Below are 143,601 nucleotides of genomic sequence, written 5' to 3'. Positions count from 1 at the left end.
TTTAAACGAAATGCAAAACAAAATGGAAACCACGACGGCTCGGATTGAAGAGGCAGAGGAGAGAATAGGTGAACTAGAAGATAAAGTTATGGAGAAAGAGGAAGCTGAAAGAAAGAGAGATAAAAAAATCCAGGAGTATGAGGGGAAAATTAGAGAACTAAGTGATACACTAAAAAGAAATAATATACGCATAATTGGTATCCCAGAGGAGGAAGAGAGAGGGAAAGGTGCTGAAGGGGTACTTGAAGAAATTATAGCTGAGAACTTCCCTGAACTGGGGAAGGAAAAAGGCATTGAAATCCAAGAGGCACAGAGAACTCCCTTCAGACGTAACGTGAATCGATCTTCTGCACGACATATCATAGTGAAACTGGCAAAATACAAGGATAAAGAGAAAATTCTGAAAGCAGCAAGGGATAAACGTGCCCTCACATATAAAGGGAGACCTATAAGACTCGTGACTGATCTCTCCTTTGAAACTTGGCAGGCCAGAAAGGCTTGGCACGATATCTTCAGTGTGCTAAACAGAAAAAATATGCAGCCGAGAATCCTTTATCCAGCAAGTCTGTCATTTAGAATAGAAGGAGAGATAAAGGTCTTCCCAAACAAACAAAAACTGAAGGAATTTGTCACCACTAAACCAGCCCTACAAGAGATCCTAAGGGGGATCCTGTGAGACAAAGTACCAGAGACATCACTACAAGCATAAAACATACAGACATCACAATGACTCTAAACCCGTATCTTTCTATAATAACACTGAATGTAAATGGACTAAATGCGCCAACCAAAAGACATAGGGTATCAGAATGGATAAAAAAACAAGACCCATCTATTTGCTGTCTACAAGAGACTCATTTTAGATCTGAGGACACCTTTAGATTGAGAGTGAGGGGATGGAGAACTATTTATCATGCTACTGGAAGCCAAAAGAAAGCTGGAGTAGCCATACTTATATCAGACAAACTAGACTTTAAATTAAAGGCTGTAACAAGAGATGAAGAAGGGCATTATATAATAATTACAGGGTCTATCCATCAGGAAGAGCTAACAATTATAAATGTCTATGCGCCAAATACCGGAGCCCCCAGATATATAAAACAGTTACTCATAAACATAAGCAACCTTATTGATAAGAATGTGGTCATTGCAGGGGACTTTAACACACCACTTACAGAAATGGATAGATCATCTAGACACACAGTCAATAAAGAAACAAGGGCCCTGAATGATACATTGGATCAGATGGACTTGACAGATATATTTAGAACTCTGCATCCCAAAGCAACAGAATATACTTTCTTCTCGAGTGCACATGGAACATTCTCCAAGATAGATCATATACTGGGTCACAAAACAGCCCTTCATAAGTTTACAAGAATTGAAATTATACCATGCATACTTTCAGACCACAATGCTATGAAGCTTGAAATCAACCACAGGAAAAAGTCTGGAAAACCTCCAAAAGCATGGAGGTTAAAGAACACCCTACTAACGAATGAGTGGGTCAACCAGGCAATTAGAGAAGAAATTAAAAAATATATGGAAACAAACGAAAATGAAAATACAACAATCCAAACGCTTTGGGACGCAGCGAAGGCAGTCCTGAGAGGGAAATACATTGCAATCCAGGCCTATCTCAAGAAACAAGAAAAATCCCAAATACAAAATCTAACAGCACACCTAAAGGAAATAGAAGCAGAACAGCAAAGGCAGCCTAAACCCAGCAGAAGAAGAGAAATCATAAAGATCAGAGCAGAAATAAACAATATAGAATCTAAAAAAACTGTAGAGCAGATCAACGAAACCAAGAGTTGGTTTTTTGAAAAAATAAACAAAATTGACAAACCTCTAGCCAGGCTTCTCAAAAAGAAAAGGGAGTTGACCCAAATAGATAAAATCATGAATGAAAATGGAATGATTACAACCAATCCCTCAGAGATACAAACAATTATCAGGGAATACTATGAAAAATTATATGCCAACAAATTGGACAACCTTGAAGAAATGGACAAATTCCTAAACACCCACACTCTTCCAAAACTCAATCAGGAGGAAATAGAAAGCTTGAACAGACCCATAACCAGCGAAGAAATTGAATCGGTTATCAAAAATCTCCCAACAAATAAGAGTCCAGGACCAGATGGCTTCCCAGGGGAGTTCTACCAGACGTTTAAAGCAGAGATAATACCTATCCTTCTCAAGCTATTCCAAGAAATAGAAAGGGAAGGAAAACTTCCAGACTCATTCTATGAAGCCAGTATTACTTTGATTCCTAAACCAGACAGAGACCCAGTAAAAAAAGAGAACTACAGGCCAATATCCCTGATGAATATGGATGCAAAAATTCTCAATAAGATACTAGCAAATCGAATTCAACAGCATATAAAAAGAATTATTCACCATGATCAAGTGGGATTCATTCCTGGGATGCAGGGCTGGTTCAACATTCGCAAATCGATCAACGTGATACATCACATTAACAAAAAGAAAGAGAAGAACCATATGATCCTGTCAATCGATGCAGAAAAGGCCTTTGACAAAATCCAGCACCCTTTCTTAATAAAAACCCTTGAGAAAGTCGGAATAGAAGGAACATACTTAAAGATCATAAAAGCCATTTATGAAAAGCCCACAGCTAACATCATCCTCAATGGGGAAAAACTGAGAGCTTTTTCCCTGAGATCAGGAACACGACAGGGATGCCCACTCTCACCGCTGCTGTTTAATATAGTGCTGGAAGTTCTAGCATCAGCAATCAGACAACAAAAGGAAATCAAAGGCATCCAAATTGGCAAAGATGAAGTCAAGCTTTCGCTTTTTGCAGATGACATGATATTATACATGGAAAATCCGATAGACTCCACCAAAAGTCTGCTAGAACTGATACATGAATTCAGCAAAGTTGCAGGATACAAAATCAATGTACAGAAATCAGTTGCATTCTTATACACTAACAATGAAGCAACAGAAAGACAAATAAAGAAACTGATCCCATTCACAATTGCAGCAAGAAGCATAAAATACCTAGGAATAAATCTAACCAAAGATGTAAAAGATCTGTATGCTGAAAACTATAGAAAGCTTATGCAGGTAATTGAAGAAGATATAAAGAAATGGAAAGACATTCCCTGCTCATGGATTGGAAGAATAAATATTGCCAAAATGTCAATACTACCCAAAGCTATCTACACATTCAATGCAATCCCAATCAAAATTGCACCAGCATTCTTCTCGAAACTAGAACAAGCAATCCTAAAATTCATATGGAACCACAAAAGGCCCCGAATAGCCAAAGTAATTTTGAAGAAGAAGACCAAAGCAGGAGGCATCACAATCCCAGACTTTAGCCTCTACTACAAAGCTGTCATCATCAAGACAGCATGGTATTGGCATAAAAACAGACACATAGACCAATAGAATCGAATAGAAACCCCAGAACTAGACCCACAAACGTATGGCCAACTCATTTTTGACAAAGCAGGAAAGAACATCCAATGGAAAAAAGACAGTCTCTTTAACAAATGGTGCTGGGAGAACTGGACAGCAACATGCAGAAGGTTGAAACTAGACCACTTTCTCACACCATTCACAAAAATAAACTCAAAATGGATAAAGGACCTGAATGTGAGACAGGAAACCATCAAAACCTTAGAGGAGAAAGCAGGAAAAGACCTCTCTGACCTCAGCCGTAGCAATCTTTTACTTGGCACATCCCCAAAGGCAAGGGAATTAAAAGCAAAAGTGAATTACTGGGACCTTATGAAGATAAAAAGCTTCTGCACAGCAAAGGAAACAACCAACAAAACTAAAAGGCAACCAACGGAATGGGAAAAGATATTTGCAAATGACACATCGGACAAAGGGCTAGTATCCAAAATCTATAAAGAGCTCATCAAACTCCACACCCGAAAAACAAATAACCCAGTGAAGAAATGGGCAGAAAACATGAATAGACACTTCTCTAAAGAAGACATCCGGATGGCCAACAGGCACATGAAAAGATGTTCAACGTCGCTCCTCATCAGGGAAATACAAATCAAAACCACACTCAGATACCACCTCACGCCAGTCAGAGTGGCCAAAATGAAGAAATCAGGAGACTATAGATGCTGGAGAGGATGTGGAGAGACGGGAACCCTCTTGCACTGTTGGTGGGAATGCAAATTGGTGCAGCCGCTCTGGAAAGCAGTGTGGAGGTTCCTCAGAAAATTAAAAATAGACCTACCCTATGACCCAGCAATAGCACTGCTAGGAATTTATCCAAGGGATACAGGAGTACTGATGCATAGGGGCACTTGTACCCCAATGTTTATAGCAGCACTCTCAACAATCGCCAAATTATGGAAAGAGCCTAAATGTCCATCAACTGATGAATGGATAAAGAAATTGTGGTTTATATACACAATGGAATACTACGTGGCAATGAGAAAGAATGAAATATGGCCTTTTGTAGCAACGTGGATGGAACTGGAGAGTGTGATGCTAAGTGAAATAAGCCATACAGAGAAAGACAGATACCATATGGTTTCACTCTTATGTGGATCCTGAGAAACGTAACAGAAACCCATGGGGGAGGGGAAGGGAAAAAAAAAAAAAAAAGAGGTTAGAGTGGGAGAGAGCCAAAGCATAAGAGACTGTTAAAAACTGAGAACAAACTGAGGGTTGATGGGGGGTGGGAGGGAGGGAGGGTGGGTGATGGGTATTGAGGAGGGCACCTTTTGGGATGAGCACTGGGTGTTGTATGGAAACCAATTTGACAGTAAATTTCATATATTAAAAAATAAAAAAAGAAAAAAAAAAAAAAGAAAAAAAAAAAAGATATCTAACCAAGGGGTGCCCTGCTGGTTCAGTTGGTGCAGCACGCGACCCTTGTTCTCGGGGTTGTGAGTTCGAGCCCCACGTTGGGTACCTGAAAAAAAAGTTTTAATTAAAAATTTTTTAAATTGTGGTGAAATACACGTACCATGAAATTTACCATCGGATCCACATGTAAGGGGTACAGTTTTGTGGCGTTAAAGGCATTCACACCATTGTGCAGCCAGCCCCACCATCCACAGAGTGCGTTCCTTCTTTCAAGAGTGAAACTCTGCCGCCATTAAACAACCACTCCCCAGGACCCTTGCCCAGCCCCTGGCAACCAGGGTCCTGCTTGCTGAATTGAATCCGCTTGTGTCTGGATTACTTCGTTTAGCATACTCATGGTGTTGCAGCCTGTGATGGGATTCTCTTCCTTTTAAGGCTGAGTAATATTCCCTATCACCTGGGTGCTTTGAAAACATCCTGTCTATGGGGCGCCTGGGTGGCGCAGTCGGTTAAGCGTCCGACTTCAGCCAGGTCACGATCTCGCGGTCTGTGAGTTCGAGCCCCGCGTCGGGCTCTGGGCTGATGGCTCGGAGCCTGGAGCCTGTTTCCGATTCTGTGTCTCCCTCTCTCTCTGCCCCTCCCCCGTTCATGCTCTGTCTCTCTCTGTCCCAAAAATAAATAAAAAACGTTGAAAAAAAAAAATCTTAAAAAAGAAAACATCCTGTCTAAGCCCCACCCTAGACCAAATCAATCCACCAAGGGATCGGAGGGTGGGGCAAAGCTGTGGGTGGTCTCATTCCTGGTGATTCTATTTTGAACCTCACATATAGGGAGGGCTTTCTCCCAGTGCTGGTTTCCCCCATGGTGGAGGGGCCGGGCTTAATTTTGTGACCCTGATCTGAGGTTTTACTTGGTAGGATTATACCAAAGGCAGCGTTAACTGTAGATTAATCTCCTCTCCTTGAGGGCATTGGAGCTAGAACAGGTTAGCCTCTGGCTTACTAGACTTCGCCAGGTTAATCAGCTACAGTCGGTACCCCCATCCCAGGATTTCTCAACCTCTGCACCACTGACGTTTCTGTTGGGATCATTCTCTTTGTGGGGCCATCCCTTGCGTTACAGGATGTTCAACAGCTTCCCCCCCTCAACTCAACACACAAGATAGCAGCAGCACTCTCTCCCCGGTTGTGACAACCAACCACATCTCCAGCCATGGTTGAGCGTTCACCTGAAACCAAATTACGCGGAACTGAGAAATTATCCAATCCCAAAGAATTCTAACTCACGGGGCCCAATAAGGAGCCAGCTTGTTAAGCAAAGTCGATGGAGAATAGAAAAGCTGGTTTCAGATACCTTCAGAAACAGGGCTATTAGAACTGTCATCCAAGAAATAGAAATACACATAAGAAAAGCAACCTGCAAGGTGAAATAATTAAACATCTTTTAAATGCAGCGAATATTCATTAAGAAAAATATATAATAGCTGAACTAAAGAACACGCCAGGCGGGACATAGGGCAGAACGGACACAACAGAGAAACAAATTAAGAAAAGGAACAAAACATTGCAGTCTCTTCCAGAAGCAAGAAAGTATGAAGAATCCAAGGCCAACTCCAGGAGAAAATGAGAAGGGGGAGAGGAGATGTTTGTAAGAAATCGTAAAGATAAATTTCATAAGATTAAGATGAAAAACCTCTCAGACCGGTAGTGTTCTTCAGGATGAGCAGGAAAAATCTACACCTGGTGGTCACAGAAGAATGAATTTTAAAAATGCTTATAAGAGGGGTGCCTGGGGGGCTCAGTCAGTCAAGCATCCAAGTCCTGACTTCGTCTCAGGTCATGATCTCACAGTTCGTGGATTTGAGCCCTGCGTCGGGCTCTGTGCTGACAGCTCCGAGCCCAGAGCCTGCTTCTGTCTCCCTCTCTGCCCCTCCCCCACTCACACTCTGTCTCTCTCTCTCTCTCTCTCTAAAAATAAACTTTAAAAAATTTTAAAAATACGTATGTCTCACATATCAAATGCTTAGCTGAACACATAATGCAAACGCTCAACGAATAGATGCTAAGCATGAAATAAAGCATAACGATCCAGTAAATAGTATAAATATAGCATCAACAACAGCAGTACTGTGAGAATGTGGTCTCTAGCTTCTAGATAGGCTGGCTGAAAGGTCAGGGGCAAATCCAGAATTCACAGAGAACCAAGGGTATGATAGTTTCCTTTGGTTGGTAAATTAAAGGACACACTATACATAAAACATTTACTACATATTGTGGCTAAGTATTCTATTTTATGTTCATGCATAGCTTTGTATCTATACATCTACATCTATATTTATATATCTTTATCTGACATATACAGGATCACATATTAGGACTCGAAGAGAATCATAAAATCCATTATTAAGATAAATTTGAGGTTGAGTTTATTTTGAGAGAGAGTGCATGAGCAGTGGAGGGGCAGAGAAGGTGGGGGAGAGACAGAGAATCCCAAGAAGGGCTTGGATGCAGGACCCACAAACCATGAGATGATGACCCGAGCAGATATCAAGAGTTGATGCTTAACCAATGGAGCCACCCAGGCGCCCCTGTGTGTCTACTTTCCATTGTTTTTATAAAAGGGTAAATTGACAAGTGTCAAATCAGCGATTTAATCTAGTTTGAGCAGAGTTTTAAGGTATTAATCCCAAGATATTGAAAAATAATAAAAATAATTTTTAAAAAGTCACTAATATTCCTTATGTAGCAATATTTACTTTTCATTTTTCGGTGCCTTGGAATTAATATGTTAAAGCTTTGGTTGAGCTAGGGTTATTTTTTTCTGAAGATTTTATTTTTATCTTGTATTATTTTTTAAATGTTTATTTATTTTGAGAGCGATAGAGAAAGAAGGAGCGGGGGGGGGGGGGGCAGAGGGAGAGAGAGAGAGAATCCCAAGCAGGCTCCACACTGTCAGCACAGAGCCCAACGTGGGGCTCAAACCCACGAACTGTGAGATCACGACCTGAGCTGAAATCAAGAGTTGGACACTTGGGGCGCCTGGGTGGCGCAGTCAGTTAAGCGTCCGACTTCAGCCAGGTCACGATCTCGCGGTCCGTGAGTTCGAGCCCCGCGTCAGGCTCTGGGCTGATGGCTCGGAGCCTGGAGCCTGTTTCCGATTCTGTGTCTCCCTCTCTCTCTGCCCCTCCCCCGTTCATGCTCTGTCCCTCTCTGTCCCAAAAATAAATAAATAAATAAATAAACAAAAAAAAAACGTTGAAAGAGTTGGACACTTAACCAACTTAGCCACCGAGGCGCCCCTTAAATATTTTATTTTATTTTTATTTTTAAGTAATCTCTACCCGCAACGGGGCTTGAACTCACAACCCCGACATCAAAGTCTCCTGTTCCACTCGCTGAGCCGCCCAGGCGCCCCTGAGCTAGATGAAATCATGGGTTTGACACCAGCCTATCATCTCTTCACACATCCTTGATGATGTATCACTGCCTTCCGCCTTTAGGAAAAGCGTGGCTTATGCAATTGATGCAATGTTGATGCATTTTTCCCTACTTGCATGCAACGTCTGGTTTTTTAAATGCCTACTTGTCAGCCCATTTTATTTATTATTATTTTTTAATATGAAATTTATTGTCAAATTGGTTTCCATACAACACCCAGTGCTCATCCCAATAGGTGCCCTCCTCAACGCCCATCACCCACCCTCCCCTCCCTCCCACCCCCCATCAACCCTCAGTTTATTCTCAGTTTTTAAGAGACTCCTACGGTTTGGCTCCTTCCCTCTCTAACCTTTTTTTTTTTTTCCCTTCCCCTCCCCCATGGTTTTCTGTTAAGTTTCTCAGGATCCACATATGAGTGAAAACATATGGTATCTGCTTTTCTCTGCCTGATTTATTTCACTTACCATAACACTCTCCAGTTCCATCCACATTGCTACAAAAGGCCATATTTCATTCTTTCTCATTGCCAAGTAGTATTCCATTGTATATATAAACCACAATTTCTTTTTTTTCAATTTACTTATTTATTTTATTTTATTATTATTTTTTTAATATATGAAATTTATTGTCAAACTGGTTTCCATACAACACCCAGTGCTCATCCCAAAAGGTGCCCTCCTCAATACCCATCACCCACCCTCCCTTCCCTCCCACCCCCCATCAACCCTCAGTTTGTTCTCAGTTTTTAAGAGTCTCTTATGCTTTGGCTCTCTCCCACTCTAACCTCTTTTTTTTCCCCCTTCCCCTCCCCCATGGGTTTCTGTTAAGTTTCTCAGGATCCACGTAAGAGTGAAAACATATGGTGTCTGTCTTTTTCTGTATGGCTTATTTCACTTAGCATAACACTCTCCAGTTCCATCCACGTTGCTACAAAGGGCCATATTTCATTCTTTATCATTGCCACGTAGTACTCCATTGTGTATATAAACCACAATTTCTTTCTTTCTTTTTTTTAATGTTTATTTTTTTTTTAATGTTTATTTATTTTTGAGACCGAGAGAGACAGAGCATGAACAGGGGAGGGTCAGAGAGAGAGGGAGACACAGAATCTGAAGCAGGCTCCAGGCTCTGAGCTGCCAGCACAGAGCCCGACGCGGGGCTCGAACCCACAGACCGTGAGATCATGACCTGAGCCGAAGTCGGACGCTTAACCGACTGAGCCACCCAGGCGCCCCATAAACCACAATTTCTTTATCCATTCATCAGGTGATGGACATTTAGGCTCTTTCCATAATTTGGCTGTTGTTGAGAGTGCTGCTATAAACATTGGGGTACAAGTGCCCCTATGTATCAGCACTCCTGTATCCCTTGGATAAATTCCTAGCAGTGCTATTGCTGGGTCATAGGGTAGATCTGTTTTTAATTTTTTGAGGAACCTCCACACTGCTTTCCAGAGCGGCTGCACCAGTTTGCATTCCCACCAACAGTGCAAGAAGGTTACCGTTTCTCCACATCCTCTTCAGCATCTATAGTCTCCTGATTTGTTCATTTTAGCCACTCTGACCAGCGTGAAGTGATATCTCAGTGTGGTTTTGATTTGTATTTCCCTGATGAGGAGTTGTCAACCCATTTTAAATAAAACCTTGACCCAAAGTGCTTAAAACTTGCAGCTCTATGTTTCCCGATTCCTTTGAGCACCTTAGGCATATGATAAATAATTCACCAGAGCAGGAAAACCAATATTGTCTCCAAAGAGACTTACTTAATAAATGAGTTTTTCTCTTGATGGGGTTTCAGTGAGAAATTTAATCCACTCAACCATTTAAAGTTGTTAATTCTATGGCTTTAAACCAATCATCAGGCTGATGAGGTAACCGGAAGTTTGGAGTTTCTCTAGCAGTATATAAACAGAGACATTTCAGCTTGAGGCACAGTTTAAGAGCTGGTCCCTCGGAGGCAGGAAGACATGTAGGAGGTAAATTATGGGTGGGAATGCCTAAGGTTGCTTGGAAACTGGGATGGATGGATGGAGGTTGGACCCAGGAAGGCTTGGGTCTATATTCACTATGCATTAGCTCTGAGGTCTTGAGACGGCAATGTTATCTTCCTACACCCCATTATTAACTTCGATTCATTGTCGATTCATTGTCGAATTCATCTGGGAAATGAGAATCATGTTAATACATTCATGCTATGGTGAGTGTGGTTTATACTTTGAACCAAGGTTTTTCGATCTCAGATGCTATTTTTGGCCAGATAATTGTTTGCTGTTTTGTTGGGGTGGGGGGAGGGGAGTTGTGGGTTGTGGGGGCTGCCCTGTGCCTTGCAGGATGTTTAGCGACATCTCCTCCACCCGCCTCCCCCATGCCCGGGTTAGGACAACCAAAACTGTCTCCAGATGTTGCCCAAAGTCCCGAGGTGCGTGGGGAACAGGGGCAAAAGTCACCTTTGTTGAGAACCGCAGATCGAAATGTTGGGGTCGCTCCATCCAGTAAACGTGTGCCAGGCATGTCTTTAGCCTCCTTAGTTTATCCTCACACCACATAAGAGGTAGGTTTTATCTGCCCATGTCATGGAGAAGGGTTGTGGTTTCCAAAGAGCTGATTGCCTTGCCCAAGACCCCGCAGCGAATTGAAGCTGAAGCATGGAACTAAAACAACACTGAGCTCAAGCAAGCTTCCCCAACGATCTGAAACAGGACAAAAGTGGACAATTGTGGGTTTTAGGCAAAATGTCTTACCTTTGAATTCCATGTGGCACATGGTTCTCCTGAGATTTCTTTTTTTTTTTTTTTTAAATTTTTGTATTCTTTTTTTTTTTTTTTAATTTTTTTTTCAACGTTTTTTTATTTATTTTTGGGACAGAGAGAGACAGAGCATGAACGGGGGAGGGGCAGAGAGAGAGGGAGACACAGAATCGGAAACAGGCTCCAGGCTCGGAGCCATCAGCCCAGAGCCTGACGCGGGGCTCGAACTCACGGACCGCGAGATCGTGACCTGGCTGAAGTCGGACGTTTAACCGACTACGCCACCCAGGCGCCCCTCTCCTGAGATTTCTAAACGTGCCACACTTTTGCTTAAAAACACATCACTGGGTGTTTGCTGTCCACGGGGTAAAATCAAACCTTTAATTATGGGCCTCTTATCAACCTACTAGAGGGGCCAGGATTACAGCCCCTTTACCTGGGGGCCCCGTGGCTCTCACTTGCGAACTGAGTCCCCCCACCAGTCTGCAGAGTAAGAAAGTCGTTCTTGCCTTTGGGAGCTAGGTTGAGAACCTCTTAAAAACTCTCTCTTAAAATCTTCTTTGAAAACTTCAAAGAGCGTTGGATTTTAAATCCTTTCTTCTGGGATGAGATTAGATATGTGTAACCCATAGAGACAGAGCCCATTAATGGATTACCAGGAGGTAAAGGTGGGTGGGGAAGGCAGGGTTTCCTTTTCAGGGATGAATAAGTTCTAGAAATAGACAGTGGTGAATGGTTGTACAGCATTGCAAATGTGAGTACTGCCCCAAAATTGTATACTTTAAAGGACTGAATTTTATGTAATGTGTATCTTATCACAGTGACAAAGTTATCTGTTAATCCTGTTAGGATTCTTTTGAGTTCTTCCTTTCCTGGAAGAAATCAATATCCTGGGATGAACAAGGAAATGTATTGGGGGACAATCCTAGGTTAATATTTCCAACACTTCTACACCACATGAAATTCTTAGGTTGGAAATATATTTCTGTATTCTGCAGAATTACAACTAAAAGTTTTGCCTTGTATGCTGTCCTGATGAGAAGGTACAAAGATTGACATTGTTAAAATAAATTTTATATATCAAAATATGTTTTGAAAAATCGAACTATATTTTGAATTGAAATTCAAAATTGAAATATATACAAAGTTTATTTTTGACAGAGAGAATCCCAACCAGGCTCCTCACTGTCCATTGTCACGTAGGACTTGAACTCAAATCAAGAGATCCTTGGGGCGCCTGGGTGGCGCAGTCGGTTAAGCGTCCGACTTCAGCCAGGTCACGATCTCGCGGGCCGTGAGTTCGAGCCCCGCGTCAGGCTCTGGGCTGATGGCTCGGAGCCTGGAGCCTGTTTCCGATTCTGTGTCTCCCTCTCTCTCTGCCCCTCCCCCGTTCATGCTCTGTCTCTCTCTGTCCCAAAAATAAATAAAAAAAAAAACGTTGGGAAAAAAAAAAAAAAAAAAAAAAAGAGAGATCCTGCCCTGAGCTGAAATCAAGAGTCAGATGCTTAAGCAACTGAGCCACCCTGGTGCCTGCACTTAGTTATATTTAATTTATAGTAAAGAACAATATTGTCCCAATTTATAGATGCAAAAACTGAGCCCACCTCTGTATATCTCATGCTCAGAACTTAGGGGTCCATTCAGACAATTAAACCACATTTTACTATAAAGGACATTGGGGAAATAATGGTGGGGCTCACTTTCCAATGTATTAAACACAGACCAGTCGGTGTCTAGTGTTGGGTGAGGGGAGGAAGGGTAAGAAGTTTAATCTTTGGGCACCTGGGTGGCTCAGTTGATTAAGCATCTGACTCTTGGTTTCAGCTTAGGTCATGCTCTCACGGTTTGTAAGTTCGAACCCCATGTCAGGCTCTGCAGTAACAGTGTGGAACCTGCTTGGGATTCTCTCTCTCCCTCTCTCTCTCTCTGCCCCTCCCCTGCTTGCTTGCTGTCTCTCTCTTCCTCAAAGCAAAAAACAATAAACTAATCTGGTTCATTCCTCCCACCACCCCCAGACTTGTGAAAAAACAGCCAGTCTACAGCTGAGGAAAACCAGAGTAAATACCTTTAGGTAGGTCTTAATTAGGCACCAGCCCTTAGAGAGTTTGCACAGAGCCATACTGGAAAATTCTCCTGTAAATATGGCCGCAGACCAGACGTTATCACGGGAGAAAGCCCAAGGAGCCCTCGCTGGAACGCAAGACAGCAGCTGTGAGCAGTGGCACGTGAGCTTCAGGGCGTTTAGCGGCTCGGGGAGGTCGGACCCTGTGGAGGACCTGAGGAGGCTCTATGAGCTCTGCTATCTGTGGCTGCGGCCAGACCTGCACACCAAGGAACAGATTCTGGATATGCTAGTGATGGAGCAGTTCATGATCTCCATGCCACAGGAGCTCCAGGTCTTAGTGAAGGAAAGTGCTGTGCAGAGCTGCAAAGACCTGCAGGATGTGCTGAGAAGCAGCCAGGGGCCCAAGAAATGGGTGAGTAGCGCCTTCCTCATTGCAACGGGAAAGCGGGGGCTGGTATGGGGGGGCAGGAGGGGCTTTTTCTGGGCCCAGTGGTTCTCGAGTGGAAGGCAGGAGACACTCAGCAATGTCTAGAGACATTTCTGGCTGTTGAACAGGGAAGAGGGGGGACATTACTGGCATCTGGTGGGGTTTGTGAGTCTGCATACTTTACTGTCACTTAACCCTGCCCTACCTCTCACGGGGACAGTTGTGTAAGGGATGTTCCAGACACTCGAGGAGAAAGGCTGAAACTGGTCCACTGGCCCCACAATTCTTGGTATTGCCAGAGACCCTCTTAAAAGTGGTCTTACCTGAGTAAAGCAGCTACAGGGTGCAGAGAGGTGCATTGGATGTGTTGTCATGGCAACTAGAGTCCTGGGAAGATGCTGAGGAAGGGAGGGGGTTGGGATAGTAGGTTTTTGACTGGATCGGGTTCTCTCAGATCAACTAGTGATACTGGGGGGTGGACCATCCTTTGCTTTGGGGGCTTTCTTGTGCATTGTAAGGTGGTTTGCAGCATCCTTGTGTCAGTGGCAACTTCCCCTAGTTGTGAAAATCAAACCTCACCAACCCACCCCATCCCCCCAAAATCTCTGGTGGTTGCCAAATGTCTCATAGGGTCAAAACTTTGGCTCTTGGGTAAGAATCACCAGACCAGGTAAGACTTTATTTACGTGGGAACATTTTCCATCATGGTGGGTTGAGTGTGCCTTTATCCTTTGTAGAAAAAGAAAGTGTTCAGAAGGATCTAGAAGGGAATAGGACTTGGTGTGCCACATGCATATTTGTTCCAGTCACAGGGGATGGGTTCCTCTATAGGTAATTTTGTAACCAGTGGACAGGAGGGAACTAAGTCCAACATGGCAATCCCCCTTTCCCTGTGTACTCTGGTAGGAGATGAAATCCTCCAGGGGGTGAGCCAAGAATGGAGATTACAAGCTTCCACAACATCGTGGAAAAATAGCTGTGAAAACTGTAAGGTTTTAATCTGGAATGATTGATAAAGGGATTTAAGACCAGCTGGGTGACACGTAGGTCAAACATTGGCAGCCTCACTTGGGGGAGGGATTGGGTTTTTCACGGCACCATGTTGCATGTGCCTAGATCAGGAGGACAGTTTGAGGGCTGAGTATTAGTATTAGTATTAGCTGGGGCAGTGGGAAATAAAAGGGAGGTATTGAAGTTGATTAGATATTGTGGCTAGGCCAGTAGTTAGCTGCCCAACACAAGGGAGTGGGGTAATTTCACCTTTACCCCCTAGGGGTGCATTTGACAATGTTTGGAGACATTTTTGGTTGCCATTTTAAACAAGTTATTCCAACAAATTGAATGTGTGGTAGGATGCGCACTGTACAAGAGAGCTACCTTCTGATTCTTACAGAGTCTGATCTTGTTTTATTTTCTCCCCTTCCCCCCCCCACCCCCCACAGACCATAGTTAGCATAGAAGGACAGGAATTTCTCATGCAAAGCTCAGATGTTCAGATGGCCAACGCCGAGGCTGGTGACAGGGATCTTGTGACAGACTTGTCCAAGAAGCCCCAATCCTCTGGGTGTGAGATACATCCAGAGAACATCCAGGTCAGCAGAGAGCTACAGAACCTGCCAGGAACCAGTGAACCATCAAAGGGGCAGGTGAGTGTGATGCCCTCCTCAATCTCTAGGGAGTGGTGGCAGAAGGTACCAGAAGTGTGTGCAGCTGCACCGAACTAGGCCCTTTTGCCCTAGGAATTCCCATGGATGCATCAAGTCCCTAGACATTTCTCAGCCTCTGTGGAGAATGAGGACCTTTCAGCCTTTTTCCCCCTGCCATTAAGGCTTTTAGTGTTGAGGCTGGAGGAAAATAGTGGTGATGAAATGGTGCCAGGTCAATTTGCCACAGGGTAATGAACTGAAAGCTGATTTTTTCATAGTCGAGTTCCTCAAAGGCATTCCATGAAATGACAATCGGCCAAAGGACCAGTTTGGGGACTACTGTCAATAAATTAAAGGAGGGTTCTCACTCGGAGTCATTTTGCCTCTCAAGACATTTGCAAATGTCTGGAGACCTTCTTGGTTGTCAGAATGGAGGTGGGGATGGGGGGTGCTATTGACACCTGTTGGGTAAGACCAGGGATGCTGCTAATTGTCCCACAATGCATAGGACAGCCTCCCAACAGGGAATCATCCAAAGTATCAGTAGTACTGAGTAGGGACACCTGGACCTAGTGCCATCTTGCTTCCAGAGTTGGACAAGGGGAAGCAGGGGTGGCTTTAGGAAGCGTGCTTAGAGAATTAGGCACAAAAGTTGTGATGTGTGGACATGATTTAAAGGCACAGTGGGTATTGGTTAACAAAGTTCTGAGAATCAGGTGATTATCAGGGGTGATGGGGTGGTCCAAGGGAAGTTGGGGGGATATATTCACAACACTATTATGGAGAAAGTTGGGGGTCTCAGATTAGGAAGATGGGCAGGATGGGGAAAGAAAAGACGAGAGCTTTCCACCCCACAATTTAGACACATTGGTAACTACAGTGACTGCCCATTGTCAGGGACAGAACGTTCTCCTGCCTGAGACCATTCCTGGAAAAGGTGTACTGGAGGGTCTGAGACCTAAGGAGAACTTGGAGAAGAATCTGACAGAAGACTTGGAAGAGACAAGAATACTTAAATCCCAAGAGCCTCCCTTTCTGAAGGGTCCTGGTGAGCATGGAAACTGGGAAGAGTGACTTCTCTGCTGGGGAGGGGGCTGGGGATCAAGCATTGACATCTCTTGGTGGTGCTGGTGGTGGGGAGGCTCTCAAATGCCTTCTCCATCACTGATTTCCAGAGTGTCCTACATACAACCCAATCTCAAGTTTGTTGATTGATGAGAAGTTCTTAGCCCACCTCAGTGTTTGGTTCAAATGAGGTTGGTATCATTGAAAATGCTCTTTATGGGGCGCCTGGGTGGCTTGGTCGGTTAAGCGTCCGACTTCGGCTCAGGTCATGATCTCACGGTCCGTGGGTTCGAGCCCCGCGTCGGGCTCTGTGCTGACAGCTCAGAGCCTGGAGCCTGTTTCAGATTCTGTGTCTCCCTCTCTCTGTGACCCTCCCCCGTTCACTCTCTGTCTCTCTCTGTCTCAAAAATAAATAAACGTTAAAAAAAAATTAAAAAAAAAGAAAAAAGAAAATGCTCTTTATTAAGTGTTGTTGTGTTAACCCTTCTTTCAACAGCTCCCATGAAGACTCTCCAAGAAGGAACCTGTATTAAAAATGTGGATGCCGAAAAGCCTTCCACACAGGTTTCAGAGAGACAAGTGTCCACTCAGAATGGGAAGAGAAGAGATTCCCAGAAGACTCAAAGAAGTTCCAAAAGGAGAAAACAGGAAAACACCTCCATTTCCCAGGACGTGGCCACACATTTGGACAAAGGAGAATTTTCAGGACAGCCTGTGTCATCAGTTCATCCTGTTGAGAAAAAAGCCACGGGAGGGACATCAAACGTCTGTAGCCTCTGTAAGAAAGAATTTCGTTATAAATCTCAGTTTTCCATCCACTGGAGGACACACACGGGAGAGAGACCCTTTAAATGCAACACCTGTTCTGGGAGTTTCATGCAGACTTCGGACCTCCGAGTTCACCAGCGAATCCACACAGGCGAGAAGCCTTACTGTTGTGAAATCTGCCTCAAGACGTTCACCCACGACTCCACCCTGCGGAGCCACAAGAGGATCCATACAAAGGAGAAGCCCTATGCGTGTGAAGAGTGTGGGAAAGCTTTCAGCCACAAAGGGAACCTCAACGTTCACCAGCGCACACACTCTGGGGTAAAGCCCTACACGTGTCATGAGTGTAATTGTGCCTTTCGTCAGCTGGGCACTTTTAAGCGCCACCAAAAAATACATTAAAAAATGACTTCCCAATGATTCCACCATCAGATTTAAGTCCCTTCTGCTCCAAGAAGGAAGTTAATGGCGATTTGTCACCTATTTTATAAAAATGACATATGATATTGTGAGCACTTACAAGGTTTCTGGAACACAGATGTTCCATAAAGGTTAATTTATGGAGGATCTTGGAACGATGACATCTTCCTTATTGGTTTTCATTTTCTGTTTTATGTCCCACTGTTTCCTTATAAGGCTTTTGGGTTTATGAAGGCAAATCTTATTGTCAATATTTCCTTATAAAGATGGTGGCTGCTGAATGTCTTTCTGTTATCCATTATTTTTATTAATGTTTATTTTTGAGAGAGAGACAGCATGAGCAGGGGAGGGGCAGAGAGAGAGACACACACACACAGAATCTGAAGCAGGTTCCAGGCTCTGAGCTGTTACTACAGAGCCTGACCCGGAACTCAAACTCACAAACTGCAAGATCATGACCTGAGCCGAAGTCGGACACTTAACCGACTGAGTCACCCAGGCGCCCTAAAGTTTATTTTGAGAAAATACAAGCAAGCACAAGCTGGGGAGGGGCAGAGAGAGGGAGAATCCCAGGCAGGCTCCAAGCTGTCAGCATGAGGGGCCTGACATGGGGCTCCGTCTCATGACCACGAGATCATGACCTGAGCTGAAACCAAGAGATGAACATTCAACCGACCCGAGCCACCCAGATCCCCCTCCTGTTATCCATTATTCCCTTGTAAAATAGGATGATCCAGGTAGGGTGGCCAGATTAAATATGAAATAATGAAATTTGGATCTCAGATGAACATTTTCTTAAAGTATAAACACGTTCTGAATCATCACATACCACCGAACAATTCAACTAGACATTTTTAGAGCAAATTTAGATTCAACAAAACAGCACAGAGTACAGAGATTTCCTAGAGGCCCCCGGTCCCCAGTCAAACACATCCTCCCTTAACTATCAGCATCCCCTATCAGAGTGGTGGCATTTGCTACAGTTGATAAGCCTACACTGATGTCATTTTCACCCAGAGTGTATAGTTTAGGGGTCACTCAGTGTTACACATTCTATGGGTTTAGACAGGTGTGTGACATTCACCCACCCTTGTAGTCTCATACAGAATAGTGTCACTGCCCTAAAAATCCTTTGTGCTCTGCCTGTTCTGCTTTGTCACTGGCATCCTGGATGTTTTGCTAAATTTGGCAAACTGTAATTTCCCACATTGACTACAGAGGCATTCTGAGACACTCATTAGTAGGTCACCTTAATTTAGTGACATGGGCATCCCCTGAGGGCCTTGTTAAGCCACAGGTGAGCAGGCCCACGCTAAACTGAGTTTTAGGGCGCCTGGGTGGCTCAGTCACGGTGCAGCGTCCAACTCTTTCTTGGCTTCGGCTCAGGTCATGGTCTCGTGGTCATGGATCATATCCCTGCATCAGGCTCAGCGCTGAGTGTGGAGTCTGGTTGGGATTCTCTCTTCCCCTCTCTGCCCCTCCCCTACTTGTGTTCTCTCTTTCTCTCAAAATAAAACTTTAAAAAAGAAAGTGTTTTTAAAAAGCTGAGTTTTAGAACAGTTTTCCCAAGCCCACAGGATTCCCTCATGTCCTGCACCATTTCCTCTAGCCTTGTGCACCACATGGAACATCTGTCAACTGTTAATATGTTGGAATAGTCCCATACTTTACTGATTTCCTTGATTTTCACGTGATGTCCCGTTGCAGCCTCCTATGCAGGATCCAGCACTACGTTTCCCTGTCAAACCTCCTTAGGTTCCTCTTGGTGGTGACAGTTTCTCAGATTTTCCCTGTCTTTAGGGACCTGAGAATCTGCACTTGGAAGAAGTTCCCAAATGATGCTGATGCTCCTGCTCTTGGGACCTTTTGAGAAAAGCAAGTTTAGCTCCTAGGTGGGGTCCAGTAACTTTCAAAGCTCTGGGTCTGTCACTTCCCACAGGAGGTGGCCTTTTACACAAGTCCTCCTATTTGTAAGGAGGGTTTAAAGTCCTTCCCTGGGGCAGGCTCCCTGTCTGAAATCCTGTGTGGACTTGCTCTTCACCCAGAAACTTCAGGCTCTGAGCGTTCTTGGAGCTGAGCAGGAGGTGGTTCTCCATCATGGCGATTAAGTCCGACTTTCTTCACCAGACCTGGGAAATGTTTTGATGATACAACCTTGTTTGTTTTCATCGTAGGGACTCTCATCAATGAGCCTCACACCATTTTCCAATGTGCCTACATGTTGGAGCCATCTGGAGAGTTAAAACAAAACCAGAAAACCACCCATGCATGGGGGCCACACTCAGAGATAAGAATTTGGCTGGTCTGGAGTGTGGCCTGGGCATTGAGAGGGTTTTCTTTTTTTTTTTTTTTTTTTAATGTTTATTTATTTTTGACAGAGAGTGAGCATGAGCAGGGGAGGGGCAGAGAAAGGAAAGAGAGAACCCCAAGCAGGCTCCATGCTGTCAGCGCAGAGCCCGACTCAGTGCTCAAACTCCTGAACCGTGAGGTCATGACCTGAGCTGAAATCAAGAGGCAGACGCTTAACCGATTGAGCCACCCAGGCGCATCCTGGGCATTGGGAATTTTGAAGGCTCCTCAGGTGATCCTATGTGTGGCTGACTCTGCCAGCTCAGAGTCTTCTGATTGCCGATTGTAGTTACCTAGTGACTCCTATGGCTTGTCACACCACAAGGTCCCCTTCCCCGCTGAAACCATGAGGCCATTTCAGTGGCTTCACAGCCCACCTCCATGGCCAACAGAGAGGATGAACATTGCTGTGTGTTCACAGAGGTCAGCGATCCTGCCCCCTCCCCCCTTCTGCTTTCTCCATGCCTCCCGGGGGATAGTTAGGATTTAGTGGAAGGTGACCGGGTCAAGTGTGATCAACCAGTCAATCGCTCCTACCCTCTGGGTGTGGGCCAGGACCAGATGCATCCCACACGACTGTGGTACTCGATAGAAATTAAATAACAATCAGGCTCTAGCCCAAACCTACTAAATTAGAAACCCTGGGGTGGTGGGGTGGTGGGCGGGCAGTGCCTGGTTCCATTTTACAAGCCCTCCAGGGGGATTCTAACACGCACTGAGATTTTCCAACCACTGTCCTTCAGCATTGGTTCTTAGACTGTCAATCACGCAGTAGAGTTTTGCTTTGTTTGTTTTTGAAAAATAGTGCACGGAGGTCCCATGGACCCTGGATCCAGTCTATTAAAAGATCCATAAGTGGCACAAGGCCAATGTATTTAGACGTCTAGAGGGGACACAGGTGTGTAGAGACGTGTTTTTACTTCTATCCAGCCTGTCCTCTTCTCACTTGGGCTTCCTTCCCCCACATCCCCACTAAAAGAGCTCTTATCAGAGCCGACAGTGATTTGGGTCTTCTTGAAGTCAGTCGTCAAACTCAGTGCAGCCAGTGATGGAACCGGCCATTCTGTTGGAGAAGTGAATCGAGTACCACACCAAAGATGGCCCGTGGGACGAAGACAAGCTCTGGTCTCTGGCTTAGAGACCCCTCTTCCACATTCTTCTTGCCCTATTTGCCGCGCGAAACCCCCCACAGATATGGAAGCGGACAACTATAAATTACCCTTCCCGCTTGCATTCGGGGCTCAGATCTTTGGAGAAGCAGTCTCCTCTGAGCCCGCAGGTGTTAAATAAATCTCCGATCTACCAAAATGTCCAAGTGCCACTTGATTTTTCCGCCAGCGTTCCAGCCTCGTTCCGTAACAATTCTACCCTCTTAAAAACCCATTGTCCCCTTGGCTCGCTCTTCTCCAGCTAGCTTCTCCTCTTCCTTCTCTGCCTCACATCCCCCTTTTGTCCCAGATTTCTAAATAGTGGCATACCTTTGTTACGGGTAAAAAAAAAAAAAATATATATATATATATATATATATATATATATATATGTGTGTGTGTGTGTGTGTATAAGGTTGTTAGAATGAAAAAAATATTTTATTAGGTTGTGCACACACAATGGAGTAATTACAAAACATAGAGACAATAAAAGAAACACTTTTAAAAACCTTACTTATTGGGTGACTTAGCTCAGCATTCCGACTCTTGATGTCGGCTCAGGTCATGACCTCATAGCTCTGTGAGATGGAGCCCTGCATCCATCAGGCTCAGAGCGGAGGGAATCCTGCTTGGGATTCTCTCTCTGCCCCTCCCTCACTCACACACGCTCTCTTAAAATAAACTTTAAGAAAAAAGGCTGCTTCCAATATCCAGAGATATTAGTTGTTAGTATGCTCTGTTTCTTACCTTTAATAATTTAATTTTATTTGCAACTCGCAGAATTGTATTGACACTATTATAAATTTTTTTTAATTTTTTTTAACCTTTATTTATTTTTGAGAGAGAGAGAGAGAGAGCATGAGCAGGGGAGGGGAAGAGAGAGAGGGAGACACAGAATCTGAAGCAGGCTCCAGGCTCCGAGCTGTCTAGACATCACAGCCTGATGCGGGGCTCGAACCGACAAACTGTGAGATCATGGCCTAAGTTGGACACTTAACCGACTGAGCCACCCAGGCGCCCCATGAACATTTTATTTTTTTTAACTTTATTTACTTATGTAAGTAACCTATACCTAATGTGGGGCTCAAACTCACGACCCCGAAATCAAGAGTCACACGCTCTTCTGACTGAGCCAGCCAGGTCCCCCATTTTGAACATTTAAAAAAAATTCCTTTTTTTTTTAAGTTTATTTACTTATTTTGAGAGAGAGAGAGAGACAGAGAGAGAGAGAGAGAGAGAGAGAGAGAGAGAGAACATGAGCTGGGAAGGGGCAGAGGGACAGAGAGAATCCCAAGCAGGCTCCACACTGTCAGCCCGATGTGAGGCTCGAACTCATGAACCATAAGATCACGGCCTGAACCAAACTCGAGTCAGATGTTTAACCGATTGAGCCACCCAGGTGCCTCTGAACATTTTAAACTCTAAAATAATGGATTTTAGGGCTAATTTGTATATTTTTTGCGACAACGTCCAGTAGATGGCAGCAAAGACCTTCTACCAGGTTGTGTTCGCTGGTTCTTCCACCAACGTTTACAAGAACCAGTGTTTCCACTGGAAAATGGTTTTCTACCAACGAATGAGTAGCTCTTAAAAAAGTAAGTCTTTCTGCTGTTAGTGTGGGGCTAAATTTGATCCTTCATATGGTAGTTCACATGATTTGCAGTTTTTTCCCTTTACTAGAATTGCGTATTTAAATTTTTTCATGAAATATTTTGTTATATAGTTTTTATTAATCCCAAAGTATTACACAGAGATAAAATTGTGATTACTGATAATGATCTTCTAATTAGACTATAACCTATTTTATTTGTTAATGCAATTTTATCAGACTGAAACTGTCGTCATTTTCCATATTTTATTTATTTATTTATTTATTTATTTAAATTTGAGACGGAGCACACACACACAGAGGAGGGGGAGGGGCAGAAGGAGAAAGGGAATCTTAAAAAAAATTTTTTTTAATGTTTATTTATATTTGAGAGAGAGAGAGAGAGAGAGACAGAGTGCAATCAGGGGAGGGGCAGAGAGAGGGAGACACAGAATCCGAAGCAGGCTCCAGGCTCTGGGCTGTCAGCACAGAGCCCGACGCGGGGCTCGAACTCACAGACTGTGAGATCATGACCTGAGCTGACGTTGGATGCTTAACCAACGGAGCCACCCAGGCGTCCCTATGTCTTTTATTACCTTTTATTTACAATGACATCCCCAGATGCTAGCACAGAGCCCAGCAATAGCCCCATAAACATTGTGTAGTCATTGAGAAAGAAAAAGATAGATCTTTATCTACTGCTCTGGCAAAATGTCCATCACAAACTGATAACTGGAGAAAAAAAAAAGCGGGTTACTTCACCACAGACTTGATGTGTTTTTCATTTGCATATTGGAAACTGGGAACAGGTGTGCGCGTCCATGCAGGCAAGTAAAAGGACTATACCAAACTGCCAACAGGGTTAAGGTGAAGAGGGGAAAAAGGAGAGGAACGGGCAAGGAGATTTGAACTTTCTCTGTATTTCTAAAGCTGCTCTCTTTGGAACAGTTAAGGTACTTTTAGTTTAAAAGCTTTTGGTGACTCTGTAGTGAAAAAGTACACAAACTTGTGTCTCACTTGAGACTCCAAAAATGTAAATGTTGAGGCCGAGTGTGGTCGAGATCCTGTTGGGAACCTGGGAGGTGGGGATCAGGGAAGCGAAAGGTGTGACTTGGAGAAAAGTTTGTCCTCTGGCCACAGAGAATAACACCCCACCCCCTTCCAGCAACTCCTGCCCTCACACAAACTGGGAAAACAAAAACAGCCTCAGCATTCACAGGTGGCTTCTGCCTGATTGCAGCCTGATGTAACTCTCCTCTTGCTATTTCAAAGTTTTAATTCCCTCACAAGTGTTTAAATTTATTTATTCCCAAAGTTCTCTTGCCTGTGGCCCAAGAGGTTTTCCCTCTGGCATCTCAACGCCGCCCTCCTGCCCCTGAAAACAAGAAAGCTGTTTTTCCTGCCAGTCCCACATTGGGTTGAGTGGATCGTAATTACCTAGCTGGCAGCAATGATGAAGAACACAGCCTCCCCTACTTTCAGGGTCCCTGTGAGGGTTGTTAGGGCGATTTTAATGAGCCCCAGAGCACGAGGCTCACTTTCTGCCTGTCTTGGTGCTAAATTGCCATCAGAAAGTTCACTCTGAAGTTCTGGAAAACATTGTTGATTGCCAGCCTCCAGGGTGGCCTGCTTCCTTTCAATGGCTTATTTTAAAAACAGTGATCATCGTCAGCTTCTGACCATAAAGATAATATACATATGTTTATCGAATACATTTTAAATACACGGGGAAAGAGTAATGGACAATAAGCTGCCCGTAATCCCATCCTGTAGAGACAGGCGGATTTAATATTTAGAGTGTGTCCTTCTGATATTTTTTCTATGTGTGTGTGTAATAGACACATTTACAGATACATGTATACATCATATGTGTGTGTAATAGACACATTTATAGATACATGTATACATCATATGTGTGTGTAATAGACACATTTATAGATACGTGTATACATCATATATGTGTGTGTAATAGACACATTTATAGATACATATATACATCATATGTGTGTGTAATAGACACATTTATAGATACGTGTATACATCATATGTGTGCGTGTAATAGACACATTTATAGACACATGTATACATCATGTGTGTGTGTAATAGACACATTTATAGATTCATGTATACATCATATATGTGTGTGTAATAGACACATTTATAGATACATATATACATCATATGTGTGTAATAGACACATTTATAGATACATATATACATCATATGTGTGCGTGTAATAGACACATTTATAGATACATGTATACATCATATATGTGTGTGTAATAGACACATTTATAGATACATGTATACATCATGTGTGTGTGTAATAGACACATTTATAGATACATGTATACATCATGTGTGTGTGTAATAGACACATTTATAGATACGTGTATACATCATATATGTGTGTGTAATAGACACATTTATAGATACATGTATACATCATATGTGTGTGTGTAATAGACACATTTATAGATACATGTATACATCATATATGTGTGTGTAATAGACACATTTATAGATACATATATACATCATATGTGTGTGTAATAGACACATTTATAGATACATGTATACATCATATGTGTGTGTAATAGACACATTTATAGATACATGTATACATCATATATGTGTGTGTAATAGACACATTTATAGATACATGTATACATCACACACACACACACGTGTAACAACCCACATGGATGGATACATGCACTATGTAAATATCAGCAGGTGTCATGATGGCCCATCTGTACCAGATGGTAAAGAAAAGCAAACCAGTTGCTTTGGGGGTTCCGCCCAAAAGGAAACACGAGATGAGCAACGGGTCTGAAGGCAGAAATTAAGTGCTCACTGTTAGCAGTCCGTGAGGTCTGTGGGGCGTCCAGGGAGACGCTTGGGGTCCACGGGATACTGAGGCATAGGGCCCAGGAGTGCACCCCAGACTCGGCCGTCCACTCCGGAGGGGTTCATGAGCCCAGATAACTGAGAGTGTGGGGATCAGGTACCAGAGGAAGGACAAAGGGAAGGAAAAGCAAGGCCCAGGGGGACGGTGGGGGTGGCTGGGTCAGGACAGCACAGCAGAGTTTTGAGGGATGCTGAGGCGTGACAGTTCCTGGAAGCAGGTGACTCCTCGGGGCTGGAGGACACTGGAGAAGAAGCCAAGGGCTGATCTCCATGTTCTCAGGAGAAGTTATGGGAAGGACATGGAAGGCTTGTTTCTGGGACATGGGCTGCGGAGTCCCTCCAGTACTGGACAGATGGCTGGCATGCAGGAACTAGACGCCCTCCATGCTCACCTGACTGGCAACGGGCCGCCTCTCATCCTGGTCCCTTCCGACTGCCCCCATCTGATCTTGCTGGACACAGGCCTGGGAGGACCCGCAAACCTCAGGCAGGCTTCAAGAACCTTGTCCCGCCTCTGCCCCCTGGTGCTGTCCTTAGGGAGTTACAGGGGTGCCGTTTTGCATCGGTGAAGCCCACCCTTCCCATAAGCCCTCGTCCAGCCACCCATACAGCCTAGACCCGTGTGCACACTGTGGGGACTGAGAGACTGACAGAAATCAGAGTTCCTGCCCATGAAGACCTTACCGTCTGTGGAACGGAGGCCAGGGACACACAAACACATCCACTTTGTCTCAAGGACGGTCATGGCACTCCCTCCCATCTCATGTGCTCTAAACTAGCCGGTTCCTGGTGGAGAAATGGATCTGATTTCCTTTTCCTTGTGTCTGAGGGTGGAGGAGGGGTCGGGAGGTGATTAGCTTGCACCCAACAGAAAGTGGCAGCAAGGATAATTCCCCCTGTTCCTTATTTGCACAGAAGGCCCAAGCTGGCCTCCCTTGTCCCGTTGCCCTGAGGCTGCCATGTTGTGACAAAGACCCAACTGGCCCATTCCACACTGGAGACGCCCTGGACAACACGGAGAGAGAGAGGTGGCCGCCAACCACCTGTCACTGGTACTTCTGGCTCCAGTCACCCTGTGAGAGAGCCTGAGCCAGACCACCCAGTGGGGTCCTCCCTGAATTCCTGACCTTCAGAAGCTATGAGAGGTACTCAAATAACTGTTGCTGATTTGAGTCACTGAGTTTTGGGGTGACCCGTTCCTCCGTGACAGGTAACTGGAGCAGCATCACATCTTTCCACCCTGCACTTCTGACCCCGCCCTGTCCCTGCTTTGTCCTCCAACGGTCCCCCCAAGTGTGTTCATCTGCACAGTCCAGAGGACATTCTCTTTCGGATCTGGTCTCTGTTTATTCCAGGATCTCCTCTATCCTTCCTCGAATCTGCCCTCTGCCCTTCCTGTTTGTGAGAAGAACACACAAAATGCACGAAGCCATGTGAGTTCCAAATTTTAGCGTCTGAAAATTCACACGTCTGAGGGGCTTTTTAAAAGCGTCTTTGTAAGGATTTTCATATTTGGGATTTGGGGTGTGTGCCCAACAGTTGATCTGAAAGTGGAGGATGGGTTCAGATCCTGCCTCCCTCACCTACTGGCTTGGTGACTTTGGATCATAAAATATCATAAATAAATATGAATATAAACAAATATTACAAAATGGTATTTTAGGCCTTTTTAAGGTTTTTTAAGAATCCTGTCACCTCCTATCTGCTCCGAAGGCACAGACATTGTTCTGCTGGAAGAAAGTTTTTAAATTGTAGCTTCAAAAACTCGTAGACTTTGGGGGCACCTGGGTGGCTCAGTGGTTAGGCGTTTGACTCTTGGTTTTGGGTCAGGTCATGATCTCACAGTTTGTGAGATCAAGTCCCGAGTCGGGCTCTGCACTGACAGTGTGGAGCCTGCTTGGAATTTTCTCTGCTTCTGTCTCTCTCTGTCTCTCTGTCTCTCTCTGCCCCTCCCCTGCTCAAACGTGGTCCTTTTCTCTCAAAATAAATAAATAAAGGTGAAAAAAAACCCTTGTAGATTAAAAAAAACCAAGTCATTTCCATCAGCAGTTAAGGAAACAAATATATGTAAACAAAAATAAATCTTTAGAGGGGTGCCTGGGTGGCTCAGTACGTTGAGCGTCCGACTTCAGCTCAGGTCACGATCTCACGGTTCGTGGGTTCGAGCCCCGCGTCGGGCTCTGGGCTGATGGCTCGGAGCCTGGAGCCTGCTTCCGATTCTGTGTCTCCCTCTCTCTCTGCCCCTCCCCCATTCATGCTCTGTCTCTCTCTGTCTCAAAAATAAATAAACGTTAAAAAAAAAAAAAGCATTAGCTATTCCTGTGATGCTTCCATTTCTACTTTTTGGGAAATTGAGGACGAAAAAGGAAAAATAATATGTCCAAATTCACAGACCAGGAGGTGGAGGAGTTGAGGCTTTGTCCTACGGCTTTCTGATTCCACAGTTTGGCTCATTCCCATTACACAGTGCAAGTCCCTTCCAGGCAAATCTCTTAAGCTCATCATTCCCTCATATGCTCAGTGGGGGGGACAAGAGAGTCCAATGGACCCACCATCCAGGACAGGTGTGTGGAAACCGAGCAGAGAGCCAGCCCGAGCCTAGGAAGTGGGTTGTCGATGGCAGGACCTAGCCGTTGGCTTGAGATTCTTTGGAAGTTGGGGTAAGGAGGCCAGACTGCCCGGTGACAGAAGCAGGTCACACTAGCTGATGTGACCACCCGTGTGGGTGTAGTCTGTGGGAGTAACGGCCCCTGTGATGGGGACACAGTGCTCATCCCTCCCACCGTGACCAAGCTCTGGGATTGCTTCAGGAACTGCATGGAAGGATTGAACTGTTTTCATTAATTTCCCTGTAAAGAGCTGGGGCGGGGGGGGGGGGGGCTGCTGCTGCTGATTTAATTTTTAAACTGGGTTAGTTTTTTTTTTATGTTTATTTATATTTTTGAGAGAGAGACAGAGCGTGAGCAGGTAGGGGCAGAGGATCGAACTCACAAACCATGAGATCGTGACCTGAGTGGAAGTCGGACGCGTGATGGACTGAATCACTCAGGCAGCCCCTAAATTGGGTTAGCTTTAACATGAGCAGTCACTAGGCCTGCACTTTTTTTTTTTTTTTTTTGTAATACAGGATTATATTTGGTTGCTATTTTGAGAAATTTTTAATGTATTTTCCCACACTTATAATGTTCTTTTTAAGTTTATTTATTCTTTTGAGAGAGAGAGAGAGAGAGAGAGAGAGAGCAAGTGGGGGAGGGGCAGAAAGAGAGGGAGACAGAGAGAATCCCAAGCAGGCTCTGTGCTGTCAGTGCGGAGCCCAATGCAGGGCTCGAACCCACGAACCATGAGATCATGACCTGAGCTGAAGTCAAGAATCAGTCGCTTAACCAACTGAGCCACCAGGTGCCTCTATGACAAAAACTTTTAAGTTTTGCCTGTAAAACTTTGCAGTTGATGAATATTTGAAGCCTTGGAGAAATGCTCAGTTTACAATGTGCATATATGATAAAGTACTTTAAATACTTTATGCACGACATGATCACTTCTTAAGATCTGCATGCATAAGATACCACATATATCATGTATTAAGTGTATGTACAATCATGATATGTCCATATATTGCATTCTTTTTTAATGTTTATTTATTTTTTTAGAGAGAAAAAGAAAGAGAAGGGGAGAGGGGCAGAGAGACAGAAGGAGACACAGAATCCAAATCAGGCTTCAGGCTCTGAGCTGTCAGCACAGAGCCCAATGCAGGGCTTGAACTCACGGACCGCAAGATCATGACCTGAGCAGAAGTCGGACGCTTAACCGTCTGAGACACCCAGATGCCCCTGCATTCTTGATACACATACAGAGACACTATATGCACTGTTCCAGGTGTTTTATAGATATATACACAATTAAGCTTTTCAGCAACCTACGAGATTGGAAATACCATTATCCCCATTTTATAGATAAGAAAACTGAGGCACAAAGGGGTTAAGTAACTTGTGCAGGGTACATAGCTAGTAAGTGTTTGGAACACGTATATGCCCAAGAATGTGAAAATAATATTTACCTCTGAGCAAAAGTATGACAGGCGTTTTTGCTTTGTTTTCTGAAAATTACAATTTGTCTAGGACAGGGTTTCAAACTTTTCAGTGAAGAATCCAGTAGCAAATATTTTAGGGTTTGTGGGTCAGACGGTCTCTGTCACCGCTACTCAGCTCTGCCATTGGAGCAGGACAGTCCTCCTGCAGTATCTAAATAAGTGGGCTGTGTTCCAATAAAATGTTCTTTCTGGATGCTAGAATTCCCAATCCACACAGTTTTCACTTGTCATGAAATATTCTTTTGTCTTCCCTTCCACCACCCCCAACCACTTAAAAATATAAAAGGACACTTAGCTCATGGGCCCCATGATAACAGGAGACAGGCAGGATTTGGCCTTGCGGGTCATGGGATAGCAAGCAGGATGCCCAGCATTTTATCTAGATTGTTGCTTTAAGATAAGTAAGCAATGTGGGCAGGATGAGCAGCACCTACGTCAGCAGCTGGCGGCAGGGGCCCAGGTGTGGGTACTTGCCAGCCTCCGGGCCAGCTGGAGGGCATGTGTGGGCAGTTAGCTTTGCCCTGGGAGTCTGGGAGGACAGCGGGTGACCAGAGTTCCTGTTTGCCTTGAAGGAGAACGTCCGCCCCAAATCCCACCCCACGATGCGCAGATCCGAGCTGGTTCTGAGGATGCCCTTGCTGATTCTGCTTTTCCTGGGACTGGCAGAAGCCTGCATTCCCCGTGAAGGTGATGCCTGCACCCACTCCCCGTCTCTTCTCCATTTCTGCTTACAGTGGACAGGTTCTGTGGCTGGCTCCGGATAGCTTCCTGTGGTCCAGCCAGACTCCCTGCTTCAGGTGTTAGCATCCCTTCTCTCTCTTCTTGGGTGGAGATGGTCGGTGCCTGAGTCCTGGGTACCGACCGTAGCCCTGCCTCGGATACAGACTTGCATGTGAATCCTGGCTTCCTCAGGGACTCTTGGTGGCTTTGGGGTTGAGACATTGCCTGAATAAGCCTGACTGTCCTCATTGAACCAATGGGCATCATGAAAATCTCCAGTCCATTGGATTTCTGTGTGTCATTGATAAGGTTACATTTGCATAGTGCCTGGGAGTTGACATTATCATGGTTATGGAGTTGTACCGAGACCACAGATCTTTTTATTTTTTTAAGTTTTTATTTATTTATTTTGAAAGAGAAAGAAAGCATGAGCAGGGGAGGGGCAGAGAGAGGGAGGATAGAGTGAGAATCCCAAGAAGGCTCTGCCCTTACATCCCCAGTGCAGGGCTCAAACCCACAAAATGTGAGATCACGACCTGAGCCAAAGTCAGACGCTTAACCGACTGAGCTACCCAGGTGCACCAAGACCCCAGATCTTTACAATATAAAGACACCATATGTTAGAAAGAGGACTTGAGAGTCTTGTCACAAAGCTGAGTTCCTATTGCCTCATTTGTCCGGCAAATATTCGTTGAGTGCCTGGTTCGTTCCCTGTGCTCAATGCTGGGAACGCAGTGGGTGAAAAAGACAGACATAGTCTCATCTTCATAGAATTTGCATGTTACACGAATAAGCACATCACAGTGTGCCCACTGAGAGAAGTCCTCTTTGGATAAGTGACATTTGAGGCAAGATGTTGATGGTGGGTGGGAGCTAACGTCAGAGTTAGGGAGATGGTTCAGGGTGGGGGAATTGGCACATGCCAAGGTCCTAGGGCAGGAGGGCACTGGGTCCATTCCTGGATCTAAGAGAAGCCAGTGTGTCTGGAGCAAGGTGGACAGGGAGAGGTGTATGGTGGGTGGGGATTGTTACACATAAGAGTGGAGAGAAGGCAGAAACTAGCACACATGCAGTCTTGTGAGTCAGATCAGGGATGTGGATCTTATAATTGCCACAGGAAGCTGCTGAAAGGCTTTCAGAAAGGGAATGTCATATTTAGGGGTGTGTGTGTGTGTGTGTGTGTGTGTGTGTGTGTTTAAATGATCAGTGTTGGTCCTGAAGAACAGATTGGTCGGGAACCAGAACAGAAGCAAGGACACCAGGTAGGAGATGGTTGCAATCCTCAGGGTGGAGGTGAAGGAGTCGGAGGTATCTAGGAGCAAGGGTATATAAGACTGAATGATAGATGAGGCTGGAGGTTAGGGAAAGAGGGAAGAAAGACTCCAATAATTTCATTCATTCATTCATTCATTCGTTCGTTCGTTCATTCATTCAGTTTTGCAGTTGGATAATTGAGGCTACCCGTAACCAAGATGTACCACAACTGATTGTTTTTAATGTTTTATTTATTCTTGAGAGAGAGAGAGACAGACAGACAGACAGAGCATGAGCAAGGGAAGGGCAGAGAGAAAGAGAGAGGGAGACACAGAGTTGGAAGCAGGCTCCGGGCTCTGAGCTGTCAACACAGAGCCCAACGTGGGGCTCGAACCCACGAGCCGTGAGATCATGACCTGAGCCGAAGTCAGATGCTCAACCAACTGAGCCACCCAGACGCCCCTACAACTGATTTTTTTAAACTTTATTTTGAAGTAATTTTAGACGTACAGAAAAGTCACACAACTAGAGTTCCTAAACAGCCTTCTCCCAACCTCCCTTAATATTACCATCTTACCCAACCTAGTATAGTGATCGAAGCCAGGAGCTCAACACCACTGCAAAACTACTACCAAATTTCACTAGTTTGCCCACAAGTGAGGATCCAGTCCAGGAGCCCACATCTCACTAAGTCATGACGTCTCCCCAATCTCGCCTTTAATCCTTAGAACTCGTGGCTGACTTGGCCAATCTTTCATGACCTTGACCCTTCCCAAGAAGAGTCTTGGTCAGACACTCTGAAGAATGTGCCGTTATGAGCTTGTCTGAGGTTATCTCACGATCACATTGAGGTTATGCAGTTGGGCAGGTAAGTCCCAGAAGTGGTGCTATGCCCTTCCGTGTGCATTTCTTCAAGGATGTTGATGTGTGTCATTACCTGCGATGTTAACCTTGATCACTTGGTTGAGGTGGTGTCTGCCAGGGTTCTCCACAGTCCAGTAACTATTTCCCTCATTGTAATTAATGAACATCGTGGGGGGCGGGGATAGTGGGAGACTATGCGCAATATCCTGTTTCTCCTCAAACATTTGCCCACCAATTATAGCATCCACCTGTGGATCTTGCCTGCAAAAATGATCATGGTGGTAGTTGCGCCGTGGTGATTTTCTATTTCCGGTATTCCTTCTACATGTATTAATTGGAATTCTTGTGTAAGAAAGAGCTGACCCATATGTTCTCTTTATTTATTCAAGTAGTTACTTATATCATTGTGAACACATGGATATTTAATTAACAAAAAATAACATCACTTTTTGATGGGCAGGAGGGTGATGACCACAAGTTCTCTTTGGGACATGCTATGTTGGAAGAGTCCATAGGAAGTTCAAGAAATCCACGGGGCGCCTGGGTGGCTCAGTCGGTTAAGCGTCCGACTTCAGCTCAGGTCATGATCTCGCGGTCTGTGAGTTTGAGCCCCGCGTCGGGCTCTGTGCTGACAGCTCAGAGCCTGGAGCCTGTTCCGGATTCTGTGTCTCCCTCTCTCTGGCCCTCCCCCGTTCATGCTCTGTCTCTCTCGGTCTCAAAAATAAAATAAACATTAAAAAAAAAAAAGAAATCCATAGGTCACGAGTTTTGTGAGAGCAGGGCTTGAGATATCTTGTTAACTCTGGACCAACACCTCTCTCCCCAGGCGGTACTGCAAATGCCTACAGGGCAGGGGCTGCGTCTGTGTCACCCACATCACCAACACCAAGCATATGGCAGTGGTCAGAGTCTGTGCCAAATAAGTGTTGGTTGGGTGAATGATGGATGGATGGTGGGTAGACCTGAGTAGTGGATGGGTTATCTGTCTTCTTGATCATGACAGTGATCTAACACCAAATTCTCTCCCTGCCTCCTGCTCCTGTTGGCATCCGGATGGCTGACACTTTTGCATCCAGTGGCCATTGAAGAAAAAAGTAAGAACTGTGTGAACCCCCAAGTTTGTATTCCCACAGCTAACTAACTCCTCTTAGATTCCTTCCGATGTCAAGACCCCTCAGGGAATTCTGGGGAAAGGTGGGACTCGGGTCTGCCACACAGGCTTTGTCTTGGGGGCAGGGCATAACTCTAAGTGGTAAAGGCAGATAAATGCTCCAAGAAGGAATAAATAAATTAACTGAGATAAGTAATGTTAGCATTAACCCTATTCTCTCCCTTGCTTTTATTTTCCATGTCAATTCACCGATTCCTGCTTCTGTTGCCTTTCCAGTCAAACGTAAGTAAGTCCCATCTCCTTCTCCCTACATCACTAGGGAGTCCTTCAACCCAGAGAAGGGGGCGAAAGGAAGAGACAAAAGTTCTGACCACCACGTTCAACCAAGGCAGATTCTGGGAGATGCTCTTGGTCCCAACTCAAGCTCCAAACCCAGAATCTGCAGATCCCAGGGGGCAAATAGATGGACTTCAGAGAGCTTTTGTAATCTTGCATAAAACTGAGTGTGTGTGAGAGAGAGGGAAAGAGGGCAGGGAACTGGTGTGGTTTTCTGGGAATATGGACTTCATAGATTTGATCAGATTTTCAGTAGGATCAGTGACATGCTCCAAAAAGTACAACTGAATTGGGTTGGATTGCATGTTTTCGTTTGGTGGGTTTTAGACAAGAAAAATATGGTGTAGGGTGGCCAGGCTTCCCTCTTTTCCAAGTATTAACACTCCTGGTGTCCAGTTGAAAAATGGGAATGATAATTGGTTCCTTCAGCCAACCTCCCAAAACTCAGAAGGAGGGGGAGAATTTGGATGCTCCAGGCAGCTGGGATCCCTGGGGGGTTTTGACTTTGGGGTAAATGTGTCTCCAAAGGGGTCCAGGACTCTTAGAATGGGTCACAGCTTCTCTTTCTGGTTCCTTATCCCGTCTTGGGACCTATGGGGTGCCATGAGGTACACAGGACGACTTGATTGATTTCGTATTCTCTCTGAACCTTTATTGGGAAAATGACCCCTGCCCGCCACCATCGGACCTCTCCTTCCCGCTGCTTGAACACCAACAGTGCTGAAAGGTAAGACTCTTGTTCCAGCTCTCTCAGTTCGGTTTGATTGCCCGTGTCAGAGGGAGGGTAATTTCTGCTGTCTTTTTTTCTCCTGGCTGCAGCCCAGCTCCCAATCTAGAAACATAACAACTCCAGTACTAGATAGAAAATCTTGAAAACAAAATACCATATCCCTTCCTCCCCTCTCCCAACCACACACACACACACACACACACACACACACACACACACACACAATCATCTCTAAATACAAGTGTAATTATTATTATCACTTACAACATATTACTATTTCTAACATGCCTTGGGCCAGGAATTAGGTTAAGTTCCATGACCCCTCTGTATGCATTCTTCCTTCATTGTTGCCACAGCTCCAAAGGGGACATAATATCTGCATTTTGCAGAGGCATTGTGAGTTCAGTGAGCAGCCCAGGATCACCCGGTTAGTAACACATGTAACCAGGATGTCACATTCAACTCCCATGCCAATACTCCTGACGACAAGTTACTACCTGATCACTTTAAGTGATATGGAGGGTGGTTTTGTGAATACAGAATACAGAAGCCTCCCCCAACAAACAGCAGAAGTCCTTGGTATGTAGGAAACCTCACCCCAACCCCACGATGGGTGTTAACATCCCCATTTTGCAGATGAGGATGTAGGGGTTTACAGAGGAGGTCGGAGAGCTCCTGAGGTTGAATTCTTGCACTCACTTACCAGCTGCATGAGGTGTCAAAAGTCCCATGATTTCTCCTGAGCGATCTTCACAGGCAACATGGGGCCAATGGTCTGATCTGAGGGGGTTGGCATGAAGTCACCGGAAGTAAAGACTGGGCACTTCCTTCTGGAGTCAGTAACGGCTTGTTCCCCCATCTCTTCCTACCATGGTGGAGGAATGGTCCCTCCCCTCCCCAGCTCACTGAAGCTCCCTCCAAAATCAAATGCAGAGACTCCAGCATCTCACAGAGGTCTGGGTCTCAGCCTCTAACCGCCCACCACGACCCATGGTTGACCCTGCTCCCCAGCCCGTTCCTGACCCTCAGTATCTCATCTTATGTTTGGTCTGTGGTGCCATCTCCGCAATCCCGCCATTCTGTACCGCGTCTGTGATCTTGGCTGCCAACTCCTCTTCTGCATGGGCTGCTGCCAGGAATCTTAGGTAAATACCACGCCACATTCGTGATGGCTTTGGACTGTGAACTTTGGTGGGTGAATCTTGAGCATGAATTTCTGAGCATCAACTATGAGCCTGGACCCATGTTTGGGTGATGGGAACCCAGAGATGGATCAGAGATGCTCATCCTTGAGAAACTCAGACGCTGGTAGAGAAGACACGCAAATAAACAGATTATATTAGACATGCAGGCTAGTGAAGATGGGGAAAAGGGACAGTGGTGGGTATTGGGGGACACCCTAAATCATGCCTGAGCCACCGTAGCCATACTTCCCAAAGAAGAGAGGTTGTTACATCTGTTGAGTTGGAGAAATCCATTAATTAGGAATATTTCTTTGTCTTGTACTTGCATACCATGTGGTATATCTTCTTCTTCAGGTATGATGAGCAGGTTGTCAACGGATGTTAAGTAGGGAGCCTATATCCTTACAGTGTTTCTCTTGTCTACAAGGACATGCAGACTTAACAGAGTCATTGAGGTTGTTATTTATTTACTTAAAATAAGTATGTAATTATCAACTTGTTTATTTTATGTCCTATTTCATTTGGGAAGAACCATTCAGAGAGCATCCAGTCCCATTTTGTTTCTCTGAGTTTTAAGGTGATAGAAATTTTTCTTGCCGTATGGCACAGTTGGAACTTTCCCTGGTAATTGTTATGCTGTAGATTTATATAAAAAAAAATAGTATATGCACGTGGAAGAAGTCAAGGGGACATAAAATAAAAGTCAGAATCTCCTCCTCATCCCATCCTAGGTCTGTCTAGAAACAGCTATGAGTAGTCTCTGGTTTATTTTTAACCAGAAAGAGTAACACATATGTGTGGATATCCTCAACCGTCTGGGTTAAAGAGGGTATGCATTTCAGTGGCAGAACTCGTCTCTTTCCTTCAGATACCTGAATGATATTTCACTGACTCACGTCATTTAATGGGTCTTTTCTGTTTACGGGACTTTTGTTTACCTCTTATTTTCATTTCAGTTTTGCTTCAGTTCATGTTTATGCCATTGTGAGCAGTGCTACAACAATATCCTTGCACTTTTTGGATTTTCTCATGTTTGCATGTACTTATGTGTGAATACACTCCTAACAGGGAAACGACTGGGTCAAAGGGCACTGGCATTTAAAATTTGGACAAAGGAGGGGCACCTGGGTAGCTGAGTTGGTTGAGCGTCCAACTCTTGGTTTCAGCTCAGGTCATGATCTCATGGTTCGTGGGTTCAAGCTCGCATTTGGCTCTGCGCTCACAGCTCGGAGCCTGGAGCCTACTTCGGATTCTCTCTCTCTCTCTCTCTCTCTCTCTCTCTGCACCTCCTCTGCTTGTGCTGTCTCTCTCTCAAAAATAAATACACAAATAAGCATTAAAATAAAATAGAATAGAATAGAATTAAAATAAATTAAAATAAAATAAAATAAAAAACTTGGACAGAGGATAAACAGATTTACACTCCCATCAACAGCCAACAAGAATGCTTATGTCTCCACACGTTTGGTCACACAGGGAATTTTTTTTTTTTTAATTTTTTTTTCAACATTTAAAAAAAAATTTTTTTTTCAACGTTTTTTATTTATTTTTGGGACAGAGAGAGACAGAGCATGAACGGGGGAGGGGCAGAGAGAGAGGGAGACACAGAATCGGAAACAGGCTCCAGGCTCCGAGCCGTCAGCCCAGAGCCTGATGCGGGGCTGGAACTCACGGACCGCGAGATCGTGGTCACACAGGGAATTATATAACTTTTTGATTTTTCAGTGGTGGGATGGCTGAAAGAAAATGGGTCCCCATTTTGTACAAATGGAGAGACTGGACATCAGTGGGGGTTCTTTCCCTCTCTCCTTCCCTTCCTCCTGCGTTGCCTGCGGGGCAAATAATTCAGCTCTCCCTGACTCCCATCCTCAGATAATCCATTCACGTCAGCACTCTGTGGACCAGACCACCCTCCTTGGCAGGGCAGCTGCACTTTGTAAAAAAGTAAAATTTTTTTCTTCTTCCAAGTGCCAAGCACCTGTCGGGAAGCAGAAGATCAATGTAATAAAGCCATTATTAGGTGTAATACCCTCAACCTGAGTCATAGGCTCACTGGGCTGGAGATCATGTGACCCAGTATACAGCTGGGGAAACTGAGGTCCACAAAGAAGCAGACTATCAGGAGTCAACTGGCAACTAACAAAAGTTTCACTAAGCACCTTAACAAAGCCAGTGTGTGTTTAGGGCTCCGCTTGCATTGTTTCTTTAGCTCTTAGAACAGAGGTAGACGGGGGCGCCTGGGTGGCGCAGTCGGTTAAGCGTCCGACTTCAGCCAGGTCACGATCTCGCGGCCCGTGAGTTCGAGCCCCGCGTCAGGCTCTGGGCTGATGGCTCAGAGCCTGGAGCCTGTTTCCGATTCTGTGTCTCCCTCTCTCTCTGCCCCTCCCCCGTTCATGCTCTGTCTCTCTCTGTCCCAAAAATAAATAAAAAACGTTGAAAAAAAAAAAATTAAAAAAAAAAAAAAAAAAAGAACAGAGGTAGACGCCATCATCATCTAGAGTGACCCTGTTTGCCCAGGACATTCCTGGTTTTGGCATGAAAACACTCTCTCTGGGAACCCCTCCGTCCCGGGCAAGCCTGAATGCCTGGTCATCCTGTTAGAATTCCATTTTTTTTAAAAATTTTTTTTCAACGTTTTTTATTTATTTTTGGGACAGAGAGAGACAGAGCATGAATGGGGGAGGTGCAGAGAGAGGGAGACACAGAATCGGAAACAGGCTCCAGGCTCCGAGCCATCAGCCCAGAGCCCGACGCGGGGCTCGAACTCACGGACCGCGAGATCGTGACCTGGCTGAAGTCGGACGCTTAACCGACTGCGCCACCCAGGCGCCCCAGAATTCCATTTTTACGACAAGAACATTGAGGCACAGAGAGGTGAGGTAAGTTGCCAAAGATCACAAACCTAGTGTTTGTACAGCCGAGATTTGGACACGTGTCCAAGCCTTTCAGTGCTGCCTGGCTGTTCTCAGGATGAAGTCTGAGGGCTTTCAAATCACCTACAAGGCTCTGCTCCAGATACACTTGTGCCGTGGTCGTCTTATATCATCGTGTCCCTATGTGAGTGTGTCGGGGGGTCTCTCGCTATCATTCCAAAGCCCTGGGCTCCTCCCCACCCAGGACCATGCCCATGCTATTCCCTGTGCCCGGATGCTTTTCTCTCCCTGCTTCCAAGCGTCATCACATGGTTAACCCCAATCACGTTTCAGGTTTCAGGCACAGCAGCGATGCCTCCAGGGTGCTTTCCCTGGCACCCCCACAAGGTCAGCCACCACCACCGGCTTACAGGCTCCCCCTGCCCCCTGCAGGTTTACCCAAACACACTCACCCTGCTTGTACCCCATAGATGACCCTTGTCACTGCTTCCCTGAGCATAAGGACCTTGCCCGCTTTGCTGTTCATGTGTCCTCACATAGTAGATGCTCCGCCAAGATTTGTGGGGGAGATGAGGTGCCTGGGTGGCTCAGTCGGTTGAGCGCCGACTTCCACTCAGGTCATGACCTCACGGTTTGTGAGTTCGAGCCCCGCATCGGGCTCTGTGGTGATGGCTCGGATCCTGGAGCCTGCTTTAGATTCTGTGTCTCCCTCTCTCTCTGCTTCTGCCCTGCTCGCCCTCTTTCAAAAATAAATAAACATAAAAAAAAAGAAAAGATTTGTGGGAGGGAATGATGGAGCAAACGGTGGAGTCTGAGTCTTCATCTGTCTCATCCCCAGTGGTCTTTCCACCACTGCTCTCTTCTGACCAGTCAGGGACACTCCTTTGCTGGTGTCTAGGATCCCAGTCTTTTTTTTTTTTTTTTAATGTTTATTATTCCTTGAGAGAGAGACAGAGCATGAGCAGGGGAGGGGCAGAGAGAGAGGGAGACACAGAATCCGAAGCAGGCTCCAGGCTCTGAGCTGTCAGCACAGAGCCCGATGTGGGGCTCGAACCCACGAACCGTGAGATCGTGACCTGTGCCAAAGTCAGATGCTTAACCGACTGAGCCACCCAGGCGCCCCTAGGATCCCACTCTTAATGCCTATGTCTCTCTCTACCCTACACCTCCCTCGGAACCTGGCTGCCTGCATTCTCCCCTCCAGATAGGACAGAAGAAGAAAGTGAGTACTGTGACCATTTTGACTTTGTGTCCTTGAGATCATACTCGTAACTTTCTGTGGGCAAGGGTGGGTGCAGACCCCGGTGTTTAGATATTGGCCTGGGGTCAGGAGCATAATCAGTACAGGCAGATTCCACCGAAGGATCTAAGCTGCAGTGTCCTGGCAGATGTTTAGCAACTGCCTCTTGGGGAGAAGGACAGGTGGGAAAGGGTACATGTCTACTGCTCCTCCGAGGCAAAGACTTGCCCTAGAAGAAAGGTCTGGGACACAGTTGGGCTACACAAATGTATCTTAAAGGAAAAGAATGTTCCCTACAACTGCTAATGTGTGGTACTTTTGCTCATTGGAAGGAGTCAAAGAGAAATAATATTGGAGATCTATCTCTGTCTCATAATGGCACTGTAAGCCAGATGGAGCCTAGGTTAGAAGACGTGGTTCCCCAAACGAGCTGATAATCAGAAACTTGAAAGAACAAAACACAAATTTCTGTATTCCACCTGCAATTTTGGCATGAGAATACCAAAGAAAGGGATCTTGAAATCTGTTCTTTCAAAAGGTTTCTCAGGTGATGTGATTCAGATGGTTTGGGAACCACTGAGCTAAAGTAGCAGTTGGCAAACTACCACCTGACCTGCTGCCTGTGTTTTTTTTTTAAATAAAGTTTTATTGACACCTAGTCACACACATTCGTTTATGTATCCTCTATGGCTGGTTTCTGGTTGGCAAAGCAGTTGAGTAGTCATACTCAGATTGTGTGGCCTGCAAAGCCTAAAATAGATACTATCTGGCTCTTTCTTTTTTTTAAATTTTTTTTTCAACGTTTTCTATTTATTTTTGGGACAGAGAGAGACAGAGCATGAACGGGGGAGGGGCAGAGAGAGAGGGAGACACAGAATCGGAAACAGGCTCCAGGCTCCGAGCCATCAGCCCAGAGCCTGACGCGGGGCTCGAACTCACGGACCGCGAGATCGTGACCTGGCTGAAGTCGGACGCTTAACCGACTGCGCTACCCAGGCGCCCCAGATACTATCTGGCTCTTTACAGAAGATGTTTGTTGACCTCTGAGACTTTGTTTAAAATTAAGAGCCCATCTCAGATCTACCTAAGGAATCAAGACATCTGGGGCGGAGCTTAAGGCTCCTTGTTTGTAATAAGCTTCCCAGGTGTTGATTCTTAATACACATATGGACCCACCAACTTCAACTCAACAAGCAGATTGTTTAGGTGGGGCCCATCATGATTTATGGGGGTGAAGTGGACAAATAAAGAAGTAGTGCTCCCCCCTTCATCTCCAGTATTAGCCTCAAGTCCCGCTTCTACTCGCCCCTTGAGAATGAGAGGCGGGGATTCACTGGTACCCACCTGCATTGGGTCACTGTCTGGCTCTCCTAGAGACCCCTAGGAACTGTATGAATCTCCCTTCTTTCACTTATAGAGCAAGGTAATGATATCCTTATTATTTTAAGATAGCTTCCCTATGACCGTGAGATAGCTAGGTATTTCATAAAATACAATTAAAACAAAAAGGAGTACACACACACACACACACACACACAAAACCCTGATGAAATCTGAGTATGTTCTACAGTCCAGTTACTGATATTGTGCCAATGTTAACTTACTGGTTTTGATAAAGTACTACGGTCATGTAAGATGCCACCATTGGGAGAAGTTGGATGGTGGTTGCACAGGACCCCTCTGTACTATTTTTGCAATACTTTGTGAGTCTATAAATAGTACACAATAAAAAGTTAAACACAACTTTAAGATTACTTAATGAAGGAATAATGGAGTGTACTTGGGGAGGTATTAATGTTATCCTACTCTCTTGCTCTCTCTTTTCCATATTGACGTCCTGACTTCTGGTTTTGCGGTGCCCTACAGTGAAAGGTAAGTTAGTTTTCCCTTTTCTAGGGGTAACTGGGATGCATTTGGGTGCTATGAAGTATAGAAAACAAGAATGAGAAGGGGATCTTTGTTCTCTTTGATTCAGGGACCAGGTTGAGAGACACCCTCTGCTAAGGGAGGTCACAATCCACTGCCCCACAATCCACTGCCCCACCCCTACGGGACGAACTGTAGGGGTCCACATGACCCCTGAGGCTGCAGGGAAAACTGAGAGAGGGTGTCTGGGACTCAGGTGGGTTGAGGCTGCAGGTGTGACTGGGTATGGAAGCACATATGCATGTAAGGTCCCCAGATTTTATCAGACTCTCAAAAGCCAACGACCACTGCCATAGAATACAAGGATGTATTGAGTTTTGTGTATGTGTGCAAAGAGCTACTGGATAAAGAGATCTTGAGAGTGTAGCCTACTCTTTCCTCCACCTGTCTCTCATCTGACCCTCAGGAGAGAGATGAGATAAAAAATGGGTCAAGGGGATCCTTTGCTGTTAATCCTCTTAATTTCTGGGGGATGAATCCCCAAGGAAAATAGCACCCAGGGATTCTGGCCACCTGGATAAATGTGTCTCCAAAGGGGATAAGTGTAAGTCAAAGCAACCCACCCTGGTCCCCAGAGCATCCCATGAAATCTGGGGGATACCCTCCTTTCCCTCCTCTTTTGAGAACCATCAGGGTGGGGTGAGCTAAGAAGGAACCATTAACACCTTCTTCGTCTTCTCTGTTTCTGTCGCTGCCCAATGACCCCTTCTGGATTCTCTCCTTGCTGCTCACATCTCAACAGTATTGAAACGTAAGATTCTTATTTCACACTGTTCCCCCATCCTCCACTTTGTTCCCTTTCTTATCTCTGCTAAAGGGTCCATTCCTAGCCAGGGATCATCTCTTGGATAATTTTTTTTTTTTTAACCCAGGGACTTGAAAAACTAGCTGTACTACTTTGACTTTCAAAAAGGTGGGGTATCCTCTGGGAACCAAATCAGGGCTCCCCACAACTTGTTCACAAAGTAGGCATTATTCACCCAAAGTGTGCAAGGTGCCAACAACATGGGGACACTAAACACATGGAGAGGGATGGTGGCTGCCTGCCCAGCCTAACCCTGACCCAATGCAAGTCCCTTAAGCCATTTGATTTCCTCTCTGACCCAGACAATGAGGCTTTCAAAGGTCTCCCCTGCTCACTGCTAAGTCCTAACTGATCACCACAAGCCACCTGGGCTCTGTCCTCATGCATTCCCAGTCTCCCCATCTTCTTATCTGGTGATTTGTTTCCTCCTTATGGCCTCCTCGCTCATGACCCCATGGACTCAACACTCTGGACCTTGTCTGCCACCGTGGTCTTGCCTCCTGGACCACCCTTTTACCTGGATGAGTGACCTCAGAGATCCTAGGTAAGAATCTCACTCCATGCATGCCTTGGGATTTTGGTGAGAATATCTTGTCTGGTGAGAATATTCTTTGACACTTCAGTATGTGCCAAGACCATGCAGGGCGGTGGGAACCCCGAAGATGAATCTGACATGCTCAGACTTGTACATGAGCTCATAGTCTACTGGGGGACAGGTGGTTATTATGCAATATGGATCAACGTCCTGCCCATGGTGGCAAGGAGAAAAGGTGCCCGCAACCCAGCAGGGCTTCTCGGAGGAGAGCTAGCTTGTGGCGAGCCTGTTGAACCTGTTGACCCGAGAGCACTCGTCATGCTGCTTTTTGTAATTCAGTCTGTGTGTTGTCTTCCTTAGGTTTGCTGAGCCTCCAGGTGCTAAGCGGTAAGTAGTGACTGTGCTGTTTGGGTCCCACTATTTGTTCTCACTCCTGTGCACAGAAACACAGAGCTCTTTGCTTTTTTAATTAGTGTTGGAAGGGCCTTTAGATATCACCAAACCCTACGCTCTCTCTCCTCATCGTTACCATCATAAATGGTTTAACATTTTTGTCATTCATCCAACAAACGCTGGTTAATATTAGCTCCTCTGTGCTAAGTCCTGTTCTAGGTGTTGGGGAGATAGCAGGGGACGAAACAGACAGAAATCTGTGCCTGGATGGACCTTGCATTCCAGGGAGAAGAGAAAGAAAACAAATAAATAGGGTAGTTCAGTCAGTTAAGTGTCCGACTTCGGCTCAGGTCATGATCTCACGGGTTGTGGGTTCAAGCCCCGCATGGGGCTCTGTGCTGACAGATCGGAGCCCGGAGCCTGCTTCAGATTCTGTGTCTCCCTCTCTCTGCCCCTCCCCTGCTCGTGCTCTGCCTCTCAAAAATAGACGTTAAAAAAGACAAAAAAAGAAGGGGGTTAAGAGTCTGTTGGATGTTGATGAGTCTTAGGAAAACACTGGAGAAAGGAAGAGGGAAATAGAGCTGGGACAGGTTGACAGGCGTTTAGAGGGTGATGATGGAAAGTGACATTTCAGCAAAGACCTGAAGGAGGGAGCCAGTCGAGTGCACAAGAGCGCTCCAGGCACAGGGAACAGCATGTGCACAGGCCACAAAGGAGGAGAGTGCCTAGGAACAGCGCAGGGAACAGCGTGAGGGAGGAGAGTGGCTGGGAACCGAGGGACAGCAAGGAGACCAAGGAGGTCACTGCATCCCCCTCCCTCCCCAGGCACTAGAAGCACTATATCCATCCATCTCAAGCTCCCTTACTGATTTCCTCCTCCTCCTCCTCCTCCTCCTCCTCCTCCATGTTCATCTTTAGAAGAAACAAATGATTGCAAGGAAGAAGGTAAGTCATGGATCCGCTAAAACCCAACAGCCCCGTGGAGAAGACCCCAGGTAGCCGCGGGCACAGCTCCAGTACCTGTGAAGGTGTCCTTCAGAGGGGCATCCAAAGCCTTCTGTTCCTTTGTGCCACTCGTGGGTGCCCAGGAGGCCCCGCCCACTGAGGTAGGTGTGGGAAACATTCCTGTTCCCCCTGGAAATAACACGTAAGTCCCGAGTGTCAGGGCTGCGTGGCCAAAAAACCAAGAGAGGGGAAACCCGGCAATAAGAGCGAGCCTCCGGGGGACCCAGGGTTTGGCCATAAGCACTTTAAAAAAGCTTATGATTATTAAGTTCACAAAAATAGATGAGTCATTTCACCAGAGAGTTATAATTTGTTTTTTTTTTTTTTAAAAGTCAAATGGCCATTCTAGAATTGAAAATATGTAACTGAAATGAAGAGTTCAGGGGTTGGGCTTAGCAGAAAGCACGATTAGTGAGCTAGAAAATGGGTCAAGAGAAATTATTCTAAGTGCAGAACAACGGATAAAAGAATAGAAAAGTACAGAAAAGGGGCGTCTAGGTGGCTTGGTAGGTTAAGCGTCTGACACTTGATTTGGGCTCAGGTCATGATCTCAAGGTTCCTGAGTTCGAGCCCCATGCAGGGCTCTGTGCTGACATTGTGGAGCCTGCTTGGGATTCTCCGTCTCCCTCTCTCTCTGCCCCTGCCCTGCTCTCTCTCTCTCATTCTCTCTCAAAATAAATAAACAGTTTTTTAAAAATTAAAGAAAACAGAAAAAAGCATAAAATAAGAGACTTATGAGAACTGGTGAAAATTTGTAACACACGTGAAATGAGAATTTAAGAAGGAAAAGCAAGAGAAAATGAAGCTGAAGTGATGGCTCAAGAGTTAATGGCTAAGAATTTTGCGTCCTGATAAAAAAATAACCATCAAGCAACAGATTTTAAAAGCTCTGAGAATGCGAAAGGGAATGAATATAAAGAAAACCACTTCTAGGAACTGCCACAAAATAGTTTAAAACCACACAGGGAACATTTTTTTTTTAATGTTTATTTAGTCTTGAGAGCGAGAGAGAGAGACAGAGCATGAGTAGGGAAGGAGCAGAGAGAGAGGGAGACACAGAATCCGAAGCAGGCTCCAGGCTCTGAGCTGTCAGCACAGAGTCCGATGTGGGGCTCGAACCCACAAACTGCGAGATCATGACCTGAGCCGAAGTTGGACATTTAACTGACCGAGCCATCCAGGTACCCCTGGAATCCCCACCCTATTAATATAAAGAGGGAAAAAAATCATATTATCATCTCAACAGATACAGAAAAAAAAAAAAAGATAAAATCCAACAGTCATTCCTGATTACAGAATAAAATCCCAGCACACCAGGGATGGAGAGAACATCTCCATATGACAAAGAGAAGCCCCCCCCGCAAACTCACAGGGAACAACCTGTTCGATGCGGACATCGTGACAGATTTCCCAGCCCCCAGCTCATGAATGGACGGCTTTCCGGGTCACCACTTCTACTGCCCATCGTACTGGGTGTTCCATCCTGTGCACGTCCTATCCAGGCAAGAGAAAGGACCTGAAAGTCAGAAAGGAAACTCATTTTACATAGATGTTACTTTGTACCTACACGGTCCTAAAATGCTTATTGCAAAAATTTGGGGCTTTCTGTATGTAATACTTGAACAAGATGTTTCGGATGACAAGGGCAGGGAAGGACGTTGGGGAGGTGAAAATCACATTATGTCTGAAGCGGGGAGACCGCGTGCTCAGATCTGGGTGTTAGAAAGACCCTCCTGGCACCCTCATGGAGGCTGGAGGAGGCTTGAGGGACAGAAAGGTGAGCAGGAGGCTGGTGAGTAATCGGGGAGGACAGCACATGTAGCTGGCTGCTTGTCGGGTGGACAGGAGGGATGGGAACCAGCAGCAGGAGACCAAAATTTCAGTTCAGGGCGTCAGGTGGAGATGTGGTGCAGAGAGGTCAGGAGGGGACTTGTGCTGGGAACAGAGATTTCGGAAGGGCAGGGATTTCTGGATGGGGACGGGTATATCCTCAGCGTGCATCCTTCCCACCGGCTTCTCCCAGGGAAGATTTCCCTAGCCACTGCCACCTCCACCAAGAAACCACCCACGAAACGGACCAGATGGAACTTGTTGAAATGCACTTATATGATGGTCACCTTCCTGTTTGTGTCCTACAACAAAGGAGACTGGGTAAGAAGGAGCCTGTTACCTTTGAGGGGGGAGGAGGAAGGGGGCAGGGAGGAGGGAGGAGGGAGGGGGGCAGGAAGGAGGGAGGGGGGGCAGGAAAGAGGGAGGAGGGGGACCGGGGAGGAGAGAGGGACAAAGAGGAGGGAGGAGGAAGGGGGCAGGAAGGAGGGGGACCAGGGAGGAGGGAGGAGCAGGGAGAAGGGAGGGGGTAGGGAGGAGGGAGGGGAAGGGAGGAGGGAGGGGGTAGGGAGGAGGGAAAAGGGAAGAAGGATGGCAGAGACAGAGACGGAGGGCACAGAGAAGGGAGGGAGTGAAGGAGGTGCCAAGCAAGGGAAGGGGTAGGAAGGAAGACCCCCCCACTCTGTAATTCGAATCACCCCTCCCTCACTGTCTCTCTCCACTCCCTACCTCCATCCCTCCACCACCAGGCTTGGCTAGGAGACACTCCCTTCTGCACTAACAGGGCCCCAGAGTCTCCTCTGAAATACTACCATTCATTCATTCTCTCTCTCCCTCTCTCTCCATGTAAATAAGGTAGGTTCTTAAGGACCAAGTCATTTACCAAGCAGTAAGTAGAGGTCTGGGGGTAGAGGTTGGGGGGCGGAGGCATGGGAATATTACCTGCAAGAAATGGCCAGTAATCATTCATTTCATCCGCAAACTCAAATATTTACACATGCAGCAGGTCCCTTGCTGGATGCCGGGACTACAAGACCCCACAAGGTCCCTGGACCCCACAAGCTCACAGGATAGGGGCAGGACGGAAACAAAACAAACAGTGAGCTCCAGGAAAGGAAGCGAATCAGGGGATCTGTCAGAGCACGCAAAGCGGTGGGCTGCTTTGCTGGAAAAGCCTAGCTGAGCTGGCGGAAGCAGCCTGCCTTGGGAGCTGCAGGGACATGCAAGGCAAAGACCCCGAGGCTGAACTGCCCTGTGTGCCTCTGAGGGACCAAAGGAAAGTCTGCATGAGTTGGGAGAGCCAGAGGGCGTCCAGCTCACAAAGGGGCCCCATAGACCGCGGCGAGAAGGAAGTTTTATTCTAAGTTTGGTGGAGAGCCATCCGCAAGATCTGACGTCAAGTAGGAAAGGGTGGGTCTGGGTGCTGAATGAGGACAGGGCAAGAGCGGAAGCAGAGAGATGAGAGAATGAGGTCCGAGTGGCCGGCAGAATACCTGGTGATGAGGTAGTGGAGATGAGGAAGACCACCTGGTGGTTCTATAAGAAGTGCTAATGGGGGGGCGCCTGGGCGGCTCAGTCCTTTGAGCGTCAGTATTCAGCTCAGGTCATGACTTCATGCCTCATGGCTCTTGAGTTCGAGCCCCTGAGCCCCGCGTCGGGCTCTGTGCTGACAGCTCAGCTCCGAGCCCGGAGCCTGCTTCGGATTCTGTGTCTCCCTCTCTCTCTCTCTGCCCCTCCCCTGCTCACGCTCTGTCTCTCTCTGAAAAATAAAATAAAAATGCTAACGGATTGCATGTGAGGGACGAGGAAAATGGCACCAACGAGATGAGCCTCAGGCTTAGACTTGGGCCCTTGGTTAGACCGGTGGTTCTCCAGTGGGGTAACCTTGCCCCCCAGAGGGCACAGCAGCATCTGGGGATACTGTTGGCTGTCATGACTGGGGACGGGGTGCTACTGGCCTTTAGTGGGAGGAGGCCAGGGATCCTGCTCAACATCCTGCATTGCATAGGCCAGCTACCCCCAAATAAACAGTGATCCGGCTCAAAATGTCAGTAGCGATCAAGCTGAGAAACCCCAGGGGAGAGGACGGTGTTACTGATGAGAATGGGAAGAGCTGGCTGGAAGATGGGACAGAAGGTGGGAGGTGAGGGCCGTAGACCAGCAGGCCCTCAGGGTGTCGCAACAACAAGGAAGGGGAGAAAGCCAGGGGAGGAACTTGACGTACCTCACCCCTCCTGTTTCTTTCTCTGTTTCCGGTTCACTTCCTCCTCAACCACCCAAGTGTTACTGTCACTCCTGTAGCACGGAAGTGGACATCAGGTACGTGACGGCCAGAAGGGCATTTTCTCCTCCCAGCCCCTGGTAACCACCACTCAACTCTCTGTGTCCGCATGGCTTGGCTCGTTCTGGACGGATAGTGTCATAGACGTGGAACCACACACCACGTGGCCCGTGTCACGCTTTGCGCTTTCCAGGTTCATCCAGGAGGTGGCAGGGGTCACGCGTCCGTTCTTACGGTGGCCGAGCAGTCTGGGTACACCTCATCGGCCGGCGGGACCACATTTCGTTCTACGTCCCACTGAAGGGCATTTGAGGTGTCTTCCGCCTTTTGACAGTTGTGAATAGTGCTGCTGTGGACATGTGTCCAGGCCTCTGTCTGAACACTTGTTTTCAGTTCTTCCGGGGACACACTTGGCCGCGGGGTTGCTGCTGTTGAACTTGATTGAGGAGCTCAGCAAGCTTTTGTTGAGCGACGATTCTATGGTGGATCCTTGAGTAGCTAAAACGGCTAAATGGTGAATTTTATGCCATGTGGATGTTACCTGTTTTAAAAACCTATAAAAAGTGGGGGAGGCTGTAGTTTGAGGACCCCCGCACTGCGCTGCGAGACCCTCTGGGAGCAAGTCCACCGGACGGATGTACCCCGGGGACCCCAGCACGCACTGCAGACCCTGTACACTTGCTCCCTGCCCCACCCTGGCGAGGCTCCAGTGTGCCAGGCTGGGGGTACCGGAGCCGGGGGCGCGGTGCTGCAGGGGGCACGGAGGGGCCGGGGGCGCAGAGCAGCCGGGGTCACAGAGAAGTGGGGTCACGGAGGGGCGGGGTCTCAGAGGGGCGGGCGTCTCGAGGGGCCGGGGTCATCAAGGGGCGGAGTCACAGAGGGGAGGGCGCACAGAGCTGCCGGGATCACGGAGGGGCGGGGTCACGGAAGGGCCCGGGGTCACGGAGAGGCTGGGTCTTCGAGGGGCGAGCACCCCGAGGGGCCGGGGTCACGGAGGGGCGGGGTCACCGAGCTGCCGGGGCACAGACGGGCTGCGGCAGGGGAGGTCCTCGAGGTCAAGGAGAGCGCCCTCTGGAGGGTGACTGGCAATCAAGTGAGTGTCCTGGAAGGCCGGACGGTGACAGACGGAACTGGAGGGGCGGCCTCCTTCCTCCGCGTGGTCGCAGGAACCCTTCGGAGGGGGAGGCACCTGCTGGGAGTGACCAGGTGGAGCCCCGCCCTCCCCGGCTCAGACCCCGGGACGCGCGTTCCAGTCGGTGGAACGACCGAGCGGCGGCGCAGAGCGAGGCACATCTACCTTTCTCCCCGCCCTCTTCCCTCCCCCAGGAACGACCCCTGCTGCTCTTTCTAGCGACCCTGCTCTGTCCCCTCTGGGCGGTCGCCAGTCCTTCATATGCCCGCTAGTCTCGCCTCCAAGAACCCTGTCTGCCCGGGACCGCCAGTTTGGAGAGTGACGGACTGGGTCCTCTGAGGGGTGACACCTGTCTCTGCAGGAAGGTGTCCCTAAGGGTCCTGATGAGGTGGACCCAGGGCGAGCGAGGGCCCTCAGGGGGCTTTCCACACCGCTGTCCCTGGCCTCTTCCCCCCCCCCCCCCCACTGTTTCTCTAATTAAATGTACACTAATTGAGACCGTGAGGGCTCAGTTCTTCCATTCACACGACACTGAGAATTAATACCTTGGGGTGGGGGAAGGGGGCCAAGAATCATGTATACCCCTTAATTCTGGCAATCACCCCATGAAGAATTCTGTTATACTGTTCCTGTTACAGGTGAAGAAACTATAGCTCAGAGGGATCGATAACTTGTCCAAGGTCACACAGATGACAGGTTTGACTCATTCCAAAGTCTTTTTTTTTTTTTTTTTTTTTTTTTTGGTATAAAGATTTAGGTCTCCCAAATGAAGAAATAGGCATCTGAAGATGTAGTGATCTCGAGACTAGGCTATGTCCCAACTGTCCCACCTGAGTGGACTTTTGCCCATGTTTGAGGATGTCCATCGTCCTGGTTGAGAGCTTGGGCTCGAAGGAGGAGACGGGTTTCTTGAGTGCAGATCCCGGTGCCACCACTTACTGGATTGTGACCTTGGGGAAGTTATTGTCTCTCTGTACCTCATTTTGTCATCTGCAAAATGGGGGTACTGACAGAGTAGAAGCCCTCTTATTATCATGATCAGAACCAGTCATTTGTTCATCACAAAGTTCATTAAAATGGCTAATTAAAGCTACCACCAGGGTGGCTCAGTTCGTTAAGCGTCTGACTCTTGATTTCAGCTCAGGTCAGTATCTCACTGTTCATAGCATCAAGCCCCAAATTGCGCTCCATGCTGATAGCGGGGAGGCTGCTTGGAATTCTCTCTCTCTTCTCTCTCTGCCCCTTCCCCACTCATGCTATCTCTCTCAAAATAAATGAATACACATTAAAAAAAAACTACTTTAAGACATACAAATGTACACTCATTTGGTCTGATGGAACCGAAGCTTTGTTTTGTTTTTATTTTTATTTTTTATTTTTATTTTTTTGTTTTGTTGTTAGTACGTGTCTACAGACCTACAATGTTCAATTTGTCCTTTCAAGGAGGAGCAAAACGACAAGCATTCTTGCAGAGCGGTTGGAAGGTAGAAATTCTAGACTAAAACAAGTGAAAAAGTCCATTCTTACAGCTGTCTTACCCATTCGAATTTAATACATTTTTGTCGTTCTGCTTTTTTTTTAAGATTTTATTTTATTTTAAGGAATCTCTACACCCAACATGGGGCTCAAACTGACAACCCTGAGATCAAGAGTCACACACTCCACTGACTGAGCCAGCCAGGAGCCCTGGTTCAGGCATTTTAGAAAGCACTGTGCCTGCCATGGGCTTTCCGAAGCCCTGGACACCAGCCAGTGCTTCTGAGAGAGAGGATGGGGAACATCAGTGACCCCAGGAGTCACTTAAAACTCATGTCTGCTGGGGCACCTGGGTTGCTCAGTCAGCTAAGTCTCCAACTCAGCTCAGGTCATGATCTCACGTGGGTTTGTGGGTCCGAGCCCCACATCCGGCTTTGTGCTGACAGCTCAGAGCCTGGAGCCTGCTTCCATTCTGTGTCTCCCTCTCTCTCTGCCCCTAACCTGCTCACATGTTCTATCAAAAATAAACATTAAAAAAAAACATCTGATTGGGGTGCCTGGGTGGCTCAGTCCATTAAGCACCAGACTCTCGATCTTGGCTCAGGTCATGATCTCACGGTCAGTCGGGTCTTGTCCAGTATGATGAGACACTTGCCGGCAGGCCAGTCTGAGGACCCAGATGGGGTCCTCCAGGACCAGCCACGAGGGTCCTTGGCTGTGCACAGGATAGAAACCAAATGTGAGCTGGCAGGCTGTGAGAGCAGACTTTATTGAAGGTAGAGAGAGAGTGCAGGTATAGACACAGTGTGCAGGAGACTCAGGAAGGTCAGAGCCTCGGTTTTGCTTGAGGTTCAGGGTTTTTTATTGAGGATTGTGGTCTGGACTACAGGTCCTCTCAGGCATCCAGGAACTGGTTAGAGCAAAGACCAGGGCTCAGGTGTTATTCCCTGGAGCCAGATCTTGGCGTAGAGAGGTCTAGCCCCAGTGGTGGAGATCTAGAATGCGCATATGACGGCTTTATTGGGTCATTTTCCCCTGGTCCTTCATTAGATTTTGCCAGTTCCAAAGAAATCATTAACTCCTTGTCCCCTACAAGGAGGACATACATTATTTGCAATATGAAGCATGTGTGAAGTTGGGGGTGCAGGCCCTAGCAAGAATAGAAAAGGAGCAAGAAGCAGGTTTTTATGGAGTTCTTCGGTTTCTCTATCTCAAAATGTGATTATGTTTGTTCTTGGCAAATAGGATGCCACCTTTCCCGCCCCCTGGTGGGAAATCCACTTAAAGGAAGAGTGGGAAGGCAGTCAATAAGGAAACAAAGGCTTGACTATACTCTTCAGAGGGTGATTGCACACACTGAGGGTAATTTCACATGCTTGAGCCCCAGTGACTACTTGAGCACGTAAAACTAGTTTTCCAAGTCAACTAAAGTCCTGAATTAAAGGGGGTGGGGGTGTCACTGGGTTGGCACAACTGTGTCTGAGCTCAAGGAAGCTGTCATCATTTCTTACAGCAATTTGCATACAGACCGGGTTGCTACCTTAATAAAAAGAACGCGTATCTTTATGACCTTTGTACATCCAGTCACCTTCCCGTCTTAAAAAAAATTTTTTTAACATTTATTTATTTTTAAGAGACAGAGCACAAGCAGGGGAGGGGCAGAGAGAGGGGGAGACACTGAATCCCAAGCAGGCTCCAGGCTGTCAGCACAGAGGTTGATGTGGGGCTCAAACTCACGAACTGCAAGATCATGACTTGAGCTGAAGTCACTTAACTGACTGAGCCACCTGGGCGCCCCCAATCACCTTCCCTTTGATGGTGGTGCTGGTGGTGGTGAAGTGGGGCTCTCTTGAACTTTATCTAAACTGAGTTTTGTTAATATGCCAGCTCATCTCAGCAATCAATATCAGATCCCCCCCCCAAGTTTTACTGAGGTATAATTATCATATAACATTCTATTAGTTCAGGTGTACAACATGATTTGGTATTTGTATATATTGAAAAATGATCACTGCAATAAGTTTACTTAACCTCCATCACCACATGTAGTTACATAATTTTTTTCTTATGATGCGAACCTTAAAGATCCACTCTGGTAGCAACCCTCAAATACCCAGACATCAGATTTTAATCACCTGGTGAGAGTTTATGAGGTGCCCAAGTTATTTGAAAATAGGACCAGTGCTTGGGAAAACCCCTTAATTTTTTTTAAATGTTTATTTATTTTTGAGAGAGAGACACACAAACAGAATGCAAGCAGGGGAGGGGCAGAGAGAGAAGGAGTCACAGAATCTGAAGCAAGCTCCAGGCCCTTGAGTTGTCAGCACAGAGCCTGATGTGGGGCTCAAACTCACAAATCATGAGATTATGACCTGAGCCGAAGTAAGATGCTTAAACAACTGGCCACCCAGGTACCCCTAGGAAACCCCCTTAAAAAGCAGTGGTTCTTCAACGGGACTGAGTTTGCCTCCGAGCGGACATTTGGCTGTGTCTGGAGACATTTTTTGTTGTCAAGACTAGTGGGAGGGCTGAGGGTGTTGCTCTTGGCCTCTAGTGGGCAGAGGGATGCTGCTTGACACCCTACAATGCACAGGACAGCTCCCACCCCGAGGAATAATCAGACCCAAATGTCAATTATACCGAGGTTGAAAAACATGGGTTCACTTTTTTCTCTACTTGCTCAAAACAAGAAGTCTGCGGCCAGCTCCCCGTTTGGTCATAGCTGTCTCCCTGGCACCAGCATTTATCAGACATTTAATAACGACCTGTTAGATGAATCAACGGATAGCACGAACCTGTCATCAAGGCCCAGAGCAGGCAGGGGGAGGTGGGATGCTCCTGAGAGCTCAAAGGGACCTAGTTTGCCTGGAGGCAGGCTTGACATGGAAAGTCTACGTTTCCAACCAGTGCGGAGCAAACAAAACAAATGGGGAGCAAGTAAAAACGAGTGAACAACCTGCAGCGAAGTCTCTGAGCACTTTCTGAAAAGAAAGCACCCTAAACTGACCGGTCAGAGGAGTCCCTTCCGCCCCGCTCCCCGGCTCCGCCCCGCTCCCCGGCTCCGCCCCGCTCCCCGGCTCCGCCCCGCTCCCCGGCTCCGCCCCGCTCCCCGGCTCCGCCCCGCTCCCCGGCTCCGCCCCGCTCCCCGGCTCCGCCCCGCTCCCCGGCTCCGCCCCGCTCCCCGGCTCCGCCCCGCTCCCCGGCTCCGCCCCGCTCCCCGGCTCCGCCCCGCTCCCCGGCTCCGCCCCGCTCCCCGGCTCCGCCCCGCTCCCCGGCTCCGCCCCGCTCCCCGGCTCCGCCCCGCTCCCCGGCTCCGCCCCGCTCCCCGCCCCCGCCCCGCTCCCCGCCCCCGCCCCGCTCCCCGGCTCCGCCCCGCTCCCCGGCTCCGCCCCGCTCCCCGCCCCCGCCCCGCTCCCCGGCTCCGCCCCGCTCCCCGCCCTGCTCCCCGCCCCCGCCCCGCTCCCCGCCCCCGCCCCGCTCCCCGGCTCCGCCCCGCTCCCCGGCCCCGCCCACCGCTCAACCTCACACCTCCCATCTTAGGCGCATGCGCCCACTGCCTTCCCTCGGCGCATGACGTCACCACGCAAGGGGCGGGCGGCGAGCCAGAGGTATTACCATGGCGACCGCGGCCCGCTCTGCGATGCCCGCTGTGAGGGCAGAGCCCCCTGCAACCGACCCCAAGGCTCGCGAACGGGTCGGCACTGTGGCAAGACCTGGCAAGCTGGGCCAGGGAAAGGAGGCGGGGACTCCTGCGTCGGAGACCTTTCTCACTCCCAGGCACCTCCTGTTTGTTTCTCTGCCCCTTTGAGTCTACGACACCCAGAAGTTTCTGGGCCTCGCTTTCCTAGGCCGTCAGTCTGATGGTTGCCCTGGAGACAGCCAGACGCCGGAAGCTTGACGCATAAGGCGGGGCCAGGCTGGAAGGAGGATTCCGACTGGCAGAGATGCCACACCGCAGGCTTTGAACGACAGGTCGGGGGCGCACATGCGCGTTGAGTTGGCCGCGCGCATTCGCGGTCCGTGGTGTCCAGGGGTCCGCGAGCCTCGGTTGCCTGGGCAGTGTCGCAGGTCGCGCTGGTGGAGGGACGCCGAGTCTGCGCAGGCGGGGCGCTCCGGACCTCGATCACGAGTCCAGAAGTGCCGGCTCCAAAGAAGTGCCTCCGGAGGTGAGTGCGACCCCCGGTTACCCCCGGGTTTCCGAATGCAATGCCCAAGCTCCTAGTAACAGCCCCCACTCACCGACATGTGACGTCATAGCTCCCATCGAGGGGAAGAGGGCAAATTTGAAGGTGTCGTAGATTCTGAGTCGCCCACTTGTACCCCCACCCCCCACCCCCTCTGCGACGGGGAGTTTGGGTTGGGACCCTTTCGTCCTCTGTAGGCCTCAGTTTCCCCTTTTGTGAAATGATCTTTGGAGTTACTCTGCCCCTTACTAGCTCTGAGACCCCGGGCAAGGTGCACACACTCTGTGCCTCCGTTTCCCCCAAATTGAGGGGGATGATAGAATTTGACTCTCTAATGGAACCTTAGGACAGTGCCCCGCACACCGTGACCTCTCAAGTGTTAGTGTCTGATTGTCATCGTCGTCATCTTTGGTTTGGGGATTTGGACAAGTCCCTCGCCTACTCTGGAGTCTCGGTGTGTTGATTTGAGAAATGGGCGTAGTGGGTTTTGTGAACGTTAATCTTGCTTCTCAGCACACAGCCAATGACTGTCTAACCGGTGGGATGCTACGGGGTTTGGTGGTAGGACCCTGTAATTCCAGAAATCTGCCCTTGTCACGTCCACTGCTGCACGACCCTGGTCAGTTCTCGTCCTTGAGGAGCTCTGAGTTTCTTCAAGTGGAAAATTATGGGGACGGACTTCTAATTCTCACTCTGGTCCAAGCACTGGCCCTAACTTTGCTTGGGCAAGCTGTCCTGTCCATCTTCGCGTCATCTGTAAAATAACCAGGGGGAGCTCAGTTGACTTGGAGGTCACTTTGAATTACAGTCAGAAGGTCTGGTGTCCCTCTCCTCACCCCACCTTACCCTCCCTTTGTATCCAACATCTTATTCTTAGTCTCAGATATGCCTTCATTGCCTTTTTTTAATGTTTATTTATTTTTTTATAACTTTTTTTTAAATATATGAAATTGTCAAATTGGTTTCCATACAACACCCAGTGCTCATCCCAAAAGGTGCCCTCCTCAACACCCATCCCCCACCCTCCCCTCCCTCCCACCCCCCAGCAGCCCTCAGTTCGTTCTCAGTTTTTAAGAGTCTCCTATGCTTTGGCTCTCTCTCCCACTCTAACCTCTTTTTTTTCCTTCCCCTCCCCCATGGGTTTCTGTTAAGTTTCTCAGGATCCACATAAGAGTGAAACCATATGGTATCTGTCTTTCTCTGTATGGCTTATTTCACTTAGCATCACACTCTCCAGTTCCATCCACGTTGCTACAAAAGGCCATATTTCATTCTTTCTCATTGCCACGTAATACTCCATTGTGTATATAAACCACAATTTCTTTATCCATTCATCAGTTGATGGACATTTAGGCTCTTTCCATCATTTGGCCATTGTTGAGAGTGCTGCTATAAACACTGGGGTACAAGTGCCCCTATGCATCAGTACTCCTGTATCCCTTGGGTAAATTCCTAGCAGTGCTACTGCTGGGTCATAGCGTAGGTCTATTTTTAATTTTTTGAGGAACCTCCACACTGTTTTCCAGAGTGGCTGCACCATAATGTTTATTTATTTTTGAGAGAGAGACAGAGACAGAGCGTGATTGGGGGACGGTCAGAGAGAGGGAAACACAGAATCTGAAGCAGGCTCCAGGCTCTGAGCTGTCAGCACAGAGCCTGTCGTGGGGCTTGAACTCACGAACCATGAGATCACGACCTGAGCTGACGTCAGATGCTTAACCGACTGAGCCACCCAGGCGCCCCTAATGTTTATCTATTCTTGAGAAAGACACACAGAGTGTGAGTGGGTCTGGGACAGTGACAGAGGGAGACACAGAATCCAAAGCAGGCTCCAGGCTCTGAGCTGTCAGCACAGAGCCCGACACTAGGATCCAACCCACATACCTCCAGATCATTACCTGAGACGAAGTCTGATGCTCAACCGACTGAACCAACCAGACGCTCCAGTTTTGTTTTGTTTTTTTTTAATTGTCTAGCAAAATTGAGCTAAGTCATGTTTCCCTTGCCCTGTCTCTGAAATCAGGGTAACTAGGTCAGTGCCCCTCATGACCTCTGGAGGCCCAAATCCTGTGGTCAGGAAGTTATTTTTTCATTTCTCTTTCAGGCTTTCTCAGTGAAGAGGTAAGTTTATCTGTAGCAGCTTAACGCTTACCAATCCCTTTTATCAGGTTATATCTGTTTTCATTGTATTTGCTGTTAGGACTATCTTTATGGCAGGTGATACTGGGTTTCCATTTGGGGCAGTATATGAAGTTTCATCTTAAAAATGAACTTAGGGGGCGTCTGGGTGGCTCGGTCAGTTGGGCGTCCGACTTCGGCTCAGGTCATGATCTCACGGTCCGTGTGTTCGAGCCCCGCGTCGGGCTCTGTGCTGACCGCTCAGAGCCTGGAGCCTGTTTCGGATTCTGTGTCTCCCTCTCTCTGTGACCCTCCCCCGTTCATGCTCTGTCTCTCTCTGTCTCAAAAATAAATAAACGTTAAAAAAAATTTTTTTAAAAATTGAACTTAGTACACAGGGACACCTAGGTGGCTCAGTGGGTTAAGCATCCAACTTTAGCTCAGGTCATGATCTTGTGGTTTGTGAGTTCACACTTGATCTTAGCCAAAAGGCCGAGAAGCGATTGTGGTTTGTGAGTTCAAGTCCCGTGTCTGGCTCTGTGCTGACAGCTCAGAGCCTGGAGCCTGCTTCAGATTTTGTGTCTCCCTCTCTCTCTGCCCCTCCCCCGTTCATGCTCTATCTCTCTCTGTCTCAAAAATAAAGGTTAAAAAAAAATTAAAAAAAAAGGGGTAGCCTCTACTCTGTTTTTAGAGCTTGTCTTGTGTCTGCCGTGTCAAGGAGGCACATCTTGAAGTGGCGTCGTTTATCCCCTTCTGTGCTGTCTTTCCCCTCCTGCCGCTTGATCTGATGCATCCTGTTGTGAGTCCACACAGTGCTTGCCGACCTGCGTCAGGATCTTGGCTCTGTAGCTACCTGGCTACGGAGGTGATGGCGAGCAGTCCTCCTGTTCAGGACGGTGGGTTATGTCACCTCCCGGGATTATCACAGAGTAAACAGGCTAATAACTACAGCTCTTAAAAACAGTGCCCGCCACACGAGTCCAATAACCGTTGGTGGTGGTTTCAGTTGTTTTTCTTCTGATAGTAAATGTGAAGTGGCTGGCGCCTAATTGCTTACCGAGATGACACATAGTATCTGTTTAATACAATTCATATTGCTAATAGTAGCTGCCATGTACTGAATATTCACTATGTGCCAAAGTGGGTAAAGCACTCACGTTACCGCACCTTCGCCGTAGCCCCAAGAATGTAGTTTACTCTCGACAATCCCCGTTTCATCAACAAGAAAATCCAGCCCAGAGCGGGCTGTCCCACTTGGGCAGGGCCACAAAACAAGTGTATAGCCTGCTCGTCCGCTGAATGTCAGAACCTCCCGTGAGCCTTGCTCTTTTCTACCTCCGATGTACAGTGATTACATAGCGATATACATGTGTGATTTATAATAACAAATAATTTATTTGGTCTTCATCCCCATTTCTGGCACAGATCTCCTAAAACCTTGGAATTTCCTTGGAATTGAGTGATGAAGGTGCCTTGAACATGTTCATGAGGTGACTTTCTGAAAGCACGTAGGGATGGGACTGGTTGCCAAGATAACTGACCAAGTCCTGGAGGGTTGGAACTTCCAGCCCCCACCCCTCTGATCTCTGGGCGGAGAGAGGAGTTGGTGGTTGGATCAAACACCAATGGCCAGTGATTTAATTGATCATGCCTATGTAATGGAGCCGCCCTAAAACCCCAAAAGCATGGGGTTCTGAAAGCTTTCAGGTTGGTGAACATGTGGAGATGTGGGAGAGACCCAGACACCCTTTCTCCGTACCTGGTCCTGAGCATCCCTTACATCTGGCTGTTCTCAAGTTCTGTGCTTTTATCATAAACCACTAATCTAGTGAGTAAAATGTTTCTCTGGATTCTGTGAACTGCTCTAGCAAATTAATTGAACCTGAGGAGGGCGTCGTGGGAACCTCTGATTGACAGCCGGTTGGCCAGAAGCACAGGAGACAACCTGGATTGGTGTATGAAGGTTGGGGGGCCAGTCTTGTAGGACTGAGTCCTTCACTGTGGGATGTCACACTATTTCTGGTAAGGTGTTAAAATCGAGTTGAATTGGGGGCGCCTGGGCGGCTCAATTGGTTGGGCGTCTGACTTCGGCTCAGGTCATGATCTCGTGGTCTGAGTTTGAGCCCCGCATCGGGCTCTATGCTGACAGCTCAGAGCCTGGAGCCTGCTTCAAATTCTATGTCTCTCTCTCTCTCTCTCTCTCTCTCTCTCGGCCCCTCCCTTGCTCACGCGTTGTGTCTCTCTCCCTCTCTCTCAAAAATAAATAAACATTGGGGCACCTGGGTGGCGCAGTCGGTTAAGCGTCCGACTTCAGCCAGGTCACGATCTCGCGGTCCGTGAGTTCGAGCCCTGCGTCAGGCTCTGGGCTGATGGCTCGGAGCCTGGAGCCTGTTTCCGATTCTGTGTCTCCCTCTCTCTCTGCCCCTCCCCCGTTCATGCTCTGTCTCTCTCTGTCCCAAAAATAAATTTAAAAAAACATTAAAAAAAAAAATTAAAAAAAAAAATAAATAAACATTAAAAGGAATTTTTTTTTTTTTTAAATTTTTTTTTTCAACGTTTTTTATTTATTTTTGGGACAGACAGAGACAGAGCATGAACGGGGGAGGGGCAGAGAGAGAGGGAGACACAGAATCGGAAACAGGCTCCAGGCTCCGAGCCGTCGGCCCAGAGCCCGACGCGGGGCTCGAACTCACGGACCGCGAGATCGTGACCTGGCTGAAGTCGGACGCTTAACCGACTGCGCCACCCAGGCGCCCCTAAAAGGAATTTTTTAAAAAAGAGTTGAAATTGTAGGACCCCCAGCTGGTGTCAGAGAACTGCTTATGGTGGCAAGTGGGGAAAAAACCCAAAAGGCATTACAATTGGTGTCAATTGGAACATGTAACCCCATTCTAGATTCCTGGGGCCCCATTCCCCCAAGAAAGATCCCTTCTTTCTTTTGACTCTAACAAGACCTTGACAGAATAACCAAGGGTCTGCACAGCACCCTTATAACATTTCCTTTACCTCATGCAGTTTGGAATCACGTGGGGGGCTCCATCCCAGACACTGGGCTTCATTTGGCCCCAGGTGGTGCTGCTCCAATTTTTTTAAAGAAATCGTATTTGTGTGACTAGATGGAGGTGTTAGCTAACAGTGGTGTTAACCATTTTGCAGTATAATTGTATCCAGTCGACACACTGTGCACCTTAAACTTACACAGTATCATGTGTCAGTGATAATCAAGCTGGAAAGAAGAAAGAGTTCCTCAGGTGCTCAGTCCAGATTGGGAACCACAGGGGTAGAGATTCTTCTACCCCAAGAAGAATTTCCTCGTTCGTTCCTTCACCTCAGAGTCCTTTGGGGTGAGGTGGTGTGGGCAGAGGTTGGGCAGACAAACGAATGGGCAGCCGTGAGTGTGAAAAGCTCTGAGATGAGGAAAAGTATAGGATCCTGAGGGACCACAAGCTAATAAATGCTTCCTCCACCTAAGCTGGGAGAGGGGAGGCAGAGTGGGGGTTACCCCAGGGAGGATTTCTGGGAGGAAGTGCAGTGCAATCTAAAGGAAGGGAGAGATCGGATGAAAGTGGGCATAAAGGGGATACATCACTCTGCCCGTGTTCCATTAACACCGGCTGTGAGGGAGGCTAAGAAGGGTAGCCTTGACTCAGGGTGGCTATGGACCAGCTCAATGTCAGGGTTCCTTCACTGTTGGGAGCAACCAGCAGAACTGACGGTCAGATGCATCTGGTAATAATAACCAAGCAACTGTGGTAATAATATAGCAACTAATTGCCATTTGCCAAGCACACACTGTGCAGCAGAAGTTAGGCTGAACGCTTGACACCCAGTATGGCCTTGAACCCTTCTGGCCACCCAGAGAGATGCTTTGTCCGGTCTTATAAATGGGGCCTCTCTCTGAGCCTCCGTTCCCTCCCCCCCCCCCCTCCCCGTCACCATATAGGAGGCACAACTCTCTATGTACACTTGTGAGGATTTAAGGAAGTCACATCTGATGCTCCCAGCACACAGTAGGAGCTCAGCAGATGGTAGTTGCTTTTCCTAAAGCTATCGAGTGCCATCTAGTGGTTGAGCAGCACACAGCCATGGTGCCACCTGGTGGCCACATCCCGCAATTGCTCAGCCGGGCTGAGGGGTATTGCTTGCACGCAGGCGTTCTCAAACTCGGCTCCGCGTGCGGGGCAGGCAAATGCTGCAAGTGAGGGGTGTTGGCAGGGTGTGAGACATAGAGAGCGATGGGGATAGTTGTGGACGGAATCCATCCCTCATCTCCAGCAGAGTGCTGCTATGTGGGGATGCAGACTTACCTAGAATTCCCCTAAACTGTGATTTTTTTTCCACCCCAAGGAACGCCAATTCATGTGGAAAGCGTCTCTATTTTTAGAGATGGGCACTGATAGAAATTGTTTTGCAAACACTGTGTTGGCCAGACACATCCGGAGTCTGACTATAGCCCATGACCCATCATTTTTGTGACATCTAGTTATATGGTCATGTATGACTTTTAAAATAAATCTTAACCTCACCCCCATTTTTGGTGATTGTGGTGGTTAATTTTATGTGTCAACTTGACTGGATCATGGGCTGCTCAGATACTTGGTTAAAGATGATTTCTGAGGGGCTCTTGACTGGCTCAGCACTGGAGTATGTGACTCTTGGTCTCGGGGTTGTGACTTCAAGCCCCACGTTGGGTGGAGATTACTTAAAAATAAACTCTGGAAGAAAAAAAAAGGTGATTTCTGTGCGTCTGTGAGGGTGTTTGCGGAAGATGTTAGCATTTGAATCAGTAGACTGAGTAAAGCCAAAGACCCTGCCTTCGTGGTTGCCATTACCCAATCCACTGTGGGCCTGAATAAAACAAAAAAGGCTAAGGAAGGGGCAAATTCTGTCTCAGGCTGACCCCTTGGTGTGGAATTTACAACACTGGCTTTCATGGGTCTCCAGCGAGCAGATGGCAAGCTGTGGGTCTTCTCAGACCCCATAAACACATGAGCCGATTGGTCCTAAGAAGCACTGTGTGTTGTATGTAAGCAATGAATCACGGGAATCTACTCCCAAAACCAAGAGCACACTGTATGTTAGCCAATTTGACAATAAATTATATTTTAAAAAAAGAAAAAAAAAAGAAATCTCTTTATATATATCCTATTGGTCTGTTTCTCCAGAGAATCTTAAGTTGTAGTGGTTATTTATTAATTGCCTATTATGTGCCCCATGCTTTACCTGCATTATTGTCGTATAATTTTCCCTGCAACTTAAAGGATAGTGATTATTAGCTCAACTTTAAAATCATCAATTTATAATAGGAACCTTTATTTAGCTCTGAGCACATGTTAGAGATTTTGCTAAGTGCAATATATTGATGACTTCACTGAGTTTCTATGCCAAGTCCTTAAGGTGGATTCTGTTGTTATCCACGTTTTGCAAAGGAGGAGACAGGCACAGAGAAGTTGAATGCCCCCCTTCCTATTTTTATAGGTGGTGTTTTGACTTTTTTTAAAATTTTATTTTATGTTTGAACATGTAAAATGTCCACATGGTTCAAAAGTCACTGGGGCGCCTGGGTGGCTCAGTCGGTTGAGCCTCCGACTTCGCTCGGGTCACGATCTCACGGTCCGTGAGTTCGAGCCCCGCATCAGGCTCTGTGCTGACAGCTCAGAGCCTGGAGCCTGCTTCCGATTCTGTGTCTCCCTCTCTCTTTGGCCCTCCCCCCGTTCATGCTCTGTCTCTCTCTGTCTCAAAAATAAATAAAAATGTTGAAAAAAAAATTAAAAAAAAAAAAGTCACAATTTTTTAAATTTTTTTAAGTAATCCTTCTACCCAACGTGGGGCTCTAACTCACAACCCCAAGATCTAGGGTCACGTGCTCCACTGAGTCAGCCAAGCACCCCAGTTGACACTCATTTATACCTTCCTAATTTTACTTAAGAATTCATTCTGGAAATATTCTTTAACAGGTGCCAAGTTTATCCAATCCTTTCTGTGTGTGTGTGTGTGTGTGTGTGTGTGTGTGTGTGTGTGTATGTGTGTGTCTACATCCTGGTCAACAGTGATTACAGTGATTACAGTGTAGTTTTTGGCATTGTCATGAGGAGTACTCCATGGTGGTTTAAATTTATTTTTGATTTCTAATCAAACTTAGCAGCTTTCTACTAATCATTGATGATTCAGGTTTTGCTTCTGTAAATTGCCTGTCTGTATTTCATTTTTTCATTTTTCATTTTCATTTCTTTTTTTTTTTTCAAATAAGTCATTTGTTTTTTTATTGATTTTGGGGGGTATTTTGTATAATCAGGTTACAATTTCTCTGCAACAAACAGGCTATGTATGATGGGGTCATCCATCCATCCATCCAATCCATCCAATCCATCCATCCCAAGTTAACATATACTCTAATAATAATTTTGGGAATAGAATTTAGTGATTCATCACTTACATATGACACCCAGTGCTCATCCCAACAAGTGCACTCCTTAATGCCCCTCACCCTTTTAGCCCTTCCCTGCACCCAATACCCTGCCAGCAACCCTCACTTCGCTCTCTTTATTTAAGAGTCTCTTATAGTTTGTCTCCCTCTCTGTTTTTATATTATATTTGCTTCCCTTCCCTTGTGTTCATCTGTTTTGTATCTTAACGTCCTTATATGAGTGAAGTCATATGATATTTGTCTTTCTCTGACTAATTTCGCTTAGCATAATACCCTCTAGTTCCAACCATGTAGTTGAAAATGGCAGGATTTCATTCTTTTTGATCGCCGAGCAGTATTCCATTATATATATACATATATGCACACATATATACATACATACCACAGCTTTATCCACTCATTAGTCAATGGATATTTGGGCTCTTTCCACACTTTGGCTATTGTCAATAGTGCTGCTATAAACATTAGGGTGCATGTGCCCCTTCGAATCAGCACTCTTGTATCCCTTGGGTAAATACCTAGTAGTGCAATTGCTGGGTCACAGGGTAGTTCTAGTATTAATTTTTTGAGGAACCTTCATTCCAGAGTGGCTGTACCAGCTTGCATTCCCACCAGCAATGCAAAAGAGATCCTCTTTGTCCGCATCCTTGCCAACATCTGTTTTGCCTGAGTTGTTAATGTTAGCCATTCTGACAGGTGTGAGGTGGTATCTCATTGTGGTTTTGATTTGCATTTCCCTCATGATGAGTGATAGTGAGCATTTTTTCATGTGTCTGTTAGCCATTTGGATGTCTTCTTTGGAGAAGTGTCTATTCATGTCTTTTGCCGATTTCTTCACTGGATTATTTGTTTTTTGGGTGTTGAGTTTGATAAGTTCTTTATAGATTTTTGGATATTGACCCTTTATCTGATATGTTGTTTACGAATATCTTCTCCCATTCTGTCGGTTGCTTTTTAGTTTTGTTGATTGTTTCCTTCGGTGTGCAGAAGCTTTTTATTTTAATGAGGTCTCAGTAGTTCATTTTTGCTTTTGTTTCCCTTACCTCCGGAGACATGTCAAGTAATAAGTTGTTGCGGCTGAGGTCAAAGAGGTTGTTGCTTGTTTTCTCCTTTAGAATTTTGATGGCTTCCTGTTTTACATTTAGGTCTTCATCCATTTTGAGCTTATTTTTGTGTATGGTGTAAGAAAGTGGTCCAGGTTAATTTTTTCTGCGTGTCACTGTCCAGTTTTCCCAGCACCACTTGCTGAAGAGACTGTCTTTATTCCATTGGATATTCTTTCCTGCTTTGTCAAAGATTAGTTGGTCATACGTTTATGGATCCATTTCTGGGTTCTCTATTCTGTTCCATTGATCTAAGTATCTGTTTTTGTGCCAGTGCCGTACTATCTTGATGATTACAGCTTTGTAATGCAGCTTGAAGTCTGGAATTTTGATGCCTCCAGCTTTCGTTTTCTTTTTCAGGATTGCTTTGGCTATTTGGGGTCTTTTCTGGTTCCATACAAATTTTAGGAGTGTTTGTTCTAGCTCTGTGAAGAATTATGGTGTTATTTTGATAAGGATTGCATTGAATATGTAGATTTCTTTGGGTAGTATCGACATTTTAACAATATTTGTTCTTCCAATCCACGAGCATGGAATATTTTTCCATTTTTTGGTGTTCTCTTCAATTTCTTTCATAAGCTTTCTATAGTTTTCAGTGTATAGATTTTTCACCTCTTTGGTTAGGTTTATTCCTTGGTATTTTATGGTTTTTAATGCAATTGCAAATGGGATTGATTCCTTGATTTCTCTTTCTGTTTCTTCATTATTGGTGTATAGAAATGCAACCGATTTCTTTACATTGATTTTATATCCTGCAACTTTGCTGAATTCATAGATCAGTTCTAGCACGTTTTTTGGTGGTCTTTTGGGTTTTCCACATAGAGTACCATGTCATCGGTGAAGAATGAAAGTTTGACCTCCATCTGGACGATTTGGATGCCTTTTATTTCTTTGTGTTGTCTGAGAGCTGAGGCTAGGGCTTCCAACATTACGTTGAATAACAGAGGTGAGAGTGAGAGTGGACATCCTTGTCATGTTCCTGACCTTAGGGGGAAAGCTCTCAGTTTTTCCCCATTGAGGATGATATTAGCGGTAGGTCTTTCATATGTGGCCTTTATGATCTTGAAGTATGATCCTTCTATCTGTACTTTCTTGAGGATTTTTATCAAGAAAGGATGCTGTATTTTGTCAAATGCTTTCTCTGCATCTATTGAGAGGATCATGTGGTTCTTATCCTTTCTTTTATTAATGTGATGTAACACATTGATTGATTTGTGGATATTGAACCAGTCCTGCATCCTAGGAATAAATCCTACTGATTGTGATGAATAATTCTCTTAATATATTGTTGGATCTAGTTTGCTAGTATCTTGTTGAGAATTTTTACATCCATGTTCATCAGGGAAATTGGTCTGTAGTTCTCCTTTTTAGTGGGGTCTTTGTCTGGTTTTGTAATAAAGGTAATGTTGGCTTCATAGAATGAGTTTGGAAGTTTTCCATTTCTATTTTTTGGAACAGCTTCAAAAGAATAGGTGTTAACTCTTCTTTAAATGTTTGGTAGAATTCCCCTGGAAAGGCATCCAGCCCTGGACTCTTGTTTGTTGAGAGATTTTTGATTACTGATTCAACTTCCTTACTAGTTATGGATCTGTTCAAATGTTCTATTTCTTCGTGTTTCAGTTTTGGTAGTTTATATGTTTCTAGGAATTTGTCCATTTCTTCCAGATTGCCCAATTTGTTGGCATATAATTGCTCATAATATTCTCATATTATTGTTTGCATTTTTGCGATATTGGTTGTAATCTCTCCTTTTTCATTTTTGATTTTATTTATTTGGGTCCTTTTTCTTTTTGATCAATCTGGCTAGGGGTTTATCAGTTTTGTTCATTCTTTCAAAGAACTAGCTCCTGGCTTCATTGATCTGTTCTTGTTTTTCGATTTCGGTATCATTGATTCCTGCTCTAATCTTTATTATTTCTTTCTTTTTTCCTACTGGTCTGGGCTTTGTTTGTTCTTTTTCCAGCTCTTTTAGGTGTTAAGTTAGGCTGTGTATTTGAGACCTTTTTTCCTTCTTTAGGAAGGCCTGAATTACATTATACTTCCCTCTTATGACCACCTTCATTGTGTCCCAGAGGTTTTGTTCTGTCGTGTTTTCATTTTCATTGGTTTCCATGTACTTTTTAATTTCCTCTTTAATTTCTCGGTTAACCCATTCATTCTTTAGTAGGATGTTCTTTAATCTCCAAGTATTCATGGTCTTTCCAGTTTTTTTCTTGTGGTTGATTTCGAGTTTCATAGCATTGTGGTCTGAAAATGTGCATGATATGATCTTGATACTTTTGTACTTGTTGAGAGCTTATTTGTGACCTACTATCTGATCTCTTCTGGAGAATGTTCCATGTGCACTTGAGAAGAATGTGTATTCTGCTGCTTTAGGATGAAATGTTCTGAATATATCTGTTCAGTCCATCTGGTCCAGTGTGTCATTCAAAGCCATTGTTTCCTTGTTGATTTTCTGCTTAGATGATATGTCCATTGTTGTAAGTGGGGTGTTGAAGTCCTCTACTATTGTATTATTATCAATGAGTTTCTTTATGTTTGTGGTTAATTGATTTATATATTTGGGTCCTATCACATTGGGGGCATAAATATTTATAATTCTTAGATCTTCTTGGTGGATAGACCCCTTAATTACAATATAATCCCCTTATTCATCTCTTGTTACAGTCTTTGTTTTAAAATCTAGTTTGTCTGATATAAGTATGGCTACTCCAGCTTTCTTTTGATGACCATTAAAATAATAGATAGTTCTCCATACCGTTACTTTCAATCTGCCGGTTTCTTTAGGTCTAAAATGAGTGTCTTATAAGCAGCATATAGATGGGTCTTGTTTTCACAATGGGTCATTGTGATACCTATGACTTTTGATTGGAGTGTTTATTCCATTCACGTTTAGAGTGAGTACTGAAAGATATGAATTTAGTGCCATTGTGTTGCCTGTTGAGTTGGTGTTTCTGGCAGTGTTCTCTGGTCCTTTCTAGTCTTTGTTGCTTTGTTTTTTGTTTTGTTTTGTTTTGTCTTTTCTCCACTCAAGGGTTCCCCTTAGAATTTATTGCAGAGCTGGTTTAGTGGTCATGAACTCCCTTTAGTTTTTGTCTGGGAAACTCTTTATCCCTCCTTCTATCCTGAATGACAGCCTTGCTGGATAAAGGATTCTTGGCTGCACTTTTTCCAATTCAACACATTGAATATATCCTGCTATTCCTTTCTGGCCTGCCAGTTTTCTGTGGATAGGTCTGTTATGAACCTTGATCTGCTTCCCTTAGAGGTTAAGGACTTTTCTCCTGTGCAGCTTTCATTTTTTCCTTGTCTGTGTATTTTGTGAATTTGACTATAATATGCCTTGGTGATGGTTGGTTTTGTGGAATCTAATGGGAGTTCTCTGTGCTTCTTGAATTTTGATGTCTCTGTCCTTCCCCAGATTAGGAAAGTTTTCTGCTATAATTTGCTCACATAAACTTTCTGCCCCCTTTTCTCTCTTTTTGTCTTCTGGAACTTCTATAATTTGGATGTTATTCCATTTTAATAAGTGACTGAATTCTCTAAGTCTTGTATTGTGATCTTTTGCCTTTGTTTCCCTCTTTTTTCTGCTTCATTATTTTCCATAATTTTATCTCCTAAATCACTAATTTTATGCTCTACTTCATCCATCCTTGCTGTCGTGATTGCATCTTGGTTATAGCATTTTGAATTTCGTCCTGACTAGATTTTATTTCTTTTCTCTCCGCAGAAAGGGATTCTATGCTTTTTCAACCCCAGTTAGTATTGTTATTATCGTGGTTTTAAATTCTAGTTCAGACATCTTGCTCATATCTGTGTTGATTAAGTCCCTGGCTGTCATTTCTTCCTGTTCTTTCTTTGGGGTGAATTTCTTCATATTGTCATTTTGTTAATTATTTTTTTACATTTTATTTATTTTTGAGAGAGAGAGACAGAACACAAGTGGAGGCAGGACAGAGAGAGAGGGAGACACAGAATCCAAAGTAGGCTCCAGGCTCTGAGCTGTCAGCACAGAGCCCAATGCGGGGGCTCAAACCCACAGACTGAGATCATGACCTGAGCTGAAGTCGGATGCCCAGCCAACTGAGCCACCCAGGTGTCCCTTGTCATTTTGAAGAAAGAAAAAAATATTAAATAAATTAAAAAAATTAAAAACAAAACAAAAAATTGAATAAATGAAGCTAGATCTTAGGTGTGTTTTGAAAGAAGCTTATTGAAAGAAGCTCAATATGATAGAGGAAAAAGGGAAAGAGAAAATTTATATAATAAAATAGAATAAAATGAAGTAAAGAAAATGAAATAGAATAAAAAATTTGAAAAATAAAAAATAATGTAAGAAAAACAAAAACAAAAATAAAAATTTATCTTTCTGTATCCAAGAATGAGGAAGAAAAAAAGGGGGGAAAAAAGAAAAAAAAAAGGAAAAAAATAATTTAAGCAAAAACAAGCAAAGAAAACGAATAAACGAGCCAGCAAACAGAATGAAACTTGAATGACGTTACATCCAGTTTCCCCTAGGACTGAAACTCTGAAGGGTTCTGTAGTCCATACTCTAAGTGGGTGGAGTGACTTTGGTGGTCTTCTAGGGGATTTGGAGGGCGCAGTTGGGTGGGGGGTGGGGGGGTGGGGGTTGGTGTAATGGCCCCATTTTCCACTAGGTGGCGCTGCTTAGCTTACTGGGGTGGATCAATGCGATGCACATGCGGGTGGGGGGAGGGAGAGGTGGAAATGACTTCACCCAACTCCCTAGTCTCCAGCACAGGAACTTGGTTCATTCACCACCCCATGATCAAGCTCCCTACCTTTGTCTCAGGCCTCCATTCACTTCCTGCCTCTACCCTGTCAGTGTCCAAGCTCTGCCTGCTAGGTGGCACCTCCCTCCAGAGTTTTATCTTAGATGGGGTTGTGTTTGAAAACCCCCACAGACCCCTGTGGCTTGGACCCATGCCAGCCCTCTGGGGGAGGGTCTTACAGATCAATGGCCAGGTGCCAGCTTGCCCCAGAAAATGTTCATGCAATCACATAGCAGCAGAGGTTCAGAGATTAAGTCAAATCATAACACACAGCTGGCACCAGTTGTCACTGCACTCTGGTGTCTTTGTCCCAATACCAACAAATGCGGCTGCTCTCCAGGGTCTTCTGGGACCTTTGCCTGTGATGAGGCCAGGCTGTATGGCTTCTACCAAATGCACTACAAGTAGGGGAACCATTTCTCCCTGTGTAGCACACAGATCCCTCCGACCCCACTGCCTGCTCCTGGCGATTTGTCCTATTTCCTTGCCAGAGCACTGCCAGGCACTGAAATCTGGAACTTCAGACTCTGTGCTCCTCTGTTTATAGAATGCTGGTGGCATTGAAACCCTCTCCTTTCTTCTCCTCAATGGTTTTGGGGAACAGATTTCTTGTTCAGTCCCCTCTGAGTGTTTTCACTCTTTCTGTCTCTTTCTCTCCAGCTGCTTTCAGGGGAGTGCTTTTCTTGCACAACCCCCGATGCGCCACACTCTCCCCTTTCTCTTTCTCTGTCTTCTCTCTGCAAAAACAGTTTCCTACCCTCCACGGTTTTTCTTTCCCCCATTTCACCTCTCTGCACCGCGGACGGCCAAGTTCTGTGCCTCCGGTTATGCAGATTGTTGTGTTAATCCTAAGATCAGTTTCCTAGGTGTTCAAAATGGCTTGGTGCTGATCTAGCTGCATTTCAGGCACAGGACAAGCTCAGGGCCTCCATCCTGCTCCACCTTCTTAACCCGATCCTGATGGGGTCCTTTTGTTTCTGGTCTCTTGGGCCTTTTCTTTAAAGACCAAAGGGTGTTCCTTTGGATGAGGGAGGATCACACAGCACTTGGGGACAAAGATACAGCCAAGTGGCCTGGCGCTGGAGGCCACGATGGAGGAGATCCCCACAGCCAGAGTGGCCTTGCACTGGGTGCCGTGGCGACTTGGGAGGAGGGCCACCCAGACACTGCTGGACACCAGCATACTGAAGGTGAGGAACTTGACTTCACCAAAGGTGTCAGGCAGGTTTCTTGCCCAGAAAGCAATAGCAGGGGTCCCAGGATCAAGAAGCCCAGGTAACAGGGCAGAAGGTGGACACAGTAGGAGGCGGCATCAGAGCCCTCATTACACTGGATGGTGATGTGGCCAAGTGAAGACTGAGGGTCCTTGTCCGGGAAGGGGGGAGATATCCCCAGGCCGACCCCAAGAGGACCCCTTGGACGAGGAGCAGAGGAGGGAGCTGTGCAAGGACCCGCTCACCTCTGGACCCTGCTTGTTGACCCTGACTACAGTGATGGTCTTGACTGAGAGGGGGGACAGGGCCACCATGAACCCAGCTGCAGATGTGGTCTGTCGGATGGATGAGGCAGGTGGCAGCAGTGGGGCAGCTGAGGAAGAGCAAGGGGCAGAGGAAGCAGAGCATGGGGGAGACAGGAGGGCATTGCTGAGGGTCCGCTTGTTGGCTTTGACCAGGGGGGTTTCAATGCCTCACAAACACCACCAAGGTCAGAACGGAGAGGGCAGTTACGGACAGTGTGAGACATGCTAGAGTCAGGCCAGGAAAGTCTCCGTTTGGGGAAGGCAGTGGTCCCCTTTCTTATTTGGATAATGACCCTCGGGCAGAGCCTGCACTGTTTGTGTCTGGAAGGAACAAAAAGATTGTCGCTCTCTCCAAGACGGGGCATTGCGCATTTGATACGATGCCGATAGCCAGCCCTCTCACCCCCACCACCCAGGTTTGATGGTTTTTCTCTTTTGTAGACTGTTCTTTTTATTCTTTTGTAGAGAGAGAGAAAGAGAAAGCGCAAGCGGGAGCCTGCTTAAGATTCTCTCTCTGTCTAGGGGCGCCTGGGTGGCTCCTTTCATTAAGCTCAGGTCATGATCTCATGGTCCGTGAGTTCGAGCCTCGCGTGGGGCTCTGAGCTGACTCTGAGCTGGCTCTGAGTCTGCTTCGGATTCTGTGTCTCCCCCCTCTCTGCCCCTACCCCACTCATGCTCTGTCTCTGTCTCTCAATAATAAATAAACGTTAAAAATTTTTTTTAAATAAATAAACATTAAATAATTTTTAAAAAGATTTTGTCTCCCTCTGCCCCTCCCCAACTTGCACACATGCTGCCCCTCTCTCTCAAATAATGCTTTTTAATATTTTATTTTTATGGATTATTCTTTTTTAAATTTATAATAAAATTGACATTTCTTTGCATCAAGAAGGATGCAGAGTACAACAGTTAGGGAGGAGTGAAAGAAAACATGGATACCAGGGAGAGCATGTAATAAAACCTCTTGAATGCTTGGACACCAATGTAATAGATCCCCTAGATTTCCCAGTACCCTTTGTCTTTTCTCTTTTGTTCAAAGGGTGTCATTTGCAGCAGGACATGCTGTGGTGGTTAAATATCTCATCTCTGAGTTAAAATTCAAATCCCACTAATAACCCTTCTGAGAAAGCTGCTCAATTGGAACGTGCTTCCGTTTCTATGACAACCACCCACACCACTGTGCCTTCGTCCCACCTTTTACCATGTTGGATGGACATACTTTAAAATCAACGACGTATCTCCATTCTTGGTTGGCTTGCCCCATTTATCTGGCACTGAACACAGCTAGGTTAAATAGGAAGAGAGAATATCCTTCCGTAGCATTTGTTGAAATACGTTACGTCACTGAGTAATTCAGAAGGCCAGACAGTTGTTTCTGGTGTCTACTTGTACATCTTTCTTTTTAAAAGCTGTGTTTAAATCCAACCCGAAGCATGGAAACACCATAGGTACAGACCTCTATCTTTTTTTTTATTTTTAATTTTTTAATTTTTTATTTTTTTAATGTTTATTTATTTTTTTTTTTAATTTTTTTTTTTCAACGTTTTTTATTTATTTTTGGGACAGAGAGAGACAGAGCATGAACAGGGGAGGGGCAGAGAGAGAGGGAGACACAGAATCGGAAACAGGCTCCAGGCTCCGAGCCATCAGCCCAGAGCCTGACGCGGGGCTCGAACTCACAGACCGCGAGATCGTGACCTGGCTGAAGTCGGACGCTTAACCGACTGCGCCACCCAGGCGCCCCTTTAATGTTTATTTTTGAGAGAGACAGAGAGACAGAGACAAGTGGGGGAGGGGAAGAGAGAGAGGGAGACACAGAATCCGAAGCAGGCTCCAAGATCTGAGCTGTCAGCACAGAGCCCCATGCGGGGCTTGAACCCATGAACTGTGAGATCATGACCTGAGCTGAAGTCGGATGCTTAACCGACTGAGCCACCCAGGCGCCCCTTTATTTTTTCATTTTTATTTTCAACATTTTTTTAACTTTATTTTTGAGAGAGAGAGAGAGTGCGCGAGCACATGTGCACAAGCAGGGGAGAGGCAGAGAGAGAGGGACAGAAGATCCAAAGCAGACTCTGCACTGAGAGCAGCAAGCCCCATGCGGGGCTTGAACTCATGAACTGCGAGATCATGACCTGAGCCAAAGCTGGACTCTCAACCAGCTGAGCCACCCAGGCGCCCCAGACAGACCTCTGTCTGACAGCCACACATAAAAGAATGGAAAGTCCAATAAGGCTTTCTTCTGAGAATACTCCGTGCACTTTTTCTATTCTCCTCTCCTGGTTGGTACAGGGGGGTGGGACTCACGGCTTCTGAAATCCCCAGGCAAGAATGAAGGCACAATTCCTCGCTACCACAGATTCCTCAAAATGAGAATTTCTTAGAAAAATTCCAGGAGAATCAGAGTTCCTTCTTAAGTGGATGCTACTATTGTGGTTGTTTTTGTTATGGTAGCGATGTATAAATAATGTCTCTGAGACAAGATTTGACTGTCATCCGAGAATCTGAAAGGTTGGTTTGGTACATGATGACCACAGGGTATGAGACCTTAATACAATTTCTTTTTTTTTTTTTTTAACGTTTATTTATTTTTGAGATAGAGAGAGACAGAGCATGAATGGGGGAGGGTCAGAGAGAGAGGGAGACACAGAATCTGAAACAGGCTCCAGGCTCTGCGCTGTCAGCACAGAGCCCGACGCGGGTCTCGAACTCACGGACCGCGAGATCATGACCTGAGCCGAAGTCGGACGCTTAACCGACTGAGCCACCCAGGCGCCCCAACAATTCCTGATATTTTACTATGTGATAAGAAAACTGCCAATGATAACAGGAAATTGAAGAAGAGGAGAAGGATGAAGAAGAGGAAGAGGGTAAGAGTCAAGACAATAATACCACGTTAGGACTTAGTCTGTTTTCACCCTTCACATCTATTCTTCAGTCCTTCCCCCAACTTACAAGGAGAAGACTATGGTTTTCTTTATTTTGTAGTTTAGGATAAGGAGGCTCAAAAAGAATTTGACTTTCTATAAATAAGTAAGTCCATGATGCTTGTAATAGGGATGTAATTAAGCATAATGATGGGGGTTTCAGGACTACTCACCTGAGGAATTTTGTAAAGCCCCAGATGTTTTGCCATGGGACTAGAAAGAGCTGAACTTGTTGTTCCAACCACTGCAGCCAGAGGGGGGCTGCCCCAACACCTGTAGTTAGGAGTGCAGCCCTTGTAACCTGAGTGCAGATTCACTACCTTTTGAAGGGCCAGGGACACCTGGAGTCCCAAAGGGAGACACCCAGGGTGAGGTTGGGAAGCAGATTGGCATCTCTGTTGATCTCCTCAATGGCCAGCGCAAAGCATCCAGCCCCTTCAAAGGTTGTCTCCAAAAATCTGAACAGGAACATCAAGAACTAGTCAGGAATCCATTAGAATAATAAATTCAGTATAGTTGCAGGATACAAAATCAATATACAAAAATCAGTTATTTCTATACGCTAATACTGAACTATCAAAAAGAGAAGTTAAGAAAACCATCCTATTTACAATAGCATCAAAAAGAATAATATATCTAGGAATAAATTTCACCAAGGAGATGAAAGGCCTGTATGCTGAAAACTATAAGACACTGATATAAGACATTGAAGACAGGGACCCCTGGCCAGCTCAGTCAGTGGAGCATGTGACTCTTGATCTTGGGGTTGTAAGTTCAAACCCCACGTTGGGTGTAGAGATTGCTTAAAAATAAAATCTTAAAAAAAAAGATACAATTTTATTCTTGGGAATTTCTGGGGCTTTCTGTGTCTTTCAATAGTATTGTTAATACCTTGGTTCTCAATGATGATATAACCTTTTGTCTTTTTATTTTTATTTTTATTTTTTACTCCATAGATTTTTTCTTAAACTTTTATGCTTACTTGGGAATCTAATTATGGTTTCCTTTTCACCTTATTGGTCTGATGAGTCTTGGACTAGCATCCATTATATTATATTTGTGTATTACCCATAAAGATAAATAGCATAGTTGGGAGAACTGACCCTCCACTCTCTTTTGTTCTGATAGCTAAATAAGTGGTCATCTAGCTGCCCAGTGGCCATTTAGCCTTTTGTAAAACTTGCTACTATTCACCTGTGGTTTTTATAGTACCCTCTACTTCTCTCTTACCTATAAAAATTCACAGAACATCAGAGTGGATAAATCCACACATACAGCGTACTTACTACAACATTCACACACAGTTCATTGTCCACTCCTGTTTGATTGTACAGTTCTACTCACAGCACAACTTTGCTATCGTTGTGCTGTGAGTGGGACACAACATAACAAAGGTTGCAAGTAACCTTCGTTCATTTTAGGAACTGTCTGAAAGGTCCATCTCTTTGACAGAAATCATTATACAACAGTTTAGAGGTCAAGAGTCTTTGAACTCCTTACCTCAGATGACTGTGTCATCACTTTGTCTCATCATTCCAAAATCATTGTATCATGCATGATTCCTACTCAATCCTTAGGAAAACTCTGCATTGAAAGTTCCACTTAAACCACCTTCAAATCACAAAAGAAAAGGTCCCAACTTGCCCCCTTCACGCAGAGGCTAGGAGACATCATTGAGGAAGTGCTCTGTCATGCTGGGATTGGAGGGAGCTTGGCTTTATCTCATGGACGGGTCGTCTTGCTGATATCTGGGGATGCTATTTGACAGATGTGAGGAGGGTGAACATACATGTAGGTAGGTTGGAGCAGGATTAGTAAACTAGAGAGAGAACGGGAAAATAAAAGCATGCTCCTGCTTAATCAGCAAGCATTCAGAGACAGAGTGTGATTGGTCTTCTTCCATTATGTCCAAAATGTCATTTAGAACAACTCTATTTGGTGGAATCAGAACACTAACAAAAGAGTAAAGTAGTGTTTACTGGTCCTATTCCTTTAGGATCATAGGAGATTATTCATGATATTTTAGGGCAGCTTTTCAAAACCCAATAGACATTTTAATTAATTAATTAATTTATTTATTTATATTTATTATTTTATGTTAGAGAGAGAGTGTGTGAGTGAGGGTGAAGGGCAGAGGGAGAGAGAGAGAATCTTAAGCAGTCTCCATGTTCAGCATGGAGCCCAACACGGGGCTCAATCCCATGACCCTGGGATCATGACCTGAACCAAAATCAAGAGTGGAATGCTCAACTGATTGAGCCACCCAGGTGTCCCTGGACATTTTTAAATTCAATAAAGGCAGTCTAGAGGCTGAGTTGAGCTTCTGATAGCCTCTGATACCTAGAGAAAGAATTGGAATCCAGGTCCCAGACAAGGAGGGAGCTGGAGTCACCTTTCTTGGTCCCCAGGAGCCAGGGAAACCAGAAGAGGACAGACCTTTGCAGTCACTTCCTCAATCCCCCAAATTAGTGACGAGGCCTCACACTGTCAGAATCTCAGGTACAGACTTTTCCAAAGATGATTATCATTGCCTTTTGTGATATTTACAAGTAATTTTGCAACACTGAGAAAATGTTTATTATTCATTGTGACATAGAGATCATGAACTGTTAGTACTGTAAAGCTCATTTGTTGGATGATTATATAAATTTGTATTTCTCGGGCACCTAGGTGGCTCAGTCAGTTAAGTGTCTGTCTTTTGATTTTGGCTCAGGTCATAATCTCAAGGTTTGTAAGTTCAAGCCCTGCATCAGGCTTTGTGCTGACAGCACAGAGCCTGCTTGGGATTCTCTTCTTTCTTTCTGCCCTTCCCGTGCTCGTGCACTCTCTCTCAAAATAAATAAATAATTAAAAAAAAATTGTTTTGTATTTCTCAGAGGAGTATATTCTTGTAGACACAATGCAAAGTCACACTGTCCCAATTACTCAGCAAGAACATCTTTTAAAAAAAATTTTTTTTAACGTTTATTTATTTTTGAGAGAGACAGAGACAGAGACAGAGTGCAAATGGGAGGGGCAGAGAGAGGGGAAGACACAGAATCTGAATAGGCTCCAGGCTCTGAGCTGTCAGCACAGAGTCCAACGCGGGGCTCAAATCCACAAAGTGTGAGATCATGACCTGAGCCGAAGTCAGACACTTAACCAACTGAGCCACCCAGGCACCCCAGGGCAAGAATGTCTTTGAGGAAGACAATGATATGACAAAACCGAGCAAGGAAATGGGGTGTTTCCCTGGGTGGAGGACTGCTCTGAGGACCAGGCACAGGGACAGGCACTACACACATTATGTCATTTCTCCTTAATCTTTATAACCAATACTGTATGATCTCATATGAGAGTGAACCAAACAGAAGCAATGAGACTGTTTCGCCCAATGTCACATCACTGGAGGGTGGGGGTGTTGAGGAAAGCATTCCTCATGACTCTGATGCATCACAAAGGGTTTCAGAGGGCTAAGGGCTTGTTACATGGGCTGGCTCAGTGGGAGGAGGGTCCCACTCTTGAGCTCAGGGTCATGAGTTCGAGCCCCATGTTGGGTATAGAGATTACTTAAACAAAACTTAAAAAAAAATAAAGGTTTATCACAGGCCTAGCACAGAAATTACCATGGAGGATCCTTAAAACTGACTTTACAAATGAGGTGTGCCCACTCTAAAATCCCCTTCTGCCCCCTTCTGTGAAGTCCCACAATCCCCCGGGTCACCTTCTCTCTGGAATCTCATACATTGATTTTTCAAAATCTTCCCATGTTGATGCATTGTCAACAATTGTAGGGCAGAGCATGACAGCACTTACCAGCATTAAGGCTATGAGCTCATTTAGTCTTTAAAACTTAATGTGTATTAACTTGTTTACCTTATCCCAACCCAGTGAGGAAGATGTTATCATTACCCATAGTTTGTGAATGAAAAATCACAGGCATTGTCCTTACTAATTGCTAGAGCCACTATATCAACAAGTCAGACGTGGGATTTGAACGCAGTCTACAGACAAAGCCTGTGTTCCTGACCAATGTGCTACCGCCTGACCCCTAACAGGTAAGCCTTGGTCCCTCACACAGACCCTAGCATGTAGACAGTCACCAAAAAAGTGTTGAGTGAATATATAAGCACAGATTGGCCCCAATCCCAGTAGACGATTTGGGATGACAGTCAGCAGATGTGATTTCCCATTGCAAACACAGGCAGGCTCCTCCGTTCCCCTTCATCATAGTGTGTGGGGTGCACCTCTAGAGAACCCAAACTACTCCTAGCTCGTAGGACTCCTCCACAGTTCGAATACATGTTTGTCACAATCTCAGTTCAGCCACCATGGTGTGCTCACTTCCAGAACACTGGGTGCATGTTACTCAGAGCGGCATCACTGACCTATGAGGTGTTGGATACACATTTAAAAAAAAATTTTTTTTTAATTTACATCCAAATGAGTTAGCATATAGTGCAACAATGATTTCAGGAGTAGATTCCTTAGTGCCCCTTAACCATTTAGCCCATCCCCCTTCCCACAACCCCTCCAGCAACCCTCTGTTTGTTCTCCATATTTAGGAGTCTCTTATGTTTTGTCCCCCTCCCGGTTTTTATATTATTTTTATATTATTTATGTTCATCCGTTTTGTCTCTTAAAGTCCTCATATGAGTGAAGTCATAGGATATTTGCCTTTCTCTGACTGATTTCACTTAGCTTACTTAATACCCTCATGTTCCATCCACATAGTTGCAAATGGCAAGATTTCACTCTTTTTGATTGCCAAGTAATACTCCATTGTATATATATACACCACATCTTCTTTATCCATTCATCTGTCGATGAACATTTGGGCTCTTTCCATACTTTGGCTGTTGTCGATAGTGCTGCTATAAACATGGGGGTGCATGTGTCCCTTCGAAACAGCACACCTGTATCCCTTGGTTAAGTACCTAGTAGTGCAATTGCTGGGTTGTAGGACAGTTCTATTTTTAGCTTTTTGAGGAACCTCCATACTGTTTTCCAGAGTGGCTGCACCAGTTTGCATTACCACTAACAATGCAAAAGAGATCCTCTTTGTCCGCATCCTTGCCAACATCTGTTTTGCGTGAGTTGTTAATGTTAGCCATTCTGACAGGTGTGAGGTGGTATCTCATTGTGGTTTTGATTTGTATTTCCCTGATGATGAGTGATGTTGAACATTTTTTCATGTGTCTGTTAGCCATCTGGATGTCTTCTTTGGAGAAGTGTCTATTCATGTCTTTTGCCGATTTCTTCACTGGATTATTTGGTTTTTGGGTGTTGAGTTTGATAAGTTCTTTATAGATTTTGGATATTGACCCTTTATCTGATATGTTGTTTGCGAATATCTTCTCCCATTCTGTCGGTTGCCTTTTAGTTTTGTTGTTTCCTTTGCTGTGCAGGTTTTTATTTTAATGAGGTCCCAGTAGTTCATTTTTGCTTTTGTTTCCCTTGCCTCCGAAGACGTGTTGAGTAAGAAGTTGCTGCAGCCTGGATGCACATTTTTAATGTGTGGGAAGCACACTCTTGCAATTATTTTGGAAAAGTGATCCTTAATTAGTACCGTCTATATGGATGTCATCAAATTTGCATTTTAGGAGGCAGAGTCACGAGTAAGACGTAGCAGACAATCATGGAAGTTGACCAGGAGTCGTGTTTCGTAAGAGGGCATGGGAAATGTTGGTGCAGGTATGCCTAGCTCCCTGTCATCTTGTCCCCTTCTCCTGTGCCCCTCTTCCCGATTCACTTAGCAAAGTTCTGCAAGGTGGTCTCCAGGTAAAGTGAATGAGGGAATAGTTTTTGATGAGCGTAAGGTCAAAGATGGCCACCATAACAACATCAGCAGGCCTGTCAAAGCGAAGCCTGAGAGCCCCTTGCTCAGGTGGGCTGAAGGCAGGCGTAGAGCCCACAAGGCAACACAGCAGAGCCTCAAGGGGCATCCTCCAGGAGCTGCCCCTCACCCCACAGAGCAGGTGAGGCATCCTTTCTCAAGGAGGCTGGTGCTCCCTTCAGCCTTGGGGAAGCTTCTGAAAGCAAAACTGGAGTGGCTGCTGTTTTTGTGAAGAGTCACACCACACAGTGTTTCTCTTGGGTCCTTGCTGTAGTCATCGGCTTTGAAGAACCAGATGACTGATGCTCCTGTTTGTTTATTTTGAGAGAGAGAGAGAAAGAGCTCAAGCAGGGAAGTGGCAGAGAGAGAGAGAGAGAGAGAGAGAGAGAGAGAATATCCCAAGCAGGCTCTGTGCTGCTACTGCACAGCCCAATGCAGGGTCGATCTCACAAACCATAGATCATGATCTGAGCCAAACTGAATACTTAGACGCTTAACTGACTGAGCCCCCCTGACGCTCTCCTAGAGGTTTTAATTAAGGGTGGAGTGTCTGTTCCCATAGCCATGAGCTTTGAGTGAAGCATAAAACCCCAAGAAAATGGCTGAACTTAGGGCATCTATGTATTTGGGAGAGCCCTGAAACCCCAAGGACATTAAAACGTGCTGCAGGCCTGTGACCTCCACCTTCTTCCTGGGTAGACCCAAGAAGAAAATAGAAACAGAGATGGCAGCTGCTTACCAGATTAACACCCAAGAGGTAATGCCAGTATATTTAAAAGAGAAAAGGCATGAATGGTTAAGGGGATTGGCTAAATTAGAGTATATTGCAAAATGTAGAACTGTGAATCCATTGAAAAGTTTTGTGGAACAGAAGTTTATATATGTAAAGCAGGGCTTTGAGCCTCCTCACTGTTGAGATTCTGGCAGGGTAACTTCAGGAGAGAGCTGTCATGTCCATTGTGGGATGTTTAGCAGTACCCCTGGCCTCCACCCACTAGAGGCTGTAGAATAGAACCCCTCCTCAAACTGTGTCAAGCAAAAGTATCTTCATATGTTGCCTTGTGGCCCCTGAGGTTTAGAACCACTGGTGTATCTATACATCCACTTTGGCTCCTGAGCGCCAACCACAAGCCAGGAGTCAGTCTAGGACTAGTAATGTGATGTAATGTGCTAGTAATGCATCACACACATGAAAATGGCAATGGTGAATAAGAAGTCAGTTATTCAACTATGCGCAACAAGATGCAAACTGCCCATTATTCCTGCCATCAGGAAAACAGTACTGCAAATACCATCTATGCTTGTTCATTTTCTCCAGAATCCATTTTATCCCTCTGGATGAAAAGGGTGCTATTGTTGAATCTCTCCTTTGGGGAGCCTGGGGAAATGGGCCATCTCTTTCAAGTTCCAGAGAGAGGATCTCATGCTTCCTGAATACTCAGTTGTCTGCTTGCATGTTCTAGTAACATCTGAGGATGACACTGAATGATGGGTTTCCTGGGCTATGAGCACAGTTCCTCTCCCCGTGCTTTGCCCCACAGACAGTGGGTTGGAAGGAGGGGTGTCATGCCTCCTTTGCCACCTGCTGACTTGCCCTGCACTCCCCAGAGCTGCTGCTGTTGCAGTTTTAACCACTTTCTCCAATAACTGTGGCTCCTTCCCTGGGGCTGCTTTCGTGGGAGCAGCTGGGAAGTCACCCTGATTGCTCCAGCAGGGCTAGGCTTGGGAGAAGCCCAGGTCTGTGCCTGGCGTTTGGTTTCTGTAGGAGGGAGTCCAACTGGAGGAACTGAACCATCAGTGATTAGGGGACCCAAAGCTCTTAAATGGTTCCAACCACTTTTGCTTCTGCTAAGTCATTACACTTAGAGGAAAGGTAATTTATTTATTATCAGATAGAATTGTGGTAAATGGGTGTGACTTCCCACTATTTAGCCTTATTAATGTGGTCTGGGTTTACCATTGGGAAGAGTGATAACTGCTTATTTAAATGTTTATTTATTTTTGAGAGAGAGTGAGAGAGCGAGTAGAGGAGGAGCAGAGAGAGAGGGAGACAGAATCCCAAGAAAGTTTTGTGCTATCAGTGCAGAGCCGAATGTGGGGCTTGAACTCACGAACCGTGAGATCATGACCTGACCTAAAACCAGGAGTTGGAGGCTTAACCAACTGAGCCACCCAGATAACTGGTTATTTTACAAAAGTGGGGGTAATGTAAGTTATCAAGATAAATATTGAAAATAATTGATTTTTTTAAAAAAGCTTATTTATTTTGAGAGAGACAGTGGGGGAGGGTCAGAGAGAGAGAGGAAGAGAGAATCCCAAGCAGGCTCCTCACTGTCAGCGCAGAGCCCCATGTGGGGCTCGGTCTCACAAACTGCAAGATCCTGACCTGAGCTGAAATCAAGAGTCTGACACTTAACCAACACTTGAGCCACCCAGGTGCCCTGAAAATAATTGATATTCTATATAGATGGCCACTGTTAACAACTTGGTCTGTTTCTTCTCAGTTCTGCTTTCCTGAGCAAGTTTATATTGAAGGATGTTCATGTAGGCCAAAAGGTGGAGCCTGGCTGGGCTGCCATGATTTCTCCTAACTTCCCGGGATTCTGACCAAGGATTAATAGCCTTCCCAGGGAAACCTTTGGGACAGCCTATCTCAGCCTTTATTTCTTCAAAATTTTCCTATTCAGGGTGAGGAACAGAATCTTTTTTAAATGACCATATATTTGGTTAGGTTACAAAGAATGCATCAGTATGTCCAAAAATTGACATTACAAGTGTCATTTATGCTCACAATGCAAGAAATGAAGAGATTTAAAGGAGAACATGAAAACCTAAATAAAGGATGCTTACAACAGGAAATTATAAAACATTTCCATTAAACAACTCTAGGGTAAAAAGGAAAACATGAATGAAAATTATGAAATTTGTACAATTTCAAAACAAAGTTAAAAATGAACATAAAAATTACAGGGGCACCCGGGTGGCTTAATCAGTTGAGGATCCGATCCTTGATTTCCGCTCAGGTCATGGTGTCAGGGTCATGGGATTGAGACCCTCATCAGACTCCCAGTACAGAGACTGCTTGAGATATTCTCTCTCTCTAAAAAACAAAAAACCACATTATCTAAGCTGCATGAAATTCTCTCAAACCATCCTATGTGATGACATAATGGATAAACTATGAGAATATTCTTAAATTACAGTGTGTTATATGAATGTGCTCTACTTCTATTTGCTTATTCACTGTAAGCGTCGTTTACTTTACTGTGATCTCCATGACTTTGGAGACCACCTCTATTTTGTTATGATTCTATCATTTTACATCAACTTGGCAAAATGCTTGGTACGTAATAGAAACTAAAATATTGGATAAATAAAAGAATAAGTGAAATGAAATAGACAAAAATGGCTTAAGATAAAGCTCTGGAATATCATTGTGACTTTGTGTCAGAAATTTCTGGTTTGAACCTTTGGCTCCCAAAGTTTCACTTGTCAAGAAACAGTGTAATGTCTTCGAGCCTCGGTTCTGTATGCCTAAACTAGCAGTATTCATTTATCCATGCATTCATTCCTGAATTCAGTTAGCAGCCTCTTGGCCAGTGGATGCCCACCCCACAGTGAATTCCGTAGGGAAAGCATCTTCCCAGACAGCAGGTGCTAGCTTCCAGGTGTCAGCAGAGGTACCGCCAGCACCACCAGGTACTGACGAATCGCCCAGTTCAAGAAGCTGCTTGCTCCAGGGAAAAAAAAAAAAACCCGAAGGGGTGCAAAGAGCAGGGGTTTTGGAGTCAGCAAGACCCGGGTTCAAAAACACGCTCTGATCTTTACTAGCTGTGTGACCTTGGGTGAGTTAACCTGACCTCCCTGTGCCTCCGTTTATGCACCTGGAGACCGGAGAGCTCAGTAGAAACAACAGTAGGGTTAAAAGGATTAAATACAACTTTAAGTGGAAATGACATTTTTGACCTGGGGCGGCAAAGTGCCAGCTGCTAGCAGTGGTGGTAGTGAAAGTCCTAATACCTGTTAGCTGCTGTTTTGATGATCACCACCACCTTGTCACACAACTGGGAATGCAGAAACTAGTGCCCTACACATTTATTCTTAGTACCTAGTCCCAGAGGGCACCACCACAAACCCAGGGTTGCCCCCGCACGTGGCGCGATGTAGTGCTGTGTAGTAAGAATCAGGTATTTGTTCTTCGCCCCTTCCCGGCCTGGAGCTCCCCAACCCTAGGAATTTCCTAAGTGCCGAGAGGGAAGGCTCTCTTTTGTTATGTTAACGAACAGGAAATCGAGGAACACTCCTTTGGTGGGGCTGGTTGCCAGGGGAACGGCGAGGGTTAGAACTTTTAATCCCACCCCCTGACCTCGGTGCAGGGGAGAGGGGCTGGAAATGCAGTTCCATCACCATTGGCCAAAGGTTTCATCCACCGTGCCTTTGCGGTGTGGCCTCTTCCGAAAAAGGACGCGGTTCAGAGCGCTTCCGGGTCGGTGAACGCGTGGAGGCGCTGGAAGACTGGAAGCTTCACCCTGCGCACCTCTTCCAGGGCCATTGCTGGGTTACGTCCTTTTGTAACGCTGGTGACTGGTAAGTAAGACGCCTCTCCCAGGTCTGTGATCCGCTCTTGGCATATTAAGCCCTCGGAGGAGGGTCCCCAGAAACTCTGACCTACAGACCTGGAACTGGGGTCCGGTGGGGGAGGGGGGTGAGCGCCGTCCTGGGGGCTGAGCCGTCGCCAGCGAGGTAGGGTCAGAATTAGGGCGGATCGTAGCACACGCCAGTGGGGTCATTGTTCGACGCCGGGGAGAGTCCACACTGCGACTGCAGTCAGGATTGTACACACACGCCTATAAAAACGCAAAAACAGAGTCTCCACAAAATTAGTCACCGTGGTGTCACGCACACAAACATACGCTTGCACAAACGGTGGTTTCTGTGCACACACCCATTCGGTTTCTGTGGTTCCCCACACACACACACACACACACACACACACACAGTCATCCAGAGTCAGACGGTAATTTAAGGTTCTGTAGGCTCACCTCTGCCGTGGTGCCAGAGCAGCCAGAGACGACACACCTGCGGGCACGAGCATACACACTCAACCCCGGTGTTTCCCCCTCACACACGCAAAACACAATCACAAACACAGGGCCTCAGAAGATACAATGGCACAAAATGGGCCTCACGGACTCAGACGTACCGTCACAACCCGGGACTCACGCCCAGGTGCCAGGGGCGGGTCCACACCGCACACCTCTCAGAGAATCCGGAGGACGAGGCGGTCACCTCAGATGCAGCCATTGCGCGCGCGGCCGCCCGACGCTCCTCTCCGCGCGCCGCCGCGTCCCCACGCGTCGCAGGGGCTCCCGGGAAATGTAGGCTGCGGGCCAGAGAGGCGTAGCGCAAGGGACTCTGGGGACCTTCGTTCTACGTTGGCGCGAACGAGATTCTACTATCTGGCCTGAGCACCGTCCCTGGGCCCCTCTCCCCGGTCTTTTCGACTCCGGGCCGGACAGATCTCGATACGCGCAGACCGGGAGGTCTGCCCCTCGTTCTGGGCCTGGCCCCGCTGCGCCCCGGAGGCTGCTGGGGGTTGCGGACTGAGGTCGCAGTGCGCACGCGCAACCGCGGGGGAGCCCGGCTCCCAGTACCGCCGAGCGCCGCAGTGCAAGCCCATGCACGGGAACCTGCGGGTGTGCTAGCCGGTGAGGGAGGCCAACTGCGGATGCTGGGTTTGGTTCCCTGGCTCGCAGAAAGCCCCTCGCGCCTCAGGGCATTCACATGATTTAACAGGAGAACCGTGGCCCCGGGAGCTCCAGGTACACTCTGTACGTGCGCGCGGCTCTACTGCTCCGTGGGTTGTGCGGGGGCGGGGCTCGGCCTGGCGCGCGCTTCAGTGCAGGGGTTGCGGGGCGTGCTTGCGTAAGTGTCTGTTGCATGTGAGGGGGCGGGCCTCAGGCTCCGCGTGTGGGGAGTCCCCTCGCCCCCGCCCGAGGAGAGTGAGCGCGTGCACGCCGCGTGGCTTTGTTTAGGGGCGGGGCCCGGCGCGCTCGGGGAGGTCCGGGGGCGGGGCGGCGGCCTGCTACGTGTTGTGCGTGTGAGGGGGCGGGGCCGGCGGTTGCGCCTGGGGTCTCCGAGGGGAGTGCGCAGGCGCGGAGGGGCACTGGGGGCGCGGGGTGCCGAGCAGTTGTCGGAGTGGGCTCCGCCGGGACCCGACCCGGGAGGACTGAGTTGAATGTGAGCGTGTGTCTGTAAGACTGTGGGGTTGTGTGTCTGCGTGCGGTCGTGAGGGGGCGCGGGCCGGGGGTTGCGCGGGTCATGACTCAGTGTGGATTCCTGACGAGGCCTCGCGGGGTCGTGAGGGGTCGTGGGCCTGGGGCGGCGCAGGGTCGTGACGCAGTGTGGGTTCTGGCGGGGCTGCGCGGCTCGTGAGGGGACGCGGGGGCCTGAGGTGGCGTGAGGCTGCGGGTCCGGAGCGGCGCGGGGTCGGTCGCGAGCCCGGGGCGGCGCGAGCCAGTGGCAGCGCTGAGGGGAGCACCGGGTCTGGGACGTGAGGTGGTCGGCGTTCTGCGTCTTGTGTGTGTGTGTGTGTGTGTGTGTGTGTGTGTGTGTGTGTGTGTGTGTGAGAGAGAGAGAGAGAGAGAGAGAGAGAGAGAGAGAGAGAGAGAGAGACAGACAGACCGTGGGCAGGTGGGCGCGCGTCCGAGGACCGCCGTGCGCGGTGGTCGTTTGTAAGACAGGAAAGATGTTTGGACAGCCGGGAGTGGGTATGTGGGTGCGTGGGTGCTGCTCCGAGGCCTCGTGCTGGTGGGGCGCGTTTGTGTGCGCCCCAGACCGACGGGGTCGTTTGTCGCCGACGGCTGTGCGACTTGGGCGGGTGAGAGTGCGTGTGCCGTCGTCTCCCCCTTCCCTGTGCAGGCGTCCCTGTGGGAGGGTTCCCCGCGGTCACGCAGGGGAGACACCCCGCCCGCGGCTTGGCGCCGCTTAAGTGAGCGCCGTGTCGGGGCAGAGGTAGGGGTGCGGTGGTGAACGCTGGCGTTTGCATTTCCGAGCTTGGGGGTGCGCGGTGGGCCTTTCCCAGCTGAGGGGCGTCGCCCCCCGTAGCCGAGCCTGCGAGCCTGCCTTCGTGTGTATTTGAAGTGGGGGGCAGAGCCCTGCTGGCCTCTGGGACCGGTCTCCTCTGCAGCAGCCCTGGGGCTCCAGGTTCCATCGCTCACTAGTCGTGTGACCCCGGGAGAGGTCACTCCGCTGCCCCTCAGTTTCATCTGTAAAACAGGGACGGTTCATAATGCCAGGCTTAGGGTGAGCCTGGAGTAGAAGGGTGCCTGGCCCAAGTAAGGCGCAGTGGGCGATAATTGCTTAATGATTAGCGTAGTCACCCCAGGGGTCTCACACCCGGAAAAAATCCGAGGGAGGAAAATCCGAAGTTGAGCCTCGGAGTAGAGGTTTCAGGCCCACCTAGAAAGTAACCTTGAAGGCCAGGTTGGAGCTTAGGTCCGGAGTTTAATAGTCGGGTCTTGGGAGGGCAGTAGCAGGGTGTGTGAGGGGAGACCAGCGGCTCAGGGTCTTCCAGGATGGACATGTCCCTGGGGAGCTTGTGGGGTGAATAACCTGGGTCGGAGGTGGCAGAGCCTGAGGGGAAGGATTTGCTGATAACACAGGGGTGTGGAGATTTTTCCGTGTCTGCCCAGACGTCTTCCTTCTTTGAGTTGTGGATTCTTCGGGCCAGATAATTTTTGTGTAGGGGCGGGGGGGGGGGGGCGCTGCCCTGCCTACTGTAGGATGTTTAGCATTATCTCTGGCCTCTACCCATCAGATGGCCGTAGCAGAGCCCCCTTTCCCCCACGCGTGAAAGCAAAAACCTTTCCCTACGTTGCGGGGTGTCCCCTGGAGGGCAGGATCGTCAGAGCTGTGATGAAGGCACACCATGGACTCCCTCGAGGTGTGCAGATAGGAAAGAGGGCGAGGGGCTGGAGGAGAGAAGACATGAGGATGATGTTCTCTGCCCGAGAAGAGAATGTGTCTGTGGCCTGCCCGAGTCACTCACTCCGTAGCCCAGCGGCTGCCATGGGTCAGGCGCTGTGCTAGTCAACGGACAAGACAGGTTACTCTCCATCTGGGACTGGCATTCAAGAGGAAGACGGTTCAATTTACGATAAGCAGTGGCAAGCGTTTTGTTGGGTAAAGCAGGGTGATGGGATTAGGGACTAAGCACAGGATCAATACGCAGGCTTCCCATGGGCATCTCATTCGGTCCCAAAGCCAGTAGTGGCCACCATCAGTGACTTGGTGGTATCCTTTGGTTGGGGAATCCAAGAGTTTGGCTTTGAGGTCATCATAGGCTTTTCTTCTTCAACACTGAGGTGTGGGTTTCTACCGGAGAGGTCAGACCTTCAGCCCCGCCCCAAGGCTCATAGAGACTGGGGTAATGGTTCTAAACTATGGCTTCCCATTAGCATCTCTTTTAAAAAGAAATGCCCAGGGGCGCCTGGGTGGCGCAGTCGGTTAAGCGGCCGACTTCAGCCAGGTCACGATCTCGCGTCTGTGAGTTCGAGCCCCGCGTCGGGCTCTGTGCTGACGGCTCGGAGCCTGGAGCCTGTTTCCAATTCTGTGTCTCCCTCTCTCTCTGCCCCTCCCCGTTCATGCTCTGTGTCTCTCTGTCCCAAAAATAAATAAAAAACATTGAAAAAAAATTAAAAAAAAAAATAAATAAAAATAAAAAGAAATGCCCAGGGGGCAACTGGGTGGCTCAGTTGGTTGAACCGCCCGACTTCAGCTCAGGTCATGATCTCATGGTTCATGGGTTTGAGCCCCGTGTCGGGCTCTGTGCTGACGGCTCAGAGCCTGGAGCCTGCATCAGATTCTGTGTCTCCCTCTCTCTCTGCTCCTCCCCTGCTTGCACTCTGTCTCTCTGAAAAATAAATAAACATTAAAAAATTTTTTAAAAATAAAAAGAAGTGCCCAGACTTGGTTCTCAGAGATTCTGATTTAATTAGTCTGCCGTTGGGCACAGCCATCAATATTTACTAAAAAGCTCCTGAGACATTGTAATGTGCAAACAAGGTTGAGAGCTGTAGCTCCGAGAGCTTACTTGAGTAATAAGGTAAGTTAATTTGGTAGAGGAAGAGGAGGAGACATGAGTGACAAGTGCTTTCAATATTTTATCCAAGACAGTCTTGACAGCTGTGCTTTCCTGCATTAGGGACATTCCTAGCCCCGTCCTACAAGTGAGGAAATCTGTTCCTGTGCGAAGCCCATATTTTCTGTTACAGTTAGACTAGGGTCCTTAAGGAAAGTATCTTGTTATCTTGGCCTCTGGGACTGGCAGGATCAGAGTAGGGGTGATCGTCAAATATTTCATAGCTGGTACAGCAAAAGCTGACTTTGAAGGGAAGCAATGAGATTGCTCATTAAATGCCTGGTTCTCAGGTACATTAGGACCTGCCGCCAATTCAGTGCTCAGCACAGCCCCCCAGGATCACAGAGATGTTGGGGCTGAGAGGAAGAACCCTAGTTGTCTGCTCCTGAGGAGAGGCATTGCCGCTGCCCAGTATGTCTTTGAAACTTGTTCCCATCCTGGTTTTTGCCAACCTCACTTTAGGATCAAGTAGTTAGCTTTGTATTGGGGCGCCTGGGTGGCTCAGTTGGTTGTCTGACTCAGGTCATGGTCTCATGATTCGTGGTTTTCAAGCCCCACGTCAGGCTCTGTGCTGTCAGCTCAGAGCCTGGAACCTACTTCTGATTCTGTATCTCCCTCTCTCTCTGCTCCTCTGCTGCTTGCACTTGGGGTGTCACAAAAAAGGAACAAATGTTAAAAAAAAAAAAAAAAAGTTAGCTTTGTATTAAATTTAAATTGCCAAGCCCTTTCCACACTATATTTGAGTCTCAGAAGACAGGCTAGGTGTACTGTTCTCCCCTGAGGTAGTGTGGGATTTACACGATTTTATTTGTGTTGCTTTGAAGAAGTAGTTATATGTGCATGAAACATGATGCCAAAGTGCAGATGGGGTGGGGAGATGGTGAATTTTTGAGTTTTCTTTTCCCATACCAAGTAACTTAGGTCCTCTCTTCAGAGACGGTCACTGCTGCCAATGTCATGATTATTTTTCCAGAACACGTCTGCCTTTTCAAACATATATATTATGTTTTCAATATTTCATTTTCTCTAAGTGGTTTTTCTGTTCCTTTTTCACTGTCATTACATCACATCATGGAGATCATCTCACGCAATTCGTGTACAGCAAATTTCTCAACCTTGGCACAGTTGACGTTCTCTGCTTTGGGGTGCTATCTTGTGCAATGTAGGGTGTTGAACAGCATCTTGGCCTCTACCCACTAGATGCCAGGAGCACTACCACCACCACCCCATCCATCTGTGACAACCACAAATGTCCCCAAACATTGCAAGTGTCCCCTGGGTGCAAAATTGTCCTCAACGAAGAAGCACTGATGTGGTGTTACTTTGTTCCTTTTAAGAGCTACCTGGTGACGCATCATGTTCACGTGACACTCACTTAGCCATTTCCCTATTGATGGGCAATTTGGTTGTCTCCAATCTCTTGGTAACTTACATTTGTTCAGCACTGGCACTGTTTTAAGTGTGTTATGTGCTTTCACTCATTTAGTCTTCAGAACAGTTCTGTGGCGTCAGTTGCTTGCGTCATTTGCCAGCGGAGGAAGCAGAGGCCCAGAGAGTACACTAGGGAAGGGTAGCAGAGTTACAAGTTGAACCCAGACAGCTTCCGGACACAAGTCCTTCACCGCAGGACCATACTGCCTCTTCCTATAAGTCTTGCCACACTGGATGCTCTTGTGTGTCGTTTTATCCACATGCAAGGACTTCCAAAGACAAATACCAGAAACGAGGTTTACTATGTTGAGGGGGTGTGTGCCTTCAGTTTTCAAAGATGTTGCCAAATTATCCTCCTTTGAGGTGGTGGCAGTTTCTCTCCAGTCAGCACTCTGTGAGAATTCTACCCACAGCCTTTTCAGTGGATCTCAGGCTTCCTTGGTCTTTGGGATGCGTGGTGTAAACTGAGATAAAAGTGAGAAGAGAAGGAAGGGAAGAAATTACCATGTGCCTGTGGCTGAAAATAACTCTTAAAAAGGTAGCTCATGTAAACTTCTAACAGCTAATGGTGAGGTGGGTTTTCTTTACTCCAGTAATCGGCAGAGGCTGACTTTGAATCTGGAATAATCTAATACCAAACTGCTGTTCTTTCTTCTCCAGCAGTGCTGGGCTCCTCACAGAAAATGGTTTTGTGGACAAGGATTGTGCTTTTCTAGATTGGGTTGCATGGCTGAGTTCAGGCAGCTATGAGAAACCACAGGATGGACATGATGCACTTCCTGCAGTAATCTGTTGTACTTGAGGAATTGGAAGGGGAAAAAAGCCAAGGGATGTACTGATCTGGTAAATAGTTTAAAGTATGATTACATTAACACAGGCTCAGGTTTATTATGACATAGGATGCCAAAGTCATGTGGATGTTTCAAAACGAAATAGAACCAACCAGCAGTAGTTTTCTATAATGAGGAAACTGCCTTGGGGTGTGTCCCACAGAGCTAGGCATTACCTCTATGCTTTGGGAATGATAATTAAAAGTAGGAGAACTCCCAGGCAAAGAATTGAGCTTTATTTTCAGGCTGTGTGGCTGCGGAGTGCTGGGGCTGGCTCACACCAGTTCACAGACCCGTTCTGTGTACCTTTCCCCAGCTGTAAGCTCAGTGACATCAGTTTGGTAGCTTACGGTGGGGCCCTAATGGGAGTGTTTACACCATGGAAATTGGCAAGGGCCACAAATCACTTAACACACCCCTGCCCTGGAGTCTAATGCAGACAGAATTCAGGCATCTAAGACTTTTGGTAGGCCCCCTTGTCTGAGGCTGAAAATTTCAGGCTTCTTCTCTTCATGGCTTGGTCTTTCTGATGACCACACCCTGTCCAGGAGCCCACCCAGAGTCACCTGATTGAAACCAGAAACATTCCTAGTGTTCTTATCACTTAAGCGTTTACAAGGGTTTTAGGAGTTCCGTGGTACCAAGGAGGAAGGCAGAGACCAGTGTATGCCTTTTTAGTTCTCTCACACTTAGTGCATTAGCAATGAGAGCTGCGGAGAAAAGAGAAGTCAGGGCTGGGCGAGGGAGACTGGGAGTGGTAGGTAGGAGGGTGGGAGGCAGGTTGCAGTGTTACTAGACAGGTTAGGGTGAGACTGGTAGAGAGTGAGATTGGAACAAAGAGAAAGGAGTGAGGAAGTGAGGCAGGGCTGTGGTAGCAAATTCTGGGACTGGCAAGGAGGCCTGCATGAGGAAGGAGAGAGCTGTAGGATCTGAGTTCAAGTTTTGTGAAGCCTCAGGACAACCTCAGTAGTTCTGTATTGTTCTTGTTTAACGGGAGAAAAAGGGCAGAGAGGTTCAGTAACGTGGCCGTGGTAACACAGCTAATGAAAATAGTCATCACACTTGGGTGGTCTGGTTCCAGAGTGATGTTTGACTCAGCCCTTCCCTCTGACCCAGAGTGGTTAGTGGGATATCTGGATCACCCTCAGCTTGAATCCGGGCTCTGCCAGTTCCCAGCCTTCTATGACCTTGGGCAAGTAATCCCTACTTCTCTGTGCTTCATTTTCCTCGTCTGGAAATGGCACTGAGAGTACCTGCCCCAGCAAGTTAGGAGCGAGGATTAAATGATGATCTTCACAAAAGTGCCCTGTATTTATTCATCTTAGTATTGCTACTCTTGCTTATTACTGCTTTTCTCTCCCTCTCTCTCTCTCTCTCTCTCTCTCTCTCTCTCTCTCTCTTTTAATGTTTATCTTTTAAGAGAGACTGAGGGCGGCGCAGAATCCAAAGCAGGCTCTAGGCTCTGAGCTGTTAGCACAGAGCCCAATGCGGGGCTTGAACTCACGAGCACTGAGATCATGGCCTGAACCAAAGTTGGTTCTTTAACTGACGGAGCTCCCCCAGGTGCCCTGCTTTTCTCTTTTAAAGAGAGAAGCGTAATAACCAAACATTCTTCCGGCTAGGTTCCCTTAAACAGTACAAGGTCATCTTCTGACTTGCATTTTGTAATTTTTTTTTTTAAAGTTTTTTTTATTTGTTGAGAGAGAGAGGGGGAGAGAATGATCTGGAGAGGGGAACATAGGCTCCAAAGCAGGCTCTGTGCTGACAGCAGAAAGCCCAATGTAGGGCTTGAAGTCTTAAACCATGAGATCATGCATGACCTGAGCTGAAGTTAGACACTTAACTGGCTGAGCCACCCAGGCTCCCCAATGACTTGGATTTTGAATCAAAACATGACCATTTTCAAACTTGAAACTTAATTATGGCCTTGGTTTCATTTATCTTCCCTAACCCCACCCTCAAGGGAGAAAAAAAAAAAAGAACATCTGTAGAGAGAAACATTCCTATTTCCGTCTTCCAGACCGTATGCTGCTATTCCTTTGTCATAGAAAAAAAAAAAAAACAATTTGTGACGTATCCACCATTGTTGGCACTGGGGTGTGATGATGGTATTCTTCAGGTGTGCTGAAGCATTTAGGCGTGAACCTCTATCATGTCTGTTACTTTGAAATGATTTCAGAAAAAAAGGAAAATGTTAACACTTGGTAAAAAGTAACGAGGTGTTCATTTTATTGTTCTTTTTCCTAGATTTCAAATTTTTCAAAATGGAAATTCTACTCCCATTTCTGCCTTTTCTAGACCCTGGCCTTCTCCAAAAGACAAGTTTAGAGGGCTTGGAATGACTGCTATTAGAAGTGTTTCTCTGTAAGATGATTTTGGCATAAAATGGTTACACTCCACTCCCAATTTCAGCATGCAAGGAAGCATTCTGGACTGGTTATTGATTCAGTCAACAAGAATTTCTTGAGCACTGCTCTGTGCCAGGCATGTTATTAGCTCCCAGAACAGTGAATGCAACAAAGTGCTTGTTCTCATGGAGCCCAAGTTAAGGTGAAGGAGATTGTTCCTACATAAACATAAACAAGCCGTTTTCAGGAGGCAGCTTGTGCTATGAAGGAAATGGGGCAATAGAATGGTGTAGACTCTAGTAGAAAGTAGTTGCCTGTGGAAATGTAATGCAAGACATACAGTTTTCAATTTTCCAGCAGCAACATTGGAAAAATTAAAAAAAATCATTACAGTTAATTTTAGCATATTTTATTTAACTTAATATATTCTAAGCATCAACTTGTAATCAATATAAACAATTACCAATGAGATATTTTACATTCTTTTCATACTAAGTCTTTGAAATCTGTGTTTTTTATACATGCAGTGCACCTCAATTCAGATACATAATTACATTATTTGATCTGTATTTAAACTTCATAAAACTTACCATTAGAAAAGTAGATTCACACAGCCAGTTTCAAACATCCTTCAAAGTTTTACAGTAAATTGAAGATTAGTTTTTAATTTTATTTTTTATTTTTTTATTGTTATTTTTTAATGTTTATTTTAGAGAGATACAGAGTGTGAGTGGGGACAGTGGGGGCAGAGAAAGAGAAGAAGACACAGAATCCAAATCAGGCTTCAGGCTCCAAGCTGTCAACCCACAAAAGGCAAGATCATGGGGCTCGAACCCATGAAAGGCAAGATCATGACCTGAGCCGAAGTCAGATGCTTTAACTGACTGAGCCACCACCCATGCGCCCCTTTATTTATTTTTTTTAATTAAAAAATTTTTTTTTAAATTTTATTTGAGAGCATGAGTGGGGAATGGGGACAGAGGGAGAGAGAATCTTAAGCAGGCTCCATCAAGTGTGGAGCCTGATGCAGGACTTGATCACCCCGGGGTCATGGCCTGCACCAAAATCAAGAGTCAGACGCTTAACCAACTGAGCCACCCAGGCGCCCCAGTGTTTAATTTTAGATAACTAAATTTTAATTCATTTATTTTAATATTTATTATTTTATTATGACTTTAGTAATAAATTAACTGAAATTAAATAACATTAAACACTCAATGGCACTAGCCTTATTTCTAGAACTCAATTGTCACCAGTGGCTAATGACACGCATGTAGAAAAACAGGTTCAGAGTGATAGAGGGGGCCTAATCCAGGCCACTGAAGTCTCTGCTGGATTTATACATACCTGCCTAATGAGTTCCTTCTTCAGCTCCTGTGTCCCCTCCACCCCTCACCAGCAGACACAGTTCATTCACCACATAGCCACCCAATAAATTTTGTTAAATGTTAAGTCAGATCTATCACTCTTCAGACCCCTGCTCCCTCAGTGATGTCTTATCACACTTAGGATCAATTCCAAGTGCTCCTGACCGTCTTCACGACGTGGCTGTCTCCTGACCTCAGCCATCTCCTAGGCCACCACTCTCCGCCTCATTCTTCAGCACACCATTCACTTCCCTGTACACACCAAGCACGTGCCTGCTGTAGGGTCTTTGCACCTGTTGTATCTCTACCTAGAATGTTCTTCTCCAAGTGCCTCACGCACTACGTTCAAACCTTAACTCAATGTTGCATCCTCTGAGAGGCCTCTCCCAACCACTCCATCACTCTACCCCTTCCTCTGTGTTTTTTTTTTTTTTTTTTTTCAAATATAGCAATGATCTCAGGTGACACTGTTCTGTATGCCCCACTGTTCTGTATTGCCCATTCCTGTTGGAGTAAAGTACATGGGAGCTGGTATTTCTCTGCTTTAACTCTCCTTTTTCCCCAACACCTGGGACATGCTTGGCACATAGTAGAAACTGAACAAATGCTTGCCAAATGAATGGATAGGTGTCTTCGTGTCTCATTTGCCTCCTGATCTGGAACCTTTTGTTGTCTTGGGAGCAGATAGCATTGGCCATTGCCCTTTCCCAACCCTGAGAAGGGGCAGGAATGCCGCAGAAATTGTTCTGTCATCCCTCCGTGTGTGTCTAAGCATGTGTGTGTGTGCGCGTGTACGTGCATGGGTAACCAGGGGGAGGGGCCAGGGGATTTGTATCCTAAAGACTCTGGGAACGCCCAAAAAGACCTGTCGTCCTCATGATTTCTCTTCTCCCCCAGCCCCACCTTCTCAGCCCTCTGCCCTTCTTCAAATGCGGACCCTCAACAGGGAGGAAAGGATGCCTGCTGCACGAGGGAAGTCCAAGTCCAAGGTAAATAGCGATTCTTCTTGGGGGGAAGTTTCATCTTATAAGACATAGGCCATTTGCTTTCCTTCCATGGAAACTTCTTACCTGACAGAATCCCATCCAAGACCTGTTTCTGTTTCCTCCCATCACCATGAAGGGTAGGAGCATAAGAGCTCTAGCACCTCACGTAACCACTCAGTGCCTGCCTCTCCTTTTTTCTCAGTGTACCCATGCCATTCACCTATTAGTTGAGCATCTTCAGGGTGTCTGCCAGCGCTATTCCTCAGACAGAAGAGGGGAGCCACCATGATTTCTCGAGGTAGACGTGGGTGCCCAGGCAAGACCTCTGAGGCAGAGGAAGATCCGAGGTTGTGCTCTAGAGTTAATCTGTTTTTTTTTTAATTTTTTTTTTTTTAACGTTTATTTATTTTTGAGACAGAGAGAGACAGAGCGTGAACAGGGGAGGGGCAGAGAGAGAGGGAGACACAAAATCTGAAACAGGCTCCAGGCTCTGAGCTGTCAGCACAGAGCCTGACGCGGGGCTCAAGCTCACAGACCGTGAGATCATGACCTGAGCCGAAGTCGGCCGCTTAACCGACTGAGCCACCCAGGCGCCCCTAGAGTTAATCTGTTAATGTTGCTTTGTTTTCACTTGTACAACCCATATATACAAGGAGGACATCTCTCTGTGTGTAAGAAATTCCACATAATCTTATATTCAGATTGGGTTTGTTGGAATCAGGCCAGTGAGTCAGCCTCCTATTAAAAAACATGCTTCACCACTTAAAAAAAATTTTTCTTTTGACGTTTATTTATTATTGAGAGACAGAGAGAGATAGAGCGTGAGCAGGGGAGGGGCAGAGAGAGGAGGAGACACAGAATCCGAAGCAGGCTCCAGGCTATGAGCTGTCAGCACAGAGCCCGACGTGGGGCTCAGACTTACGAACCATGAGATCATGATCTGAGCTGAAGTCAGACACTTAACCGACTGAGCCACCCAGGCGCCCTGGTGCTTCACCACTTTAGATGATGAACTGATTTTCTACAGTAAACACCTTGAATGCAATTTCTCTAACAAACATTTTTGCCCCATAAGTTATGTGTGCTTGTACTCTGTTGTTGTTATAACAAATTTCTGCAAACTTGGCTGCTCAATCAGCATGTATTTCGGGCACACAGTTTGTGCATGGGTCAGAGGTCAGGCAGAGTGCAGCTTGGCCTGCCTCACGAGGCTGAAATAAAGGTGTCGATTGGCTCTGTGGTCCCATCTGAGGTTCAGGGTCTACTTCTAAACTCATTGGTTATTAGCATATTCAGTTCCTTCTTTCATTGTGGTCCCCTTCCATTTTCAAGCCAGCAATAGCAGGTCAAATCAGGCTTCAGAAATCCCTGACTTCCTTTCTGTTCTCTTCCAGCTACAGAAAATTCCCCACTGTTAGGGCTCCTGTGATTACATCACCCACCTAGATAATCCAGGATAATCTCCCTATTTAAGATCAACTGATTAGTAACCTTGATTACATCTACGAAGAATCTTTGCCCTGTGTAGTTTAGTCACATGCTCTTTAGAGAGTATGTGGTTAGGAGCATGAATCAGAAGCCAGCTGCTCAGATTGAATTCCATCTCCTCCATTCACTAGTTGTGGATCTTCCATAAATCACCTCCCCTTCTGGGCCTCCTGTTTACTCATCTGTAACATTGCTGTGATCCTCTCAGCAGTGCCCCAGTCACTGGCCAACATGAGTCGGTACCTGTAGGGTACTTAGAAAAATGCTTTGCCTTTGTCAGTGCCCAGTAAATCCAAGTTGCTATGCTTTTTATGTGGCAGTCTTTATTTATTTTTTAGAGAGTGTATGAGTCAGGGAAGGGGGCAGAAGGGGAGAGAATCTTTTTTTTTTTTTATGTTTATTTATTTATTTTTGAGAGACAGAATGAGCGTGAGAGGGACAGAGAGAGAGGGAGACACAGAATCTGAAGCAGGCTGCAGGCTCTAAGCTGTCAACACAGAGACTGACGCGGGGCTCGAACCCACGAGCTGTGAGATCACGATCTGAGCCAAAGTCGGACGCTCAACTGACTGAGCCACCCAGGCGCCCCTGGGAGAGAATCTTAAGCAGGATCCACCACATGCAGAGCAGAGCCTGATGCTGGGCTTGATCCCACAACCTGGGATCGTGATGTGAGTCAAAATCAAGAGTCAGATGCTCAACTGACTGAGCCACCCAGGTGCCCCTGTGATACAGTCTTTTTTTTTTTTTTTTTTTAATGTTTACTTATTTTTGAGAGTGAGAGCAGGGGAGGGGCAGAGAGAGAGGGAGACACAGAATCTGAAGCAGGCTCCAGGCTATGGGCTGTCAACACAGCGCCTGACATGGGGCTCAATCCCACGAACCATGAGATCATGACCTGAGCTGAAGTTGGATGCTCAACTGACTGAGCCACCCAGGCGCTCCGACACAGTCTTTGATAATAGCTAAATCATATCATATTGTGTTGTATTTATTTTATTTAATATACCTGCCCCTCTTGGCCTCAGAACCCCAAATGTTTCCTGAAAAGATTCCTGGCAGCATTTATGTCCCCTTTTAGGAACAAGTTCCTTGTTGTCTCTAGCCACGTGGAAGCATAAGCCCATGTTGAAAGGACATGTGATTTTCTGTTTCAGGTGCCAGTGACATTTGGGGATTTGGCCATCTATTTCTCCCAGGAAGAGTGGGAGTGGCTGAGCCCCATTCAGAAGGATCTGTATGAAGACGTCATGTTGGAAAACTACCAGAATCTGGTCTCACTCGGTAAGGCCTGCCCCCACCCCCCACTACCATAATCCACAACCAGCCTATTGTGGGACATAAATTAGTCTAGTCAGGAAAACAGAAGCCACTACAGTTTTGTTTTATTGTTTAACAGCTGTATTGATGTGTAATTCACATATATATACAATGTATATAATTCAGTGGTTTTAAATGTATTTATAGAGTTGTACATCCATCACCACAGTCAGTTTTAGAACATTTTTATTACCCCAAAAGAAATCCCAGACCCATTAGCAACCACTCTTCATTTCTCCTTGCCCACTAATTCCTTTAGATTAGGCAAACACTAATCCACTTTCTGTCTCTATGAATTTGCCTATTCTTGGCTTTTCATAGAAATGGAATCATAGGTATGTGGTACTTTTATACCTGACTTCTTTCACTTAACGTAACGTTTTTGAGGTTCATCTGCATTGTAGCATGTATCAGTGCCCCCTTCTTTTTATGGCCAATAATATTCTACATTTTATTTATCCATTCATCAGTTGATGGGCCTTTGGGCAGTTTTTAACTGGAGCTATTATGAATGTGCTGCTGTGAACATTCGTGTATGAATATTTTTGTGGACATGTATTTTCATTTCTTCGGGGTATATACCTAGGAGTGGAATTGCTATCATATGGTAACTATATATGTAACCTTTTGAGGGCACCCTCAAAATTTTTGAGAGAATTTAATAAAAGGAATCAGCAGGTACTGTTAAAAGGTAACTAGTGGACACAGCTGATTCATAGATGATAACTGTAGGTTGCAGCCACCACCGTCCTTGGGCTAGGCATACAAAGGGGAGAGTTTGGGGTTTTTAGGACTTGAAGGGACTCACACTTCTGAAGGAAGAGAGAGGTATGCTGACTAGTCTGTTACGGTCATGAAGAGTCAGGCTGAGGCTTGTTCTGAGAGTGCAGGAAAAAGAAAAATGAAAACCAGCAGAGCCCCCGGTGGTGGTTGCTGGTTGGTTGCTGGTGGATGCTGATAGGGAGCTGCTGATGAAGAAGTGTGGATTGCAGAGCCCCAGCCCCTCGACCCAAAACGGATCAAAGAAGGTGGGAGTGGGAGCTAAAGGCAGTAGACTCAGGAGTTTCTGGCCTGACTTTTCAAGACCATAGTTGGCTTTGTAGAGTTAGAAATGAGCACCACCTCTCACTGTAACTGAACTTTCATCCTCGTTTTCCGCCTGCCCTTTACGTCTTCTGTGTACCCTTTGTGGTCATAAACCCCCGTTCCCATTGACATGGGGCTTGGCCCTGACATCTGTGGCATCCACGTCCTGCTCAGTTCTGATTTTTTTCCCGAATGCAGGACTTTCCTTTCGGAGACCAAATGTGATCACCTTATTGGAGAAAGGGAAAGCACCTTGGATGGTAGAGCCAGTGAGAAAACGCCGGGGCTTGGGTGAGTGACAGAACCAAAGCCTATACACTGCCATTGTGTGTAAGAGCACCCTGCATTTTGAGGGGGCAGCCTCTTGATATTTGAGAGCTCCCAGTTTCCTTACCTTAAAGGCCCCAGGCCTGAGAAGAAAATTCCAGTCTCTTTTGTGCAAGCTCTAGAAGGAGAATAACCAACATTTAATAAACTTTTAGTAGGTAACAGACATACTTTAAGTATAGTTTCCTCCCAGTCCTCTAAGGTAGGTATTATTATTTCTGGTCTATATAGGAGGAAACTGAAGATCAGAGGAGTTCAGTGACTTGCTTACGATAACCCAGCTAGGAAGTGGCATTAGAGCTAGGTTTGAACCCCAGTTTCTGGTCTCAGAAGCTCAGTTCTTAATGCCCTCATCCCAGCCTTCCCTGCCTCAGCATTTCCCTTCAGAGAAAGCATATTCCACCTTCTCTCATGATAGTATTTCTAATGATAATGTTCAAGCTCACATTGTTCCTTCATTCTTTTAAAAAAAATTTTTTTTCCACAACTGTTCACTTTGACTACTTTCCAAGAGCTCATTCTCTTTTCTGATAGATTCTTTTTTTATCAGGTTATTTTTACTTACTTAAACAGTTTTATAAGAATTTTTTAGTTGTAAAAAAATTCATAATATTGAGTTCATTTTAACCATTTTTAATGTACAGTTAAGTGTATTCACATTGTTGTGCAACAGGTATCAAGAACTTTTTCATCTTCTAATAACTTCTGAAACTATACTCACTAAACACTAATTTCCCTCCACCCCTCCACCCAGCCTTCAGTAGTCACCTTTCTTTATATTTCTCTGATTTTGATTACCGTGGATACTTTGTATGAATGGAATCATACAGTATTTGATCTTTTATAACTGTTTTTTTTTTTTTTTTTTTTTTTTTGCTTTTTGTTTGTTTGGTTTTTTTTGCTGAGCATAATGTTCTTGAGGTTCATCCATGTTGTAGCTTATAAGTGACAGGATATTTCTTTTTTAAGGCTGCATAATACTTCATTATGTTTATCACATTTTTTGTATCCATTTATCAATGGATAATTGGGTTGTTCTGCTTTTGGCTACTGTAAATACTACTGCAATGAACATGGGAGGACAGATATGTATTTAAGATCCTGATTTCAGTTTTTTTGGATATGTACCCAGAGGTAGGATTGCTGGATCATATGATAATTTTATTTTTTATTTTCTGGGGAACCTCCGTACTGTTTTCCATAGTGGCTGCACCATTTGTCATTTCCACCAATAGTATACAAGGGTTCCAGTTTTTTGTCAACACTTGTTATTTTTTGTTTTTTTGATAGTGGCCATCCTTACAGGTGTGAGGTGATACTGTGGGTTTGATTTGCATTTCTCTAATGATTAGTGATGTTGAGCATCTTTTCATGGGTGTATTGGCCATGTGTATAAGTGTCTATTCAGGTCTTTTGCTTGTTTGTTAAAATAGGGTTGTCATCTGTTGTTGAGTTGTAGTTCTTTATTCTGTGTATTAGTCCCTTATCTGATGGATGATTTGCAATTATTTTCTCTTATTTCATAGATTGCCTTTTCACTCTCTTGATTGTTCCTTTTGACATGCAGACGTAGTCCTATTTTTTTATTTTGTTGCTTGTGTTTTTTGGTGTCATATCTCAGAAATCACTGCCAAATCTAATGTCTGAAGCTTTTTCCCCAATGTTTTCTTCTAAGAGTTCAGTAGTTTTATTTTATTTATTTATTTTTAATGTTTATTATTTTTGAGAACGAGAGAGAGAGAGAGAGAGAGAGAGCAATCAGGGGAGGAGCAGAGAGAGGGAGACAGAATCTGAAGCAGGTTCCAGGCTCTGAGCTGTCAGCACAGAGCCTGATGCAGGGCTTGAACTCATAAATCGCGAGATCATGACCCGAGCCGAAGTCAGACACTCAACCGACTGAGCCACCAGGCACCCCAAGAGTTCAGTAGTTTTAGATTTTACGTGTAGGTCTTTAATCTATTTTGAGTTAAAATTTTTGTTTTTGGAAGAGTGAGAGAGAAGGAATCCCAGGTAGGCTCCCCGCGGTCAGGACAGAGCCCAAGTGGGGCTCGAACCCACAAACAGTGAGATCATGATCCAAGCCGAAATCTAGAGTGGGATGCCAATCAACTGAGCCACCCAGGTGCCCCCCCCCCTTGAAGTTTTTTTTGTTGTTGTTACTTGGGTTTTGTAGTTTTTTTTTTGGGAGAGAGAAAGAGAGTGAGCAGAAGAGAGAGGCAGAGGGAGAGAGAATCTTAAACATGCTCCACCATGCTCAGTGCAGAGCCTGATGCAGGGCTTGATCCCATAACCCTGGGATCATGGCCTGAGCTGAAATCAAGAAAGAGTCTGTCACTCAACCCCCTGAGCCACTCACACCTTTATATATAAAGTGTAAGGAAGGGTCCAAGATCATTCTTTCGCATGTAGATACCCAGTTTTCCCAGCCCTGATTGTGAAAGAGACTGCTTGAGTGGTATTGGCCTCCTTATTGAAAATCATTTGACCAGATATGCAAGTGTATATTTCTTGACTTTCTATTCTGTTCTGTTAGTCTTTATATCTATCTTTTATCCACTACCATATCATCTTAATTACTGTTGATTTGTAGTGTGTTTTGAAGGATTTTTAAAATTATTTATTTGTTTTCTTTTAGAGAAACCACGTGAGCTGGGGAGAGGGGCAGAGGGAGAGAGACAGAGAATCCCAGACAGGCTCCACACTCAGTATAGAGCCTGATAGGACCCTCGACCCCATGACCCTGGGATTATAAGTGCAGTGAAATCAAGAGTTAGATGCTCAGCCAGCTGAGCCACCCAGGCACCACAGGCCCTGCTTTTTTAGTATGTTTTGAAATCAGAAAGTGTGAGGCATCTAACTTTGTTTCTTTTTTTCAAGATTGGCTATTTGGGGTCCCTTGACATTGTATATGAATTTTAGGAATTTTTTTTCTGTTTCTGTGAAAAATGTCATTGGGATTTTGATAGGAAGTGCATTGAATCTGTAGATTGCTTTGGGTGGAATATTAAGTCTTCCAGTCCACATGCACAGGATAGCTTTCCATTTATTTGTACCTTTGATGACTTTTAGCAGTGCTCTGTACTTTTCCATGTACAAATTGCTTGAGTTAAATTTATTCCTGAATATTTTATCCTTTTTGATGCTATAGTAAATGGGATTATTTTTCTTGTTTTTCTTGTTTCCCTTTCTGAGTGGTCATTGTTAGTGTATAGAAACACAACTGGTTTGAGTCTTGATTTTGTATCCTGCTGTTTTATTTGATTGGATTTGTTTATTTATTTTTTAAGTTTATTTTTTTGAGAGACCGAGTGTGCGCCAGCAGGGGAGGGGCAGAGAGAGAATCCAAGCAGGCTCCACACCGTCCACGCACAGCCTGATGCAGGGCGTGATCCCACGAACTGTGAGGTCATGACCTGAACTGAAATCAAGATTTGGATGCTCAATGGACTGAGTCACCCAGGTGCCCCTCATTTTAGATCTTTGTTCTTTTCTTTTTTTTTATTTTTTTAAAAATTTTTTTTTTTTCAACGTTTTTTATTTATTTTTGGGACAGAGAGAGACAGAGCATGAACGGGGGAGGGGCAGAGAGAGAGGGAGACACAGAATCGGAAATAGGCTCCAGGCTCCGAGCCATCAGCCCAGAGCCTGACGCGGGGCTCGAACTCACGGACTGCGAGATCGTGACCTGGCTGAAGTCGGACGCTTAACCGACTGCGCCACCCAGGCGCCCCAATCTTTGTTCTTTTCTAATGTGCTATATAGTGCTATAAATTTCCCTAGGATAAACACTAGTTTCGTTGCATCCCACAAATTCTGGTAAGTTGTGTTTCTGTTTTCATTTAGTTCAGAATATTTAAAAATTTCTTTTGGGAGTTTTTTTTTTGTTTTTTGTTTTTTGTTTTTTTTGTTTTTTTAATTTGACAGTACGGGTGCATGAACAGGGAAGGTGCAGAGAGTGGTGGGAGAGGGATTCCCAAGCAGGCTCTGCTTTGTCAGCACAGAGCCTCATGCAGGGCTCTATCTCACAAGCCATGAGATAATGACCTGAGCCAAAATCAAGAGTTTGATTCTTAACTGACTGAGTCACCCACATGCCCCTCATGTGTTGTTGAAAATGTATTATTTAACCTCCAAGTATTTAGGGGTTTTCCACTGACCTTTCTGTTACTGATTTCTGGTTTAATTTCATTGTGGTCTGAGAGCACTGTGTGATTTCTATTCGTTGTTAAGGTGTGTTTTAAGGCCTAGAATGTCTGTCTTGGGGAATATTCTGTGTAAGCTTGGGGACAATGTGACTACTACTGTCATTGGATGAAGTGGTCTGTAGATGTCAGTTATATTCAATTGAAAATGGTGTGGTTGAGTTCCCCTGAATTTTCTGCTTGCTCAATCTGTTCATTTATGAGGGAAGGATGTTGAAGTGTTTTAATAACTATGATAGTGGATTCATATATTTCTCCTTGCAGTTTTACAGTTTTTGTTGTTTGTAGTTTGATGCTCTGTTGTTAGGCATATGCACATTAAGAATTGTTATGTTTTCTGAAGAATTGATTCTTTCATTATGTAATGCCCCTCTTTATCCATGATAACTTTCCATGCTTTTAAGTCTGCTCTGTCTAGAATTAATGTAACTACTCCTGCTTTCTTTTGATTAGTGTTGGCATGGTATATTTGTCTCCATTCATTTACTTTTTAAAAAATTTATTAATGTACTGTTTAATTTACATCCAAGTTAGCACATGGTGCAACAATGATTTCAGGAGTAGATTCCTTAATGCCCCTGACCCATTTAGCCCGTCCCCTCTCCCACAACCCCTTCAGCAACGCTCTGTTCTCTATATTTAGGAGTCTCTTATGTTTTGTCCCCCTCCCTGTTTTTATATTATTTTTGCTACCCTTTCCTTATGTTCATCTGTTTAGTATCTTAAATTCCACATATGAGTGAACTCATATGATATTTGTCTTTCTCTAATTTCACTTAGCATAATACCCTCTAGTTCCATCCACATAGTTGCAAATGGCAAGATTTCATTCATTTTGATTGCTGAGTGATACTGTGTTGTGTATATATACCACATCTTCTTTATTCATCCATTCATTTACTTTTAATCTATGTCTAATCTGTGCCTAAAGTGGGTTTTTTACAGACAACACACAATTGGGCCATGTTTTTTAATTCACCCTGACAGTCTCTTTTAATTGTTACAGTAATTATACTGTTGATATTCAAAGTGATTACTCATATAGTTGGATTGATATCTACTTCTATACATAATAAATATTTTTTATTGTCTTTATTCCTGCTTTTGTCTTCTCTTTTTCTGCTTGTTGTGGTTTTATTTTGTTTTTTGTTTATGTATTTTTAAGTAGGCTCTACACCCAGTGTGGGGCTTGAACTCAAACCCTGAGATCAAGAGTTTCCTCCTCCACCAACTGAGCCAGCCAGGCGCCCCTCTGCCTATTGTGTTTTTAAACGAGCATTTCATATGATTCCAGTGTTATCAATTATACTTTTTTGTTTTTTAAGTGGTTGCCTTAGAGTTTACAGTATACCTTTACAACTAATCCAAGTCCACTTTCAGGTACCAGTATATCACTTCATGGGACTGTGCCTTATAATAACAAAATAATGCTAATTTCTTCCTCCCATCACCTGTATCATTGTTATCATTCATTTCATTTATATATAAATATGATAAGCATGTATATATTACATGTACGTACATAAGATGAAAAGATGACCAAACATTATTGAATACATTGATGCTATTATTTTGAATAAACTGTTACTGTTAGGTCAGTTAAGAATAAGAAAAATAGGGGTGCCTGGGTGGCTCAGTCGTTGGGTGTCTGACTCTTGGTTCCAGCTCAGATCATGATCTCACAATTTGTGAGATCAAGCCCCACGTCGAGCTCTAGGCTGACAGCATGGAACCTGCTTGAGATTCTCTGTCTCTCAAACTTTAAAATGAAAAGGATAAGAAAGATAAAGTTTTTTTTCTTTTTTTTCCTTCACTTATTGTTTCTTCATTGCTCTTCTTTTCTTTCTTCTTTCTCCTAGTAGTCTCATAATAACGTTTGTCTCTTTTTTGTAGTTGTCCCACGGTCTTTGGATATTCTGTTCTCTTTTTTTCAGTCTTTATTTACTGTGCTTTCCAAGTTTTAAGGGTTCTTTTTTTTTTTTTTTTTAAAGTTTATTTTTATTTAGAGAGCAAGAAAGCACGTGAGCATGAGCAGGGTAGGGGCAGAGAGGGAGAGGGAGGATCCCAAGCAGGCTCCACACTATCAGTGTAGAGCCTGACACAGGGCTCAGACTCACAAACTGTGAGATCATAACATGAGCCAAAATGAAGGGTCAGATGTTGAACTGACTGAGCCACCCAGGAGCCCCTGATTTTTAAGAATTCTAATTTACCAATAGAATAAATCCTTTAGCTCTCAGAACCTTTCTTCAGCTGTGTCGAATTCTGTCCAAGTCATTCTTTATTTCTGTTACAGTGTTTTTGATTTCAAACATTTTGTTTTGGTTCTGAGAATTTCCATCTCTCTGCTTACATTGCCCATCTGTTCTAATAACGCTGTATACTTTATCATTAGAGCCCTTAACATATTAATCAATTTTAAATTTCTGGTCTGAGAATTCTAGCATCCCTGCCATATCAGTCTGATTTTGATGCTTGCTCTTTCTCTTCAAATTGTGTTATTTGCCTTTTGGTATGCCTTGTAATTTTATTTTACTTGCCAGAGGTGATGTACCAGGTAAAAGGAACTATTGTAAACAGCCCTTTAGTGATGGGTGAGGTGTGTCTTTTAGGGAGCCTTTGCCTCTGGAATGTGAATGTCTTCAGTTTCTCAGTGCCCCCCCACCAAAACCCTATCCCTTTAGGAGGGACAGGATGGCTAGAGGCCGCTGAAATTGGAGGCAGCCGTTTGTACTCTCCCCTGTCTTATGGATCCAAGAAGAGTTGTTGGTTTTAACATCTGTTTAGCTTTTTACTTGTTAGGATGAAGTTGTGCTTTCCAAACTTCTTACATGAAGAACCGCAAACCAGAATTCCAGTGTTTTGTTTGTTTGTTTTTTTAAGATTGGATTTTAAGAATACATTTTAAAAATTTACAATTTCATTGGGATGTAATGTACATATTGTAAAATTCACTTAAGTGTATAATTCAGTGGTTTTTAATAAAGTTGACAACTTGTGTAGCCATCACCATAATCTAGTTTTAGAATATTTTTATCACCCTAATAAAATTCTTCATGTCTATTTACAATTAAACCCTAGTCCTACCTCCAGCCCCAGGCAACTACTAATTTACCTTCTGTTTGTAGTTTACCTTCTGCCTTTTTTGGACCTTTTATGTAATAAAAGTACATTCATCTAATGAATAACCTATGGAGTTTAATATGGTATGTGGTATGAATTTATCCTACAAATAAAACTTTGATTTATTAATTTCAAATCACAAGCTTTCCTGATTTTTAATTACTAAATATTTCTATAAAGCCTTTTGGCATGTTAAAATTACAGTAAGATACTACAAAGTTTTTCTTCTGGTTATCATCATTGTTATTATGTTTGATGATGATTGATATTGTAATTATCATTGATAATAACTGCACAGAAACTTCATTTTTCCAGCATAGGAAAACAAATATTGAATTTCTTGGTGTCTTTCAGACTCAAGGTCTAAATATGAGACCAAGAAGTTACCAACATCTCTGTGCAACAAATCTGGGCAAAGCAGCTATCAGAAACCAGTTTCTGCATCACAAAAAGTTGCCATAGGAAAGAAAGGCTGCAAGAAAAGTTCAGTCCTAGTAAAACCCAAGAAAGTGCATTCAGGAAAGAAATCTTTAAAATGTAATGACTGTGGGAAAACCTTTGGTCAAAGTTTATCTCTTAAACTTCATCAGAAATCTCATACTAGAGAGAAGCCTTATGAATGCAGTAATTGTAGAAAAGCTTTCAGACAGATCTCATCCCTCATTCTTCATCAGAAAATTCACAATGGAAGGAAAAGCCATGAATGTGATAAGTGTGGAGAAAACTTCATTCAAAGAACATCTCTTATTCTACATGGGAAAGTTCATAATGGAAAAGAAACCTTTGACTGTGGGAAGGCCTTGAGTCAGTACCCAACTCTCACTGTGGGCCAGAAAATTCACTTTGTTGAGAATATCCACCAGTGTGGAAAGTGTGGGAAAGACTTCATTCGAAAGTCATCCCTTTTGCTTCATAAGAAGATTCACAGCAAAAAGAAATTACATAAATGCAATAAATGCGGGAGAGGCTTCAAAAACAAATCAGCCCTTGTTATACATAAAAGAATTCACACTGGAGAGAAAACCTATGAAAGTGAGAAGACCTTAAGTCAGAGTCCACTGCAGAAAAGTCACCATTTAGAGAATCCTTATAAATGCAGAGAATGTGGAAAATCCTTTAATAGGATTTCATCCATTTTGCTTCATCAGAGAATTCACACATCAAAGAAACCCTACAAATGTGATAAATGTGACAAGGTCTTCAGGCGCCTTTCAACCCTTATTCTACATCTAAGAATTCATAATGGAGAGAAACTCTACAGATGCAGTAAATGTGAAAAGGTCTGTAATCGGCATTCATCCCTTATTCAACATCAGAAAGTTCATACAAGGAAAAAGAAACTGTTTGAATGTAAGGAATGTGGGAAGATGTTTTCTGGAACTGCCAACCTTAAAATACATCAGAACATTCATTCTGAAGAGAAGCCTTTCAAATGCAATAAATGTAGTAAAGTTTTTGGTCGTCAGTCATTTCTTATTGAACATCAGAGAATTCATACTGGAGAAAAGCCCTATCAGTGTGAGGAATGTGGAAAAGCCTTCAGTCATCGAATATCTCTTACTCGGCATAAGAGAATTCATACTGAAGATAGACCCTATGAATGTGATCAGTGTGGGAAAGCCTTCAGTCAGAGTGCACACCTTGCTCAACATGAAAGAATTCACACTGGAGAAAAACCATATACGTGCAAAACATGTGGGAAGGCCTTTAGTCAACGTACATCCCTTATTCTACATGAAAGAAGTCATACTGGAGAGAAACCCTATGAATGTAATGAATGTGGGAAGGCATTTAGTAGTGGCTCAGATCTTATTCGGCATCAGAGAAGTCATTCTTCAGAGAAACCATATGAATGTAGTAAATGTGGGAAGGCATATAGTCGGAGTTCATCTCTGATTCGACATCAGAATACACATTCTGAGGAAAAAGCCTAAGTTTGTTTTAAATATGTGAAAGCGTAGAATGAGGCTATAAAAGTAGCAGAGACCAAGGCATGGGAAAAATGCCTTTGTCTATAACATAAATTTTGTAAAAATGGGACCGTCTTGGTGATGTGTCCCACTTTGAAAGCCAAAGAGCAAAAGTCATTAGGGTGACTTTGACCAGACAATTTGTAATCAACCAAGGCAGTGATGTTACCATAGGTCTTAATTTCAAAGCAGCAAGTTCAGATGACTGGATCATTTTTAATGAAGACCACTCTTCATTCCATAAGACACTGATGTTTTATTTGCAGTGTAATTTAGAAAGCTGTTTCATTAGTCACATACAACAAAGTGGAACCACAAAGCCCATATTTATAGATGGGGCTTTGAGCCTTATTTAAGGTCACATGAAGAAAGAGTTTTAAGTTTGTCCCTTAGAACTAGACTATCATGTATAAGAGATTTCCTGGGCAAACGAGGGTACTGCTTTCAGCTGACAGAAAATTGTGGGTGAGAAAAAGGTAGAGTGAATCTTCAAGTGGATAAAGATAACACTCATAATGTGTGTGAATCAGTAGAGTTACTATCATACTGTCTCCATGAATATGAAGATACATAATCTTCATGGTATGAAAAATCTTAACAAGCCTGAGACAGGCTAATGGGAAAAAAAGAAGCCAGGATATACTGAAGAATGGGAACTTAAGAGCAGGGAGAAATTATTTGTTACTGTTTTATTTGAAAAGAAATTTGTTTATATTTATATGAATAAACAGTGGTATTTTCATGTAAGAACAGTGGTGTGCAATAAGTGACTGGTGGAGAATGAGATGCCATTCCCTAAATGTGTCCTCTCAGAATTTATATGTCAAACCCCTAACCTCTAAAGATAGGGACCTTTGGGAGATAATTAGGGATAGATGAGTTTATGAGGGTACATCATGATAGGATTAGTGTCTTTAAAAGAAAGGATGCCAGAGAGCTTGCTCTAAGCCATGAGAAGATACTACAAGAAGGTGGCTGTCTGCAAGCCAGGAAGCTAGCTCTCCCTACCATCCAACCATGTGGCACCCTGATCTCCAGAACTGAAGAATAAGTTTCTTTTGTTTAAGTCACCCAGGATATGGTATTTTGTTATGGCAGCCCAAGCTGACTAATACATGGGAGGAAACTCTGGATTTATGTACCAGTCTCTTTTCCTGTCAGCTAATCACCATATGTAACAGCTTTCAGTCCCTGTTTCCTGCTTGTACAACGTATGTAAGAAATAAAATCAGAGTTCTTTTTGTTATTGGGTTATATACGGTTGGAGTATTCTGCAAAAACCATGTTTGTAAACACCCATATCTTGCTAAGATAACTGCGAAATGTATAACCATGAGAGTTACGCCATTCTAACTTTGACCACAACTGAGAAAATAACATCCAGATTTGTGAAGGGTAAGCATGCATATAGGATAATAGAACAGTTAACTTTTCATTTACACTTGTCATAGTACTGTAAAAACATAAAATATCTCCAACACTTGGAGCAAATGGGTGAGTAAATTAACAGAATGCTCATGGAGAGGCAGGTCTATTCTTCCTCCCCTTCCACACCCCTGGCTTTGTTAATTTCTTTGCCAACCTACCATAGAGATTGGTTCCAAATCAATGGTCACAAACCTACTATATATAATATAAACTAATAAGACATTGTACTTGCCTGCAGACGTTTAGAGTTTTCTAGGGAATACATAATATTAAAATGTGGAAACATGTATAAAAGACACAGATAATAACCAAGAAGAAGATAGTGAACTCCATTGTGAGTGGAGGACATGGGAACAGGGATTACTTGGAGATAGTAACCATATTAAAGGAAGAACAGGACTCAGGCTGACTAGGCACTTAAGAGTTGGAAGGCTATTGAAGGCAAAGAGAGAAAGTACACATGCACAAGATAGTGGCAGAAGGTTGTAGAGTATTAGAGGAGTGGCAAATTCCAGTATTTAGTATAGTGACTGGCACATTGAAGTGGTAAGTACTAGTGAGATCTTGAGTGAATAAATGAATGAAAATGTTTCAGTATAACTGGATTTTCTGAGCCATAGTTGTCAGGGAACACTTAAATCTGAAGGTGACTCAGACATTGAGATAAACCCTTGGGAAAATAGGCTAAGGAATCACTAGTGATGTTTGAAGACTCTGGTGAACTCAGGGTAACCACAGCAGCAACCAGACTTAAACCTAGTCCAGTTCTTGTCTGTATTAATGAATTCTTCCCTCTCCCCACCCCATCCAAGGCTTAACAGAAGGAATGACATGACCATTTCCAGAAATCTATTTACCTGTTTTGGTTCTACACACGATTCCTAGCTTTTGGGGTCTGGGGTTGGGGGAGAATTACAAAGCATGCAAAACAAGAATAATATACACTTTCCATCCCCACCAAGTGACAAAGCACTCCAGAACTACTCAAAGTGACAGCTGTTGGACTGACAAAATTTTAAACAACTATAATATGTTCAAGGCTGTAACCAAAAAGATGCACAGCAGCCAAACTACATGGGTCATTTGAGCAGAGGTGGAACTATATGAATCATGGAAATAATAGAAATGAACACAGATGAACACTTTTCAACAGGTTCATCAGTATACTTAAGTATACTTGACACAGCCAAGGAAACAATAAGTGAACCTTGAAGGTAGGTTTTTAATCCAAATATATTTCTTTTTTTTTTTTTTTCAACATTTTTTATTTATTTTTGGGACAGAGAGAGACAGAGCATGAACGGGGGAGGGGCAGAGAGAGAGGGAGACACAGAATCGGAAACAGGCTCCAGGCTCCCAGCCGTCAGCCCAGAGCCTGACGCGGGGCTCGAACTCACGGACCACGAGATCGTGACCTGGCTGAAGTCGGACGCTTAACCGACTGCGCCACCCAGGCGCCCCCAAATATATTTCTTAAATTATAGCAAATGCAAATGGTCTAAACACACCAGTTAAGAAATGGCAAAATAACTGAATTGAAAAGCAGAACCCAGCATATGCTAGCAGAAACTTTAAATATACAGGCATACGTAATTAAAAGTGGGGGAAAAGATAGAACACGCAAACACTGATGAAAGTTGGAATCACGATATTAGTGTCAGATGAAGCAGACATTAGAACAACAAATGTAATCAGGGATAAAGAGACATAAAAAGAATCAATTTCCAGGTAAACATAACAGTCCTAATTGTACATGTTATCAAACTACAGAGATAGAAATTACACAAATGAAAAAAGAACAGAAATGGATCAATCGACTATTACTGGAGATTTCACCATTGTCTCTCTGCTATTAATAGAACAAGTAGTATATAGAACCCCTGAACAACAAAATTGACCAAGTTAACTAGTTGACATTTATAAAACATAAGAGAATACATTCAAGTACACATGAGGCATTTTACCAAAACCATAAAACAAATCTTAAGTTTTAAACAACTGGTTGTATAAATTGTATTCCCTGACTATGGCAGAACTAAACTAGCAACAACAGTAAGATACCTGAAAATATTTGGAAGGCTTAAACTACAAATTCCTTTTTTTTTTTTTTTTTTTTTTTTTTTTAACGTTTATTCATTTTTCTTATAGAGACAGTGCGAGTGGGGGAGGGGCAGAGAGAGAGGGAGACACAGAATCTGAAGCAGGCTCCAGGCTCTGAGCTGTCAGCACAGAGCCTGATGCGGGGCTTGAACTCACAGACCGTGAGATCACGATCTGAACTGAAGTCGGACTCTTCACCACTGAGCCACCCAGGCGCCCCTCCTTTTTTTTTTTTTTTTTTTTTTTTTTTTATTATTAAAAAGACCTGTTCAGATTGTTCTTGAGAAAACTTGATCATTCCAAGAAAATTTCCCATTTCATCTAAGTTCTCAAATCATTTCCGTGAAGTCCACAACATTCTCATAACCATTTCATAACTGTAGAATTTGTGGTGATGTCACCTCTGCTATTCCAGATATTGGTAACTTGTGTATTTTCTTTTTTTGGTAGTCAGTCTGAAGATTTATTAGTTTTATTGACTTGTTTTTGCTTCCTATTTCATTGATTTCTTTTTATTATTTACATTCTAATGCTAATGTGGAAGTTTGTTAAGGTGGAAATTGTGTTAATTTGTTAATTGTGTTAATTTGAAGTCACTGGGAGCTTTTGAAATTTTATAACTTAGTGTAGTGTATTCCCTTCTAAGTACTGTGTTAGCTGCATCCCACACATTTTGACATGGTGTGTTCTAAGTTTCACTCAATTTTAAATACTTCCTTTTTTTCCTTTTTGATTTCTCTTTAGACTCATGGATTACTGTTTAGGTCCAACTACTTGGAGATTTTTCAAGTATCTTTGTGTTACTGATTTCTAATTTAATCCTTTCTAGTCAGAAAACGCATTTTATATGACTTGAGTTTTTTTTAAGTTTATTGAGATCTGTTTTAAAGCCTGGAATATGGTCTATTTTGGTAAATATTCTGGATGCAGTAAAATAATTTATATTCTATTCTTGGGTGAAAGGTTTTTAAAATGTCAGGTCAAGTTTGTTGGATAGTATAGTTCAGGTCTTCAGTATCCTTACTGATTTTCTGTTTACTTGTTCTTATGACAGATGTGTGTCAGAATCTCTTATAATTTTGGATTTGTCCATTTCTCCTTGTAATTCTATCAGTTCTTTTCCCAGGTAATTCAAGTGGTTTCCTCACATGCATGCTGTGATCAGCGTTCAGGTAAAAACTAGAGTTTTTACACAAAAGATTCTGATGTCTAGGTGTTTTTTCCTCTAAGAGCTCTCAGGCACTTCATCCTGAGAACGCTAGCCACCTCAGTCAATCTCCCTGGCTCCCAGACCCATCTCAACTCAGGGAGACCATAGCCTGGAAACTCTCCATGCAGTTATTTGGGGGAAATCACAGTACTCACCTCATTTGTTTCCCATTTTTCAGGGATCTCTGTCTCATTGCCTGATGTCCAGTGTCTTGGATACCAAGGTTTCATATATTTTGTCCAGTTTTAAGTGTTTCAGATGAGATGATAAACTGTCCTCCTCCCCCATAATTCCATCTTCACTGGAAGTTTATATCTCAAATTCACATTTAACAAGAACAGAATGACTATGGATGTAGGAATAAAAAAACTGTAATTAACATTCTTGTGTACATGCTTTTGAAAACTTTCATCAGTATTTTTGGAGAAGTTCCTGGATCAAAAAGATGGGCAAATTCTAATAGATCTTTAACTTGCCCTTTCTATTCAAACTACCAACACTCTAGAATGAAGGATTTTTGGATGAATTTTTATGTACCTTCATTCAGTGCTGCCTACATCTTGCTCAGCAAGTTGGGATATACTGGTATAATTTTTCAAAATTTCTTCTACCTACTTTTTCTCCATTATGCCAGTCTTATGAGAGGGCAGAGGGTGCCAGAGATCCTGGCATGTTCATTTAGTGTGGCCCTGTTGTTTCTGTATTAAACTTTTCATAGTGTGTGATGTGAGATGGTCTTGATTTATTTTTTCTTTTCTTTGAGAGCAAGTGTGACTGGGGGAGGGGCGGAGGGAGAGAAAAGTTCTTAAGCAGGCTCCACACCCAATGCAGAGCCCAATGTGGGCTTGCTCTCACAACTGAGATCATGACCTGAGCTGAAATCAAGAGCTTAACTAGCTGAGCTACTCGGGCGCCCTTCCCTTTACTTTTTCAGTGGGGCTGGCTTTTTTCTTTTGTCATTTCATTCAACTTTGTTAGAAGGAAGTTCTGTTAAGTCTGAATCTTCTGTTCCATAGGGTCTCTGAAAGACTTTTAAATTTTTGAATAGAGGCCCCCGGGTGGCTCAGTTGAGCGTCGGTTGAGCATCCGACTTCAGCTCAGGTCATGATCTCACGGTTGGTGAGTTCCAGCCCTGCATCAGAGTCTGTGCTGACAGCCTAGAGCCTGTAGTCTGCTTTGGATTCTGTGTCTCCCTCTCTCTGCCCCTCCCCCGCTCATGCTCTGTCTCTGTCTCTCTTTCTCAAAAATAAACACTAAAAAAGATTTTTTTTTAATTTTTTTAATGAATAGAGCTCTTCCTGATCTAGCTATTTTTCCAAGGGCAGTGCTCCAGACTGGCAAGAAATTTGTTTTAGCCTGGTGATTCTCAAATGTTACTGTGTATTCAGATCACCTGGGGATTTTGTAGAGCTGCAGATTCTGAATCACTAGGTCTGGATTAGGGCCCAATATTCTGGAATTGTGAGAAATTATCAAGTGATGCTGCTGGTCTGTAGCCCACACTTTCAGTAGTAAGTATTTAGCCTTTCTTTACCTTACAGTCCTGCATATCATTGGCAGTTTCTCTCCCCTCTGACATATGATAGGTTAGCTTTTCAAAACCCAAGTGTTTCCTCCTTAAACCCTTCAGCTACTCACCCTTCCACTCTGCAACTGTAAACCATTTAGGGAGGCTTCTAAAGTGAGACTTTTTGAAGTAAAACTGTGGTTCTAATCAAGACACTTTTCTTTTGCCCTTCCAGATAGGACATTGCTTTGGAAGAATTTTATACTCTTTGATATTACAGCATCAGTTTCCTCTCAGGATTCTTACCACATTTAGCCACATTTCCTTATGGATTTTGAGGCTCAGGATTGTAGATATTTCTTCACTTCATCAAAAATGGAGCTCCCATATATGTTTCTTGTTGCTTTAATTTGGTTTCAGAAAGGAGAAATGGAGAGACACATCTTGGTTCCACCTCTTTATATTCAGGAGCTAGTAAATACATTTAAAGTCTCCTCATAAATATGTATGATTTTGCCTCCTTAAGGGTATGTACCACTCGACCACTCACAGACACAGTGGAAGGGTGGGGAGTGGGGAGGCGGAAATGAAGTTTCTTTACTTGAAGGCAACCCTCTTTGTAGATCAGGTCTGCTGTCCTTTATGTAAACAGCTTTACTTGCTGTTGGTTGCCTCTGACACCTGTGAAGGAAGCCTTCTTTGGAAGGATTTAAAAGGAACTCGCCTGAAGTCTGGCCTGAATGGTCCAGGAGATGAGGCTCAACCACTAGTCACCCAAGCCCTGGTCTCTTGATGTTGAGGTTGTCCTGTCTAGCATGCAGCCATTTTAAGATTACTGGCAAGATAGCTAAATTACAAGCTTACAGTGTACCGAGTCCAGTCCACCCATGGAAATTTAACTTAACCCTTGCTACAGGGTCTGAGGCAGCACCACCTCATCAAACACACTCTGCAGCAAATATTGGAATATTCGCACACTTAGTGAATCGATCAATGTCCTTGTCAGGCCAAATTTTTTCTTTATGGGAAGTGACTCTCAACCTCCCTCCACCTTGTCCCCATTCCATGGGAATTTTGTGAACTGGTCAATCCAGTGATCCAATCCCACTACCAGAGGCATGTGCACTTGACCCAGACTGGCCAGAGTATCCCATACCATGGACCTAGTGAGCGGTCCAGAGAACCAAATTCTATTTTAGAACAAATTCTATTTTTCTTCTCTGACCTGGAGACTAAGAGAAAGATCATTTTCCTTTTGAGATTAAAAGCTGGCAGGACCTTTTAAGTCTAATATCAAGAGGCCATTTTATTTCCCCCACCAAGAGAGAGCCTGCCAGAGAATGAAACAACTAATCTCTTTCAGGCCCTAAAAATTCCTTTTTCCAAGCTAATTGGAATTAGGTTTCTGTCAGAATCCTAATCCTAAATTGCTGCTTTTCCATTTATCAACTTTATAGACTCTTTAGTAATATTTCTTAGGAAAGATAAGAATTTAACTCATCCCACCATATTAGCTCCTCTGTTGTATTTTACCTGGAAATACAGGTAACCTGTTTCTTATTCTGTTGACTTTAATTAGATCTTCTGAATCTCCTCTATGAGAATATTGCCCCTCATCCTTCCTCAATCTCTCATTATTACCATCAATCTCCCACCATCCAATCTGTCAGCTACATTTTGCCTGTTACATTAAGTAGACAGTAAATAGTCCTATATACATGCAGAGACAAACTTAAGTGACTTGTCTATATATTGTAAAGTTGGAAATAAAATAGCACTCAATCATTATCATGGTGTAAATATTCTTTGAAGAGTTGGAGCCAAGCAGTGTGTGAAGATTACATTTCCTCCTCTATAGGTCCGATGTTATCCCAGTATACACTTAGAGGAGTCTCTTCCTGGTATCAGTCAAATGGATTTTATTTTTTCATATCTGTTTTCCAAAATCATACCGCATTTCATGGGGACTTTATATTCAGACCTGATAACTGGTATGGTTTTTCAAAGCCAATAATTGCCTGTCGTCCTAAGAACAAACTTTTATTCTTCACCGTATTGTTATAATCCTCCAACTTCGTACCTACTTAATGTAACCTATTTCAATCTTCCTGAAGATTTTCTTCATTGAGTTCCTGGATTTGTAGCCTAGAGTGATTTGGTCTGATTGTTGTAGAACCATCATCCTAGTCATCCTCAGCACCGCTTTCCCAATCACATGTGTTTATTGAAGTTTTTCCTGCTGCCGCCTTCCTGTTTCATCCAAATTTTGCTGAAGCTAATATTTTAGTACCCTAATAAAGGATAAATGAGAGTAAACTGAAGCAAACTACACATACAGAATATCAGTGTTTGGTCTCACGCTTTATTGTTGTTTGGGTATAGACTTCTAGATTCAAAGTAATTTTACTTTGTAACTTGGAAGGTGCAGCACATTCTGTATTATCTAATATTGCTGACAGGGAGGAGGCTAATGGTATCTTGAATGTTCTTTTTAGAGACACATTTTTTTAAAGCTTTTTGAAAAGGATGGTTTCATCTTCAGTATTCTGAAATTTCACAAGCATATTTCTGGATGTATTTTTTTCCCATTGTAATTGTTTTTGCCAGTTCAGCCCAACACTTGGTGAACTATTCCAAGCTGAACATTCATAACTTTCTTCAGTTTATAAAGGTCCTCAATCATTTGATATCCTTTCTCTGTAAACTTCTTTGGAACTCCTATTAATTGAATGTCCCTTTTTGTTTATAATTTATGAGCTTGGAAAGTTTCCTGAATTTTCTTTAAAAACTTCTGTTAGGTTTATTACAGCAATAACATTGTTTTCATTCTTAGGAGTTCTGATTTGTTTTTTTCCACAAAACAGACGATTTCTTTCTGTACTATTTTTTTCTTTAAAACGATTTAAAATTTTTTTAACTCCAGTATAGTTAACATTGTTGCATCCACTTCAGGTGTACAGTATTACCTAATTTTTTTTATATAGATTCCCATAAATATGGGAATACTTAGGTTCAAATTTAATATAAATTTTGTTTTCTTCTGTTATTACATAACTTTCCCCACTGTAGGTTTATTTCGGTCTCTTGCTTCTTATTCTGATAGTTTTCATATGTTATGATCCTTAACTGTCTGTTCAACATTTAGGAATGATATGGCTTGGGGCATCTGGCTGGCTCAGTTGGTAGAACATAAAACTCTTGATCTCAGGGTTGTGACTTGAGTCCCATGTTGGGTATAGAGATTACTTTTTAAAAAATCTGATTATGGCTTGATTATTCCAGGTAGCTGTATATCAGTTTCCCTGGATGGGAAAGGTTACTGGGATCTCTGTATGCTTGGGAAGGACTGGCAAGTCGATGAGCTAATATTCTCTAAATTCCAAAAAGGTTCTCATTTACCTGCCAGCTTTCTCTCATGCTAAGTTCACTTTTTCATAGGTTAAATTTCTTACATTGTTGTTTAGAACTTCAAATACTACAGAGAACACAAAATCTCCTCTTGACCAGAATATCCAATCCCAGTCTCCTCCCTAGAAGGAACACTTATTAGTTGGCTGTGTCTCTCCAGACCCTTTCTAAATATTTGCATACTTATTTAAATGTGTTAGAAATGTTTTTAAAATATATAATACTGTGCAAATCTGCAAAATTTGCTGCTTCAGTGTCCTTTAGACAAATCCATCCATGTCTATATCATTGGTCCCTTCTTTGAAACTGCTGCTAGTATTTCTAGTCAAGTCCCATAGAAATCTAGATTGTTTCCAGTGTTTCATGTATTAATCATACTGCCTTCCAAAGGGACTTGAGTGAACATGTTAAAAACTTCACTGCCTCCAAAATGGCAATGAGGAGTACTCATTTCTCCATACAGCTGCCACTTTTTGATATTACATTATTTAAATCTGTATCTCAATACTAGTGAGGTTAAGCAGGGACTCCTTTATCAGCCATCCCGATTTCTTGTATGATTTACCTATTCTTATACTTTGTCCATTTTTATACTTGTTTAGTTGTCCTTTACTTATAGGTGTTCTTACATCTTTCCCTTTATATGTTATTATAAATAATTTCTTCCCTTCTGTTGTTTTTAAATTGTTTAAAAGCATTTTTTTAGAAAGATATGTTCAATCCCAGTTCGCAAATATATCCTACTATATTTTCTTATAATACTTGCTAATTTTACATTTAAGAATTTAACTGGAACTCATTTTTGTGGATGGTGTGAAGGATCCTATTCAATTTACTTATAGAAGAGAGGGTGAAGTGAGGAAGCTGTTGACTGCCACATAGAAAGGCACTGAACAGTCTTGTCACTGTTTCTTATTACCCCCAGCCTCTGTAGAGTGGCTTTTGTTACTGACATCCCTATCATTCAAACATTTCAGATAGCAGCAGCCCCTGCTACATTTCATGAATGAACACTTTCTTCCCTTTTGTCTATTATTTGTTCAGCTCTCTCATCCACTGATGATCCTCTTTTCTGATCTTTTTTGTTTGGTACCTTTTACATTGTTTTATCTGTTTAATGGGATAAGGAAATAAAGTAAATTTGTAAAGAAAATTCTGATTGTCCCAGTGAAAATTCTGATATTGACAAGTTACCTTTCAGAAATTTTGTACAAATTCATACTTCCTCATATCACTGCATAGAAGTATCTCCTTTTCTGTGCTTTTGCAATGCAGATTCTTTTTATCAGTTTGATATTGACAAATGGATAGTTCCTTTAACTTGTTCTTATTCTAGTGAGATTCTGTCACTTACCAGTCACCTGTTGCTTCTTTATAGCCTTTGCTCATGGGAGTAGTGTCATTTCCTAAGTGATCTGTAGGAGCACTTTTATGTTAAGGATATGAATTTCATATATGTTGTAATATCTACAATACTGATAATAAAAAACTTTGTGTTTATACTGTCTTTGACTATATAAAGGCTTAATAAAATTCCTATGCAGTAAAACCTGGAATCTGTGTGTGTGTGGCTTCTGGATCTCATGTCGTGTTTAGGAAGATTGTTTTCACTGTGATTATAAATTACAGTGTCCTTTAATAACTTTTACATTCAGCTAAAAGGATGAGGGAGTTGGTTTTGTAGAGAATTAATGTTATTAATACTGTTAAGCCACTGACATAGTACCTTTATTTATATATTTATGTGTTTCTCTGTATGAATGTATGTGTGCGTTGACAGGCACACAGTGTTTCAAGCCTTAAAAAAAAATTAGGATTCTATTAGTTACAAAGAGTCTGTAAATTAATTTTGGGCCTCTAACATCTCTAGAATAGTCTTCCCCCTGCAGAAGGATAAAGTGTCTATTCAAGTCTTCCTTTTCATCCATTTTCTGCGTACCTGTAATGCTGTGTGAGTTGGTTCTGAATTGATTGCATACTCAAAGCCACCAGGAGTCAGGAAGTAATATAAAGTGTAAAATAAATCAGATATAAAGAAGGAGTGGTTTGAACTGTGGAGAACTGGAAAACATGCCCACATAAAGGTATTATTATTATTATTATTTTGTATTCATGTTAAACTCGGTGACTACCAAATCAAATGTCTGTGGGCAGCCAGTTTAGGAGTACTGATCTGTAATTTTCTTTTCCCCTCTAGTTTCAGAATTACAGCTTGGAGAGCTAGCTTAACCTTTTCAGTTTTAAATGACATAGATTTAATACAATTCAACCACCTGGAATTAGGAGAGGGATCAAACTTCCATTTTATTTTCTATTCTTCTTTGGTTATTGGTCTTTTTGTCTTTTAAAAAATACCTATTTTGCCTTTGTCTAAGTGTAAATGTTGAATACATCTTAGTAAAGCCTACTTGTTACTAGTGATTTTTAAAATCTCGCTTCTTAGAACTGCTGAATATCTAATGAAGTTTTTACCAACAAAGTCAGATCTTACTCTGTATCATCATGGACTTTAAGACCAATGCTACTGTATTAGATGCCCTTATCAACCACTTTAGAACAATGACTGCTATTCTTAGTCAAAAATATTTATAATCTCTTAAGTGTTGAGCTGCTACTGCTTTTCTCAGATGATCCCTGCTAAGATGATCAGGTCTTCTTTGTATACCACAGTATCTCTTCATTTTACAGTAATGTTTATTAAGTGATTACTTTATGCTAGGCACTCTGAGCAATTTACATGCATTCTCTCATTTAATTCTCCCATCAACTTTTGAGGTAGTACCATTATTATTCCCATAATATAAATAAGACTGAACCTTACAAAGGACAAAATGTTTCTCTAAAACTAGAGGGCTAGAAAATGGAAGAGCAAGGATTAGAACCCAGATCTGTTTGATGCTGGAATAGGAGTTCTTAATTGTCCAAAGAATTAGATGGATTTTGACACAAAACAGTACTTTGTAAGGTATAAATGGAACAAGGTATCTGGGGCAGGGGGTCTTTTACGCTATTTTGAGGAATGTGTGCTTTAACCTAAGAACTATGGGATACCAATGAAGGGTACCAATGAAGGAGAAGTGATAGCGTCAAACTTTTAAAGTACAAGTTTGACTACAGTGTAGGCAACTGACAAAGGAAATGGTAAATACAGGGAGACCAATCAGTTATTTCCATAGTCCATATGAAATAGATTACTGTGTATTGGACAAAGATAAGGGAAGGGAAATGGATTAAAGGAGTCTGGTTCAAGGCATTTTTAGGAGATAAAACCTACAGGTCTTGGCAACTGACTGGACATAGAGGGTGAGGGAGAGGAAGGAGTCAAGAATGACTCCATGGTATGAATTCTCTCATGCTGGGCAAGGTGGGCACGCTGCCTGAAAGATTTTCTGCAATCTTTACATTCATAGGGTCTCTCTCCTGTATGAATTCTTTGATGTAGAGTAAGAGATCCACTGTAGCTGAAGGCTTTCCCACAAATGTTACATTCATAAGGTTTCTCTCCAGTATGAATTCGCTTATGTTGAGCAAGGCCTGCATTCTGGCTAAATGTTTTCCTACATTCCTTACACATATAAGGTTTTTCTCCAGTATGACTTCTCTGATGTTGTGCAAGTGATGAACTATTGCTAAAGGCCTTCCCACATTCAATACACTCATAGGGTTTCTCTCCAGTATGAACCCTCTGATGTTGATCAAGGTATGCAATCTGGCTAAACGCTTTCCTGCATACTTTACATTCATAAGGTTTTTCTCCAGTATGAACTCTCTGATGTTGAGCAAGGTGTGCATATTGGCTGAAAGCTTTCCTACATTCCTTACATTCATAAGGTCTCTCTCCGGTATGAATTCTCTGATGTACTATTAGGTATCCACGATGGCTAAAGGCTTTCCCACACACATTACATACATAAGGTTTCTCTCCTGTATGAATTCTCTGATGCTGAGCAAGAAATGAACCATTACTAAAGGCCTTTCCACATTCAATACATTCAAAAGGTCTCTCTCCAGTATGAACTCTCTGATGTTGAGCCAGGTGTGCAATCTGGCTGAAGGCTTTTTTACATTCTTTACACTGATAAGGTCTCTCTCCAGTATGAACTCTCTGATGTTGAGCAAGGTGTGCATTCTGGCTGAAGGCTTTCCTACATTCTTTACATTCATAAGGTTTCTCCCCAGTATGTATTCTCTTATGTTGAGCTAGGTTTGCACTCTGGCTGAAGGTTTTCCCACATTCAACACATGCATAGGGTTTCTCTCCAGTATGAATTCTCTGATGAAGAGTAAGAGATGAGCTCTGGTTGAAAACTTTCTCACATTCATTACATTTCAAAAGTTTCTTTTGTACACAGACTTTCTTATGTTTCATTTCAACAGATTTTTTTCGGTAGCTTCTCTTTTGTGGCTCATGCTTATGTACTCTTTCTTTGGTGGGAAAATTCTGTTTTATATCAAATATTGCATCCTGATGGAAAGTTTGCCAAGATTTAGTATATTCATTACTTTTATCTTCAGTGAGGATTTCTTCATGAGTGGTGATCAGTTGTCTAGAATGTACCTCCTGACTGCCTAACTGGTTCTTAAACCAGTCCTCACATCTACAGTCTTCTCTCAAACTGGGGCAGTCAAGGCTATAACTAAGATGGCTTCTTCCCATTGTCAGTACTTTGGATGATTCTTCATAAATAACTTGCTTTGATGAAAATTCATTGTTTTTAAATGCATACTCCCAATCTAAAAGATACCAAGAAAACAAATGTCTTTTGTATTTATTCATTAGAAGATAACTTCTGAAACAAAAATTTTATAGTTATATTAATATTAGTCTCCAAACACCCTTTCTTTCTTGCCTTAGGCTATCTTGCATTCAAGCATTATCTTTAAAAAGCCAATTTCATAATGTTAATGTGGCTTAAAACACCTCCATAAGATCCCCAGACCCTAAGGTACTGTTAGTTGCCTTAGGTTATACATGCAGCTATAGCTAAACTTTTGTAGCCTAAAAAAAATGTCTTCTTGACAGTAGTTTTCTATGTGATATAGTTCAACCAAACGTAAATTTAAAAAAAAATTTTTTTAACGTATATTTATTTTGAGAGAGAGAGCGTGCAAGCTGGGGAGGGGCAGAGAGAGAGGGAGAGCCAGAATCTGAAGCAGTCTCCAGGCTCTGAGCTGTCAGCACAGAGCCCAACGCAGGGCTCGAACCCACGAACTGTGAGATCATGACCTGAGCCAAAGTTGGACACTTAACCGACTGAGCCACCCAAGTGCCCCAACCAAATCTAAATTTTTAATTGCTCCCAAAGCTAAAATGCCTTCACGTAAAAGTAATTTTGTATTAAGTTGCTTGATTTTATTAACCTGCCACAAGCCTTAATTTGCCACCTTCCCCACCACCTATTCTCAAGATTTTCCAATGGTTTCTCACCATATTTATAATAAAACCAAAATTCCTATTATGGTTTAGAAAATCAATGTAGTAATGAACATAAATGTAAAAACCTTTAATAAAATTACTGAAGATCAAATCCAAGAAAATATGAAAGCATAATCATTACCACTCATAGCTGATCCCAGCAATGCGAGGTTGGCTTAATATGTGAAAACCAATGTAATTCACCACATTAATAGATTAAAGGTGGAAAAATCATGTGATCATTTCAAAAGATACAGAAAGAGTATGTGACTAAATTTAACATCTATTTATTATAAAAATTCTTAGCAAACCAGGAATATAAAATTTCCTTAAACTGATAAAGGGCATCTAAGAAACATGAACTTAGTGGTGAAAGACTGAATAGGTTTTCCCTTAAGATTAGAAATAATCCAAGTATGTCTACTGTTAGCAATTCTATTCAACATTATATAGGAGGTCCTTGCTATTGCAGCAAGTCAAGAAAAAGAAGCTGTAAGATCAGAAAGGAAGAAATAAACTATTTGCAGGTAACATGATGGTCTATGCAGAAAATCCTCAGAAACCTACAAACTACTAGAACTAAATAAATCTAGCAAGATCGTAAGATAGAAAATATAAAGATCAGTTTACATTTTTGCATACTAGCAACAAACAACTGGAAAATGGAATTTTTAAGAACTCTATTTATAATAGCACTAAAACTTACCGTAAGACTCAGAAAAAAATACATATATATAGCCACTACACCGGATACATTGATAAGAGAATTTTAAAAAGACTAATAAATGGTTAAATACACCATACTCATGAACTAAAAAACTCAAATGACATTAATTAGAATATCAGTTCTTCCCAAATTGATGTATAGATTCCACATAATCCCAATCAAAATCCTAGCAGGCTTTTGGGGTAGAAATTCTTAACTTCATTCTAAAATTTATTTGGGAATGCAAATGGATTTAAATAAAGTGATTTTACAAGTTGAACTATCTCATATCAAAAGTTACTATAAAGCTATAGTAATTAGACTAGTACTGATGAAAGGATATATAGATAGATGGAATAGAATAGAGTTCAGAACTCGACCCATGTAGATATGACCAACTGCTTTTGGTACAAAGGTACCAGCAAGGCAGTATAATGGTTAAAGTCTTTTCAAAAAAAGATACGCAAGCAACTGTATATCCAAATAGTTGGGGGAGAGGACCAAAACCTTGTTATTTACCTCATATAAGACACAATATTTAGCTCATGTAAATGTAAAAGCTAAAACTATAGGAGAAAACACAGAAAAAAATTTTTGTGACTTAGGGGTAGCAAGAATTTCTAAGGTATGACACAAAAACCACCAAACGACAAATTAATAAATTGGACTTTACAAATATTGAAAACTGGATGTTCAAAAGGCAGCAGTAGAAAAACAATAACACAAGCCACAACTAGCATACATATATCCCAATACATATAAATGGCAAAAGACTTGTATTAAGACTATATAAAGAAGTCTTACAATTCAGCAAGAATAAAAAAAAATAATAAAACATGGGCAAAAGATTTGAACACTTTACAACAGATATATGGTCAGTAAGCACATGAAAATACATTCAACATTCTGTCATCAGAGAAATGCATCTTAAAAGCATAATGGGATACCACAACACAACCATTAGAATGAATAAAATTAAAAGCTGACAATACCAAGGTATATGGAACAACTGCAAGTCTTCGACATTGTTTCTGGGAATGAAAATGGTACAGACACTGGAAAACCAGCAGTTTCTTTAAAAGTTAAACATACACCTATTGTCTGACTCATTACACTTTTAGATATTTACCCAAGAGAAATTAAAACATACATGCATACAAAGTCCTATAAATGACAGCTTCAGAGACACTTTGTAATAGACAAAAACTGGAAATAACCTAAATGTCTGTGAACAGGTGAATGGAAAAACAAAATGTGGGAGATCTACATAAAATTGTGAATGATTTTCAAAATTATGAGTAAAATAAGCCAGACATAATATATACTGTATGGTTCCATTTAGCTTAGATGGAAACTAATCTAAAATGACCAAGATCAGAATAGCATTTGGAGCCAGGAGTAGAGAAAAAATGGTACATAAAGAGGCATAGGCCATCTTTTGGGGTGATGGAAACACTGTATGTCTTGATAATAATTATCGTTTCATGGGTTTATACAACAGTCAGAACTCCTCACACTGTATAATGTATATGGATGTGACTTACTGTATGTAATTCTTTAATAAAGTTATTAAGAAAAAAATAAGATGGAAATAGGTAAGTAAAGACTGACTTTAATAACATAATAAAAAGAGTAAAACTTATGTAACAAGCTCTTTACACTGAAAATAAAGACTTAAACCTTGGAACCTATGGAATATTTACAAATACCAATTATATGTTTGGCCATACAAAATCCTAAAGTTAGAAAGTAGAATTAGTACTAATTCCTATTTGATCAAATATGATAAAACAATTTGATCAAAATACAATAAAACTAGAAACTTTCTTTTAAACAACTCTTGTGTAAAAGAAATTTTTTCAAAGTAGGTTATTTAGGAAACAGCAATAACAAAAACACTAAAAATCAGAATCTCTGGAAAACAGCTAAAGTTATATTCAAAGGAGAATTCATAGCCCTTAATCATTTAGTGAATAAAAGAAAATGAAATGATTAAGCATTTATTTCAGCAAAACAGAGAAGAAAATAAATCTCAGAAAACTAGAACAATGGAATTAGTGAAAAGCAAAAAATAAAGAATTGGAGAAGAGTGGTAACACTAATAAATCCTTAAACTGGACTTTAAAAATAAAATTGATTCATAACTAGCTACCTAATAATTTTTTTAAAAAAAGAATAGGTATACAAAATAAATTAAAATTGGAAACTATAGATACTAAAAATAAAAAGGGTTACAAGATTATTTTGTTCAGATTCATGAAAATAAATTTGATAATGTGAATGAAAAGGTGATGTTTAGAAAAATAAAAATTTGGGGCACCTGGGTGGCTTAGTCAGTTAAGTGTCCAACTCCTGATTTCGGCTTAGGTCACGATCTCATGGTTTGGGAGTTCAAGCCCTGCGTCAGGCTCGATGCTGACAGCACAGAGCCTGCTTGGTATTCTCTTTCTCTTTCCTTCTCCCTCTCTCTCTGCCCCTCCCCACTCACTCACGCTCTCTCTCTCTCTCTCTCAAAATAAATAAACTTTATTTATTTATTTAATGTTTATTTTTTATTTTTGAGAGAGAGACAGAGTCTGTGAGTGGGCAAGAGGCAGAGAGAGAGGGACACATAGAATCCAAAGCAGGCTCCAGGCTCTGAGCTGTCAGCACAGAGCCCGACGTGGGGCTCGAACTCAGCAACCACAGATCATAACCTGAGCTGAAGTCGGACACTTAACTGACTGAGCCACCTAGGCGCCCCAATAAATAAACTTTAAAGAATAAAAATAAAAACTTAGGGGTGCCTGGCTGGCTCAGTCGGAAGAGCATGCGACTCTTGATCTTGGGGTCATGAGCTCCAGCCCTATGTTGGGCAATAATGACTGCTTAATAAAAAAAGAAAAAGAAAAATTTGTAAAATTTCACCCAAGGCAGAAACTGTAGAGACCATTTATCACAAAGAGAACACTGAGAAAGTTGTCAAAGATCCACTTACTCACAAAGGGTTTCTCTCTCAAGCTGTAAGACTAGTGACCTCATTCATTCATACTAGCATCTCTATGCCAGACTTTTTCTTCTAAGCCTCTGTCCCACTCTAGTGGCATGTTGCATTTCTTCACTCCAAAGTCTCTCCATCTCATAAAAATAACTCTTCTGTCCCAAGTCAAATTATCATGTTTTCCCCTACCAACATATTCTTCTGGCTTATTTCTATTAAATGGTGTCACCATCCAGTCGCCCAGACTTGAAAACGTAACTGGGAATTATTTCTTTTTTCCTTGATGGTTAATAAACCTCTGAATAACCCCAAGAAGTTAGCAGAATTATTTTCTCAAAGTAAAAATTCAGTGAATCCTTCAATATAAAGGAATGAGTGACTAAAAAGGGGAAAAAAAAATAGTCATTGTTGTCTCTGGATTTTTTTAAATGTGATGAAGCAACTTGTGCCAAAACTAAAAAAGAAGGGCAAGCAGACAGTGCCAGTTTGGACTCAGAGAACAGGAGAGGGTTATTAGAGAATGCAGTGACATATGAGAGAATATATACAAGAAGAGTAAGTTAGCTCACGCTAATGACACCTCACTGTTTCTTCCCAGGCCTTCAGCCTTTAAGAAAAGCTACCCAGGAAACATCAATTATACGCTGGAAGCTTTCAGAATAGCTGAGCTTTTCCCTGCAATGGACTCTACCTTCCTAATTCTCACTCACCAGGGCATGTGCCTCTTGTCCCCTCCTTCTTCACCATCCAGGGCTCTTTTCCTTGTTCCAATAATGAGATCACATCTGGCTTAGAAACTGAAACTCCTGCTTACAAGAAATAAAAGGGGAATTAGCCAGATCTGTAAGGCAGATCAAGTTGCTTGGTCATCAGGAAGTTGATGAGGGCATTACAGAGGGAGGATAGGAAGATGTGAAGTATTCTGAAGAATGGGAAAATGAAGTGGTAGAAATAATCCAATGAAGCTGCCAGTTTTCTACAAAACTCAACCCATTTTGGGAAGCACAAGAAAGAGAAATTTAGTGAAGTACATCAGAGGCTTCCTAAACATTGGAAAGCAGCCCTGTGTGCAGATTCTGAATTCTGGCGAGACTTCCTTACCCAGTGATACCAGGCTCCTATAGTTCTCCAACATCACCTTCCTGTACAAATTCCTCTGAGCAGGGTTCAGCCACTCCCACTCCTCTTGGGAGAAATCTACGGCCACATCCCCAAATGTCACCAAATCCTGAAATGACATAAACATATTCTTTTATGCTCAACTAGTGTTCCTAACGTCAGACTGGCATAGTTTGAAAAGTTAAGTTGTACTTTTAGAGAGAAATAGTGCATATAGTGAAATTTTCAGGCTATCTTGGGTTCTGTGCAACACATGTCAAACACTTGCTAAGATGATTTCTCTTGCTTGGTTTTAATATTCTGTCATGGAAAGCATACAATTTCTGGCATAGTCTATAGTCTCTACTGATGGTGAAAAGATTAATAGCACAAAAATGGGCAATAACAGAACACTATAAACAAGAGCAAAATATGTTATTCATACTAAATGCTAATGCATTTCTCAATATGGAAAATCAGGATAGACTAGGACAGTGAAAGAAGACTTTAAGGAAGAGACAGGAACATGAGTTAAGCCCTCTAAGTTGTATGTGGTCTAAACCTACATTTTCCAAACTCTTCAATGGAATGGCCAATGTTCAGGTATGTCAATAGAGTAACATATATAAATGTATTTGATGTTCATAATATTGATTTCTTAAAATTAAACATGTAGGTAATAAATACATTAAATAAGTTCTGTAGTGATTTCACAAAATATAACTTAAAGAAATGTATGCCATAACAGAACAACTGGGATCATAAAAGATTATCTAACAGCTCTTGATAACCCCAGTGAGTTTCAAAGATGGTGACTTCTCTTTACAGAAACAAAATAATACTAATTTTAAGCACTGTTAAATAGTATTTCAGATGTGATAATGAAGTGCAGTGAAAAACCCCTACAGCTCTCACTAGAGGAACATACCCAGTTGTGCATGTCTAATGAGCGAGAGTTTTTCAAATGTTACAGTGTAGTTCTCAAGTAATAATACTACGTTGAATTAAGGATCTTTATCCCGTGGAATAAGACCTGGTCTGCTTCCTAAAAATTCAAAATGGATATTCTTTCTAATGAGGTAAATCTACTCCAGACTTACCAGGGCTTGCATATGGTTTGCTATATGCTCCACTGGTTTGGTGTGTCACAGAGCAAAACCGACTCTTTAACTGGGATGATATATAGATTCACTCAATGGTACACATCTGAAGAGCTGAACTGATCTGTTAAATACTGAAATACTGTCACATTGGTTGGTAAACAGCTACTGCACTGAGCCCTGTGGTGACAATCCCAGATCTCCCCACAGCCCAGCAACTGAAGGGGAATACCCAGCACTCCAGTGGCCTCCAGTATCCCATCTAGGGTAAGTTCTGGTGTGTGCCCTTGCCTTAGTGGTCATCAGATATGAACATCACTCCTATTAATGTGACTCTGCAGTGTAATGGTCCTACTGAAGATGTATTTAAGTACATCAATGCTTTTATGCAAATATTTTTAATGGAAAAAATGAGTCGATATTGGGCTAGTGCCCCAGTAATGGACAACAATGTTAAGGAAGCTACACAGGAAGCAGAAGTATGCCTCCAAGAAACATCAGTTACATACATCAGCTTGTTCTTACATGCTTCCATTTCTAAAACACTTCTTACTACAGGGAAATATGGGAAGTGAGTAAAGGCTTCAAGAAAGGAAGGAAAGGAACATGAGTTGGGTCTTAAAAGAAAAAATTTGCCCTAGACAGGGCTGGATACTGTCAAGCATCAATTCTATCAAACCTCAAACACTTCAATACAAACTCTAATATTTTGTGCAAAAAAAAGTGTTCTACACACATTTCTACTGTAAACAGAGGTGAGGCAGCTTTTGCTAGGCAGTGTTCTTAAAAGACATTTTTTTAGCTGCACATCCTAAAGGAGTCTAGGTTTCAACTGGCTGACTGTCCTTTTCCTCTCAGCCAATGAGACCTGAATATCTTGCAAATATTTTAATATTTGTTTTGATTTGATAAAACAGGAACTTCATATGATTTGTAATCATCAAAGAAACTTACCAAATAATGTCCAGTATTTCTACCCTCAGTGAATTTTTTTCCTTTTTATAAAAGTTAAAATAATTGGAAGTCCTCATCCCCACATCTACCCACCATGTCACCCTACCTCCTAGAAACAATAAAAATTTAGTTAGTATATATTTCTTCAAATGTTTCCTTATACAGACATGTCTGATTATCTATTCGCATTCATTTACTTATAAAATCACTTTTGTTGGATTGATAACATAATGTGGTATAAATATGTTGTACCTTATTTACTAATCCGTTTATTTTCATTTATACGAATCTTAATTTTTCACTATGATGTCAGAATTGGGATTCTCACTAATTTAACATTACAGTAGAGTTCTCATATAATACTACGGTATGTTAAAGATTCAATAGAGGTCTCTAATTATTTCCTTAAAATGAATCCTAGAAGATATTCTCTCCACGGAGACTATGATTCCCCAAACGTACTTAACCTCAGAAAAAAATTTAAATTATGTTATTGTGACCTAGCAAGAATTGGAGCTACTGAAAAAATAATTCAGGCTGGGAGTAAAGTGTTGACCTGCACTCAAAGAAATACTAATGGTTCTTCAGGTGGAGGAAAATGGAAAGAGATGGAAAGGAAAATCAAGAAGAAATCAAGAGTCCCAGAGGAATAACTATAAATATAATTAATAATAATAATAAATGGGAGTTAAATCACTATGGGGCCTTATCTTGTTCAGAAAGTAGTAAGAGTAGTAACTATAGAAGGAAGATTGCAGAAGGAAGAAAGGAGATAATTACATAATGATATGGGTAAATATCCTGGAGTGACCACTAAAAGGATAATAAAAATAATATATAATTAACAAGATAATAAAGAAAAAGTACTTGATTTATCCAGAAGAAGGTAAACAAGGAGAAATAAAGGAAAAAAGAACAGATGGGAGTAAGTAGAAAACAAACTACAAGGCTATACACACAAATACATCAGCATTAGCCTTAAACACAAATACATCAGTAATTACATTAAATGAAAATGTAGTGAACACTAATTAAAAGACAAATATTCTCAGACTGGATCCCTTTAAAAAGATCAATGTTTTGAGGGAGATGTGGGATTGTGGGAGGCATAAGGAATCATGGGAAGCACACAGGGCCACTTACAGCAGCCACAGGGCTGTGGGTACAGAGAATCGTGGCAGCCACAGGGACTGTGGAAGGCATGAAGCTGCAACCAACAATATGCTGTTTACAAGAGGCACACTTGAATATAATCATTAGGAGAGGCTTTTAAAAAATGTGCATTAAAATCATCCTTGGACATGGGGCGCCTGAGTGGCTCAGTCAGTTAAGCATCTGACTTTGGCTCAGGTCATGATCTCACAGTTCATGAGTTCGAGCCCAGTGTCGGGCTCTGTGCCTGGAGCCTGCTTCAGATTCTGTGTCTCCCTGTCTCTCTGCCCTCCCCCCACCCTATCTGTCAAAAATAAACAAACACTAAAACACATTAAAAAAATCATCTGTGGACTTAATAGAAATGCGGTTTTCTGGATCCTCCCACCAGAGACTGATTCATGGGGTCCCAGAAATAGCACTGGGGCCAATGGGCTCTGTCTATTCTACACATCATACCCTCTGCTTTTTGCTTTTTCCATTACCAATTCAGTGGCAGGAGAAAAGAGGTAGCTGGCTCTTACCTCTCTGGGCTCACTCACAGATGAGAAATTCACAATTTTGTTCATTTATATATTAATTTGACAAATATTTACTGAATGCCTACTCCCTATAATGTTCTAAGTATTGGAAATACAATGGTGAACAAAATACAGTCTCTCCTCTTGTGGAGTTAATATTCTAACATAGGAGAAAGACATTAAACATAAAGTCATACTATGACAAAAACAAGGGAAGGTGATTTAGAGTGAAAAGGTGTTTTAGATAGGATGGTCAAGGTAAACCTCAAGGAAGCAGTAATGTTTGAACAACAGTCTAAAAGTGAGAGAGCAAGCCATGCCAACACCTAAGAGAAGAGAGTTACAGAAGAGGGAGGAGCAAATACAAAGGTTCAGAGACAGGAAAGAGCTGGGTGAGTCTACGGAACAGCTAGTTGGCCCGTGTGACTGGAGCAGAGAAAAAGACTTGTAGAAAATGAGGTATGGGGTAGCCAGGAGCTGGACCATGCAGGGCCTTAGAGACTGTGGAGAGGACATTGGATTTCATTCCAAGTAAAATGAGAAGCCAATGAAGATTCCAAAGGAATGAAATGTTGTGTTCTATCACTGTTCACAGTGTCCTTTATGATTTTCTACCACCGTCTTCAAATCATCACTCACCATCATCTATTTGTACTGACAATCAACATATACTACAACTTCCTACATCTGATACAATCACTAACTAGTGACATAGATATGTCATTTTCCTCACTTGGCCTGTTTTTCCTCATCTGTAAAATAAGTGACTTGTACAAGATCACCCATAATTTTCATCCTGGCTTTATTATTTTATGAGCTTAGATATGTGCTACTCAATACACTAGGTACTAGTCACATGTGGCTATTTCATTTTAAATCAGTTAACATTAAAAATTCAGTTCCTACAGTAGCTAGTGGCTACTGTATTGGACAATGCGGATGTAGAACATTTCTATTATCAGTCATCACCGAGAGTTCTCCTGGACAGTGCTGCTCTAATTGATTTCTTCTGGCTTATCTTCTTGTTTACAGCCATGTTCTATATTTTCATCCAACAGTTCACCTGTTTTACTCTTTACATTTAACCTACAGAATGTATCTAACCTCAAAGGGTGAGGAAGGAGTCTTTTTTCTAAATGAATAATTCATTCTGTCTACACTGATTTAAAATAATATCACTTTACAGGGCTCCTGGGTGGCTCAGCCGGTTAAGCATCTGACACTTCATCTTGGCTCAGGTCATGATTTCATGGTTCATGAGTTTGAGCACTGCATCAGGCTCTGCGCTAGCAGCGTGGAGCCTGCTTGGGATTACCTCTCTCCCTCCCTTTCTGCTCCTCCTCCTCTCATGTTCTCGCCCTCTCAAAATAAAAAAACTTTAAAATAATATCACGGGGGTGCCTGGGTGGCTCAGTTGGTTCAGTGTCCAACTTCGGCTCAGGTTATGATCTCACAGTTCGGGAGTTCAAGCCCTGCATCAGGCTCTCTGCTGTCACCACAGAGCCCGCTCTGGATCCTCTGTCACCTCTCTCTCTGCCCCTCCCCAGCTCATTCTGTCAAAAAAAATAAACATTAAAAAAAATAAAATAACATCACTTACATTATCATGAAAAACAAATGAGCAAACATTAAACTATGAAAACAAAGACAGTGTCTACTTTTATTTGACACAGTATTCCCAGCATTTGGTATACATGAAGTCTTTAATAACTATATGTTCAGTGAATGAATAAATACTTTCCATTCTTACTTGTATTTGTTTCTGGGCATTATATGTTGATCTTTTCATTTGTTTCTTCTGGCTCCCATTCCACACTATTTACTGTTTTTATTATAGATGTATACAGTCATTTTAAAATATAGATTCAAGTACTCTCTCCTGTTCTCATTTTTTCAAAAAATGTCCTGTTTTTTTTCCATACTAATTTCACGAATTTTAACTACATGACCTAAAATATCCTGGCTGTAGCCCACTACTAACTCAGTATGTCCCTAAAACAGGACCTTATTACCCCCATGGAATCCCATTCTTCAGAGCCCACTGATTGCCTGGGAAAATCCCTGCCTTCACTGACCCACACTTTAATTTTTTTTTTTTTTTTTTTTTTCAACGTTTTTTTATTTATTTTTGGACAGAGAGAGACAGAGCATGAACGGGGGAGGGGCAGAGAGAGAGGGAGACACAGAATCGGAAACAGGCTCCAGGCTCCGAGCCATCAGCCCAGAGCCTGACGCGGGGCTCGAACTCACGGACCGCGAGATCGTGACCTGGCTGAAGTCGGACGCTTAACCGACTGCGCCACCCAGGCGCCCCTGACCCACACTTTAACACTCCAAAGCAACACATTCCACTCTTCAAAATGACCCTGAGCAAGAGATCTTGTCATGTACTATAACTAAGATTGCCCCAATAGCCCTTGTCTTGCCTTCCTCTTAAACCTGGGTTTGTGAGAAAGCTTTACACTTGTAGTCACATCAGAACACACCTTGACCTCAAGGAATCAAATCCCTATAATGAAGGCTTTCATATCCCTCCAAGGAGTGCATTTTTGCCTCCTGAGAGCTCCTAACAGAACACCTAACCCACAGGAGGAGCAGAGCTATTTCTTGAACGAAGATGAAAATGCCGGCTTAGGAACAAAGGAAGCTCACTGGGCTTTTGGGGACCTCCTTTTAATGGATTGAAGAACATGAGGACCAGGTCACTGAATGAATGGGACTTTGTTAGCTGGGGAATTTCAGAAGAAAAAAGCAAGATATTCATATACAACCTGAAAAACAAAGCACCTCAGGGAGAAAAAATCCTTCCTTACCTTGGACATGGCTTTAAGAATTTAAGAATTTATGACAGCTCTTCTGTCCACCTCCTTCAGGCTCCTCAATGGAAGGGCAGTGTCTGGAAAAACAGAGCTGGAGAGGGAGAAAGAAACCATAAATAGCACTGTCAAGTAAGGATTATTTTTCTCTTCAGCCATGAAATCTGTTCATTAGTGAAATAATCCAAGGCTTCATAGTAATAAGTTAGCCCAACTGGAATCCAGGTCTGACTTTTTAGTCTTTCCATCAGATAATGATAGTAAAAGGGAATATGTTACCACCCTTACTACAAAATGAGATAAAGCTACAAACAATGCCTCAGAGAAAGCATCTTTAAAAAATTTTTTTAATGTTTATTTATTTTTGAGACACGAAGACATGAAGACAAAGCAAAGCACGAGTGTGGAAGGGGCAGAGAGAGGGGGAGACACAGAACCCAAAGCAGGCTCCAGGCTCTGTGCTGACAGCAGACAGCCCAATACGGGGCTCGAACTCAGGAACCAGGAGATCATGACCTGAGCCGAAGTCAGCCGCTTAGCCAACTGGGCCACACAGGTGCCCCAGGGAAAGCTTCTTTACACAGAGTAGGCATCAGAGGGGTCATGTTGTCTGGAAGACACTGGACCAAAGAGTCAGAACACTCTGCTTGTAGCCCTGGCTTATGACAAATTCTACCTGGAAACCATTCTCTGAACTTTTCTGAGCAATTTCCTCAAAAAGAGATGGGCGAGAGGGCTGTGCATTCGCAGTCACCGAAACTCCTAATCATGAGTTATTTTCTACAAAACCTCTCTGCCTTGGAGAGCAAAGCAATTATCTCAGAAGCAGCATAAGGTAACAGTAAGAACCACCAGGTTTGGGGATCAGAACACCTGGCGGCAGATACTCGGTCTACCACTCACGAGCTCTGCAACCTCCATGATTTAGGTCTAACCACTCCAAACCTCAGTTTCGTCATCAGTGAAATGGTACCTACTCCCTATCAGTTGCTGGAAGGATCATGAGATGATGCACAGGAAGCATTCCGCCTAGTGCTTGGCACATCCCTTGTGCTCAGTAAATATCAGTGATTTATGGTCACAAATAGCACACAGTAGGTCTCCTCTTCTATTCCTCACCTACTCTAGAGCCCAGGAGAGGAAGGGAAAGAGCCTCCTTCTGTGCCAGAGATGGCTAAGGCCCAGCAGCCTCCTCATCTGCCGTCCAGGCCTGAAGCTGGGGCTCCCCTCTCCTCTCTCAAGCGTTCCCTTCCATCCCAGTCCCACTCAGGCTCGCCCTGACCGCCCGATCTTCGCGAACACCCCCACCCGGCCGCCGCAGGAGCCACACAGTCCTGCTGGCGGCTCGCCTGGCACCCGTCCCCTCACAGTGGGTCGCACTGTCACACCAACAGAAGGTCACACAACCTCACGCCGTCTCACAGGACCACACACACAGCTGCACACTCACCGTCACTGTCATGGTCACAGACGCTCGCACAGGCACACACAGGCGCACGCACGTTGTGACATGGTCTCCCACGGTCACAGGCCCCCTCGCACGCCCGCTCCAGCCCCGCAGGCCCGCTGGCGCGCGCGCCCATCCCCGACATCCTCACCGCCTCCTCCCCGAGGGTCGGCACCTCCCTGCGCGCCGTCGGCCGCCGGGAGCCCAGCGGCCCGCGGGCCGGGGCGGGGCCTCGCTCGCGGCCGGACCGCCGGGCTCACAAAGGCGCCACGGCGCGCGGGCGGGCAGCGGGGCCCGCCGCGGGGGCCGCCGGGAAATGGAGTCCAGGCCGCGCGCGGCGCTGGGCATCCTGGGACGGCTGGCAGATGGCTCCTGCTCCCGCCCCTGGGCGTCTGCGCCCCTCTCCCGAAACTCCGGGCTTTCCGACCCAGAGCCAGGACCCGCCCAGCCCTTTCAGGCCGACCGAGTCCCGCCCCGGGCTGGACGCGCCGGCTCCGAGTGCGCAGGCGCACCGTCCTCTGTCCCCGTAGGGGCCCAAGCCGGGCGGGGTCGAGGTGCGCACGCGCAGTGCACGGGCCCGCGGGCGCGATTCCCTGGTTGGGCTTGCAAGGCGAGCGGTTCGCGGGACGGAAGCGGAGCTGGTCGACTGGGTGTGCGGGCCGGAGCGCTGGGGAGAGGTCAGCAGGTCCGGGCGGGTGGGCCGGAGCCCGGGTGCCGGGTGTCCTTACTTCCGTTCCTTTTATGTCTTCTCTCTCCTCCTCGTCTCATTAGGCTCTTATTGAGCGTCCCCTGTGTGCCCGGCAGTGTTACAGGCACTGAGGACACACCTGAACCCGCGCAAGAGAATCCCCACCCTCGTGTGGCTGACCTTCTAATACGGGAGAAACTCACTAAATACACACACACACACACACACACACACACAACCAACCACACCCACACCCACACGCACTGGGGCGCCTGGGTGGCTCAGTCGGTTGGGTGTCCGACTTTGGCGCCCCGCGTCTGGCTCTGTGCTGACAGCTCAGCTCAGCCTGCAGCCAGCTACACACACACACACACACACACACACACACACACACACACACTCACACACACACACACACTGGGGCGCCTGGGTGGCTCAGTCGGTTGGGTGTCCGACTTTGGCGCCCCGCGTCTGGCTCTGTGCTGACAGCTCAGAGCCTGCAGCCTGCTTCAGATTCTGTCTCCGGCTCTCTCTGCCCCTCCCCCACTTGTGCTCTGTCTCTAAAATAAGTAAACATTAAAAAAAATATTTTTTAATATACTGGGAAGTGACAGTTTTCTTATAAAGAGAAACAGCGGTTTGGGGCGCCTGGCTGGCTCAGTCAGAAGAGCATGTGGCTTTTGATCTTGGGGTGGTGAGTTCAAGCCCCTCCTTCGCTGTAGAGATTACTTAAAAAATAAATAAACTTTTAAAAAAGAAAAGAAAAAAAAGTTTATAGATCATTCAGTTCTATCTACCCACTTATTCCTATACTTCAGCCTATGTCTTTGAATGTATTTCATTAACTCCTATTTGAGTCTCAACCCTTCCGAAATTAGGCCTCCAACGCTTCCATGCAACTCATCTCACCAAAGTCACCGATGACAAAAAACATATGAGCTGGGAAGTTTTCTATTGAGGAAGCTTTTTTTTTTAATTTTTTTTTAATGTTTATTTATTTTTGAGACAGAGAGAGACAGAGCATGAACGGGGGAGGGTCAGAGAGAGAGGGAGACACAGAATCCGAAACAGGCTCCAGGCTCTGAGCAGTCAGCACAGGGCCCGACGCGGGGCTCGAACTCACGGACCACGAGATCGTGACCTGAGCTGAAGTCGGACGCTTAACTGACTGAGCCACCCAGGCGCCCCAGAAGTTTTTTAAATGCAAATATATTCCCAAAGATATTAATTGAATCGCTTATAGTAATAAAATGTCGAATGTAAACAATATGGCTACGTGTAGAAGTATGATTCAATAATGGTACATCTATCGTTTTGAAAACTACAACTTAATAAAAATTGTGTGATGGTGAAGCAATACGTGAAAGTACTTTTGGTTTGTTTGTTTGTTTTTTTAAGGAGGAACTAAGCTGTTACAATTGCACCAAGGTGGCAATACTGGAAAACTGTTCCTGTTTAAAAAGTAAAAGGAACACAATCCACAAAAATTGTAGTTGTTTTTGTGTTTATCTTCTCCTTTGCTTTTGCAGACCATACAGACAAACCTCTGGTAAGTTAAGACACATCAATTAACTTCCAGGTTTTTGCAGCCTTTCCCACATTTCACAAATATATAAAGAGATTAGGTATTCATAGCCTGAAATTTTGTGGTAACATTTTTTGTTTCAGCCATTATTTCCTAAGCTTCTTCTGTTGGCAGAACCCTCTACAAAAGCTTGGCAGTAGTCACTAAATGAATCAAATTTATGTTCATTTGCATAATAAATACAGTTATCAATTTTGAATAAGTAATCAGCAAACAGATGTCTGCCCAGCAACTAAGTTTAATGTAATAATCTAATTACATAATCTTGAGAAGTAGAAATAAAGTATATATTTCTCAGAGACAGAGGACTCATTTATTTTGCCTTCACTTGTCACAATGAAGATGCAATACATTTATTGTTTTAGGGCTTAGTTTTGGAGCAAATTTAAGGCTATTTAATTTTTTTTTTTTTTTTTTAATATGAGGTCAAAATTCTTTTTTTTTTTTTTTCTTTTTTTTTCTTTTTTGGTCATGACTGTCTAATGGCTCCTGCACTATTTTGTTGAAAAGGCTATTCCTCCATTAAATTGCTTTTGTACCTATGTCAAAAATCAGTTCAGATATCTGACAGGGACTTGTATGCAGAATATATAAAGAACACTTACAACTTATTAACACGAATACAAATACAAAAATGGACAAAAGGGGCGCCTGGATGACTCAGTCAGTCATGCGACCCACTCTGGATTTCGGCTCATGTCGTTGTCTCACGGTTCATGACTTCAAGCCCCGCATCAGCCTCCACGCTGACAGTGCAGAGCCTGCTTGGGATTCTCTCTCTCTCTCTCTGCCCCTCCCCTATGTATGTACACTGTCTCTCAAAATAATACATAAATAAAAATGGACAAAGGATTTGGATAGACATTTCTCCAAAGAAGATATACAAATGCTGCATAAACACATGAAAAGGCACTCAACATTCATAGTCCTTGGGGAAATGCAATTCAAAACCACAGTGGTATACCACTTCACACCCACTAGGATGGCTAAAATCAAAGATAACAAGTGTTGGCAAGGAAGTGGAGAAATTTATCCCTCATACATTGCTGGTGGGAGTTTACAATGATGCAGCTGCTTTGGAAAACATTCTAGAAATTCCTCAAATAGTTAAACATAGAGTTACCATATGATCCCAGAAATTGCAGTCCTAGGTATATACCTAAGAAAAATGGAAATATATGTGCAAAGTTAGTACACAAATGTTCATAGCAACGTTATTCGTAGTGGCCAAAGAGTGGAAACAACCCAAGTGCCCATATTATTCAGTCATAAAAAGTGATAAAAGTAATGAAGTGCCAACATATGCTACGTGGATGAACCTTGAAAACATCATACTATGTGAAAGAAGCCAGTAACAAAGGGGCACATATAGTATGTGACTGTTTCTGTGAAATAGCCGTAATAAGCAAATTTGTAGAGATAGGAAGCATATTAATGTTGCTTAGGGCTGATGAGAGGGGATAAAGAATGAACACTAATTTTCTCTTTGTGGCAACAAAAATACTTTCAAGTTAGATTGTGGTGAGTTATACAATCTTGTGAATATACTAAAAGACATTAAATTGTACATTTTGAATAGGTGAATGCATGGTGTGTGAATTATATCTCAATACAACTGTTAAAAATTAGTTCCGCATATTTATGTGAGTTTATTTCTGGATTCTCTTTCGTTCCATTGACCTGTGTGTATATCCCTTTGTCTATGCTAGATGATCTTGATTACATGTCCATTTTTACACTGTCTTGTACCAATAGAGTAAGCATTGATATTGGGGAGTTTCTCCCATTTTATTCTTTGTCAAAATTATTTCAGCTATTTTAGAGCCTATGCTTTTCCATGTAAATTTTAGAAAGAGCTTATCTATGTCTACAAAAGACCTCACTTTTATTTTCTTCTACTTGGCTTGGGTTTATTTTTACTCTTCTCGTTTCTTGATGTAGGAACTCAGAATAGTGACTTGAGACCTTTTATTTATTTATTTGTTTATTTATTTATTTATCTATTTATTTATTTTGAGAGAGAGAATGCACAAGTGAGTGAGGGATGAGAGAGAGAGAGAGAGAGAGAGAGAGAGAGAGAGAGGCAGGCAGGGCTCACCTGGGTTTGTGTTTTATCCTAAGTGGGACCTGAGCTCACCCGAAGCAGGGTTCAAGCTCACCTGATGTGGGACTCAAACTTACCAACCATGAGATCATGACCTAAGCTGGAGTCAGATGCTTAATGACTAAGCCACCCTGGTGCCCAAGACCTTTTCTTATTTCTTTTTTTTTTTTTTTAATTTTTTACATTTATTTATTTTTTGAGAAACATAGAGAGACAGAGCACAAGTTGGGGAGGGACGGAGAGAGAAGGAGACACAGAACAGAAGCAGGCTCCAGGCTCCGAGCTGTCAGCACACAGCCCGAAGCGGGGCTCGAACTCACAAACCGTGAGATCATGACCTGAGCCGAAGTCGGACGCTTAACCGACTGAGCCACCCAGGCGCCCCAACCTTTTCTTATTTCTAATGTAAGCATTTAGTGCTATAAAGTTCCCTCTTGATACTGCCTTGACTGCACCAAACATATTTTGTTAGATTATTGTAAAGACAACTTATATTCTTCCTCCTGTGTTTCTCCTTTACTGCTCAAACAGAACATCTCAGTATGCTTCTGACAGCAGATTATGTGAGGGACCTTTCTTCCCCCACATCAAGCAATTCTGCAACCCCAGATGGGTGTCCTACAATTTAACTCCATTCTGACACCATCTACCTAAAGATAGTATCAGATCCCAGATTCGAGGCTCAGTCCCCTAAGACTACCCCTCCCCCACCATGCCAGTCACAAGCCCCGGTTGTTACTCGTGCTTCTGACCAATCAGCTATAAATTAGAGGTTCCCATGACCCCCTCTGCAAATTTGCTTAATCTGCTAGAACGGCTGACAAAACTCAGGAGAAGTTTACTTCCCATTCCCTTTTATTATAAAAAGATATGACGAAGGATACAGATAAACGTCCAGATGAAGGGATGCTAAGGGCACAGTATACAGAAAAGGCCCTCTTACTGGTTCATAGACATCTCACTGTGCCCTCACATGGTAGAAGAGACAAGGAAACTTTCTGGGGCCTCTGTTATAAGGGCACTAGTCCCACTCATGAGGGCTCCACCTTCATGACTTTATCATCTCCCAAAGGTCCTTCCTTCTAATACAATCACACTGGGGATTATCTTTTTTTTTTTTTTTTTTTTTTTTATTTATTTTTGAGACGGAGAGAGACAGAGCATGAACGGGGGAGGGTCAGAGAGAGAGGGAGACACAGAATCTGAAACAGGCTCCAGGCTCTGAGCACTCAGCACAGAGCCTGACGCGGGGCTCGAACTCACGGACCGCGAAATCGTGACCTGAGCCGAAGTCGGACGCTCAACCGACTGAGCCACCCAGGCGCCCCTGGGGATTATCTTTTAACACGTGCATTTTAAGGGACATAAATATTCAATCTATACTACTGAGCAAATAAATTCTGTTCACCAGGAGAGAAAAACTATATGGAAAGTAGACTCAGTGGGCTTTCGTATCTGATTAGCTGGGGAGAAGTCAAGGATAACACTTACATTTCTAGTATGAAAAAGTCGTGCTGCCAGGTGGTTTAGCTGCACAACTTCATCATAAGTCTGGTTAAAAATACACACAGTTCAGGGCACCTGGGTGGCTCAGTCGGTTAAACATCTGACTCTTGGTTTTGGCTCAGGTCATGATCTCATGGTTCATGAGATCAAGCTCCAAGTTGGGCTTGAGCTGACAGTGTGGAGCCTTCTTGGGATTCTCTCTTTCCTCTCTC

The 143,601-nt window shown here is 44.0% G+C and overlaps 3 protein-coding genes and 2 long non-coding RNA genes across 23 annotated transcripts; 3 read left to right on the top strand and 2 right to left on the bottom strand.

Moving 5' to 3' along the window:
* The first annotated feature begins 13,130 nt into the window (after window positions 1–13,130).
* LOC131500086 (zinc finger and SCAN domain-containing protein 5B-like) lies at window positions 13,131–17,380 on the top strand. The gene is given in 4 exon segments (XM_058708824.1): window positions 13,131–13,466; window positions 14,924–15,127; window positions 16,025–16,175; window positions 16,689–17,380. Coding segments are annotated over 4 exon segments (1,383 nt in total).
* Window positions 17,381–43,334: 25,954 nt separating this feature from the next.
* LOC131499489 (uncharacterized) lies at window positions 43,335–50,181 on the top strand. Its single transcript, XR_009255909.1, has 5 exons — window positions 43,335–43,430; window positions 44,355–44,381; window positions 46,465–46,592; window positions 48,550–48,587; window positions 49,876–50,181. It is a non-coding gene; the product is annotated as an uncharacterized LOC131499489 (long non-coding RNA).
* A 4,633-nt stretch (window positions 50,182–54,814) lies between these two features.
* On the top strand, window positions 54,815–129,217 carry ZNF667 (zinc finger protein 667). Of its 6 annotated transcripts, none has more exons than XM_058707491.1 (5): window positions 54,815–55,323; window positions 96,059–96,150; window positions 98,793–98,919; window positions 100,240–100,332; window positions 129,017–129,217. In XM_058707491.1, exons 1-5 carry the CDS (start codon window positions 55,143–55,145, stop codon window positions 129,079–129,081), a joined length of 558 nt encoding a protein of 185 aa, XP_058563474.1. In that variant the 5' UTR covers window positions 54,815–55,142; the 3' UTR covers window positions 129,082–129,217. The 6 variants fall into 6 exon arrangements, with proteins under 6 accessions (XP_058563474.1, XP_058563469.1, XP_058563473.1 ...); XM_058707486.1 differs by lacking the exon at window positions 129,017–129,217 and adding an exon at window positions 108,048–110,909 and having other exon boundaries at window positions 54,825–55,323; XM_058707490.1 differs by lacking the exons at window positions 54,815–55,323; window positions 129,017–129,217 and adding exons at window positions 84,534–84,630; window positions 108,048–110,909.
* Window positions 73,301–85,384, bottom strand: LOC131499482 (uncharacterized). Of its 10 annotated transcripts, none has more exons than XR_009255899.1 (4): window positions 85,247–85,384; window positions 84,410–84,890; window positions 83,020–83,139; window positions 73,301–74,686 (listed from the first exon to the last, which is right to left on the bottom strand). It is a non-coding gene; the product is annotated as an uncharacterized LOC131499482 (long non-coding RNA). The 10 variants fall into 10 exon arrangements; XR_009255892.1 differs by lacking the exon at window positions 73,301–74,686 and adding an exon at window positions 75,891–76,047; XR_009255896.1 differs by lacking the exon at window positions 73,301–74,686 and adding an exon at window positions 75,971–75,985.
* On the bottom strand, window positions 121,993–137,777 carry ZNF583 (zinc finger protein 583). Of its 5 annotated transcripts, none has more exons than XM_058707493.1 (5): window positions 137,658–137,777; window positions 136,057–136,153; window positions 129,520–129,646; window positions 129,129–129,227; window positions 121,993–124,050 (listed from the first exon to the last, which is right to left on the bottom strand). In XM_058707493.1, the coding sequence occupies exons 2-5, from the start codon at window positions 136,063–136,065 to the stop codon at window positions 122,573–122,575; spliced, it is 1,713 nt and encodes a 570-aa protein (XP_058563476.1). In that variant the 5' UTR covers window positions 136,066–136,153; window positions 137,658–137,777; the 3' UTR covers window positions 121,993–122,572. The 5 variants fall into 5 exon arrangements, with proteins under 5 accessions (XP_058563476.1, XP_058563477.1, XP_058563478.1 ...); XM_058707494.1 differs by lacking the exon at window positions 137,658–137,777 and adding an exon at window positions 137,510–137,651; XM_058707495.1 differs by lacking the exons at window positions 129,129–129,227; window positions 129,520–129,646 and having other exon boundaries at window positions 137,658–137,775.
* Between the last annotated feature and the right edge of the window lie 5,824 nt (window positions 137,778–143,601).

The sequence above is a fragment of the Neofelis nebulosa genome, chromosome 17, assembly GCF_028018385.1.
Source record: "Neofelis nebulosa isolate mNeoNeb1 chromosome 17, mNeoNeb1.pri, whole genome shotgun sequence".
NCBI lineage: Eukaryota > Metazoa > Chordata > Mammalia > Carnivora > Felidae > Neofelis > Neofelis nebulosa.
The sequence above is the reverse complement of the archived record's forward strand: the minus strand, read 5'-3'. Positions and strand labels throughout refer to the sequence as shown.

What these genes read in the sequence shown, in the direction of transcription:
- ZNF667 (XM_058707486.1), top strand. Translation starts at nt 55,143, where the DNA reads ATGCGCGTTGAGTTGGCCGCGCGCATTCGCGGTCCGTGGTGTCCAGGG. An exon ending in CCAAAGAAGTGCCTCCGGAG is followed by an intron (nt 55,324 to 96,058) that starts GTGAGTGCGACC and finishes CTTCTCCCCCAG; the next exon opens with CCCCACCTTCTCAGCCCTCT. An exon ending in GAGAAAACGCCGGGGCTTGG is followed by an intron (nt 100,333 to 108,047) that starts GTGAGTGACAGA and finishes GGTGTCTTTCAG; the next exon opens with ACTCAAGGTCTAAATATGAG.
- ZNF583 (XM_058707492.1), bottom strand. Translation starts at nt 129,664, where the DNA reads ATGTTTATGTCATTTCAGGATTTGGTGACATTTGGGGATGTGGCCGTA. An exon ending in TAGGAGCCTGGTATCACTGG is followed by an intron (nt 129,225 to 129,519) that starts GTAAGGAAGTCT and finishes TCTTGTAAGCAG; the next exon opens with GAGTTTCAGTTTCTAAGCCA. An exon ending in GACAAGAGGCACATGCCCTG is followed by an intron (nt 124,051 to 129,128) that starts GTGAGTGAGAAT and finishes GGTATCTTTTAG; the next exon opens with ATTGGGAGTATGCATTTAAA.